This window comes from Arvicola amphibius, chromosome 8 (assembly GCF_903992535.2).
Source record: "Arvicola amphibius chromosome 8, mArvAmp1.2, whole genome shotgun sequence".
Classification (NCBI taxonomy): domain Eukaryota; kingdom Metazoa; phylum Chordata; class Mammalia; order Rodentia; family Cricetidae; genus Arvicola; species Arvicola amphibius.
Window position 1 is genome coordinate 101967784 of NC_052054.1, and position 127060 is coordinate 102094843.

General features: G+C 48.7%; 3 protein-coding genes and 1 pseudogene across 3 annotated transcripts in view; 3 read left to right on the plus strand and 1 right to left on the minus strand.

Moving 5' to 3' along the window:
- Positions 1–5077, plus strand: part of Iqca1 (IQ motif containing with AAA domain 1) — a 120376-nt gene extending 115299 nt beyond the window's left edge. The window contains exon 22 of the mRNA XM_042055621.1: positions 4462–5077. Coding sequence (XP_041911555.1) covers positions 4462–4581 — 120 coding nt within the window. The 3' untranslated portion in view covers positions 4582–5077. The remainder of the gene's footprint in view (positions 1–4461) is intronic.
- A 28837-nt stretch (positions 5078–33914) lies between these two features.
- Positions 33915–98841, plus strand: Asb18 (ankyrin repeat and SOCS box containing 18). Its single transcript, XM_038340124.1, has 6 exons — positions 33915–34119; positions 56054–56176; positions 59145–59412; positions 82362–82869; positions 97483–97596; positions 98656–98841. Exons 1-6 carry the CDS (start codon positions 33915–33917, stop codon positions 98839–98841), a joined length of 1404 nt encoding a protein of 467 aa, XP_038196052.1.
- Positions 69361–69770, minus strand: LOC119820659 (annotated as a pseudogene).
- A 19462-nt stretch (positions 98842–118303) lies between the features above and the next one.
- Positions 118304–120403, plus strand: Gbx2 (gastrulation brain homeobox 2). Its single transcript, XM_038341072.1, has 2 exons — positions 118304–118826; positions 119880–120403. Exons 1-2 carry the CDS (start codon positions 118304–118306, stop codon positions 120401–120403), a joined length of 1047 nt encoding a protein of 348 aa, XP_038197000.1.
- The last annotated feature ends 6657 nt before the right edge of the window (positions 120404–127060 follow it).

Here is a 127060-nt window from a genome sequence, read left to right on the forward strand (position 1 = left end):
GGAAGGAAAGAAGGAAGGAAGGAAGGAAAGAAAAGACCCAGAGAGGACGTGGGGCTTTGACAGCCTTGCTGTTGCTGCCTGGGCCACCTGTGAATCATAACGCAAGAGCCTCTTACCCAGTGTATACACAGATAATGATGGCTCTGTCCTAATAAAACGCTCTTTGAAAGACAGACAACAGACTGGATTTGGCTATGTTTTATGGACCCCAGCTCATGCAAAACTGACAAAGAAGAAACCTCCAACTGCAGCCAGTTTGTTGAGTACTGGAGTTTTTTATGCTGTCCTGTTAACTGCTGAACATTCTGATGCACTAACTGTATTAGTTAACAGATCTTCATCATCTCCCAGGGACATAATCTTTTCTGAAATTCTGCTTTTTTTTTTTTACCCCTTTGTAAAACACTGGCTTTCCACCTTGTTTTAAAGAATGTGGTTGATCATATTAAAACTTAAAGCTGGTTTTTTAACTTTGCAAATTGATCTCCAGGAGTTTCGCCTGTGCCGGATGTTGGAGGACTGTGACACCGGGCACAAATGCATCTGCCTCTTGCCTCCATTCTGGGTGGGTTTAGTCATTCCGTTCATTTCTAAAGAAACAGAATCATTTTCCCACCATGAGCCTATTCCCTAACCGTTAGTGTAGCAGCAGGCACAGTGCCGAGCCCCAAGTAGATGTTCGATAGATTTGCTAGTGACACGTTTATGGAACAGATGTGGTGATGTCATCACACTCCTGGATACTGTGATGACCATTGCTGACATGGTGCACAATTGGGCCCATAAGTTTTCCCTGACTGTGCTTCTGAGAATGTATCTACTGAGCTCACAGCTCCTCCAGAACATTCCGTCCTATTCCCTGGATGTGGTAGAGAAAGCGAGTAAATCTATAGATGGTATCATCATTTAGACCTCATAACCTTTTATTTTACAGGTAAAACAGCCTGATCTATAAGAAGTGTGGTGAGTGTCCTAGTTAGGGCATCTATGGCAGTGAAGAGACACCATGACCACAGCAACTCTTAGAAAGGACAACATTTAACCGGGCTGGTTTATAGTTCAGAGGTTCAGTCCATTGTCAGCATGGTGCTGACATGGTGGCGTGCAGGCAGACATGGTGCTGGAGAGGGAACTGAGAGCCCCACATCTTACAGGCAACAGGAAGTTGACTGCGTGTTACACTGCGCAAAGCTCAAGTGACAGAGACCTCAAAGCCCACCCCCACAGTGGCACACGTTCTCCAACGAGGACACGCCTACTTCAACAAAGTCATACCTTCTTATGGTGCCACTCCCTTTGGGGGCCATTTTCCTTCAAACCACCACAGTGGGTACGCAGAGCTCGGTACATAGACCTTGCACGGCAAAGGGAGAATAAGTTTGCTATTGGCTGACCCTAAGATCCTCAGACCAGCCTGGCCTGTTCCAGTGAGTTCAGTGAAACCCTGAGAGTAGAGGAGGAGGTCAGGAGAGAGACAGGGCAGTTGGAGGGATACTCACTGGCACCTAGCCCAGTGTCATTAGCCTGTGGATGGACGGGGAACCACAGACAGAAGAGCAGGGGTCTGGGGAAGAGCAGAAGCTGCAGAAGGCAAGAGAACAGTCTCTCTTCTGGGGCCTCCAGAGAGGTGCACAGTCCTACTGATGCCTGATGCCTTGACCTAGGTCGATAAGACCATTTCCAGGACTGTGAAGTCCTAAATGTGCTGTTTTTGAATACAGATTTGAGTAATTTGCCAAAACACCAGAGAAAAAAGGAAAACAATACAAGAGACAGGTAACTGTGCAGTCACTCAGCCAACAGCAGCAGAGCTGTGATTCATGGCCTACTCCAAGATCAAGTTCTTTAGCAGGACTCTAAACCAAAGAAGAAAGAAGTCAGCAGTGAAGTCCTGACTACTTCACTTCTAAAAGTGGGGCCAAGGCTAAGAAAAGGAGCAAAGGGTCCTTAGGGAACTCTCAGACAGGTACTAGCCTCTGGGATAATGCATTTAGCTGAGTCCTGGGAGCATAAGGTACACATATGTGGCAACCTTGGTCCCAGGTAATGGCAAAATGGGCCCTGCATAGAATTGGGATGTTTTTGGGACACAATCAGGGATTGTTCAATAAAAAAAAAATGTTCTATATGATACTAAACACCTTGCCTGCACATTGTCCATGAAGGATTCATATCAGCACTACTCCAGGGCACCAGAATCTCAACTTGAAATGCTAACATGTTTTTAAAATATTTGTATTTAATGGTCATAATTGAATGACCATTAAAACCCCTGAAATCATTATAAAAAGCAAGGAGAAAAACCACTCTTTGTAGAAGTGCATCCAAGTCAAGGGACATCTGATTCCTACAAAAAACATGACTCCTGAAGAAAACAAATTCATAATAAAAAGCATCCTTACCCAGAAGGAAATGGCATGGCATACCAGTACCGAACTGGGACCACTAAGAACTTGCAGAACCTTCTGAGGGACACTACATATTAACTGTGATTAAATTTTAAAAGCCAGAAACATTACAAGGGGACAACACATACACTAGAGAAAAAGAACCAAACAGAATATCTGATACTGAAAAAAAAAATAAGCAAACATTAAAGTAAACATTCAATGAATATGCTATTTGTTGGCTAGACATAGACACTAAACCTAGCCTGCAGATGGTCAGGGAACCACAGACCATTGAAATGAATGTAAAAATTAGAAGAGGAAAACATTGCAGAAAATATAGTGTCCATGTAACAACAGTTAATGAGAAAAGAGGCAATGACATTGAAAGTGAGCAAGGAGAGGTGTATATAGGAAGGCTTGGAGATGGCAAAGGGAAGAGATAAATGGAGTAATTATATTACAATCTCAAAAAAGCATTAAAAACTTTAAAAGAATGATATGACAAAATGGTATGAGTACATATAATTACATGTTCAAGAAAATAAGGAAAGATATGACTTTCATAGAAATGCACTTTTTAAACAAAACAATAATAAAAGATCATTATTTTTTAAAACCACAAAATAAAGCTTATACGCGAAAAAATGCAGTAGTTAATTAAATGGCAAAAACTAAGGCAAGTATGAACTCCAGACTAGGTAAGGTCAAAGAGCGAATCACAGAACTGGAAAGTGGTCCTGGGGAGTTCCCCTACAGAGGATCACAGAAGAGCAAAACATGTAAAATTATAAAACTAAAATAACAATCTATACATCCAAAGGAATTGACTTTCAATTAACACAATTCTCAGAAGAAAAGAACACAAGTCTAAAGTGAGACTGGCAGAGAATTTTCCCAAATTAAAAGTATGAGGTATCAGATTAAAAATAAACTCCAGGCAGACAGCTAGACAAATAGAGTAAATCCATTTTATCAATTCTTAGAAGTCTAAGAACGAGATAACAAACTCCACTTAAAAGCTATCAGATCGCCCCCAAAGAAACAACATGTATAATCAAACATCTCTTTGACAGCAGAAGATGCCAGAAAACAGTAACTTATATGTTCAGAGTGTTGAGGGAAAATGATCATCTAACTAATATTTTATATCCAGCTAAACTAGCATCTAAGTGACAGGAGAAAACAAATTTGAGACAGATGACTAAAATAGTCTCCCACTCACCAAGAGCAACAGCAAGTGGATCCGTGTCGTGTAACCAGAAGAAATTCACTTTTTGTATGCTGTTCCTAAGGAAGTCCTCTCACATATGTCCAGGGGCTGTACAATTGTAAACTGGGCTAGAGAGAGAAGCATTCAGGAAAGTGCTTACTGCTCTTCTAGAAGACACTAGTTTGGTTCCCAGAATCCACGTCAGGTGATGTATAACTGCTATTGTTCCAGCTCCAGGGGATCTAGTGCCCTCTTCTGGCTTCTGCAAGTACCTGCACACATGTGGGCACACACACATGCGCATGCGCGCACACACACACATGAGAGAGAGAGAGGAGGCAAAGGAGGGAGAAAGAAATCTTTTTTAACTGAATTGTAAGAAAATGGATAAATAGCATCCAGTATAATCATTTTCTGAGATTATCTGTAAGGTTGTACTGAAAGGTTTCTCGGGTTGTAAATAAAATATTATCAGTGCCATGTTTTCCACATCTCCCTCAGAGGACGCTGAGTGGCCCCCTGTGGTCTTACATGTCGACCAATTGAGCTACTAATAGCTGACCACATGTGAGGTAATGGCCGCATTACCAGGAAAGCCACATCCTGGGGCAGTCTTAATTAGGCAGGACTGTGTGTAGAGGTTACTGTGTGGTTCTCTAGTACAACTAACTACCTGAGGAGAAGTTTCAAGTCACAGAAACACAAGCTAGAAATTCAACGAGACGTTTGTACTGATCACACATCAAATGCCCAGTGTCTAACGGCCACTTACTGTCCCCTTCTTAGCTGATACATCTTTACCGCCAGGATTATCTCGGTATTTTCACATCCAATCATTTCCGCAACATCTTCTCATTTCAGAACTGGTATGCCAAAACCCCTCTCGGGAAGAAGCGAATCTTGTCGCTAACGATCGGCGGCAACAAAGACAAGGAGAAGGATAAAGGCAAGAAGAAAGGGAAAAAGGGGAAAAAGAAGTAGTTTCTTCCTCAGGAGCCACCCTGAGCGTCTTTGAGATGGTGACGGCCCCAGCTCATCGGGGAGAGGCTCACCCCTGCCCACCCGGGGATGCCCAAGGAGAAGCTAAGATGCAAGCAGCCATTCCCAGTCACTGCCCGCTAACCACTGTGCTTGTTCAGCCACCCTTTAGGAGTCTGGACACTAAGGAAGATGTCCTTTACAGCCATTTCTGCTGCTTGCCACTGTCCCTTAACTCCTGCGAAGTCTGTCTATAATTTAAATTTGCTTCCCACGTGACCCGCACTCTCCCCAGCTCACGCACCTGTCAGTATTAGCTCCAAGATGACAACATGCTTCAGAGGTCTCTCCTGTGACGAGAGCCCCGTCACTGTGTTGTCGATACTAGCTGTTTATTAACCCATATGCACTGTATATTTTATTGCACATATTTTAAATAAATTAATTATTTGCTGTAGTAATAAATATCACATAATGAAATAAAGCTGTTGCCCTTGAACTGACTCAGTAATTGGATTGTCGGAGCTGAGCAAGGTCTTCACCGTGGAGTCTGCCGCATGTAGGTGAGGCTCAGGAAGTACGGCGGCCTCCTCTAATGTTTGGATCACAGCACTGAGACGGCTGGTAAGCCATCTGACCTCTGCAGGTCAAAGACTAGGCAGAAACCACAACATAAAACTGGGGCAGGTAATGAAGAGATGGTTAAGAGAGTGTGTTGCGCTTGCAGAAGCCCTGGGTTAGGTTCCCAGACCCATATCGCAAGGCTCACAACTGTCTGTAACCCCAACTTCAGGGAACCCCAACTTCAGGGATTCCAACACCCTCTCTGGCCTCTGAGGGCACCCGTGCTGACGTATATATACCTACACAGGAACACATGCATACACATAGTTAAAAATAATAAACCCTTTTTAAAAATAAAATAGGGTAAGTGCAAATAAAATGAAACCCAAATGAGGCACTTTAAGGAGATAAAACTATTTGAGGATAGATGCATTAAGGGGTCCAACATAGAAATTTAAACTTTGTCAGGGTATAGCAGGCTATTTGGTGGGAGACACATTAAAATAACATTAAAGGCTTAGTCACAGAAAGGAGTCATGTCTGAGATGGGGTGATGTCATTTCGGTGTTAAGGATACCTCATCTAACAGTGTTGGATACAGCAGAGTCGCCACATCTCCTAGTAACAGGCCAAGCCGGATATCCAAGTTCTCCAGGACCCAGCAGCATGGCCCATGGCTCACAGAAGACTAGTTATCCAATCAGCCACACATGTCCCAGCCTGCATCTGTATGTGGCACGCAGCACAAACAAGGAGACACAGACACACACACACACACACACACACCCCGACCTGCAAGTCTCAGACATGATTTGTGCACACCCGAAAGCACAAATTTCCCAGAGAAATTTCTAGAAGAGAAACTCTGGGCCCAGTCATCCATGTGTTCTTCGGATTCCGGGTCGTGCCCCTTAGCAAGAGTTAAGGGCACATAGGAGAGTCCTGTCACTCGGTCTCTGGGTTAAGTCTGACCCGCCCTACTCCACAGAGCAGCTGCAACGGTCAAACTTGATGGGCTTGCCTGAAATCACATTAAGGCCTAGCCTATGCAGGGCAGGGTGGAAGGGTGCGTGAGAAGAGAAGATGCTCTCCTCTGCAGTTCTGCCGTGGCCTCGTTCTGCCTGGGCCGTTATATGGCAATTAGCTCCTCTTGAGCATGCTCCTAAGTGGAGGGGGCAGTAATTAATGTCATTAACCCTCATTAAGGGAGCATTCTATGGCATGGCATCTGATTAGTGTGGAATTAGAGTTCTCTGGTGGTTCCGCACCCAGCCTGCACTTGTGAAGAGATAGATCCCAGTTCCTAAACCATTGCCTGGCATCCCAGCATTCCTCACAAAGTGCCCCAGAGACCACCAGTCCTTTGACAAGCCCCTCTGCTCAGAATCTAATGCAGAAGGATCTGCTCTTGAGGCTTTTGCTCTGCACCTGTCAGCGTGCGTGGCCAAGACAAGCCCGGTGGCCGGTGATCAGAGGGTAGCTGTATCCCAGCTGTGCTATTTGTCATCACTGTAGTACCTAAGCCACTAAGGAAAGTAGCTCCCGGTGTCCCTGAAACCCTAAGAGTTTATTGTGAAGGAGGCAGGGATGATGTTAGAAAAAACAGAAGGATCTGGAACCATCTACCACATGTCTGAGCAAGATTTGGAAAACCCTGCTGACCCTGTCAAAGCCTGCAGGGCACCTGAAACAACTCTTCTCAGGGGTTTTCACTTGCTATCCTAGGTCCCTTAGCAATCCTGTTTCCATAGAGGCTCAGTTGCCACTTAGCTAGCTTCTATATCTTTCCATGGGCCATCACCTTCTAGGTGATGCTCAGGAAGTTGCTGGGTGGTTCAGTGGTCACAAACATTCATAAAACGCTGTGTGGATGAGGGTATAGACAAACTCTGGACCAACCTGGGAGCAGGTGTGAGAGGTCACATTCCCTGCAACTAGTTTCAGCCCTCGGGAATCATCAGCTGTCAGAGCCTGATGAGGTGTGTGAGTCAGGCCCTCCTGAATCCTTAGCTCTGTGTCACCTAGGAAACACGTGGGATGCAGGGATGCAGCCCTCATCTCTAGAGCCTTGTCCCCTCCTCTTCTCAAATTCCAGCCTGACAGGAAGTTAGACTAGACAGCAGCCTATGAGGAGGTTCATGATCTTCTACTCTGGGCCAAGTGGGACAGGGCTGAGTCCAACATACACGAGTACAGTCACACACATACAAACACACCCATACATACAGACACATATGCAAACAGAAGACCAAACACTTTGCATGCTTGTATGCAGATTACATGCAAACCACATGTGACATTCATAAACTCACAAGCACACATACAAACTATGCCAAATACACACACATACCTAGGTACACACATGCACACAGAATGTTCATACATATGAACATACCACCACTACAGATATGCACAGAGATGCATATAAAAACATACATGCATAGACACGGATTAGACGTACAACCTTATATACAGTCACATATACACAGGCTTACACACATGCACACACTCAACCCTGAGTCCCCTACTTCCTCAGAGGGTCGATGGCAGGTGCCCTGGCCTGCACAACCCTGGGCCTTCAGGCCACATCCGGGAGCTATGGCAGGGACCAACCAGCCAGCGCAGCAAATGCGGAAGACACTCAGGCAGGTGCTCAGATGATGTTGACTGTTTACCCACGATGCTCTGTGTAAACATCCTCTTCCTGCTGCTCCTCGTGGGAGTTAAAGGACACCCCAGCTGCAGCAGGAAGGGCTGATGCAGGAACCACAGCTCCCAGCTGGACCTCATTCACAAGCTGGTCCTGCAGCTGCTCCCCAGGAGAGCGCCATGGATAGGGGCCACATTGTGAGGGTGTCTCCACTAGGCATAGGGCCAAAGAAGCCCAGGAGCGGGTGTGTGTGTGTGTGTGTGTGTGTGTGTGTGTGTGTGTGTGTGTGTGTGTGTGTGTATGTGTGCAAGTTCTAAGATACCAAGTCTGACAGGCCAGCTGTAGGCAGAAGTGGAGCTTTGGATGGCCTGGGGCCTTGTTTTCTGCTTCAAAGGAGGCTCCAGACAGCTCCTTCAGCCCCTGAGTTCCTGTCATTCTGAGGATAAGATTTCTACAGGACCTCAGCCATAACAGACCTTAGGCCATTCTGGAGATAAGTGGTGGTATTGTACACCCGGAAGATAGACCAGCATGCTGGGGTTTCCATTTGAAAGGCCAAGACACAACATTCGGGAAGGACACAAACAGCTGGAGGGCTGAGCGTCCACTCCCACAGGGCACATGGTTCTCTGACTATCCTGTCTTATATAAGCTTGAACTTTAGTGTTAGAGCTAGAACCCACTTTAGGCTGAGGTTGTCTTTATCCCAGACAGCAGAGGTACTGTTTGTCTTTGATCTTTACTCTCTACCCACACAGTCATCTGGGCTAGGCTGTGCCTGTACCCCAGGAGGCTACCGGGAAAGATGGGTTACCTCTGCCTCCACCAGGATTCTGCTGGCTTCTAACTCAAAACCTACCAGCTTGCAGGTCATGCCCCACCCACCAACTCTTACATAAGCCTGTGTTTTCTCAGTCTTTGCAGCCTCTGGACATGAAGTCCAAGGATCTGATCTCTGTACTCTCCGAGCTGTGCTGGAAGGAGAGAATCAGGAAAGCAAGATTATGACCGTGTTGCTGGTATGTCTCTAGAGGTAGGACGAGCACGCCTTCAACGCTGGATAAACAGCATACAAATTAATGTACATAACTCTACTGTTACTAATAAACACCCTAGGTACTTATATGATACATAGATTTTTGATTGGTTGGTTGGTTGGTTTATATATGATTGTAAGTAGATAATGATAGATAGATGGATGGATGGATGGATGGACGGACGGACGGACGGACGGACAGACAGACAGACAGACAGACAGATAGATAGATAGATGATAGATAGATCCATACATACACGATAGATAGACAGACGACAGATAGATAGGTGAGAGATAGATCGATGATTGATAATAGGTTAATGAGAGATGACAGCTCTTTGACAATCTGATTAATACCATTCCCTCATCTGCCTGAAATGTCATTGTTCTTTTGAAAGAGAAACTTTCCCATAATCTTTGACCAAAATGCAAATACCTTAGAGGGGGTAACTGCTCTTGTGTTTATTGAATGGTGACCAATACAGAAAAGTACTTCCCTGTGAACCAGGTGATTTGGCTCCTTCCGACGCTGTCTATCCCTTCCTGAGAGGGCAGCCCAGACGGGTCTCACCTGGTTTTGAACTTCACATAGATGTAAGCACATGCACTCCTCGGCCAGATTTCTTCTTATCAGCATTGTACCTGAGTCTCTTCAGCTTTCTGCGGCAGCATTTATTCCCTGTCGTCATGGGACAGGATTGCTGTGTAGACACTGCATTTAGAGGTTTTATTTCACAACTAAGGAGAATCTGTCTTTGCCCTTAAGTTGGGGGCCCTGTGTGTGATGTTGCTGTGGTCACCTGTGTAAGAACCTCTCCATGTACACATGCGTAGATGAGAACCTCTCCATGTACACATGCGTAGATGAGAACCTCTCCATGTACACACGCGTAGATGAGAACCTCTCCATGTACACATGCGTAGATGAGAACCTCTCCATGTACACATGCGTAGAAGGGCTGCTATTCTCCTGGCAGAGCATCCCGCAAGGTGGCCGGCAGCGCTGTGGTTTATCGCCATGGCTGTGCATTTTCCCCGTCCGCACTGACAGACTCTCAGTACTCCACATCATCCCCATGCTTAGCATGGCCGCTTTCATTGTCCCTGCCTTGGAGTGGGAGCCAGTATCACAGGGGAGTTTGAATGTCCTTCCTCTGGTGACTAATGGGTGACAGCTCTCCCTAGGAAGAGATAATGTGCTTGGGAAGCAGAACAGCCCCTTGCCCGCTGGTTCATCTCTTTCTTACCAACTTAGGGTTTCTCGGAGTTTGTAGCGTCCTAGGTGGAAGCTTTTGCAGGTACACAAGCCACAAATACAGCCTCCTATTCATTAGTTCCCTTCCAACTGTCAAAATGGTCTCTTGCTGAACACAGATTCTTTTGCTGTTTAGTGTTTAGCTTCTCAAGACAGAGTTTCTCTGTGTAATTCTGGCAGTCCTGGAATTTGCTCTGCAGACCAGGCTGGCCTTGAACTCACAGAGATCTGCCTGCTTCTATCTCTGCCTCCAGAGTGCTTGGACTAAAGGTGTGCACCACTACCGCCTGACTGAACACAAGTTCTTAATGTTAATATCACTTTGCTGATCAGTTTCCCCACATGGATACAGGGTTCACTGTGTCATGTGAGTAAACTCTTCAGCCGCTTCAAGACTATGAGGTTCCCCTTGCTCTTAGAAGTCTACTTATTTTACATAGCACATTCGTGCCAATCAGTTCACCTAGAGTTGACTTTTGCTAATGGCTTCAGTATTATTTTTTTACCCGTATGAATGTACAACTGACCCAATGGTCCAGGACCATTCAATTGAAAAGACCCCTTTGCCTGGACCTCTGCAGGGTTCTCTGTGTTACCAACACAAGTATTCAAAAACAACAATGAATAACTAAAATAAGTATTCATTGTTGTAACATCTGGATTAGGAACACCCCATTCCAACCAACCACGTCAGAGTCTCGTTCTGCCAATGCCTCCCTCCATCACGGGAGCTTATATATTCTTTATGTCCAGAGAGGGGTCCTGCCCACCTGGTTTCTCTCCAAAAGTGGCATAGAGAGGTTTGACCATTTGCATTTCTTAACAAATTAAAGTCGATTTGTCTAGTTCTACTGAAACACCTGCTATTTAATGTGCATTATAGCAAATCTACATATTAATTTGAGGCGATCTGACATCTCTGTACTATTGAATTTTCCAGCCCACGAAAGGTGTGTTTCCCAGCATGAAGCTTAGACTTTTAAATTTCCTCTTGATGCTTTGTTCTTCAGGCATAGAAATCTCACCCATTTTTAATTAACTTTTAGTGCGCAAAGATGGGTTCCACTGCATCATTCTCTCCGTGAATGAGATTTCCTCACTCACCCCCACTTTCTCCTCTTCTGTGCCCTTCCTAGTATCTCCCCATCTCCCTAAAAATTGCCCTGGGTGTGTATATAAAAGAAAGTGTATGGGATTTGTCTTTCTGAGTCTCGTCTATTTGTTTTAACATAAGTGTCTATGGTCCCATCTATTTTCCTGAAAATGACATAATTTTATCCTTTACACTTTAATGAAATTCCACTGTGCATACACACCTATGTGTACACACCACATTCTCTTTATCTCTCCATCTGTGGATGGGCAGCTACGCTGATTTCATATCTGGGCATTATGAACTGCAATGAATGTGCATTTAGTAGTGTCTCTCCAGACCTTATACAACCTTCCTAACAGATAACTTTTAGCTATATATCTTTACATTAGTTTTGAGACTTTAATACCAATTCATTACTGATATATAGAACCAAGACTGTTTTTATATTAATTTTATATCTAGAAATGTGTTAACTTGAAATCAAATTTTAAGTATTACCTGCAATTTTCTATGTCTGTAATCACAGCCTCTTTGAATAATAAATTTGATCTATTTACAACTATCATTGCTTTTATTACTTTTTCTTGCTTCATTGCACTGGACTGGGCCTTTCATTACAATGTTGAATCGAAGTAACAACAGACAATATTAATCTCAAATTTCCATTGAAAGAACATTCAGCACATTTCTATTTAGTACCAAAGTCCATGTAAGTTTTCTCTATCACTTTAAAACCTATTTGGGGGCTAGGGAGATGCCGCAGCAGGTAACGCGCTTGCCGTCCAAGCGTGAAGATCTGAGTTTGTATCTCCAAAGCCCATGTAAATAGCAAGTGGGCAGAGCAGTCTACATCTTATCCTAGCACTCAGAAGGTGGGGACAAGGATCCTTCCCACCTTGCCCCCACCACACACAAACACACAGACACACAGATACACATACACAAAGCAAGCTACCCAGCTAGCCTGGCTATGTCATTAAGCTCTGAGTTCAGCTGAGCAGCCCTGCCTCCGTAAATAATGTGGAGAGAGATCAAAGACAGCTCCCAATGTAGTGCGATTTCTAATTGGTGTTAATAATAAAAACCCGGAGTCAGATATTAGGGAACGAGAGCAGCCAGCCACTAGTTCTTACCTTTATGAAATCCTTAGAACCAAGGGGTCAAGATCTTGTCTCTATGAAGCCTCAGACTAAATGCCTTGAGTTCCTGTCTCCGCCTGCCTTATATTCCTCTCTCTGCCTAGCCATATCCTTCCTGTCTCCACCTTCTTAGTGCTGGGATTAAAGGCATGGGACTCCCAAGTACTGGGATTAAACATGTAAGCCACTACCGCCTGGCTCTGTTTCTCTTTGAGACTGGATCAATCTCGTGTAGCCCAGGGTGGCCTTGAACTCACAGAGATCCATCTGCCTCTGTCTCCCAAGTGCTGGGATTAAAGGTGTGTGCCACCACTGCCTGTCCTCTATGGCTAACTAGTGAGGCTAACTCCACACTCTGATCTTTAGGCAAGCTTTATTTGTTAGATCACAAACAAAAATATCACCAAATGCCAATCTCAGCCTCAGGCTTCCACACCACAACCAGATATGTGCATGACATACATACATACATACATACATACATACATACACACACACACACACACACACAGAGGCGGGAGAAAGAGAGAGAGAGATAGAGACAGAGACAGAGAGAGAGAGACAGAGAGAGAGAGACAGAGACAGAGGTGAAATAAATAACAAGACCTCATGACGAAACTTGCCACACTAAGATTTTTTTTTTTTTGCCATCTGTGGATATAATACTACATCAAGTACTTTTTCATCTATTGACAAAATCACCTTTCTCTTCCATTTTGTTATCATGTTGGATTTAACTAAATGATTTAATTGAGTTTTCACTGAAGTAATTATTTATTCACCTTCTTATAAGAAATAATACAGAAATCTCTTGTACTCTTTGATTCTCCCCCAATAGTAACCCTGGATATAACTATTATGTCATTAAAACATATTGATTCTACTCAGACTTTCCCAGGATAATTTTACTCATACTTGTATCAAGTCACATGGAATTTTGCCATCTGTGTATATTTGGGTATCTCTGACTACTGTGAAAACACAGAGCAATTCTAACACCAAAAGATACACTAACACATTACCCTGCTATAGCCAAGTCTTCTTCCTTCCTAGGACTTTTCCTCCAGTCCCTGGTAACCACAGATCTGCCCTCTGTTTCAAAATGTTGTATATGCAGAATTCAACATAAGTGGGATGATACAGTTTACAGTTGGACAGAATCTTTGCAAATGGCTTGCTTTGTGTTGTTGTTGGTGGTGTTGTTGTTTTGCTTTGTTTTGTCTTTCCAGACAGCCTTTCTCTATGTAGCCCTCACCATCCTGGAACTCTGTAGACCAGGTTGGCCTCAAACTCACAGAGATCCACTTGCATCTGCCTCCTTAGTGCTGGGATTAAAGGCATGTACCACCACAGCCCAACTCGGGGTTCATTTCTTAATGTGCCATAAGACTTCAGATTTTCTATTTCTTCTAGTGTCAGCTTTGGGGAGTTGTATTTTTAAGAAATGTGTCTATTTCACCTATCCTTTAAGATTTTAGTCTAAAGCTGTCTCAGTTCTCTTCACTCAGTTCTAACATGTGCAAGACTCCAGTCAATGTCTGGGACCAACTCTGCAATTTCATTCCTGGCGTTAGCTACTCCTGGCTTCTCTTTCTCCTTCACTGGCTTCCGAGGCTCTTCATGGTCTTTATCTTTTTAAAACATAAAGAAAAAAATTTCAAAGGGTCAATTTTTGGATTTAATGACTGTATCTATTATAATTTATTTTCTTATTAATTTCCAGTCTTTTTCATTTCTTTATTTCTACTCTTTTTGTGACTTAATTTGGTCTCTCTAGTTTTCTCAGAACAAAGAAAACTCTTTGAATTTGCAGTCTTTCTTCTTTTCAATATATTAACTAAGACTGTAAGTTTTTCTCTGAAATCTTTCACTTAAGAGTTACCAAGAGGGCTGGAGAGATGGCTCAGAGGTTAAGAGCACTGACTGCTCTTCCGGAGGTCCTAAGTTCAATTCCCAGCAACCACATGGTGGCTCACAACCATCTGTAATGAGATCTGGTGCCCTCTTCTGGCCTGCAGGCATACATGGAGGCTGAATACTATGTACATAATAAATAAATAAATCTTTAAAAAAAAGTTACCAAAAAAAATTTTAAAAAAAAGTTACCAAGATTAAACTAAAATCAGTTGTATAAAAAACATTCACCATAAGGCATTTGAGGGTTTACATGTGCAAACAGAATCAGAAAACCATATATCAAAGTCAGTTGTCATCTATGTATAATTTTTGATACATCTTTTCTATTTAGTTTATATTATATTTGCAATTAGAATTAAATGCCTGTGATACATGATATCAAGTATTGCTTAGGAGAAATGAGATAATAGAGATAAATGGACAAATGGTGACTGAGGCCACCGTGATGTGTGAAGCGTGGGCAAGGACAGAATCATCAATTTAGTCGATGCAGGAAGGAGGATTGTAGTGTTTTAGCCCTGAAGTCTGGTTTAGTTTTAATTTTTGTACTAGCGTCTTCTCTCAGCCTATCCCAGGGAAACACATCTACGTTCTTTTAGATTATTTTCAAGTGGATAGTCTATCAAATGATGGAATTTTCAAGTTTTAATAAATCAATTGATATTGAAAAGATGTTGAAGGAACACACGCTTGGTTAATGGCTAAGGAGGAGAGGGCGGCCTCGGAATATTTGTAGACTAGAAACACAGAGGGACAGAAGGTTGACAGCTCAGTCTCCTGCACCTGCTATATCTGCTTTCATTCCTAGATGCTGCCCTGGTGGCCTGGATTAGAGATATGCACACACCCCTGTGTCTGTGACACCCGCGGCCAACTACAAGCTCACCACCAAGATCAGAGGTTACTACAGCTTCACACACCGCCCTGCCCAGCCACCAAATCCATAAACCAGCTGTCCGCACCTGTTCCTTTCACTCTCTGCCTTACCTTGTTCTTGAGCCCACTGTCTCCTTACCTGTGGCCACCCCCTTGGCTACAATGACTCTCAGACTCCAGGGTCTAAGGAGAGGGAACACACTGAGTGAGCGCTGAGTCCGATCTCGGGATGTAGAGTAGATGCAGGACAGCTGACATCAACTTAAAGAACCTGGTATTGGCACATGCTCTCCCTGGCCATGAGATCCAGAAAGGAGACCAACAGGAACAATAGATTCAACAATGAAGCAGGGCTCACAATGAAGCCCTGGCAGGAAGACGCTAGCATCCAACTCCAAGTAGACATCTACACAACATCCAGCCACTCACAACACTTTCAGCTGGAGTGTGGTGCTCTGGCTGTCACTTACATAGCTGTGTGCCAGTAAACTGTGGCATTTTCCTCCTACGGGCCAGGCTGCAAGGGTCACAGGCTCTGAGGAGCGAGGCCTCTCACCTTAGGGTAGTCAGCAAGGCTAGGCCCGAGCTGATCCCAGAGGCTGTTCCAAGGCCTCTCCACTGTGTGCACTGGTGGCTATGAGGATGGCCAGTACCCCTCAAGACCTACTGTCCCCACCAGTAAGGCTGGCACTGATTCACACAACCAAGATAGAGACGAGACTCGCCCTCTGAGTGGAAATTGACTGATGCTGCCTCCACAACTTTCCCAATTTGCTAGCGTTCTGCAACTGGCAGGGCAACTGATGGGAACGGTACCTTTCTGTAAAATGGTTAGCCCCAGACTTCAAAGCCTTCTCAAAAGGACTTTTAATTGCGTTCTCCCCAACGAGGTATCCAAACTCGCCTCACCTCGCCTTTGTGTGGGTATTTATCCTAAGCACAATGCCCACGTCCTGTGCCATCGGTATTTCCTCTCTCATCGTTGGAAATGCGAGTACTTTGGAACTGACTGGAGCAAATTATAATGCACCCAACCAAGGCCTTTTGTCACGCAGCCCTGTACCAGCGCTGCCCGCCTGGCCCTGTGAAAGCTGAGGGACCCACTGGAGTTCATTTGAGAATCCTCTACCCCAAGTTGGTCTTGCAAATTATTTCTGCCCTATGCAGAGTCTTTTTACTCATAGCATCAAGGGGCTTTGAATCACGCATAATACATACTCGCTCATACACAGGGGGAGGGATTATTGCGCAACCAGGATTAAATAGCGCTGGTGGTAATGAGCTGATGAAAAACCCAATCGTCGCGATTCCATGTTTGCCCCTGCGGCGAGGTGGCATGAATACGGGTGGGGAGAAACTTCAGGGCTGCCAGGGCTCAGGTTGTTTGTTCCTATGGAGATTAGCCTGTGCCATCCTCGACAGGATCAATACATGGCCTGGGACAATGGTGGCCATGGGGAAGGCAGCCCTGCCTTTTCTTCAAGACTCAGGAAAATGAGGAAGAATAGGTCGTCCCAAGGTCAACCAGTGGTAAGATGGCAGCCAGGAAGACTAGGGTCTCTGCTGCCACTTAAGGGACATGGCTTCCTCAACCTAGCAGTGAACTTGATGCTGGTAAGGCTAGCCCAACTGTGGGCTCTATGAGGAAGAGCAACCCAGCCCCTCCCTGACCAACTGACCAAATGGAAGACAGGTGTATGGGAAAGACCAGAGTGCCTACTGTGCCTGCAGAGAGTGACAGCCAGTTTCCTTTCTAGTGGCATTCCTCCAGTGACCAAGGACACGTAGCACCGTCTCCATGTTGAGCAAACAGACACAGCCCGTCGCTCAGGTCATGACCCCCATCCCTCTGGGTGTGAAGCCATCTCTCATACCTTAGGAGTGTGGGGGAAGTTTGGTCACTTGTCCAGGTCCCTCTCAAGGGGACACCCATGCAATTCCTGTTTCATGGATCACTAAAGTGGATATGTGTACGCTCTTCTCACCACCACCTCCAGATCAGATCTATGTTGTCAGGAACCCCACCATGACACATACCTTCTTCTCTAAATATAAACACGGTAGTCACTATGGATAAGAATATTTAGCTATCTCAGACAATTACTTTAGGAGCCCACCACACCCTAAAGGTCCCCCATTGACCCTGGAGGAAAGCTGAGATTCCTTGAGCAGGATAGTTTGAAACCTCCCTCATTCTCCGTTCTCCCTTGGGTGGAGAATGGCTGGGTCATAACAGGTACCAGAAGATAGGGGACATATCACTGTACTGAGGCCACTTAGAGCTGCTTGGAGCTTAGCAACACAGGCTGCTTTCTCCCAAAGTATCCTATGTGTGTTGTTCGGTAAATAAGTCTTCCCGGGTCTCCCTGAACCTTCCCAGGAGCAAAGGCCCAACTGCTATGTAACTCTGGAAGCTGGAACAGGACACTTGTCATGCTGCCATCTCAGGTCTCAGGACAGATGCATTGCAATAAAATGGTCTCCAGTTTGCCCAGCAGACTCTGTCTCTGGAAGGAACCCCTCAGAATGCAGCAAGGACTCAGCTAGGGAGTGATATGTCCCCTGTGTAAAATAGGTGCCTGCTGTCTGGAGAGCATGCTCAGTAGACGGAGTGTGAGGACAGAGCTGTACGTCACCCAGGTCACCTGAAAAGAGACAAGCGGCGGTAGAACACAGAAAACCTCACAGGACCCTGGCTCCTAGGACAGCACCTGACAGACACCAGCATAGCGGCTGCCTGAGGCAGTCCCCTGCCGCTCTGGACTCCTGCAAAGCCACACAGCTATGATGAACTGTCCTAGGCATTCAGCTCTGGTGTAGCGTGGTGCCATATGTGACCCGTGTCTCTGTTTACGGACGTTTACACCTGCTCCTTTAATGATCCCAACACAAAACAGACAGGCAGATCTTTTGAGGTTCTTTGGCCAGCTTAGACAACTCAGCAAGTTCCAAACCGAGGTGGACAGTGGCTGAGGAACAACACTGAAGGTTATTCTCCCGCTTCTCTCTCTCTCTCTCTCTCTCTCTCTCTCTCTCTCTCTCTCTCTCTCTCTCTCTCTCTCTCTCTCTCTCTCACACACACACACACACACACACTTTCTATTCTGAGGTCACTGTCCATTTACACTGAGTTGTGATTTAAAAAAAAATACACAAGAGCAGAGGGAGATCCTGTGTGACCTCCCCAGCTTTCCCTGAGCCAATGCCTTGCGAAAGCATACAGGGCCTAGAGACATGATTCTGAGACTAAAAGCACTTGCAGTTCTTTTAAAGGACGTGAGTTCGGTTCCCAGCACCCATGTCAGATGGCTGGAAACTCCCTATAATTCCAGCTCCAGGGTATCCGATACCCTGTTCTAGCTTCCACAGGTCCCTGCATACATATGAGCACACACAGACACACAGTTAAAATTAAATGTTAAAAAATAAACCATAGTGCAACATCACAGGAAAAAACACAAGGCTCTCATTCAGGTTACCCAGCTTCCCTTGCATTTGTGTGTGCAGCTGCATGTGTGGCCTGTGCAGTCTTAACACATACAGGTGTCTGTGTCTACCGCAACGGCAGGCTTCAGAACTTCTCACTATTAGTGGGACTAATAGTCCCACTATTCCCATCCTTAAGCAAGCAACACCTTCTCTCTTCCGCCCTCCTCCATCCTCAGCCCTGCCAATCACGGACTGGCTCCTGGTCAGCCCTTACATTTACCTCGAAGCTGTCTTCTTTCGATTCCCTGGGCCTGCAGGGAGAAGCTGAGTCTTACAATGCAGCAAACAGTCATCAGCAAGGATGTGTCTGGCCCAGTTGGACACAGAAGGCAAAGTCTCAGTGTGTTCAGCCAAACTGGCTTACTCAGCAGGACTGCTGAGCAGTCGGGGAAACTCCTCTCCATTCCTCCCGTGCTGTGAGGCGCTGCCTTGTGAGAGTCTCACACCAAAACTGGACGTAAATCAGGAGCCACAGAGCTAACAGATGCTTCAGATAAGCTGGCCCAAGACACTACCGTCACAGAGGGGAAACTGAGGCAGGGGCAGATCACAGTGCCTGATCTTACTAGACATCCAGCTTTAGCTTCGGTGATTCAGTCATCAGACCGTGCATTCTGCCATCAGCCAAGTAGTTTAGGGAAAGAGAAGCCTCCGTTCCTCTAGGCTCCTCTCGGCTCCTCTCATCAGCGCCTCTAGGCTCCTATTCTTTGATGACAAGAGGTAATCACGGGAACACGGGACTTTGGTATATGATCCATAAACAAACACTCTGTCCTAACGCCGTCACTCACGAAGTCACAGGGTCCAGCCAATGACGTCCTCGCCACAACTCAGAACGGTCCAGATACTGGCACCCACAAAAGTTTCACGTTCCTCCCACTTTACAGACAAGACAACTGAGGAACAAAAATGTCGGTCTATATATGGCTGGTGTGATATGAACCCAGTCCCACTTCAAAGGCTATGATGGATGTGTTAATTACACTTACACCACAAGTCCCGCCTTTATAACCAAACCCATTTCCCCTTCACGGAGTGGGTATACAACATTCTTGGCTTAACACTTGCGAGGCTAGCTCCCCTTAGCCTTAGCACTCTCTTCCTGCTTTTGATGTGAGCCCAGGCCAGACAGCCACCAGCAGAGTGGCAAAGGAACTGCTGCCCACTGCTGGCTGACTGGCGCAGTGCCTCCAGTCATTTCTCAGGTCCCAAAGCCAGCCTCTGGCCCATTCTAAGTGACCAGTAAAGGCTCTTTCTGGAATAAGACAGACCCTCCATTCATAGACACTGAGTATTCCACGGAGAGTGGTTGGAGCTGTTGATGTGGCTTCCTCAGGCTCCCCAAGGAAGCTTCCCCCAGCTTCCCTGGTGTAGCCAGGTGTAATTAAAAGCTTGGATATGAACTCTCCCCTTATCCAAGGAAGAGTTTCCATCCTGATTCCTCGCAGGGAGGGATCTGAGGCCTGTCAGAAATGGAGCGGAGCCCCTGGACAGACTATAATCCACAATTCACCCTGGGTGACACTCTTCTCTGTTGGTTGGAAATGTGATCAGTCCCAGGCAAGATGGGCGTGTTCCTGGATGAACAGTCTGCCTCTCTGTTCACACCCAGACAGGTATCTTGGTCCCCAGTATAACCTGCAAGCAAGAGTAGCCACGTAAGCTCAGAGTGCTAAAATACTATGCTGCGTGTTTCGGCACAAGTTCAACTCAGGGTTTTGTTAGCTAACTGCTAAAGTGTTCAGCCATTGGCTGCCAGGTCTCTGGCCAACTGGCTGTCTCACACAACTACAGAAACACTGCCCAAGAACAAACAGCATTGGCTTGGAGCTGGTGAAAGGTTCCCCCCACACACTGGAGTTGATCTTTATCTCCAACAGTGTGCCCAAGACATAATACATTTGTCAAAACTCAAACAACTCACTTAAAATGAAGATTCAGAGCTGGAGAGTCAGCTCAGCAGTGAAGAGCATGCACGCTGTTCTTAAGTGGCCTGTCACTCCAGCTCCTGAGGACCTGATACCCTCTTCTGGCCTCCATCAGCACACACATGAGAGAGAGAGAGAGAGAGAGAGAGAGAGAGAGAGAGAGAGAGAGAGAGAGAGCGCGAACTTTAAAATAAAAACAAAGTATTTTTAAGGGGGATTCAACTGTATGTGAGCATTGCCTGAGGGCTTTGGGTTTGTTGTTGTTGTTTTCCCTGCATGATTTTTTGGATTTATTTGGGGTTTTCCTCCATCTAAGGGGGTTCACCATTGGCCTTCTATGTATGGCACATTATCCTGGGGAAACTCTGGTTAATAGCACCATTAACAACCTTTCCTAGGCTGGTGTTCACTGGTGAGCCTCCAGCTGTGGAGTGTCCTCAGGCTCCCAGAGCAGGGGACAGTCCCCCTCTGCCCAACAACTCATCACCAAGATCACTTCCACTTCATCTCTTTCCCTCTGGTGGTGGTGCTGACATGGGCAACTCCATGGCCAGATATATTGTGAGAAATCAGAGCACACAGGTGAAGTGAGGGGACTTGACTGTGCCCCTCTTTTCTCTTGTGGTCCCCCCCACCTTCTTTTCCTAGCTGCCTTTTTTGGATCCTTTAGACCATTCTGATTCCCCGGATAACAGCATCTCAGATGAAGGGTTCCATATATCATCCAAATGCTAATCCTTTCAAATTCCTGTCCTCCCCTGACTTTTCTGTAACTAAACTGGCAGGTGTGTAGCCAACTGCCTGCTCAAGCCCTGGCAATAAACACAGAACGGGCCACTCACTCTTCCAAAAGCCCACATCAAACTCCACAAAGCTCTCTTCCCAGTTTTTCCCATCATAGCCCATGAAAACCCCAGGCTCCCTCTCCTCCTCCCTTTACCCCCTCATTCATGCCCATCCGTCGAGGTTCTCTTTCCTGCAGTCTGCTCCAGCTTTGGCTCAGTAACTAAGAAGGGTGAGCTGCCCTCTGCTCCAGATTCTACACTTGCTTCCATCTCCTCTAGAAGAGTCTAAGTCCTTGCTAGGACCTCAAAGCCCCGCCATGATGGAACCCCCATTTTCTGGGCCTCACTTTGCTCCAGCTCAGGCTGTCCCTCGCACTGCATTCCTTGCTCCAGTGCCTTTGCCTTTGCCATTGAAATGCCTGCAATGTACCCCTGCCACTCTCACCCACTGTACCTGCAGGACTTTCTCCCACTCTTCCCTTGGTGTTTGTCCCAACGTCACCTAATCAAAAGAGACTTCCTGGTCATCATACACAGCAGCCCTCCACCCCCGAGCTTTCCTCAACCCTCATCTTCCTTTGTGACACCTTGTATGCATTCACTACCTCCCCCCATGCTGGCACTAATGCCCTTTGATCTTCTCTGGTTCACCACTGTCTTCCCGGGACCCTTTTGCTCCTAGGCTCCTGCTGCATCCTTACCCTGATTCTGTTGGGGCTTCCTCACCTGGGTTCTTCTTTCTGTCCACCTCTTGGCATCACCCTACCTCAGTCTCATCTCTCCAGGAATTCTCCAGAATGAAACCCAAGTTCCCAGACATCATCTGTACATCTGCCATTGTATCCATATCATCTGATCCACATTTGCCCCTTACCTCTAAATCCTATAGACTCACGGTTGTCTGATTGTCCTGTCAACCTCGTCACGAAGCTCACATGGGGATGAATGATGGGGTCACGCTATCTGTACTCTCCACCTGCTCAGGGGGAGAAGGAACTCACTTTGTTTGAGTCTAAACTTGGGCCAATAGATCACTCAGAGAGAGTTTCTCCCAGTATTGAGGGCCCGGCCTCCAGGTTAGCTGGCCTGGAAAATGAGCTTATTCCCACCCCAAATGTGGTGTTGTGTAACCCGTGAATCAATGGGACTGTTGTGCAAGAGAGCTCTGCCCCAGCAGTTAGAAAACAGTAGCTCTGTAGAGACACAGATCCTCAGACATAATTCTCAGCATCAGAGAGTGGGGAACATGTCTCGTTCATTGCCTCCTCTTCCATCTCCCCCACTTCTCCTCCAAGCAAGCTGGCTCATCAGGAGAGGCTGAAGATACTGCCCCTTCCTCCTTCCCTATTAAATCTGACATGCACCTTCTGGACTACCATAGCGGAAATGGCTGGAGGCCCACATCACCTTGTTTAGAGGCTATATATTCAGTGTGGTATCTGGATTGCCTTCTGGCTTGTTCTAGCATGGAAGGCACCATGCTCCACTCCAAATGTCCTTGGCAGGTTGAGGACTCGGACAAGCCAAGGCAGCTCCAATCCACCTTCAAAAATGGCAATTCTCAGGGGGCACAACCTGGTCATGACTGCACGGGCGCAGAGTGAATAGAGTTGAGATCCTTGAGCAAGGCCATACAACCTGGACTCCTCGGCGGGGGGGGGAAGCTAAGATGCTGCTGATTGTTGACTTGAGGTTACTTCCCCTCCGCCCTCCTCCCCTGTCACCTCCAACAGAGAGAAAGCTTCAACCAGAATACATTTGAATGGCAAAATAATTTATGCTTAATTAGTGTGCTAGATTTAAAATTAGAAGTTTAAATGCACAATCAATGGATTGTTTAATCTCATTGTTTTGCCACTCATTAGCCATTCTTTCTAGATGTCTGTGACAAGAGAGTGTTCTCCTTATTCCCAGGGTCCCCTTTCCTCTCCTGCCCATAAATTATGCCAGATTAACCTTCCTCAAACAGCATTCTTCCAGGGTCACAAGATGCCTTCACAAACTCGGATGGTTTCTCGTTGACAGCTGATGCCTGATACTGGGGTCCCAGCCTACTTCCAGGGTAAACTGCCCAAGGTCACATGGTCACAAGGTGCCTTTCACCTCAACTAGCTGGGCTGCACCTTCCTAATGCAACCAATGCTGCGATGCTTTAATACAGTTCCTCATGTTGTGGCGACCCCACAAAGCATAAAATTATTTTCATTGCCAATTCATAACTGTAATTTTGCTACCGCTGTGAATCATAATGTAAATATTCGTGATTTCTGATGATATTAGGCAACCCCCTTGAAAGGACCATTCAACCCCCAAAGGGGTCACGACCCACAGTTGAGAACTACGCGTCTAGACAAACACATTTCATCTTCCAAAATCCTACTCATTCCTTGACTTGCAGATCTGACTGGCTCGCCCATCGCTCTGACCCTCCTGAGCTCCTGCTGTTTCTAGTGTTCCAGCTCTGGACCCCAACACTGCAGCCTGCTCACGGCAACTGACTTTCACTTCCGCTTCAGCAGAAGAGAAGAAGCCCTGAGAACTCTCTCACCAGTCTGGATGGGGGACAACCGCGTCTCCTCTCTTCCAGCATCAGGGCGATGTCCCTACCAGTGCCCCTGGCACTCTCAGGTCATGTGCTCCTTTGTCCCATTCTAGACTTCCTCTCTTTGCACTACTCTCAGTGGCGTGAAGTCCCTCTCAACAGGCTTCCACCTTGTGGGGGCACACACACTTCATCTCTGTACTCTCACATTTTCTTCTCCAACCGGGGTCTCTGCACGAACGCCTGCTCACAGAGTCTCCCATTCAGGTCGATGTTACTGCTTGCACTGAGCTGCCTGCGGATCTCTGTCTCTGGCCAGTCCCTCTCACTGCCTGGGGAGCCCGCTGCTCTCTGTGTCCAAGTGTCAAGCATCACCATGGCAACAACCCTGTCCTCAGCATCTTTTCTCTCACGTTCTCTCTGTTTCGCGGGGAATCTTGTGTACTGATGCCCTGTACTTGTTCTCCCAGCCAAGAGTCCTAGAAGATGGGGTTAAAGAGATGGTGCAGCAGTTAAGAGCACAGGCTGCTGCTGCACAGGACCAAGGTTCCGTTTCCAGAACCCTCATGGCAGCTCATGCCTGTGGTGATATTTCATTTGTATTTTAATAAATAAAGCTTGCCTGAGGATCTGAGAGTGAAGCAGTCCCACTGGTCAGCCTCACAAACCAGGCAGTAGTGACGCACACCTTTAGTCCCATTAGCCACCCCAGTTTGCCACAGAAACCAGGCGGCAGTGGTGCACACCTTTAATCGCAGTACTAGAGAGGAATATATATATATAACACGGGAGGAGGCAGTTCTCAGATACAGTCTCATTCTGAGAATTCCTGGAGGCGGGATCACCATTTCGGACTGTGGGAGAGGTGAGAGCCAGTGGCTGGCTGCTCTACTTTTCTTTCTTTTTTTATAATTTATTTTATTTTTTTAAAGAAAATAAAGCATCTTTTTTTTTATTTTAAATACCAGTCCCAGTTCCCACTCCCTCTCCTCCTCCCATTCTCTCCACCTACCCTCCCACCCCTCCACCCTCCATCCCCCCATCCACTCCTCATAGAGGGTGAGGCACATTGCTTTGGGGAAGGCCCAAGGCCCTCCCTACTATATCTAGGCTGAACAAGGTATCCATCCAAAGAGAATGGGTTCCAAAACAGTCAGTACAAGCAGTAGGGATAAATCCTAGTGCCACTGCCAGTGGCCCTGCAGTCTGCCCCAGCCATACAACTGTCACCCACATTCAGATGGTTTGGTTTGGTCCTATACTGGTTCCTTCCCTGTCCAGCTAGAGTTGATGAGCTCCCATTAACTCAGGTAAACTGTTTCAGTGGGTGTCCCCATCATGGTCTTGACCTCTTTGCTCATATTCTCACTCCTCCCACTCTTCAACTGGACTTAGGGATCTCAGCCCAGTGCTCCGCTGTGGGTCTCTGCCTCTGTTTCCATCAGTTGCTGGGTAAAGGTTCTATGGTGACATTTAAGATATTCATCAATCTTACTACAGGGCAAGGCCAGCTCAGGCACCCTGTCCTCTATTGCTTAGGATCTTAGCTGGGGTCATCCTTGTGGATTCTTAGTAATTTCTCTAGTGCTAGGGTTTCTTGCAAGCCCCATAGTGGCTCCCTCAATCAAGATATCTCTTCCCTTGCTCTCATCTCTGTCCTTCCCCCATCTCATCTATCCCATTCCCTCAAGTTCTCTTCTCCCCTCTTCTTCCTCTTCTGCCCTTTCTCCTTCCCCCACCCCCATGCTCCCAATTTTGACAGGCAGTTTTATCTATTTCCCCTTTCCAGGTGGATCTATGTATGTTTTTCTTAGGGTTCACCTTGTTACTTAGCTTCTCTAGGACCATGGACTATAGGCTCGTATCCTTTGCTTACAGCTAGTATCCACTTATGAAAGATGCTTTGATTTTCTGACCTTCAGGTTGAATCTCAACATTTGTCTCTGAGTTTTCATTACTCGTGCTACACATACATGTCTATAACGACAGTTCCAGGGGATCCAACACCCACTTCTGGCTCTGTAGGTACTCTACACACATGATACACATAAACACATGCAAGCAGAACATTCATGCACTCAAAAATTAAAGTTAAAAAAAATGTTTAGAAAGCCTTGGAAGATGTGGGTATCAAAACATACTGACCCAAATCTGCAGGTCAGCATGTCCTTGCGCGTGGGTAGCCAACCCTGAACTCACCTTTCTCTTCCCAGTGCAGCCCTCCTCCCCCACAACCATGCCACCTGTGGGTCTTGGTGTCTCTTCCAACTCCTAACTCACTATCTCTGTGTCTTCTGCCATTGTTCAGCTCTCCAGAAACACACACACACACACACACACACACACACACACACAACTAATGCGGCCTCCAGTGTCATGAATCCGTTCTCCACCATCCAGGTCCAGAACAACAAACAGCAATTAGCTTCATGAAGCTTGTCAAAAGGCAGAGGAAGCTTAGAGAAAAGGCACCAGGGTAGGGCAGCCTTGAGTTCCCCTCTCACGAAACAAGGGTTTCATCTTTGGAGTCCAGAGGCTAAAAGTCTCCTCCCATGGGTGTGACTTAGGAAATCCTTCCCCTACTCCTGTCTCTCAGTAATATACTTAGAATTGACCCTTTTCCCTTCTTTGTCTGGCAGCCACCTTCTGGATGACTTTTTCTTGCATTTATTGATTCATTCAACCATGAGAAAGCCACATCTTACAGGTAAATCATTCTACATTATCTATGAAATGGATATCCATCTAAAAACACTCTCTTGCTTAAAAAAAAAAAAACTATAGAAAAATGCCTGGACCAGCCAGATGAGAAACCTCTCAAGGAAGAGGCATACAGCTTGTTAGAACACCTTACAGAGGAGACAGCAGTGGGTCAGCAGAGGGTAGGAACACACCTTGCGGGGGGGAAACACTTAGATATGCCCAACTATGGCCCCTACTTAAACCTCAACCTCACTCCACAACCTCAAAGGTAGACTTGTGTGTGTCAGGGGTGGGGGTAGAGGTCTCTCTGCTTTTCCTGTGACCACACTGAATTCATCTATTTTTTCTGCTTTTCACTAATTTTTTTTAAAACTCATGTTTAAAAAAAATAATCCTGCAAATCTTGCCCGTAAAAAGTACATCCCTGACAAACAGTAATCAAACTCACTCTTCAATCAATTTAACACAGAGTTTCATTTAACAATAAACAGTAAGCAAATTTCCGTGCCATTAAATACCCCCACCATCACAACGCTCTCACGGCGACCCTGAGCCCCGCTACGGCCGACTGAACCAATTCCCTCTTGTGGCTATTTGGGTTGGTTCCAGATTGCAGGGGGTTCATCAAGCGGCTCCTCCCAAAGAAAAATGTTCCCTGGAGGAAGGGCTCACTCTCCTGCAAATGGCAGTTTCTCCAGCTCAACAGCTTCAAGACCCAGCATCCACTGAGGACAACTGTGACTCCCTGCTCCATCAGTTGCTAATCCCCATGCCCACACCGCGCTCCCAACCACGGTCTCCTCTTATCCTTGAGCCACTGCTTTTCCACTCATTTCTCAGCATTTTCTGAGTCTTTCTCATAAATGTATTCTTTTAAAAAATACATTCTTTTAAAAAATAATAATAACAATAGCATTGGGGGCTGGAGACTCAGCTCAGCGGTAGACGGCATGCAGCAGATGAGGTGTTGGGATTTATCCCCTGCATCAGCTAAGTCAGAGAACTAGCACCATTTTCTTACAAGCTGCAAACACTTGCTTAGCAATGTTAATGTTGATGCAGTCACCGGGCTCTTTCGCCTTTCTCCCTGCATCATTTCCTAAGCATGCTACCGACAGTAAATTCAGACCGCGTGTTCTGCCCTCTAGACCACATGCATGTCCAGCTCAGGTGGGTTCAGGCCTTCCTTTCCTAATTTAATGCTGTCTCCCTTAAATTCGAGTTTCTTTACTTACTGGTGAGACTGGTATTTTCCCTTCCTGGTGAATTAGCTGTAAATGTCCTTGGTCCCTTTTGCCTAGGGCTTGCTCATCTGCTGCTGTCCCACACAGCTCTGCAGTCAGCATACTTGGCAGAGAGGGGTTTTCCCATGGCGTTCTTTTGTTAAATTCCCTTAACACTGATGTGGTTTGTTTTGCAGGAGTCCCTCCTCACACCTTATCCAATTTTCTACTTTGTTGGTCTATAGAAAAGCTATTGTTTTTGTCATTCAGATGCATAATAGTCTTGCTTACGGAACATTTTATGAATTCTAAGAAATATGTTTCAGTTGATCTGCTTGTGTTTTCATCTCTGTGTGTACTGCATGCGTAGGCATGAGTGTGTTCATGTGTATACCTACATACATGCGCAGATGAATCTAGAGGCCAGAGGCTGACATTGGTATCTCCCTCAACCTCTCTCCAGCTTTTTTTGTTGCTGTTGTTGAGACAAACCCTCTCAATAAACCCAGACCTCACCCATTTATCTAGACTTGTCCAGTTTAGCTTGAGGGATCCTCCTGCCTCTGCCTCCCCAGCACTGGGACGGCAGGCACACATCACTACCCTGGCTTTTGACCTGTGTTTTAGGAACCTAATCACAGGGCCTTAGTCTTCTGCAACAAGCATTTACACACTGAGCCATCTCCAGTCAGTGCTTGTATTTCCTAACCAACCATATCATCTGCAGATAGTGATTGGTCATGGTGGACTTTTTTTTTAATATTTGTGTGTGTGTGTTTGTGTGTGTGTGTGTGTGTGTGTGTGTGTGTACCATGTTATAAGGAGTGTGTAGAGGTCAGAAGAGGCATTAGATTCCCTAGACTTGGAGTTACAGACAGTTGTGAGCCAATATATATGTGCTGGGAACCAAACCTGGGTCCTCTGCAAGAGCAGTGAGTGCTCTTAACCACTGAGACCTCTCTCCAGTCCTGTCATTTGGGATTTTTAAGATATGCATTGTTATTATTTCTTATTTCTGTCCTAGCCCAATTTCTAAACTTTCTCAAAGAAGGGAGAAGACTGCTGAGGTCCTTTTGACCTCACGGTCCCTCTTACACAAAGTCGCATCTAGGAAGTTGCATCCCTGCATCCCTGCGACACTCCTGGATGCTCCTGGCCTCCGTCTGATCTCTCATGCATTTCCTTGTCAAGGATTTCATTTAGGGCAATGAGTTTGCTTGCGTGGCTTTGTCCCTTCTGGGTTCTCTTTGGTTCTTACAGAGAAGTATCCTTTGCTCCTTCTGCTTCCTAGGAGGGGCCAGCTTTAGTCAGGAATGTAAGGAGGAAGCAAGCCGGCAGTGACTGAGAACGCGGTCGTCTAATTCAGGGATTGCTAGAAAGATCATCTGGCTTCAGATGGGAAGCGACATTCTGCAGATGGCTTCATCGGTAATGAGGCTGATACTCTGACCCCCTAGGTCTGGAGCCTCCTTTCAATTGGTTCCAAACCAAGACAGTCAGGAAATGGGGACAGCGAGCTGCTTTATTTTCCCTTTTGACAGGAGCGAAAAATATGTCCCCACATCAGCTAAGATGCTGGCTGCTACTTCCACACAGACACTCACCCATGCTTTTGTTCTAGTTTACTGCAAGATGTTATAAGAAATGGAAATTAAAGATTACCAAATGGTGTTGTCAAGACTTGTTTTTATTATTTTTAATTGTGTGTGTGTGTGTGTGTGTGTGTGTGTGTGTGTGTGATCATAAGGAGTTATGTTCACCTGAATTCAGGTGCCCATGGAGGTCAGAAAAGGGTGTCAGATTCCCCGGAGCTGGAATGACATGCAATTGTGAGCTACCATCTGGGTGCCGGGAAATAAACTCGGGTCTTCTGGAAGAAAAGCAACATGCTAGCTAATTTTCTGTCAACTTGACACAAGCTAGAGTCATCCGAGAGAAGATGGCCTCACCTGAGAAAACGCCTCCATAGATTTGGTGTGTGGGGCATTTTCTTAATTAATGACTGATGTCGGATGGATGGCACAGCCTATTGTGGAGGGTGCCATGCCCAGGCTGGTGGTCCTGGGTTCTATAAGAAAGCAGGCTGAGCAAGTCATAAGGACCAAGCTAATAAGCAGCACTCCTCCATGGCCTCTGCTTTAGCTCCTGCCACTAGGTTCCTGCCCTGCTTGAGTGCCTGTCCTGACTTCCTTCAGTGATGGACATTGATGTGGAAGTGTGAGCCGAAAAATTTCCTCCCCAAGTTGCTTTTGGCCATGGTGTTTCGTCATAGTAATGGTCACCCTAACTAGGACAAGGAGTGTGACCTCAGTCAATGATTTCCTGCTCATGTCCTTGTGAGCTAAGTGAGGACACAAAAGTCCCTGCCCCTGAGCTCTGAGAAAATAAAAAGTGCAGCGATAGCAACGGGACTTCAGAAATGTGCAGTCACGTGCCAGAGAGGTCATCCGCCTACTGTAGGGTACGGTTTGCTATGTTCTCCGCACAGCCAGTGCCTGGCCTAAGACAGGATTGAGAAGGGTTTTACAGGTGAAGTGTGGATTTACAGCCACCTTTCAGGAGGCTGAGGCAAGAGGGTCACCATGAATTCAAGACCATCCCAGACTACCGAGTGAGACCCTGTCTCAAAACAGTAAGTGGACTGTAGGAGCCTGCTCTTACAAAGTCAGCTAGGGTCCCTGGATAGGGGATGCTCGAGACCAAAGAAAAGTCAGATGAAAGAAGCAGAAGACAGGATAGAATCGGGAGGTCTGTCTGGTCATGACAAAGCACCCAAACAGCCCAGTGTTTATTTCAGATTGTGCATATATACAAAAGCAGAACAAAGCACAGCACAGACGGTCGGTCAGTATCTAACCACAAAACCGTTCCTGTCCTTGAGTGAGCAGCCTCCTCTCCAACATGTGCTTGCTGCTCAGAAGCAGCCTTACTTTCTATCTTGATGTTCCTGAGGTTTGTCGTCAGCAGTATACTGTCTACTAGATAGAGTGTTCTTTTCTCATGGGCTAAGTCAGAAGTCTCTGATAGCCCTCAAGGTTTTAGGAAAAAGCAGAGCAGGCAGGCTTGAACTCAAATGACTTCTTTAAGTCAGAAATGACTCCAGATGGAAACTGAGTCACGTGTGGGCTCCCACAGTGGGGTAGTGGAATTGGTAGATGAAATTCAGGTGTTTGTTCTCAAGAACACACCCTCACCTCCATCTAGGCAGCCTAATGCTCAGGCCTCCAAGTCAAGCCCCTCGGGACAGAAGCTCCTACCAGAGTCACCCTGGCTGGTGTCACATGCCATCAAAACACCGAGATAACTAAGTGGCCTTGCTCCCTCAGTGCATAAATGGCCGCCATGGAAACCACTCTGCCACCCACAAAGCTGGTAGGCGAGTCAATCCTGCCACAGAACAGTGGGGTTCACTCTAACGCCTTGCTTGAAACTGTAGCCCTTGATAAAGGTGTTAGAAACACAGCTAGAAAGAATCAGAGATTTCCAGAAAGACTGTAAAGCTCCTGGCTCCCCCAGCTCTCACTACAGGAAACCACTATCTTAGCCACTAGAAAGATCAATCAGACCCTTCTTCGTTGCTATAACAAAATACCTGAAGCAGGCGACTTTATAAAGAAGAGAGTTCTCCTGTGTCTAAAAGTTCTGGAGGTACGAGGTCAAAGGTCTTACCTAGTGATGGCCTTTTTGCTGGTGGAGTCCCAAGGTGTCATGGCTCTTATGTGATGAGAGACAGGGAGTAGTGTGTGTGTGTGTGTGTGTGTGTGTGTGTGTGTGTCCGTCCCTCTTACAAATCCAGACTAAAACATGGGCCTACACTCTAGTGGCTTTTATCTTAAGCACTCTACCGTGAGCTGGGTGTGATGGCTCCTGCCTGCAGCCCTAGCACTGGGGAGACTGAGGCAGGCAGGAAGATGGCAAGTTTCAACCAGACTGAGCTAGATAGACACGCCTTGTGTCACAGTCCTTCCAAGCCCCCAGAACTGGCTGAGTTCAATCATAAATGCAGACAGACAAAGGTCTGAGGAGATGGCTCAGGCAACACAGTGCCTGCCACGTAAACTTGAGAACCTGAGTTTTCTGGCACCCACATAAAAGTTGGGCATGGCGATGAGCACTTACAACCCCAGCCATGGAGGTGACAGACACAAGGCTTACTGGTCAACCAGGCCAATGAATCAGTGGACTCCAGGATCAGTGCAAGACCCTGTCTCAGTAAACATTCTTCAAAGATAGAATCACTGAAAAAACTAAAGACACCTGATGTTGACCTCTGCCCCCCAACATGTATGCACACCCACAACACGCATGCACATACACACAAATGTATACATACACCACATACATACAAAGAGGAAAAAAAACAGTCTTATTAAATATGGGGCTTTCGTCCCCACCAGTGAGTGTTTAAAAGTTAAAAGAGAACAAGGAAGCGCTCCCTGCTCTAGCGGAAACCAGGATCTACCTGCTGTGATGGCCTTATGGGTTGTGAACCTTTCAAAGACAACCACTGGAGGAGAAAGTGACATCCATGGCTTCTAAGGAGAAAGTGGGGGCGGGGGAGCTGACGGCACTGGGTTTCTTTCTAATATTATGGGGGAATGTGGTGGCGCACAAGGAAAAGTTCATTCGAGAAAGAAGCCAAGATGAGAAATTTTCATACTGAAATAAAGAAATGCATGTTGCCTTAAATATAATTTGTGTTAGTTACATTTCAACTCTTAATTTATACATCACGGGCTTGATAAAGGATTACATTATAACAAAATTAGCCAGGATCATTAGCATAGTGTGTGTGCCGCTGATTAACCACCCAGCAGATCGCTGGGTAATTAAGATCTGCGAGGGCCGTATTTTGAGACATTGTCATCCTATTATCTGCCTAACAAGTGCCGGGCCCTCGCCTCCCTTCTGATTTGGGGTTGAATAGCAGCTTTGTACAATGCCGCTGTGTCTCTACATTCCTTCCCCCACTTTCCCTAGTCCCTGTGGCCAGTCCCCAGCCACATAGCAAATCACCTGTGTGTGGGGGTGCAGACTCAAAACCCTGATGCCAGAGCTGGGGATGGAGCACTTGCCTAACCTGCAGGAAGCCCGGGGTTCCAGCCCCGTCCCCACACACAACCGGATATGGTAGCACACAACTATTATCCCAGCTCTGGGGAGGAGGAGGCAAGAGGCTCAAGAGTTTAAGGTTGTACATAGTAAGTTTGCGGCCATTCTGGACTGTATACATAATGTCTGTAAATCGATCAATAAATAAGTAATAGAGAATACCAGCATATCCTCCTTCTAAACACAACAGAAGACCCAAAGCCAAGTCAGGTAGATGTGTCTGAAGCTTTCATTTTGAGAAAGAAAACAGTCACTAATAGCTCTAAGCTGGCCACAAGGCATATACCTGTTGTCCATGCACTCTAGAGGCAGGAGGATGGCAGGTTCAAGTTCAGCATCAATTACAGAGTAAGACCCCATGGTGTGGTTTCAATGTAAAATGTCCCCAAAGGTTCCTGCATTATGACACTTGGTCCACAGTTGGTGGCATTGTTTCTGGAGGTTGTGGAGCCTTTAGGAGGCAGAGCCTCAGGGGAGGAAGTGAGTCATGGGTAGGGGGGGCTGACGCTCCACTTCCTTTCTGCTCAATGCTTGTGACTGCAGAAGTGATGTAAACAGCTGCCTCAAACTCTTGTAACCATGCCTGCCCTCCCTCCTATACTGTCCTGTTCTTCCCTGAAGGACTGTAGCCCCTCCAACTGTGAGCCAAAATCGGCCCCCCCACTCACCTCCCACACTGTTAAGTTACTTCCTGCTTCCTGTTAGGTATTCGGTTACAACAATGAGAAAGGCAACTGATCAAACCTCCTCAAACAACATCCCCTCTAAAGAGCTTTACCACTTCTCCAAACACACTGAACAGCCTACTGCCCCTCCGTGTAGAAACCTGCACAGTGATCCCGAGGAAGAGGCCTCCTCAGCCCTGCCATCAAGGTAGCAGCGGCAGCTTGGGCCCTCCCTGCTGACCGTAACCCAGCCCTGGTTCTATTTATAGCCACCTGCGCTGCTCTGGGGACAGGGCTAACTTTGGACATTAATTAGAGGAAGAAAAGAAGGTTGGCCCCGACACAGGGACACCACAATGTCCAGCTGGGATTTGCCACCAGATTACCCCCTCGGCTCAGACTTCGTGAGGAGATTAAAGTCTGCCCTGGCCACTGGGGACGAGGACAGGGTGCGGGAACTGATCTGCACTGAAGCAGAGCCTGTGGACGCCGTGATAGAGCTGGCTAATGACGACTGGATGAAGGAGCCCTCAGCTCAGCTGCCCACGGGTGCACTGCTAGGTAACCCCAAGAGGCCACAGGCCAATTCTAGCATGCTGGGGTCTGCTCTGGGGAGGGAAGGCAAGGGTTCCGACAGGTGGTGACGCATCCTTGATATCCATTCCTCATATAGCTACGTGTTAAGCGAAATAACAAATGGAGGCTGGGCAGTGGTGGCGCATGCCTATAATCCCAGCACTCGGGGGTGGGAGGGTGCAGAGGCAGGTGGATCTCTGTGAGTTTGAGCTCTCCAAGAGCTAGTTCCAGGACATGCTGCAAAGCTACAGAGAAACCCAGTCTCAAAAACAACAACAGTAATAATAATAATAATAATAATAATAATAATAATAATAATAATAAATAGAGAGGATCTCCACAGCAATAATTGTATTGGCAGGCAGGCACTGTGACAGACAGTAATTTGCAGGCATGTTCAAGGTGGCAAACAGAAGCTGGTAAAAGGTGGTATCTTAGGATTTCTACTGCTATGAAGTGATACCATGGCCACAGTAACTCTTATAAAGGAAAACATTTAACAGGGGCTGGCTTACAGTTCAGAAGTTCAGCCCATTATTGTCATGGTGGGAAGCATGGCAGCATGCAGGCAGACATGGTGCTGGAGAAGCAGCCGAGAGTTTTACATCTGGATCCACAGGCAGCAGGAAGAGGGAGTGACACTTGGCCTGGCTTGAGCATCTAAAACCTTAAAGCCCACTCCTAGTGACACACGTACTCCCAAAACCCCATACCTACCCCAACAAGGCCACACCTCCTAACAGTGCCACTCCCTGTGAACATACATATAAGGGACATTTTTATTCAAATCACCACAGGGAGCAAGAAGAACAGCCTAAGATATTGCTGCAAGGATCACTACCAAGGGTGAGACTGCAGGCGTCACTGGGTGCTGAAGTGTTTGCCCACTATGCCCAGGGCTCTGGGCTCCATCCCCAGAAATGCAGAATCCTTAGGTCACCAGGGATACAACTGTTTGGTCTGGACAGGCAATCATTGGACAGACAGACATGCCTACAGAAACACTTTCTGTGTAAACATATCCAAATATCTACAATATCCAAAAATTGCCTTTGTTCTGGCAATTTCTGTGACGTCTAATTACCAGTCATAAAGTCCCTTCTTCCCCAGGTTTGGCTGCATTTTCTGTTCTGTTCTTAGGGTTCAGCCAAGGTGACTTCATCTTCAACACTGCTTACACACTTGCCTATGGCGCATGCTGAGGACATACAGGTGTTAACCTCAGCATCAAGTCCAGCATCACACAAAACCATCTAAAGAAGATCAGAGCTTCTGCTCTGCCCCAGGACAGGCTGTTCTCATCTTTCTCTTCCTCTACCCATTTAGAGTGTAAATTCCACAGACCTGCTCCCTATGTCACCAGAGTCATGTGATGTCTTTTCTCACATCCAAAAAGATGGACAATAGGGGCAGAAGAGATGGCTCAGTGGTTAAGAACAGGTACTATTCTTGCAGAGGACCTAAGTTGGGTTTCTAGCATCCCAGCCAGAGGGTTCACAACTGCCAAGAACAGCAGTTCCAGGGCATCTGGCGCCCTCTTCTGGCATTATACTCATATGTGCAAACAAATGTGTGCATACACACACACAATTTTATTAATTTTTTAACTGCGCATGTGCATGCATAATTAAAAATAAAATAAATCCATCACATGTGGAGATTAACCACAAAACCCTTAAACCAAATGTCTGCCGAAGAATGTCTTTATATTACTCTTCTTATAAATAATACCATGTGACTGGTACAGAAATATAGAATTTTCTTGAAATATTTTTCCCAAATCCAAAAGGAAGTAAGGAAGCAAATTTTGTCCTGGCCCCCAAAGAGCATGAGCATTCCTGGTTTTGAGAATTCATATTGAAATTGTCAGTTTAATAAGAGTGTGCCAGCAATTCTTACTTCCTAGTAAGCCATTCCTCTCTCTCTCTCTCTCTCTCTCTCTCTCTCTCTCTCTCTCTCTCTCTCTCTCTCTCTCTGTGTGTGTGTGTGTGTGTGTGTGTGTGTTCACATTGGTGCACTTGTGTATTGCCTGGGGAGCACAGAAGTCGGAAATCTCGGGTGTTGTGTCTCGGGCTCCTCCCATCTTGTTTTGTTGAGACAGGCTCTCTCCCTGGCCTGGAATTCACCATGTATGGTAGGCTGGTGGGCCAGAGAGCCCAGGGATCCACCCATCTCAGTCAACCCAGCTGTGGGATTACAAGCATGCACTGCCATACCCAGCATTTCTACCTGGGTCCTGGGAACTGAACCCGGGTCCTCGTGTTTGCCTGGCAAGCACTTTACCCATCGAGCCATCTTCCCGGCCTTAGCTATCCTTTCTTTACGCACCAGACACAGGATTTTGTGTTGCCTTGGTCTGTGTGAATCCATGGCCAATGTCTCCCACACCCTTGATCCTTTTTATCGTTGTTATGTAACATAGACATGGTCTCCTGCTCACATTTGCTGCAAGGCTGTTCTTAACCTGTAGTTGACCACTGATTGTTGTCAACTGCTTTCTAGCTAGTCGGGTGTGTCCCCATGGTTCTAGTCCTGAGCCCTCAGGTCTATTCCCTGGTCAGTCCTCCTAATGTACATGTATCCATGGGCACACATGACATTACACACTCATAAGTACATGTATGTGTTATCATGAGGAGCATGCATGAAACACTACTGCCAGGGAATAACTCAGAAAGGAGGAGGATGGAAGTTCAAGGTTGGAACCTCTGAGAAATCCATCCCACGCCTGTGGCGGGAGTATCCTTCCTAGGCCAGCCTTCCTTGTGATATGCGATGTTTAAGCTCCTTTTAGAGAGGTGCTTCTTATTCCTCATATCTGGAGTCCACGAGCCCATCAGCCTTGACCTTCAACTCAGCACACCTGTTCAGGAGCCAGGTCGGGGCATCAAAAGGAGGAAGTCTTGTCTTCACAGATGGCCATGTGGTTGGCAATAATATACTTGCCCTCTTGACCCCCTCTGCACTCTGCCCTGCGCTGATCATCACGAACTGCCTCAGCTTCTCCTTGACCTCTGGGTTCCTGTTCAGTACAGCGTGTAGAATGTGCTAGAAAGGGAAGGGTCAGGTCACTGTTTCAGTCAGCAAAGGTCTTACCGTGCACGCCCAGCTCCTGCCTGCAGATCTCACCTGCTCGGAGCTTCCTATAATGCACTGCCTCCCTTGAAGCCTGCAGTCATTCCACCTGTCACCAGCTGGGGCCCTGGCCAGGGCGAGGGTCCTGTCTGCACATCTCTTGCTAACATGTCCCGAATGGTTAAGAATTGTATGTTGGAGTGCTCTCTTTAACATATCACTTCTTCCCATGTGGCTAATTATGTGCAAAGTCTTTCCCATCCAGTTACTCTCAGAGTGCTGGAAACTGGCAAAATATGTCAGGGAAGTTACAGTCCTCCCACCCCAAGTCTGTTGCTTATAGATTTTTATACCCAGACTTCTCCCTTCTGGATATGGGACAGCATATGAGGAGAAGGTGAGCTGCCATCACACACTGTGTGAGCTATGCATGGTGCTTTGTGTGTCTGACCAGTGTCCCTGAGTGCCCTGTAGGTCATGAGAGCGGGCTTCCCTTGGTAGGTCCTGGAGCCTCACAGAGAAGCTCCCGGATGGACTGAACTTGGACCTGGTCCCTGCACTGCCCTCAGAGACACTGGCATCCTAAAGGCTCACAATGGTCCCAAATTGAAGTTGGCATGCTTTTATCTCACATGAACTTTGACCCATGAAACTGTTGACTCTTGGCCATCCTTTAAGACCTACTGCCTTAGGTCATGGGTTGTGTCCCTTTGTTCTCACAAGACTTACTGGGATTAAAATGTCCGTGCGGTCTTTGGGATTCCTGAGAAGTGGTCACTGTGGCACAGGTGACTGCAGCCTGTACGGGGCATAAAGACTCAAGATCACATGGACCCTGTATAGAATTCAGGAATGTGGACGGCTGGGAAGACACAGAGGAGGAGCTGGGGAGGGGCAGAGCGGGGTATACCCACCACATGACAAAAATGAGAATCAAGTGTCATGGGCAAAATCATTCTCCACAGAAGAGAAGACGTTTCCACCCCAAGGACAATCCCAAGTGGATGGAGCGCCAGGCAAGGGTCAAAAGATGATAGCATAGACAAAAAGCTGAAGAGGGACTGCCCATCGTGGGCTCATTGGCCTCTGGACCTATTTCTCCAACAAATAAAGAGAGAGAGAGAGAGAGAGAGAGAGAGAGAGAGAGAGAGAGAGAGAGACTCCTGCTGAGAAAGTTGTGGAAGCAGATTTTTCTGGAGAAGCCGGCCAGCTGTTCATGTACCCCTTGTTACAAGGTCAGAGAAACTAGGAAACATAGCTGAGACCGAAGACGGAGCCATCACCTCCTGAGGAGGCATCAGGAAGGGAAGGTTCGTTGTACCAGATTCCAGGTGTCTTGGGAGACACCTGCTCTGCAGCAAGAATGGGTGTGGGGGACCAAACAAGATACTGGGAAAGGGCCAGAGTCTTCTAGCTAGGTCTCAGCCCTTTTAGCAGGGGTCACTGTAACTCCCAACCCAATCTAGCTCAAGACAAGATCCTCCCACTTGCCCACTGGGAGGAATCTGAGGTGTCCTGGGTTGCAGGCTCTATGCTCACTCTAAGGATGAGGGGCTTTGTGTGTGTGTGTGTGTGTGTGTGTGTGTGTGTGTGTGTGTGTGTGTGTCTGTTTGTCTGTCTGTCTGTCTGTGTCTGTTTGTCTGTGTATTTTCAGAACAACTCACAATCAGCTCTGCTCTCCTAACAGAAATATTCTAGTAAGAACTTCCCCGCCCCTACTCACCTTTGCCACCCACTTTCTTCCAGACCCCACTCAGGAAGGTCACCTCTCTGAAAGGTCACACTATTAATCCAGGTGGCCACCTCACCTCCTCCCCTGCAAGAACATACACCCTTCATCTCTATTTGTTATTGGAAAACATGGCCGTCTTAGTCTGTTTTCTGTTCTATCAAAATACTTGGTGCTAGATAATTATGAAGCAAAGAAGTTTATTTGAACTCACAGGTTGAGAGACTGTGTATGCTGAACCAGAAAACTTAGCTGTTCACTCCCTTGACTACATTGTAACCTGGCATGCAGCATCACTGTGGGATACAGGACAGAGTGATCCCATGGTGGAATATGGCATCATGGTGGGATACAGCATCATGGTGGGATACAGGACAGTGATCCCATGGTGAGTCAGAAGCCAAAGACAGGAAAATGCCATCCAAGATTTTTATCAAGCTTTTCTTTTTCTCTTATATTCCTCATTTAAGATACTTATTATATTTTATATATGATATGTTTATTATATATAATATTGGACTTCATTATGACATTGGATACATATATGTAAAATATTTGCATCCTATTCACACCTACTACCATCTCTAGACTCCCTCGTGGTCCTGCTGATTCCACTCCTTTTCCCAGTCAGGTTGTACTTGTAGTGTGTGTGTGTGTGTGTGTGTGTGTGTGTGTGTGTGTGTGTGTCCGTCCTAATGAGTTTAATTAATGTTGCTCACAGAAGCCTGGATCAACCCAACCCCCCCTCCACCTCCAGGCGCTGAGATTCCAGACACGGCCCACTCACTGTGCCTGCCTTTTTCTGTGGATGCTCAGGATCTGAACTCTGATCCTTGGGAGTGTGCAGCAAGCTCTCTACTCACCGAGCTGTCTCCCTGGGCTATTTTTTTTATGCCACCAGATGTTCCAAACTCACGTACTCCTCCCTGGCCCTCTCACACCCTGTATCCTCATCCTTGAGGAGAACCTCAGTCATGGGGCACAGTGCTGACGTGGATTAGCCACACCCCTCGGTGGACCCCGCACTGAATGGATGCAGACCCAGTGAACAGTGCTCCTCTGCAGGGAAATATTTCATTCTACTTCAAGCCAAAGCTGACCCCCTGCTATCGATTGTCCACGACAATCGCATCATTCGTCCTGACTTCTTTTCCATACTGACTGGAGTACAGAGAGGGGGAAAGGGTGGCTGGGAGGAGGGTGCCAAGACCCACCTAACCCCTCAAATGCTTCTGCTGTACAATTTAGTAACTGCCATAATCGCATACTTAAGAAACAACTGATTACTAATTGCTATTATTAAGGGTATCAGCATTCTGTGATTCTGCGGAGGGTACATCATATACGAGTCAAGATGCTACTTGAGTTTCTGATGGAAATAGAGGAACGGGTGTATTATGTTGTGTTTAGGGCAACGGTATTTAAGCATCCAGGGGAAAGCTAAAGAAAGACTAATTGAGCTTTTATTAAGAGGTCTCCCTGGTAGCATGTATAGGTGGAATGAGTGTACAGGAACATGCAATAGACGTGCACACGTGTGAAAACGGGGACCAGTTGTGAAGGGGCTTCTTACCCAAGGGTGTATGCTAAAGATGCCAAGACACTTAGCCTGGTCCACCACGCCACATCAGTCATACTTCCTTACATATGGAGAGAGACACCACGTGGGACATTTAAGTGGAGAAAGCACATGTGGCTCCTGCCACTAAAGAGACATGACGGCCGAGTGAGTGTGGTATAGTGTTCAAGACAAAGGTCTCAGAGTAAAATGACCCAGGCTCTCACTCTGCCACTGTCCATGGAGCCTTGACTATGTCGACCCATTCCTCTGAAGCTTAATTTCCTCACTGGAGAATAAAGGACAAGATATCAGTCTGTGTCAACTCTGAGGCTCTCTGCCAGCCAGGGTTCCAAGAAGGACTTGTGTCCATGGAGGAGATTAGCATCACCCGTTTGCAGACACCCTGCCTGTCTGAGCAGTTCTTCCCGCAAAGGTCTGCGCAGAACAGCCCCTACCTTCACCAGAAAGTTCCGCTGACTAGTTTGGGGGCCACTGCAAAGCGGTGGTATTGTCTGAATGGCTGGTAGGAAACCAGGAGGCACATTTATGCCAGGCTATGAGGCAATGGGGAGCAAGTACCTCAGCAGAGTGTAACAGACCTGCCGCCAGCCTGGCGTGGAAGCACGGTGTCTTAGTCAGGGTGTCTATTGCTGTGAAGACACCAGAACCACAGCAGCTCTTATAAAGGAAAACATTTAACTGAAGTGGCTTCCAGTTCAGAGGTGCAGTCCATTATCATCATGATGGGACACGGTGGCGTGCAGGCAGACGTGGTACTGGAGAGGTGGTTGGGAGTTCTACATCTTTGCAGGCAACAGGAAGTGGTTTTCCTCACTTGGTGTGGCTCGATCATTTATGAGACCGCAAAGGCCACCTCCACAGCCACATACTTCCTCCAGTAAGATGACATCTAGGTCTGGAGACATGGTTCAACAGTTAAGACCACTGGTTGCTCTTCTAGGGGGCCGAGGTTCAATTCCCAGGACCCACATGGCAGCTCGCAACTGTCTGTAACTCCAGTTCCAGAGGATCTGACACCCTCACACAGACACGCATGCAAGCAAAACACCAATACACTTAAAATTTTTAAAATGAATGAAGAAAAATCATTTTTTAAAAAAGACCACACCTAGTCCAACAAAACCACACCTCCAAATAGTGTCACTTCCTTTGGGGGCCATTTTCATTCAAACCACCAGAGAGAGAGAGAGAAAGAGAGAGAGAGAGAGAGAGAGAGAGAGAGAGAGAGAGGAACCAGCAATGCCACACTGACCTGCTCTTCTCAATACACTCCCTAAGAGGTGTTATCTTCCCACTTTAAGGAAGAAAAGGGCTACGATGAGGCTCAGAGATGTTAAGCAACCCAGTTGAGGTCTCCCAGGCACCGTGTATCCAATGCTCCCCTTGGTACCTCATGAACCTTAGAGTTCACCTGGGGCTGCACTTGGCAGAACACCAAAACTCACTCTGTTCGCTGAGTAATCAGCCACCAGGTATGAGTGGAACCATGTGTTTAAAAACAAGGACATCAGGAAAGTTGCAGGCAAATGGATGGAACTAGAAAAAAAATCATCCTGAGTGAGGTAATGCAGACCCAGAAAGACAAACATGGTATGTACTCACTCATACGTGGATATTAGTTGTAAAGTAAAGGACAGCCATGCTACAATGCACAACCTTAGAGAGGCCAGGTAACAAGAAGGGCCCAAAGGGGCACACATAGATTTCCCTGGTAAAGAGAAGAAGAGACCTCCTGGGTAGACTGCAGGTCGGGTGGGGATGGGAACATGAGGGATCAGGTTGAGGGGTGGATGGAGGGGGACAGTAATGGAAGAGCTGACTGGATGGGGTGGCATTTCTGGGTCAGGTAGAAACCTAATGGAAGGGAAACTCCCACAGATCTACAAGAAAGACCCCAACTAAGACTCCTGTCAGTAGTGGATAGGTAGCCTGAACTAAGCATCTCCTGTAATCAGTATGGTGACTACCCCAATGGTCATCAGAGAGCCTTCATCCAGTAACTGATGGAAGCAAATGCAGAGATGCACAGGGAAACACTGGGCCGAGCACAGGGAATCTTGTTGAGGAGAGGAAAGAAGGAGTGTACAAGACACGAGGTCAGAGTCACCACAAGGGAACCCAGAGAACAACTGGCCTCCTCATGGGAGCTCACAGACTATGGCCCGATGGCTGGGGAGCCTGTATGGGACCAGCCTAGACTCTGCATTTGTGTGATGGCTGTGTGGCTTGGTCTACTTGTAAGACCCCTGGCAGTAGCAATCAGGCCTATCCCTAATGCTTTGGCTGACTTTGGGGAACCTATTTCCAAATGCTGGATTACCTTGCCCAGACTTAATATTAAGCTCCCCTTAGTCCTACCTCAACTTGATATGCCATGCTTTGTTGACACCCATGAGAGGCCTGTCCCTTCCTGAACAGAGGTGGAGAGGGGTAGATTGGAGAGAGAGGCGGAGGGAGGGAATGGGAGGAGGGGGAGGGGAAGTTAGGATCCGGATGTAAAATAAATGAAAAAAATGAATTAATAAAGAGGGGAAGATAGAGGAAAAAGAGTGGAGCATGGGGACTGCCACCTCCAGGTAGGGCTCAGGCCGCCTGCCCACCTAAAGGCACTGTACAAAAAGGTGCATGAAGGCACTTTCCCCATGGAAGATGTTACAACCCACTGAGCTGGTAGCCCAGGGACACATACACCACCAGCACCCATGCACGTATGTGCATTCAGGCTTACCTGCAATATTAATAGTTCAGAGTCCCTAGTTCTGAATATTTGAGCAAAAGACTGGGAGGGAGGGAAGGAGGAGGGGGGAAGAGAGGAGGGAGGGATGGAGGGACAGAGGGAGAAGAAAGGAAGGACAGGCAGAAGGAAGGATGGACGGACAAATGCATGAGATTCTCCTCTAGAGAATAAGAGAAGACACCAGAAGCAGGAGGTGACCCATGGCAGGGAAGGGAAACAGGGATGTTCCCCACCAACTCGGCTGCTAGCCCGCCCGGTCATACACTGTGGGGGCTGGGAGACCCTGCTCGCAGCAAAATGAAATTAAACCTTTCTAAGTACTTATAAATCAGAATCTAATGACACTATCCCACCACCAGCCTGAGCATTGCTCTTATTACTTTGATTCACAAGCCAGGAAAAGATCCGGAATTATGCACAAATTATTGTCCCATCTTCTTAATTAACGCTGATTGCAAAATTCTTGCTAAAGTCCTTGCTAACAGACTCAATTATGTACCGCCTGAATTGATTCACCCAGATCAAGTGGAATTTATTAGAAATACACTTTCCTACAATAACATCAGATTATCTTTGAATATAGTTAAATTATTTAGGAATAAGATGGCTTCGGCAGCCGCTCCTGCTTTAGAGAACACAAAAATACCTAGAATTAGAGTGTTTCTTTGCTTTCTGCAAGACACACACCCTAGGCGCTTACTTGTCCCAGAAGCAGGTTGAGTCACACTGTGAAGAGATGAAATGCATGCCTTCGAGCTAATGGTCCAGCTTCAAAGACATATGGGCAGGAAGAAAAATCCTACCGGGTCGTGTCTCCATTGCCCCCCACCCCCAGGACAAACCTTCCCTGCCTTCCCTGCCTGTGGAACACGGTGAAATCGCAATTAGACTAAATCAGGATATTTTCAGAATCAAAATGGAGAAACAGACTAATAAAACGGTAATGTATGCTGATGGCATCCTCCCATTAGCATCACTGCCAAGCGTGCTGGAGAGTTTCATTTGGGGAGAACAAAAGGAAAGGGGGAAGATAGGAGAGAGCTTTCCTGCCTCTCTGGAGACAACTCCAGCTCCTGCAATGGTGACCTGCCCGGGAAGCATTGCAAAGGCAGAAGGACATGACAGACACACTCTCTGTAGCCAGGTTCTACCTCCCTAGCCCCATGAGCCCTTGGCTTTGACACCAACATCAGGACCTAGATAATGAGGGGGAACTAGCTTTGGCCTTCTTCCCCTTATCCAGCTAGACAGTGGTCAGTACTTACAGACCGGTGGATTATGAAATATTTAGGTTGTCCTCAGATGGGTGGATCACTGTCAAGAACCTGTGGTGAGAATGAAGGAATGCAGCAGTGGGTGAGGGGCACACAGGGTACGAGATGTTGTACGGGGCAGTGGGGTCCAGATGGAACCAAGGAAGTGGGCATCAGACGAGAGAGCAGATTTGGAATTGTTGGGTGAGACTGGAGCCCGAGGCTTTAGGGCCAACACTTGCCTGGAAAAGCAATGGGCAGCCATTAGGCAAAGAATGCCAGCATATGACTTGGAAAGAAAACTGAAAATTCTTTAACAGACATAGGAAGGGTGGAAGCAGAGAGATGGGTGCCAAGACACACACCATCTTGCTTCCCCACCTCTCTCTCCCTTAGGGATAAAATCCTTAGAGCAGTATCAGGTGCCAAGCATGACCCCCTTCCTTGGAGTTACGCCTGATCTTGCTCTTATCTACAGAAGACCCAACAGCAGATCAAAGAGGAGATGTAGGTGGTGGGGTGGGGGAGACACGGCAAACCTGAAAACAAAGTAGCATAAAGCTCCCAGCCTGAAAAATAGAAAGGAAAATGCATGATAATAAAATGATCAGGGACTGTTGCATAATATAAAAATCTGACATTATTAGTTGGGGTCCAAGAAACAGACAGAATGGGGCAGAAAAAAAATATGATCAAATGCCATGCTTTGTTGACACCCATGGTAAGCCTGCCCCTTTCTGAACAGAAATAGAGGAGGGGTGGGTTGGTGGGGAGTGAGGCAGAGGGGAGGCGGGGGAGGGGACGGGAGAAGAGGAGGGAGGGAAAACTGTGGTTAGGATGTAAAATCAATGAATAAATTTTTTAAATGATGAGAAATAACTACCCCACATTTCCCAGGATGAGTGATGAAAGATGTGAACTGACAGATCTAAGTTCTATACGCCCAAGGCAGAGACGGGGGAGGGTGCGCCTGGATACCTGGGCATTTGGTTACCATGGGAGAGTCACATTCACCTTGTTATAAAGAGCATGTCCCATTGGAAAGAAGGAACGGGAAGCAGATTTGGTATAGTGCTCCTTCCCACAAACCATCAAGGATTTCTGTGACAGTTGGTGCTTTTCGTCAGCTTGGCAGGCTAGAACCACCTGACAGATGCCCCTACGGACATGCCCACTGTGGGCAGCACCATTCCCTGGCCGGGATCCTAGACTGTGCAAGTGGAGGAAGGAGATGAGCAGCAGCATCCGTCATCATCCTCCACTTCCTGGTTGTGTGTGTGATGTGACAGGTGTTTCAAGTTCCTGCCACCTTGACTGCCCCAAAATGAATGACACTCTTGGTCTGGGAGCCAGAATAAGACCTTCGTCTCTTAAATCGTTTTTCTCCGAGTATTTTAGCAAAGCAGCAGGAAAAGAAGCTAAGACAGCCCCTACTGCCCACAGCAAAAAGTCAGCCAACTGGTTTTATGAATAAAACTTTATTGGCACACAGCCACCTTCTGTGTTTACAAATAATCTCCAGGTGTTTTTATAACCCAAAGGCAGAGCTGAGTACATGGAGACCATGCAGCCCATAAAACCTAAAACATTTACTGTCTGGCGCTTCATAGAGAAAGTTTGGCATCCTCGATGCAATGGCACACGGTTTAAGTTTTAGGCCAAACACTGGGTGACCTACCTGCCTGCCCCAGTCATTCCCTCTTGGTCTCCTTCCACCTGTCAGATATGATGTCCACTGGGGAGAGCTGGCCTCATGGGATACTGGCTAGGATCAACACCTACAACGCATGCTTAGTGGAAGCGTTGACACGGGTCTGACCCTGTAGCTTTGAAGCCCAGGTGGCTTGTCACAGGTTTCAGGTGCAAATGTCAGGATCTCCACTGTTGCCTGAAGCCACCAATACTCCTGGATACACTGGAAAGGATGCGACTGAGTGAGGTAACTCTCTAAAGCTGTGTCAGATCTTTAGGCCACTGACAGTGAGTGCCCAGCTTTCCTTGCAAGACAACCCTCGGCTCCAGCCCTCAGGCCCTCTGCCAGGCTGGTTTGTTTTCTGTCTATATTCCTTCCATCTGGACTCCAGAATGCCACCTTTTAGATGACACCCTTGGCATTATAGTGCTGGGCCTCCTTCTCAAGGAAGAATAACGGGTTTTGCTCCCCTGGAATAATCAGAGAGGAAGCATACCCCCAAGAGAGAAACCCACCAGCTTCCCACTGCTCTGTTCAGAGGCCCCATTTGGAAGGCCTCCAGCTACTCCAATACCTTACCCTAGGTACCCAAAGCGCAGTGTCAAGGCCTCTGATGATGCAGCTTCAGTTACTGCTAATGGCTGCCTTGTCCATCTCCCTCACAAGCCTTCAAGGCAGGAACTCCCATACTATCTACCCATTTGATTTTAGTAACCGAAGCATGCTTTGTGTACATTAACTCCATATGTGTACCTCTCCAGTCCAATAGGAACGAACCCTCCATCAGCATCAACGAACTTCCAAAACCCAGTTTTCAAAGAAACCCTTGAGTGATTTAACAAGAAAATGTAGCTGACATTGTATTTTTGAGGTAGGGTCTCTAATTCAAGCTGACCTCCAATCTGCTATATAGCTGAGCTTGAGCTTGAACTATGACCTTGCACTTCCGATCCTCTTCCACCTCCTAAATGCTGGGATTACAAGCATTCTCCATCACATTCAGTGATGCAGTGCCCGGGCTTGATACATGCTAAGCAAGCACTCTGACAACTGAGCTAGACCCCCAGCCTTAACTTACATTTCCCACGTGTGTATATGTCTGTCTGGTATGCGTATGTATGTTCAAATGTGTGTGGGAGCATGTGTGTGTGCAGGGGTAAGTGCATGCGTGTGCATGCAGAGCGCGGAGGTGGATGTCCGTCGTCTTCCTTGATTGCTTGCCATCTCATATATTGAGGCAGACTCTCTTGATTGACCCCAGAGCTGGGAACCCCCTCACTATGCCCAAAGCACTGGGAGTACAGGTTTTTGGCCATGCCCAGCATGCCAGTCACTTTTGTGGGCACCGGGGGTTTGAACCCAGGTCCTCACACTTGCCAGCATTCTACTCACTGAGCCATCTCTCCAGCCATGCAACTTACACTTTAAATTAGTAAACTTGGATACTGTGTTTGTTTAATAGTCATTTAGTCTATGTGATTTTTCCTGTTGGAGGTTTAATGTCTTTTTTCCGATAAGAAATAAGTTCAGGACCAGCAAGATGGTTCAGCGATAAGGGTACCTACCTCCAAATGTGACAACTTGAGTTCTATCCCTGGGACCCACATGGTGGAAGGGAAGACAAGTCTCTAAAACCTTTCCTCTGACCTCCACACATGCCCCACAGTGTTTGCTTGGGTACTCGCTAGAACATGAACCCAGAGGCAATCATACATGCACATGCACATACACATACATACACATGTACACAAATACATACACATGCACACACACGTAAATCAATAAATGGGAGAAAAGTAAACTTAAAGAAGGTCAAAGAATTTTCCATCCATCAGATGAAATTGGCTTTACTTGGCCCTGTGTAAAGGATGGAAAGAGACCCCAGGAATTTCTGGTTTCAAACAGGGCCACAGAGCTCGCTCAGCACAACAATCAGACTAAACCAACTTCAAGAGGGAAGCATCCTGCTCCCCGTGTGAGGTTCATAGCAAACAATCAGGCTGAACATGCAATTAGTCTCAAGAGGCAGAAGCTGCAATTTCACCGTGTCATTAAATCCCCAGGACAGTTGCGAAGAAAGCTGGACCTCCTTGGGCATGGAACGCTCTGTGACAGCCTCTCCAGCACTGTCCCTATGGGCTGGAAATGTCCTGCCACAGCTGCTGCCATGTGGTCCTGCCCGAGGAGTATTTGGTGGCTCTGCCTTGCCTTCAGCCACAGTGGCGGCTCACATTCAATCGCAAACCTTTGCACTCTGGGCACCGCAAAGCACTTGTGAGCTGTCCGTGCAAACGGTGCTTGTCCTCTAGCTGGGACCGTGTCGGTGCTGGGGCTAGACCTTGTTGCTTTACGTTGTCTGTGCTGAGCTCTGTAGCACATCGGGGGTGGGGGAGAAGTTACAGGGGTGGTTTGCCCCCTCCCCCATGTTGTGTTCCTCTGCACGATGGAAATGAGATTTCTTAATAATGTGAAATTGGCACAGATAATTTAAGTCATTATTAATAGATACACTTGATCTGAGGAAGTAAATGTTTTAATGTTTTGTTAAATGGGGTGTGTTGTATCCACATTGTCATTCGGAGAAAAGGTTAAGGCACTTCAACGTTCTTCAGATTAATGTCGGGGCAACTCACTTGGGTGGATGTGCCTTGGGTGTCAAAAATGGAGCTTCGTGCACCTGCTAGGCTTCCTATTGAAACCGGTAATAATCAAAGTGAACACAGAATGTGGGATGAAGGGAGGTGGCCTTCGGGACCTGCCAGAGAGAATGTGATTGGAAAGGGGCAGTGAAGGAACCCTATGGTCCAGCCTGCAGCTGTGGGGCAGTCGGAAGAGACACCGCCAGCCTGGGGTGAGGGGATCTAGAAGGTGGCAGTATCAGAGAGGTTTTTGCTGCTGTGGTAAAACACCACAACCAAAAGGAACCTTATTTGGGCTTCTATTTCCAGAGGGTTGTATGCCGTATTGATGGGGACAGAGCGGCAACAGGCAGCAGGAGCAGGAAGCTGAGAGATCACTTCTTGACTCCACACCTGATGCAGAGAGGGCAAACTTGAAGTGGGGTGAGGCTATAAGCTCTCAAAACCTACTCCCAGTGACAAACTTCCTCCAGTAAGTTACACTCCATGACCTGAAGGTTCCATAACCTCCCCACACATCACCACCAACTGGGAACCAACTGTTAAATACCTGAGTCTATGGGGGACGTTTCTCATTCAAACCACCACAGTGGCCATCTACGGAAAGGGCCACATGGACTGGGCCAGCAATGCGAACGAGCATGTTTATGAGCACATGAAAGACTCTGAAGTGTCTACGGAACTGTGACTTCTTGCCTCTTCGACTTTTCACTTACTTGGACACTTAACCACAGTAGGAAACCAGATACGTTCCAATGGCCCAGGAAGAAAGTCAGGCATTGGTCCTACCTCAAGAGCATGGGAAAATGGCAGTGATACCTGCTTTGGAAACTATTCCTGGAACACACAGAAAATTATTGTTAGAGAGAAGAGGCCAGTCCTGTCACCAAGCCACCAGCCCAGCATTCAGAATTGACTGGACTGTCCCACAAAGTCTCTAGAGTATGAATATTTAGTTGTTGTTTGGGAGAAAAAGGTGACCTTTGGTCAGCCTGGTTACAGGAAACCAAGATCCCATAAAGCTGAGATTCACCTCTCAGACTCCCCCATGTGCACAACCTGTGGTCATCTCAAGGCAGAATTCACCTTCGTCCCACTGGATCCAGAGGCGAAAAACAACAACAAACATCTCTCTCATTAGCTGTCTCCACGACAAGATGCAGAAAGGAAAGACTAATGGGTCCTGTGGACCGAGCATCACGCTTATTATTGAAATCTCCAAATAATAGTCTCTGCAAAATGATATTCAAATCCAGTTACCACCTGGCTCCAGGGTGGAAAAGTGACTCCTCATTCTGTCATTCAGACAAAAGCTGGGCATCCTCTCCTTCTTAGATTTTTCCCTTCCTACTCCTCTTCCTCCATTCACTCTGTGCCCTGCCACAGTTTACCAGACAAACAAGGCTTGCACCATCAAAGTGGTATCATTTGTTAGTCGGTCTGCAGAAATAAAATTATTATATCTGCTAACTTAGGGTATATTAAATTGATTAGCCATCCTCTTTTCAGGAGAGAACAGCATCCAGAAGCATGTGTAGGTAGAACCAGCTCCTTGGTCAGAACATTCATGGAAACTTGCAGCAAGAAAAGAGAGACGATTTTAACAGCGACACCAGAGACAGGAAGAAGAACTGAAGAGAAAGGTCTACTAAGGCTGGGTGAGGTGTGAAAACCCACTCCTATCTTCAGTGTAACTGCTAAGGTTGATCAGTGATAAAGTAGTCACCTAACTGGGAAACACGACACTAGCCAAGAATATCCAAATCAACTGTGGGCCAGCGTGGAGGCAGAATCAGATGTGCGCAGGCTTCAAAACAGAGATCAAAGGGAACCCTGGGCAGCAAAGCCCAGTTGCTTGGGGACTCCAGGAAGGACTGGGGTTCTGAAAGCCCAAGTAAGTGAACTTGAACTGACCCTTCACTGATACAAGTGACCCTTCTGTACAAACACGCTTTGATGGTTTAAAATAACTCCAAATAACTTGCTACATTTGTGTCACCTAAATTTGGGTGCAAACATCAGTATGCCCTTGGCACCAAGTGCCTCTGAGCTGGACAACAAGACAAAGAAGTCTCTAGAGTCGTAAGCAGGAGGACCCAGAGCCATGACCCAGCAGTTTGAGACCCTCGATTCACAAGAAACAGAACCCTATATGCCTGAAGTTTCCCCACTGGCTTGGAACACTGACTCCGTCCACTGCTCTGGCCTGCTGAGATCGTTTGGAATCTGATTGCATCCCTGAGGCTCATGGTTTCCCCTTCATTATATTTGTGCAAATCACCAACCAGTGGACATGCAGGGCAGAGCTGAAGGCAGCATTTTACAGTGTCCCTAGCTCCCTTCTAGAGCATGGTTTCTACCCAGTTGCAAATAGAAGCACTCAGAGTTCGCAGTGGTCCTGATGCACAGGCCACAGCCCAGAGCAGCATAAGAGAGTCTCAGTTGCAGCCAAAGCATCAGGCTCTTCTCTGAGGCACTGTGCATGGCACTGTTCCACTGTGAATCACTGAGCCAGATTATCTTTTACAAAGACACGCATCTCAGGTTGAAGTGCACGCACCCCTTACCTCACCCCACGGCACAGTAGTGAACAATCACATCCCAAGCCACACTCTGTCCTGCTCACCTTGATAGACTTCTACTGACCTCCAGATCTACAGGAGACACCCATTTTTGAAACATCCTCAAACCATCTTGCCAAATTCCCGGGGAGGCGTTTCCGGACCTAGTATGATGCTCCCTAGTCTAAGGAATCTCAATTTGTTCTGCATTGGACAAGCAAAGCTATCGTCTCTGGTCCTTCTGTTTTACGATAGTTCCTCAGGTTTTGACAGGTTTTCAGCAGCTAACACACAAAATCACATTTAAAACAGGTTTGGTTTCCATGTGGACTAGAGCTGGCAAGGAAGGCAAAACCTGAGTCAGCTCTTGGGGTTGTGCGCTGATTTTGATTGAGTTGAAAGGACGAGGGGGGGGGGTGATAAAGGAAGAAGAAGGAGAGGAGGCGGGAAAAGAGTCTGTGGGAACACTAGGTGTACCCAGGCAGTGTCACTTAGAGGCAGAAGCAGATAAGTAGCCCAACCAAGAGCCCTGGATCGGAAAGAAATGTCTCCCTCACCCCTTCGGGACTCCCCCCACAGCTGGTGAGGAGGACGACCAAATGGCTCTTGTTGGGGTCTTCTAGACACTGATTGTTTTTTTTTTCCTGTGTGATCATCGCAGATGGGGTTTTCATCTCTGAACCTCCAAAATCTTACAACACACCCCCAAAACGTAATAATGTTTGGTGAAAAACTAGGTTGGTTTATTTATTTAAAGTAACAGTTAACAATGCTTCTATTCTTGTTCTGGGGGTGGGGCGAGTCCAGCTCTCTGTCCAGTTTGTGAAGTCATCCTCAATGTCCCACTTGCAAAGGCGGCCCAGTCTGCCAGAAGTTATTTTTAAAGTTCGACTCCCTAGCTACTGAATGCCAGCTCCAACGTCAAGTGAACTGGCTACAACACACCGGAAGCTAAATTTAGCCTGGAGCACAGCTCAGTTCATCCTGAGATTCCCCTCCAGCCTTCTTAAAAACACCCACTGACACATTACAACAGGTTTAATCTTCCATTTAAAGTGTAGGGCAAGCTCAAGTTGCCTCGTGTTATAGCCACACCGGAGCCTCTAGTGGACCTGAGTACCACCCATTTCAGGAGAATGAGATGGTGCCATGCCTGCATTTGGAGGAAGGGATAACCAGAAACACTTACTATGGCTGCTGGAATGCTGGAATGAGCGTGGGGAGAGAGGAGGGGAGCTGCAGCTCATGGCTAAGCCCCTCCAGCCACACTATCTCACACCAGTGACCCCTTTGCCTCTCTACACAGCCAGCATCCCTTACTTACCTATGTAGAGGCATCCCTGATGGACAGACAGACAGCCATACCCCTCTATACTTAATATATCCTGAGACCCTCCTCTGTGGAGCAACTGAATTCAAGCATCATGGGCAGTCTCCAGCCATTCGGTCAGCCAGTGCAAGTTCACCTGTGCCTGTGAGTCGGGGCTGTAACAAGAACAAAGACATGTCGCTGTGGCTGAATGCTCATGAAAATCAAGCCAGCGAAGGAACGGCTTCTCAGGGCTCAAAGCTTGAAGGCACATCCTACATAGCTAGGAAGATACAAAAGTAAAAGTGACTCTGGCTGCGGCTGCAGAGGCATGGGGCAGGCAGCTGTTCATATCGTGTCCACAACCAGGAAGCAGAAAGAGAGGATCACTGCTGCTCAGCTCTCTTCCTCCTTTGCACTCAGTCCGGGACTCCAGCAGATGAGATGATGCTGTCCGCACTGAAGGCAGGTCTTCCCACCTAAGTTAGACCTTTTAGGAAATGCCCTTGTAGGCACGCACAGAGGTTTGTATCCATGGAGATTTTTAAATCTAGTCAAATTTACAATGAAAATCAACCCGACACCCAAATACGTCATTTAAAGCATCAGATTCCACCCCGGGGCCTAAAGCTCCATTTTCATCTCCTGGCGCAAAGTGCATTTAACTCATTTCCAAAAGTCTCTGCAGTCTCTAATGGTCCCAAAAACTATTCGAAAGTCCAGGACTGAGCAGCTGGCTCCGTGGATAAAGCACTTGCCACACAGGGTAGGGACATGAATTCAGATTCCCAGATGCCCACGGAAAAGCCAGACAGGCATGAGGGCTGCACACAATTGCAGTACTGAGAAAGCAGAGACAGGGGGGATAGCCTGGGCAAGCTGGCTACCCAGGCCACCTAAATTAGTAAGTTCGGGATTCAGTTAGAGATGCAGCCTCAGGGGCTGGAGAGGGGCTCAGAGGTTAAGAGCATTGCCTACTCTTCTCAAGGTCCTGAGTTCAATTCCCAGCAACCACATGGTGACTCACAACCATCTGTAATGGGGAATGGTGCCCTCTTCTGGGCCGCAGGCATACACACAGACAAAATATTGTATACATAATAAATAAATATTTTATAAAAATAAAAAAGATAGAGATGCAGTCTCAATAAATAAAATGGAGGGCTAAATAAAATAACTTCAGGACTCTGCATACATGTTCAGTCTGCAAGTATGCATGGCAGGAGAGGGAGAGAGGGAGGGAAAGGAGCTCAAAATCTCACCTGAGATTCAAGGCAAGCTCCTTTTCTCTTACTTCCTGTTGCGTTTGCATGTCGGGGAGTGTGTGGAGGTCAGAGGATAGCTGTGTGGAGTTGGTTCTCTCCACCGACCTTTATGCAGGTTCCGGGGATCAGACATGGGTTGACAGGCTTGTGAAGCAGGTGCTTATATGCCTCGTCCTCTCACCGGCCCTCAAGACATGCTCTTAACTATGAGCTTCTGTAAAGTACAAAAGCAAGTCGCACACTTCCACTATCCAACGGCACACGGTAAATGTTATCAGTCTGAAAGAGAGAAGGCAAGAACGGAGGCAGAGCAATGGAAGACCAGGCTGAAGCAAGACCAAACACCAAATCCCAGAAGATGGGACAGACACCAAGTCCTGTACCTCCATAGCCGCTATCTGAGCTCCAAGCCCTCCCTCCAGCTCTGCAGCCTTCAGCACACCTTGATTCTCGTGGGCCAACTCCACCCTGTGCCTGAGATTCTCTGTGGTGGCCGTCCAATGATCCTAGCATTGCCAATGTCCTGAAGTCTCCACCGAAACTTAGGCTTCACCGTCACAGCATTGGACAGTGGCTTCCCATGACCTCCTTGCGATGAAGCTAACCTGCCACACATCTCACGACCTTGGCTGCCTTCTCAGACCTTGCTACAAGTCTTCATGATCCTCTCACTCTTGCTTCTTTAACCAGTGCCAGGTGGAACTACACTTTAAGCGTTTGCTGTCAGCTTGAGGTGTAGCCTGGTTCCCTTGAAACACAGTCTTAGTAGCCTGTCATTCCTCAGAAGCCACCTACCTTTATTGGAGACATACCACTAATTAGGATAAGCTGGCTGGTTAAGGGGTTCCAGAGATCCTTCCGTCTATGCTTCCCCAGCCCTGGGGATGCAAGCTTCCATCACTACACTCGACTTCTTTCTGACGTGGGTTTTGGGTATTGAACTCAAATCCTCTGCTTGCAAAGCAAGCACTTAACTGATTGAGCTATCCCCCAAACCCCTTGAAACTGTCAACCATTTCTCCATATAGAAAGCACTGTTAGGACCTGAGCCGTACACACACTGGGAGCAAAGGGATGGGATGGGCAGACAGCTTTCTGCTTCAGCCTCCCTTGAATGACTCAAAGGAGCCTTCACATCTTTCCTTCAGCACCGAACCGTGTTCCAGCCACAGGACCCTCTCTGCAAAGCCGTTCCTCGCAGTTCAGCCACAGCTCTGAGCAGAGCGCACTGTCAGTCAGACGTGGGATCTGGGCAGTGTGGCGTGCTGTACAGAGGACAGGTTCTGAAACACAAATGTAACAAACTCGGATCACAGCTTGGCCACATCGTTGAGCAGTCCTGGCCCTGCCTCATTCTCTCCAAGCCTGTATCCCAAGTGGATGTCCCAATCCTTAAGTAGCAGCAGGCATGCACCCCATGCCTCCTGTGTCTTCCCTCTGAACTTAAGACCTTGATTTACCATTTCTAAATGTGGCATTTTTTTAATGTGAGAGAATATTATCTGCTAAGCATTTGGCCACTGAGTTCATCTTTACAAACTAGTCACTTAACCTGCACAAACAGGTATTAGCGATGTTGTGTAAGGCTGGGGTCACCTGACCAAACTGCGAATACAAGAAATGCTGTGTCTATCTGTCAGCGTAAATGCGTGTGCCTGGTGTCTGTCTTTGATCCGATGTGTGCAGAGCAGAGCTGAGACAGGCAGAAGCATGCCACCCCCTTTGGGGTTAGCATCTATACAATCACAGGGGTGGTTGAAGGTGGTGACATCTCGGTAGTCACATGATCATGGTCATATCAAGTAACCATTATCACATCGGAGCCCACAAGGGTTATAAATACACTGCCATGGGGCTCCAGCTGGAGGACAATTGAGTAATGACAATAGAAATAGCCCACTCTCCATAAGGCCATCTTCCTCTGCTAAAGAACCCGTTCTGAAATCAGCTGCTCTGCAATGGAGAGACAAGCAGAGCCAGCTGGAAGGAGACTTCAGATCTTTCAGATGATGAACAAAAAGCCTCAAGTTAGAGCCGGGACCCCTGAACTTGAGTTCCATGCTGCACTGGTCACAGGAGACCTGGCCCATATCCGATCCCTCATGGACCAGTTCTTCCAAGATGCCAACGTAGTATTTGAGATCAGTAATGGAGAGATGGAATGGCAGATGACATCCTTGGCCACCTTTGGGCTCTCAGGTACCATGCTTCCTCTAAAGCTCAACTGTGCCTCTTTAAGCTTCAGCTAACACTCCGGGGATGTGTACATCCTGTGTGAAGGTTGAGCACTCAGACTCTGCCTTTGGGGACGTCTGTAACCTAAGGAGGTCTGTAAACAAATCTGGTCTGGTGGGTGACGGGCTATGGAAAGGAGAATAAGTAAGGAGCATCCACCTAGTGATGCTGGGTGTCTCTCTTGCCTTGAAAGCAAAGCCTTGGTCTAACGTTGATCTTGGCAGCTGACGGAGCTGCAGAAGACTAGACAGACCTCTGACACCAAGCCCTGTGTGAGGTCCTTCTATGACTCACTGAACAGCACTGTAACTTGGCAGGACGAGTGGCGTCCTAAAACCCAAATGGTATCAACATTGGGAAGAACACTAGGCTCCCAGCAGAGCCTCTTAGAACCTAGAGAAGCCTGAAAACAAGGAAGAAAGGGGAAATAAATCCATAGATCCGTGTGTTGTGTGTCAGGGCACACTCCCCCATCTCAGATGGGACTGCTATGCGCTGAGCCATACAGATGTCCCCAGGCTGTGGGGCTGGCAGGCTGTACTGGACACCCATCTGCCATGTGCTGCTGTGTTGAAATCCACCACAGCTCTGGCAGACTATGGGAATTTGAAGATCTGCAGCCAGTGTCCCAAGTCCTCACCTGAACCGATTAAGAATGTGGAAAGGGAGGTTCTTTACCAACATGTTTCTGTTTATACCTCTCTCCAGAGGGGGGACTGAACCCCAAACACTGCTTTGCAGTTTGTAACAAGCCTGAGGCCTGCTGGCTGGGTGGTGTCAATCCTAGTCCAACCGCAACGCCTCCAAGTGGTATCTTTCTGGGCATCCAGTCACCTGCCTCAGACCAAGAATGTCAGCTGCTTCAATGCTAGCTAAGCCATGGTTGTTTTCCAAATCACATGCTACCCAACCCTGGACTCACATAAGCTACTCTCCCCTGACCCCCCCCCCAGGGGGGAGGAAGGAGGTGTTAGTTTAACCCATTTTTTTGCATGTTGTCAAAAGTCTAAAATCTAGTTCCTTTTCTCCCCTATAGTCTTTTGAGCCCTATGTTCTACAACTTTTCTAGAACACATCCGTAGGGCAGGACATCAGGACGTGCTGAAAGCAGGGCACCAGGGAAATGGCAGTCCAGTTAGTCAGCCTGGGCTCAGTGAGAACCATGAAAGCAGGGGCTTGGGGCTACTTGGATATCCTGCTCTTTTGCCCAGTCACCTGACTCCCCAGAGTAGAAACGGCCCTTGGGAACATTGATTCCTGAGACAGAGTCTCTCATCTGTCTGAGATATGTCAACTAGGCTAGGCTGTGGGGTCAGCGGGCCCAAACGTCTTCCGGTCTCCATCTTCCTGGCACTGGATTCGCAAGCATGTTGATACTCTACCCCAATTTTGTATGTAGGTTCTGGAGATCAAACCCAAACCCTTGTATTTCCATAGCAAGCGCTTTACCAACCAACCGAGCCATCTCCTGGACCTAGAAGTTAAGTTTTCTTGTTCTCTTGAAGGAACCTTATCAGTACAACTCGGGACCTATGGAGTCTTGGCTCCTCAGAGTGGGCATACAGAAGTGTGAGTGTTGGGGGAGGCAGCAGAGTAGGCTGGGAACTTCAAAAGACAGAATTCATGGGAAATGCATCAAGGCAGGAGTCCAGGGTGTGGTGTCTGAGGAAGGCAAGGGGCCCGCTCTCCTCAAGGAAGACCCATCCTATCCCTGTAATCAGACTATCTTTTCCAGAAAAGAGAGTCCAAACCCAGGAACCCCGCTCCCCCCCCCACACACACACAGGCGCGTGCACACACACACGCATGCGTGTGCACACACGCACACACATGCACACAATCCCTGGGCCTCTGACTACTGTCCCTCCACACCAGTGATGACAGTTGTCCCCTCCCCCAGTTTCCCACTGAGCAAACAGCAAGCCCAAGGCTGTGCCTTTGGGGTGAGCAGCAGGCTGGGATTCTCTGCCACAAGCAGGTAGGTAATTAATGAGTGTGGGCTTTCAAAACAGCCCAGCATGTGTCCCAGGAAGGAGGTGGCCTCAAAAGGGGTCTCCTGTACAGCTCATTACAGCCACCTTATCGATTCTTCCATCATCCCAGAAAGCCTGCCATGTCAGAATCTGTCCCTTGATGGTATTCACAGGGGACACCTCCCCCTCCCAGGGGTGCTCCTGGCCACTAACAACCTTGCCCCAGCTATATGAAAGCAGAGAAGTGTTCAGAGAAGCCAAACAAGCAGCATCTGCTCATTTGTCCCTCAAGAAGGAATAGCCCTACACACACACACACACGCCAGAATTGTGTGGACTGTGGACAGTTGCATGAAAGCAACCTTCTATAGCAGCCACTTCCAAGAACATTCGACTTCTTCCCTGTCTTGTCTTCAGCAAACCTTGGTGACCTTGGTGATGGGGTTTGGTTTGTACGCATGCTTGTTTCCTTTTAAGGATGAAAGGGTAGGTGGAAGAAGGTTATAGTCTGTAAAGGTCCTCACCCCACTCCTCTCTAAAGTTACCCCCAATCCGAACCTAGGAGAGATCACTTCTGTACTGAGATTACATACATAGATACATAAGTATACACATACATACATACATACATACATACATCCTATCCCAACCCATCCTTCCTCCAGGACCAGCCTTTAACTCTAAATCATTCCAGATTTCCAGTTGCCCCACATCTGGGAAATCCATCTTATCTAGCAATAATCTCAACTGTAGCCCTCCGAGTCTCTTCTTTCTCTTCCTCCTCCATGGATCCCGTCTTTCACTCCGTGCATCTCTCTGCTCTTAACTATGCTCTCAAGTGACTCTCGCTTACTTACTTGTAAGAAGTGGTATCACCCTCCAGCCTTAGCAAATTGTGCGCCCGCCCCACCAGTCCTTCCATCTACCCCAGCCTTACATCATATCTCCTCCCCTTCCAGGCCTCTGGACCCTGGAGTACAAGCGGGAGCTCACCACGCCGCTGTGCATCGCTGCGGCCCACGGCCACGTGCTCTGTGTGAGACACCTTCTCAGTCGCCGCGCCGATCCGGATGCCAGCCCCGGAGGTCGTGGTGCCCTACACGAGGCCTGTCTCGGGGGCCATACCGCCTGTGCCCAGCTGCTGCTGCAGCACGGGGCAGACCCAGATCTGCTCAACGCAGAGGGCCTGGCACCCCTGCACCTGTGCCGCACGCCGGCCTCTCTGGGGTAAGATGCGCCCACACTGGGTCCTAGGACCCAGATTTGAAGGGCTGGGGGGGATGTCTCAGGCATAGACCCAAGTCTGGCCTTTGGCCACGTGCTTCCGGACTCTGGCCCATACTTGCTTCTTTTCCCAGCCCCTGACTAGATTAGGGACCCTTACTCCACTTCCCAGACTCGGAACCTCTCTATGTCTAGTCCCCAAGCTGGAGATTTTCTGAATCTGATCCCCAGTCCAGGACCTATGTGCCCTAGTTCCCAAACCTGGGATTGTGACTCTAGTCCCCAGATCTGTCCCTAGTCTCCAGGCCCAGGACCCCACATTAAAGAATCTGACTCTGGTCCCCAGGTTTAGGATTCTGACCTTAATTCCCATGCCAATGATCCTGACTCCCAGCTCCAGGCTGGGATCTTTAGGGCCCAGGCTAGGATAGTCCCAGGCCATGAACCCCGCCCCATGGGCCGCTGGACCGTCCCCGACCCCGCCCCGCCGGCGCGGCCCCGGGCAGGTTAATTAGCGCTTGATTGCGAGCGCGCGGGGCGCCACGCCGCTGTAATGAGCCTCTGATCACGGCCTGCAAACGCGGCGCTGAAGAATGCTAAAAGGCCACTGGCGGGGTTGGAAGCTGAAAAATTAGGGTTTTTAATGATAATTTTATGCAGAATAATTGTCACAGTGTGACATAAATGGTTAGCTCCTCGGGCGGGGGCTTCCGAGGCCCGCAAGGACTCCACCCGCCCGGGTTGCGCTGCCTGGGGCCGGGAGCAAAGCCCACCCCCATCCCCCATCTCAACCCCACCGCGACCTTGGTGCTGCTGTTAGGTTTTCCTGCCTGCGTTGTGTCTCCCAACATTTCATTTCAAATGTTCTAGTCCCTGCTCTTGCGTTATAATTGCTTGACTGCTTTCTGTTACGACGATAACACAAAATCACTTCCTTTCTTACTTGGATCTTGCTGGGGTCCGCTGTTCTCCACCTGCCCAAAGTCAGGGTTCTTCTGCCCCTAGAGGCACGTGCAGGAAGCAGGCATAGATGTTAGCCACGGATTCAGAGTTTGGGGGGTGGTGTGCAAGAGGCCCAAAGCAGCAATATCACCACCCTGTGAATGACATCAGTAAGTCGCACGTGTTTGAAAAATCCAACACTTTCTAAAATTTCGTTTTAATAGAACGTCCTATCTAGCTTCTTGCCCTCAACATAATTCTGAGATACATCCGTGTTGTCCTGGGTTCATTCCTTCCCTTTTCATGCTGAGTAGTATTCCACGGTGTAGATGTACCACAGTGTGTTTCCTAAGTGAAAGATACTTGAACCCCTAGGAGAGGTAGTTCAGGTTCAGGCACTCACTGGCCTTTGTGAGGCTCTGGGTTCAATCCCTAGTTACAGCAAAATGATTGTGACGGTGATGATGATGATGGTGATGATGGTGATGGTGGTGATGATGATGATGGTGATGGTGGTGATGATGATGGTGATGATGATGGTGGTGGTGGTGATGATGGTGGTGGTGGTGGTGATGATGATGATGGTGGTGGTGATGGTGGTGATGATGATGATGATGGTGATGATGGTGGTGATGATGGTGGTGGTGATGATGATGGTGATGATGATGATGGTGGTGATGATGGTGGTGGTGATGATGATGATGATGGTGATGATGGTGGTGATGATGGTGGTGGTGATGATGATGGTGATGATGATGATGATGGTGGTGGTGGTGGTGATGACGACGATGGTGGTGATAATAATGAAAGACATTGTTTCCAGTTTGAGGCTGTTGCAAACAGCCTGAGTTTTGTGCCCTTTTATAAACTTCTTAAAATCTGGGGTAAACCTAGGATTACAATAGCTAGCCCATCTGATGAGATTAAGCACTTAACTTTACCACGCTTCTTTGCAAAGTTATGCATTACATTCCCCTCAGGAACATGGGCATTTGAATTGCAGACACACGGGCAGACACAGAGAAGTAAAAGCACCAAGGCTTCCGTTTGCATTTCCCCAGTTACGCTATTTCTCAATTAGATTGAACTTATTCACAGATACTTACGCCATGCTTATCCGTCATCTGCATTTCTTCTCGGGTGAGCTCTGTGTTCGGATCCTTTGCCCAGATGTTCAATTCAGTTATTTTCAGGTTAAAACCTCGAGATCTCTTTATATATTGAGGGTGTGAGGACCTCTTCACACCTGTGATTGGCACGCACCACCTCTCAGCCTCTACCTTCTGTTTTCTTCTCTTCATGCCTGTAAAGACTAGAAACTCTTCGTTTCGATAAAGTTCAGTTTGTCAATTGAACTCTTGTAGGCTATTTGATCTAAAACTTCTTTGCCTGACCCAAGCCCACCAAGGTTTTCTACGTTCTCATCTACAAGCTTAAACCTTACAGCCCTACCTTTAAATCTGGATTCATTTTGTCCAGACGGCAACCACCTCAAGTTTTGAGGCCAAAGCAAGCCCAGCTACTTTGTCCTGCAGTTTCTCAGGAACGGGAATAGACAAGAGCACTCACTGTGTGAGAGGTTCTGCACTCAGAACATGGCTGCAGGAGTGTCTGGCTCTTTGCTGACAGCCTAGCATAAATTAGATCCATTCCCATTCCCACAGCCGGGAACTCACAGCAATCCTGTTTCTGATTAAACCAGACTTGCCAAACTGGCTACCTCTGAGGTCACAGTTCACTTCCTAGGTCCCCCAGCAATTGTATACAGATGCAAAGCTGCTGGTTCCCTGTCTCCTTTCTTCGTTTCACAGCACCGTGGGACCTGCTGTCATACACCAAGACTGAGCTGATCCAGAGAAATCTGTGACCCATTGTGAGCTATTTCTGAATATGGTGTGAGGGGTGACCAAAGTGACTGGTGTGTGTGTGTGTGTGTGTGTGTGTGTGTGTGTGTGTGTCTTTGCTTTCCCACATGGATATCAAAGTGTTCCAGCAGCGGTTCCTCTGGCTTCTTTCCCTTAGCATATTTCCTTGAGGCACACCTATGCTGTTGTGTACAGCCCATAGATCATTCCCTTTTCATGCTGGGTAGAATTTCAGACCATGAAATGCTACTTAGAAGGGTCCTCCACGAGGAGAGGACGGTGATCTACCAAAACTTAGCTTCAGAAGTGCATCACCCCTTCTGGTGCCAAAGCCCCTTCCTTACTATTCAGCTGGCTTTGCATGTTGCTCAAAAATCAATTAATCAGGACTGAGTAGATGCCCCATCCATAAAGTGCTTGCCTTGCAAGCATAAGGATTGGAGTTTGATCATCAGTAGTCATATTTAAATTTAAAATAAAAATCATATTTATTTTTCTTTAATTATTTCTTTTATGTTTTTGTAATTATAACATAATCATGCCATTTTCTCCTTCCCTTTCCTCCCTGCAAATGCTCTGGCATGCACTTATAATCCTGATACTGGGAGGCAAAGGCATATGGATGCCTGGTGCTCACTGGCCGACCTACCTAACTTACTCAGTGGGTTCCAGGCCAATGAAAGACTCTATCCAAAAAAGGGAGGTTGGGGACAGTTCCTAGAGAATAACACCCGAGGCTGACCTCTGACCTCCACACACAATCACACACACATACACAAACCAACTGGCTGTTCATATCTGGGGTCATTTATAGACTCTCATGCCAAGTACACACAAGATAAGACGCAGCCTTGCTGGTTTAAGCAGCACAAGCCATCTCGCTGCATAAGCACTGAGAGGAAGAGCTGCCCTGGGTGGCAACTTCCCACAGTCCTCTTCTCAGATCAAAGAGATGAGTGTCGGCCATGTGAGGGGAAGGCTATCCCGCTGCGAGCAACCAGATCTGGACTCAGCCTGAGCAACTTCTGTCTGTAGCTCTGATCTAAAGGGAGCAAGAAAAGAAGCCCCATAGCTCCTCAGAACCCAGGAAGGGACAGAAATTCCCCATGATTGCCATTAGGGAGACAAGTGGCGTTGTGGTGGCTCCTCATGAGGATTCAAGAAGACAGTGGGGCGTTCCACTAAGACTTTCTCAGCCATCAGCCAACATGGCCACACACAAAGTGGTCAGGATGGAAGAGCCATCATCCCCCTTGTCTCTATTCTAGCTTATAGATCTACTCATCTATTTTTAGACCCATACAACACTGCCTTGACTGTTACAACTGTGTAGTAGACCTTAAGATAAGAGTAAGCCCTCAAACATATTTTCAGAGTTGCTTTTGTCTATTACAGCTCATTTGCATGTCATTTGAATTTTAGGTTCAGCTGGGCACCTCCTACATGCTGCCTGCTGGGTTTGACTGGGGCTGCCCTGAGCATATACATCAGTTTGGAGAGAGTAAACACCATAAACAAATGTTTAGGTTTCCAACATATGGATATAATTCACCCTCCCATTTATTTAGAACATGTTGTATTTCTCCCAACTGTGATTAGTTTTCAGTGCATGGGGCTTGCAAATGTTGTGTAAGATTTATTCGTGATTCAAATGAATGCATACACACACACACACACACACACACACACACACACACACACGTACCCTTGCTGGTTGACTTGAGAGGATACTGCTATATAACTTGAGATGGCTTCAAATTCACGATTATCCTGCCTCTGCTATTTGAGAACTGATCCCGAATGCCCACCAGGTCCACTGCCCTAGTTGACATTGTCACCTTGACTTGACCTAGAGTCACCTGAGAAGAAACTCTCAATTGAAGGATTGCACAGAGCACACTAGCTAGCAGGCATGCCCATGGATGACTGTCTTGACTGGAAACTGATGTAGGAGGGCCAAGTCCACTGTGGGCGGCATCATCCCTAGGCAGGTGACCCTGGTCTGCATAAGAAAGCCAGCTAAGCGTGACCCTGTGGGTGCGGCAGCACACAGCAACCCTCCAGAGTTTCTGCTTCAAGTTCTTACTTGAGTTCCTCCCCTGGCTTTCCTCCATGATGAACTATGACCTGGAAGAAACCTTACCCTACTCTGTGCTGCTTTTGGTCAGTGTGTTTTATCACAGTTGCAGACAGAAAACTAGAACCCCACTGTGACCAGCTATTAGCAGTTCGTAGTTTTGATGCCAATGTGGGAGGTATTTTGATTTTGATTTCTGATCTTGTGCAGCTACCAGATGAAACTGGTTGTTTTTGTGTGGCGACCTTGTAGCCTTCTGCCTCGGTGGGCTCCCTGGTTTTGTAAAGGCTTCCATAAGTTCATGGGATCTCTATGCAAACAGTTGTATCATCTGCCAGCAAGCTCGGTTCTCCTTCCTTTGCGGTCTGAATCCTCATTCTCACGCTTATTTCGCTGACTGGAATCCCCAGTGCAGTTCTGGAGAGAAGCGTTGAGGAGTCGCTTCTCCTCGTTCCTTGTCTTCGAGCATGGTATTTAATGTCTTCCACCATTCAGAAGTTCTTCTAGATGGCCTTTCTTTCTTTTTTTTTTAAAGATTTATTTATTTATTATGTCTACAACATTCTGCCACCATGTATGCCCACATGCCAGAGGAGCACGCTGGATCTCAGTACAGATGGTTGTGAGCCACCATGTGGTTGCTGGGAATTGAACTCAGGACCTCTGGAAGAGCAGCCAGTGCTCTTAACCTCTGAGCCATCTCTCCAGCCCTAGATGGCCTTTCTAAAAGACAAAGCACTCTTTTCTAGTCTTAGGTTGTTGAGAGTCTGTATTATTTATATAGGGACACTGAGTTTTTTTAAATTTCTTTTTATGTATGAAAATGATCATATGACCTTGCATTGGTCTCTTAACACTGATTTTTAGATGATACACCAACCTTGCTTTCCTGAGAATATTAACTACACTCATGGATTATTATATGCAGATAGATAGATGATAGATGATAGATAGATAGATAGATAGATAGATAGATAGATAGATAGATAGACGGATAGACGGATAGACGGATAGATAGATAGATAGATAGATAGATAGATAGATAGATAGATAGATAGATGGATAGACGGATAGATAGATAGATAGATAGATAGATAGATAGATAGATAGATAGATAGATAGACGGATAGATAGATAGATAGATAGATAGATAGATAGATAGATAGATGGATGGATGGATGGATAGATAGATAGATAGATAGATAGATAGATAGATAGATAGATAGATAGATAGATAGATAGATAGACGGATAGATAGATAGATAGATAGATAGATAGATAGATAGATAGATAGATAGATAGATAGACGGATGGATGGAAGATAGGTAGATAGATAATAACTGGTTTTAATTTGTTGTGATACTTTTAATGCCTACTCTTATTTTTATGAGAGATACTAGTTTATGGTTGTCTTACACCATCTTTGACCGATTTACACATCAGTGACATAATCTCAGTAAATAAATGAGAAGCAAGCAGTCCCTTCTCCCTCTTCATTTTCTAGATTTTAAATTGTCTCAGGTGTTTGTGCCGTTCCCCACAAAAGCTATCTGGATGTGGCGTTTTCTTGGCAAGAGGTTTCTAACTGTGAATTCGAGTTCCTTCCTGAACAGAGGTAGATTGTTCATCTTTCTACGCTTTCACAGAGCTGTCTCACTCTCGGCTAAGATGTCTAATCTGTTGGCATGAGGCTGACCCTTGTTTTTCTTTTACCGGCTGTGGATTCTGTCACATTTCCTCTGTCAATCATGATATGGGGGTGTGACCCACCCCATCAGTTTTGCTTCTGATTTCATTGACTCTTTCTCATCATGATGTTAGAATTTGCCTGGCTCCATAAGTTGTTTGTGATTTCATTGACCTCTATTTTTTGGGGGGGGAGGGTTGTCTCCTCTATTTTTTGCTTTCCTTCCTTTCTTTCTTGCATTGAGTTTTATTTGCTTATCTTTTTAAAATTTCTTTAAATGTATGCTAACGTTATTGGTTTGAATAATATTTTCAAATATAGGCTTTCAGGGCTCTACATGTCCTCCTATATACTATCTTTACTATTAATTCACTAAGACCTGGTCTCACTGTGTAGCCCTGGCTGGCCAGAACCTCTCCAGGTAGAACAGACCAATCTTAAACTCACAAGATCCACGTGCCTCTGCCTCCCAACTTAATCAAAGGTGTTTGGAAAATTTACTTTGCACAACCTTATAAATTCATTGAGACTCATTTTATAGTCAAAAATATGTTTCTCATGGTAAATGTCCCCATGTCCTTTAAAAAATGAATCTGCTTTTGGTAGTGGGGGGATTCAACACTCTAGGAAAGTCAATAGCAGCATCAAGTTCCCCAGGCCTGTTACTGCTTCTGTGTATCTGATTCACCTTCCTCTCCCTGGTTCAGATTACTGAAGAGGGAGTTAAACTCTCTACATGGGATGACTGTTTGCCTGAATGTATGCTTGTGTGCTGCGTGTGTGCCAGGCCTACAGAGGCTAGAAAGGGGCATTGGATCTCCTGGGACTGGAGTTTCAGATGGTTGTGAGCCACCACGTGTGTGCTGGAAATTTACCCTGGGTCCTCTGAAAGAGGAGTCAGTGCTCTTAACCACTGAGCCATCTCTCTAGACCCAATGAAATGCCATTCTTAATCTTTAGTGATCCTTTTTAGTTTGTAGTCTACCTTTTCTGATATTAAAAAATAGCTACTTTAAAATGCTGAAAGCAGGAAGAATAGCCCTCCCTAGGGAAGATTCCCCAAGTGCTTATTCAATACCAAGTGGCTGGCCCTGAAGTCATATATATATATATATATATATATATATATATATATATAGTAATTTTATATAGAATGAGCAGGTTATATTTACATATTTAGAACTCTCTCCCTCATGTATGTGAGCATGAGTGTGTGTGTGTGTGTTTGTGTATGTGTAAAACAAGAATTAAAGAAAAAGAGATCATGATTTACATTTGAGAAAGCGTGGAAGTGGATACATGAGAGAGACTGGAGTAAGAAAGGGAAGAAAGACTTATATAAGTAAGTTTTAATTTCAAAAATTAAAAAAATAAAAGGAAATCATTTAAACTAGCTCCTTTGGCCTCAGCACGGTTCTCTTTGGACTAGTGTTAGCATTTCACATCTCATGGGTTCTGTTGCTGCTGTGTAACAGTTAGCACAAACAGACGACACATTTAAAGACTGGAGAGATGGCTCAGCAGTTAAGAATGCTGACTGCTCTTGCAGAGAAATCTCATTCGGTCCCCAGAACCCACACGGTGGCTCATCACTATCTGTAATTTCAGCCTCAGAGGACCCAATGTCCTCTTCTCACCTTCACGGGCACCTGGCATAAAAAAATAATACAGACAAGCATGCAGATACTCACACGTACATATGAAATTTAATGAACTCTTTGAAAATGCATGTATTACCTCACAGTTTCGGGGGGTCAGGAGTCTGGCCATTGTTTTGTCAGGTTTTCTTTTTCCCAGACCCCTCAAAAGACTGCACTGTAGAGACCACGAAGGCCTATGGTCTCATCTGAATGGCCAACTAGAGAAAACCTGTGGACAACCCATGCAGTGGTTACTGGAAGAATCCAGTGTCTTAAGAACTATTGGGTTGGGAGGTCTCCATCCCTCACTGGCTGTTGATGAATTCAGTTCCGTCACGCCTCAGTCCATTCCTGCTGCTCAGGTAGTTGACAAATCACCCCTATTTATTTCCCCCATTTCTGAGGCCGAGAGCTCCAAGATCAAGGCACTAGCAGATGCAGCTCTAACGAGGGCTCCATCTGCTTCCAGAATTGAACTTTGCTGTTGTATAGTCATGTGGCATACGAGGTAGACCAGATGGAAGCAATGAACTCACTCCCCTCGAGGCCTTTTCTAAGCACCACTTCTACCTGTGATGTCAGAGACCTTAAGACCTAATCACTCCCTACCGTCCATCCATTTCTCTTCGTACTTTTCCACTGAGCATTGAATTTCAAGGTGAGTCTTAGAGACACACAAAGACCTTTGCTACGTAGACCTTTCTAGAGTGGCAGCTTGCTTCATCCAAGTATGCAAGTTGAGAAGAAAAGAGTCTTCTAGCAAGGGAGAAGTCACAATTTCCTTAACCTACTGTAGAAAAAAATTCTTGTATCTTTTTTCATGAAGTATCTGTTAGAAGCAAGTCAAAAGTCTCATCCATGGTCAGGAGATAGAATAAAGGAAATATTGAAATAGGTGTTGACTGTTGAACCAGCCTTTCAAACTTTAGCTGTTTGTTGATTTGTTTGTTTGTTTGTGTGTTTGCAGACAGTCTCACATATCCTGGCTGGCCTCAGATTCCTTATGTAGCCAAGAATAACTTTGAGCTTCTGATTCTTTTGCCACCACCTCCCAACTGCTGAAATAATGTGCCTATGCCACCATGCCCAGTTTATGAGGTAATGTCCATATGCCAGCATGCCCAGTATAGGAAGTTTTTTGTTTTTGAGACAGGGTCTCTCTATGTAGTTCTCGCTGTCCTGGAACTCACTATATAGACCAGGCTAGCCTTAAACTCAGAGATCCACCTGCCTCTGCCTCCTGAATGCTAGGATTAAAGGCTGATGACCATTTATCCCTTCTTGTTCTCTGTGCTATGGGAATCTTGCACTTTTCTTACATATTTAAGTCCCACAATGCATTGCTATTGCTTTTTAACAGTTAATTATCTACTAAATATGTTGAAATAACAGAAAACAAGATTTTACTTTTATTTACGTAAGTACTCTGTCTTTTTCATTGCTCTGTGGATATCCAGGACTTCATGAGTTCTCATTTTGCTTCTCTTCTAAGGACTTCCTTCAGCGGTTCTTGCGCTGAGACTTGGCTGCTGGTGAGCACTCTCAGTGTTTGCTGTTTGAACATAGTTATTTATTTTGAGTGTTTGAAAGGCATCTATGCTGGTAAGGAATTCTGGGCCAACAACTTGGACTTTCTTCTTTCACACTCCTTCCCATCTTCTGTCTTCTTCCTTATCTTCCTCTTCTGCTTCTCCCCCTCATTCTACCTGCACATTAGACACAGATCCACTGTCCTTTTTTTTAATGAGCCAAATTTTGTATTTATTTATTTCTTGCATTGAAGTAGTCTTCGCTGACAACCTTGGCCTGAGATTCTTTGCCATAATCCATAACCACTATACAACTACAACCAACCACTCTCCGTGGCTTCCCATCTTGATCAGTTTCACAGAGGCCTACCCATCCCCCTAGTTTCCTGTTGTCATCAACCTTAATTACGTTGATTTGGTGCCCAGCACAATGTGCCTCCAGCAACTCGACATACGTAGGCTCATCACAGCTGGGTGCAAGCACACAAAGATGGACGTGGCACTCATCTAAGGTTTTGGCAGCTTTGGGTATGCCACGTGGATTAGGGCGGTCTTCAGCACCTCTCGTAGAGCAGTACTGACATCCATTACACCTCCAGCAGCAATGGCTTCCTCTGCCATGGCGGTGGATTATGGTGAGGCTCAATCTTGAACATACCCGAGCCTCCGCCTTTGTGCAACTCGGAGGTGGCAGGGGAGAAAGCAATCCTCTGTCTCATAACCTGCATTCCTTCTGTAAGAAATCTGCCATCCTCCCTGTCCAGATTCAGGAATTTCTATCTATTTCTCAATTTAAGCGATTGATAATACGTACTTATCAAGTTTAGAAATGGGTTGACAACTGTGATTTCGAATGTTTCAGTAGACCTTCCATCGCAATGACAAACATCTGACAGAAACAACTTAGGGAATTCATTTGGGCTGTGGTGTCGAAAGCTTCTGGTCCATAGTGACCTGACTCCACTGCACTGGGTCTGAGGTGAGACAGAACCTCATGGCAACAGGAGCTTGGTGGATAAAGCCACTCACCTCACTGGAAGCAGGGTTGATTCCTCTGTGTTCCTCTCTTGGATCCACCCACTCTCTCATTTTAAGTCCACACTTACTGAATGGTTCCACCCACGTCCACAGACGGTCTTCCCATCAGTTGTATAATTGCTATATTCATTTTTCTAGAGATCAAAACCCTATTTCCATTTAATTTGGGGTTTTATTGTTTCTTCCCTTACTCTATACATTTGTAGGTCATCTATGACTTTTCATTTGCTGAAGTGTTCCTCGTCAAGAACAAAATTCCAAAGTGTAGCATGTTCCAGGAGAAAATATAATCCGTTTGATGATATTCCATATGTAGTATTTACCCTACCCCATACCTCTAAGGACACACACGTATTATTTACTTACGTCTTATTCATAATTAAAGTTAGAGACCTCAAATGCAGCAGAGTACCCTAGATTGGATCCTAATGCAGAAGGTGGATATGAAGTGGGAGAGCCAAATCCAATCAAGACTTTTATTAGCATTAGTTCATCAAATCGTGCCAACGTTAGCTCCCTAATGTGACATACGCCCCATGATAACCCAAGATCTTAACCTGAGGGAGAGCTAGCTAAAGGGGATTTGTGAGCTCTTTGCCCTACCTCGACAACACTCTTGTGAATCTGAAATGAGGGTTAAATTAAAAGGTGGTTTCTTTTATAATTTATTTTATAATATTTTACTAAGAATTGAGAATGCAGGACCTACTCAGAGCAGAAAATACTGCGATCCCTGAGAGCAGTCCTTATGATAAGCCAAAAGTTAGCATTTAGACCAAGACCCTGAGATCTGGTACCGGCCAGTAGCATTGCTCAGCCTTCGCATCAGACAGAAACCAGCTTCCTGCTTCCAGCTAGCTTTTAAGCACCACGCAGGTCGAGGGCATGGTTTCATTTGTGCTCTGAACACATCTCAGTACAGAATGATGCTAGTTCCAATCTCCTTTCCTCTGCCTTCCTCTTGCTTCGTTTGAGTCATTTTCTCTTCTGTCTCTCTCTGCGGGAACTTTCCCTTTGACTACATACTTTGGGAGTCCTGTATCATGTAAATCCTTGGCTTGGGATGTGGGGGAGGCAGTTTACGTTAAATGATGACTGGACCAGAATTCCAGGCAGACCGATTAGAACCCTCCCCGCTCCGGTGTCAATGATCGAGCTGAAAACACCGGCGGACTCCATTGCAATCACTACAATAACGTGGGCCGCTACCTTGGAGGATAAAAAGTCAATAGATGTCAGAAAGGACTCGAGAGTGCCACCAGACTTTTCTGCTCCAAAAAGTCCTCTTAAAGGCGAGATTCTAAGGAGGTCTGGCTTCAGGAACTATAAACATTATCACTTTGACAACAAAGAGCTACTTTCTCCAGGATCTTTTATACATAGTCAATTTTAGGTCATCCTTAATTTTTTTTTACCTCACAGTAGCGAGAAGGTCGCTGACCCACATACAGAGCCATTTCATCCCCTGGCTCTTCTAACAATGGTCCCCATACCAAGGGACCCAGCTCTGCCCCCTTCCCCTTTCAGTCAGCAATTCTCCATGGACACAGGACTTGAAAACCTTTGAGTCTCTGAGTTCTTGGGATTTTTTTAAAAAAAGTTATCTGTGCTTCCTTCCAACCAGCAAGCTTCAGAATTCAGAATTTCAGCACACGAAAAGGGATATGAGACCTTTAATCTAGTGGTTGTTTGAAGAGACTTTTTTTTCCAAAAAAGAAAAATCCCAGGAAAGTTCCTCTGTTCCCCGCCTTGCAGGCCGCATGCCAGCCTCGCCCTGTTTGTTACAGAGTCCCCCTTGACCCTAGCCACTCTTTTCTTTTTACCCTTAGCGATTAAAACCACAGCCGACTTCTACAGTCCTGATTCTTGGTCTTGGCTCTACCTGTCTTTATCGCAGCAAAGTCAAGATGACTTGCTTTCTCCGCGACATATATTAATAAGAAGCACACCGGCTCACTTTTTTGTTCCAGGTGTGTCAGTTCAGCTAAGCGAAAGATAATTCATAAGTCAGAATCGGACCTGTGAATGCAGCTGATTAGGAGGGGCAGCCATCATTGAAGGGAATCATTAAGCAATTCTGCTCCAGTTTGAGCCTGGCAGGTGGGACTATCTAAGCAGAGAGAAAACGGCAGGCAGGCATTCCTCCGTATCCATGCAGGGTTGGTGCCAGGATATCCATGGGTACCCAGAATGTGAGGCTATAGGAAACAGTCTTCAAATTTTAACAGAAGTCACACACAACCTCCAGCGTATTTTAAATCACCTCCAGATCCTCAGAATGCCTAACACAATGTAAATGCTGCGTAAACCCTCAGCATGCTGCGTTGTTTAGTGATGGGGGGGGGTCTGCGCATGCTCAGAACAGAATATTTTTGTTCAAATATTTGCAATCCACAATTGCCTCAGTCTGTGGCTGTGGGACCTACACATAGGGAGAAGCCTCTGCACTCTTTCTCTGAAGTAAAAGAACGAAGAAGCAAAGCTGCGGGACGATGGTTCAGACTCCCAACACCAACAGCCCCCGTCTAGCCGCGCAGAAGCCTCGTCCACAGATTGTGGCCCCGCTATGCAATCCAGTCAGCAGCCCGCCCCAGCACCCATCAAGTAGACAGTAAGAAAGTCTCTGGTAACATAAATTTAAGGCGTCTTGGGGAATATTCAAAAAAGCAGGCTTAGGATGCCCCACTTGGTGGCTTGCTGTTAAGAGAACTCTGTCCTTCCTGAGTATTCTCAGGGGTTTTATTTCCTAGAAGCTTCTTGGCCCCGAAAGACATGACCATGCCTCATCTGAAGATTAGGAAACTGAAGCGCAGGGTGGGCTGATGCTGTGCCAGGGTGGTGACAAAGCCTCTCCAGTCCTGCCTGTGTCCCAAAGTAGCTCCACTCATCTCCACGGTTACGATACGATCATGTTCCACCACAGGCTCCGCCCCCTTGAGGGCATCACTGGCGGGTGTCCTCAGCTTTCCGCTCCTCCCTATATTCCTTTGTTTTCAGTGGCTGTGATAAAATGCTGACCAAAATCAACTTGAAAAGGAGTGAGTTTCCTTGGCTTAAAGGTCGCAGTCCAAAGTTGAAGGAAGTCAGGGTGGGAACTCAAGGCAGGAACCAAGAGGCAGGAACTGAGGCAGAGACCACGGAGAAGCCCTGCTTACTGGCTTTCTCTCAGCGCTTGCTCACTCTTCTTACACTACCCAGCACCCAGGTAGGCTGGGCCCTCCCACATCAATCATTAAATAAGAAAATGTCCCCATATGTTGTGTGATGTTTTATCCTTTGGACTCTTTTGGGGTCCCAAATAAATCATACACAGAGGCTTACCCTTAATTATGAATGCCCGACCTTAGATTGGCATGTTTCTTGCCAGCTTTTCTTGTCTTAAATTATCCTGACTACGTTTTGCCTCTGGGCTTTTATCTTTCTTGATTCTGTATGTCTTACTTTCCTTCTTACTCCATGGCTGGCTGTGTGACCGGGTGGCTGGCCCCTGATGTCCTCCTCTCCTTGTTCTCTTGCTCCTCGTTCTCCTTCTATTTATCCTCTCTGCCTGCCAGACCTTCCTGTTCTTGCTCCTGCCTCGCTATTGGCCGTTCAGCTCTTAATTAGACCATCAAGTGTTTTAGTCAGGCAAAGAATAACAGCTTCACAGAGTTAAACAAATGCAACAGAAACAAAAGTCACTCACCTGAAAATAATGTTCCCAGCACCCACGGACTTGCCCACAGGCCAGTCTGATGGCAGATTTTCTCAGCTGAGCTCTCCCTTCCCAGACACCTTTAGTCTATTTTGTACCAACTGGGCAAAACCAAACAGTACACTCCCAGGTAGCATCTTCTCACCTAGAAACCAGGCCAAATCCAAGCTCTTCCTTCTGGACCACAGCCTTGGGAGACACTTCATAAAACACACTGAACAGCACTGGCTGTCAAGGACAGGTAAATGAAAACCGCAATAAAACAGTCTCCATTTCGTGCTGATTACAAATCAAAACAAGCAAAACCCTGGCAATGGCAAATGTCGGTAAGAAAGTGGAGTGACTAGAACTTGCCTACACTGCTTTTCGGGTGTGTGGAAATGATCCAATCTCTTTGGGAAACTGCCATTTTCTTATAAAATTAAATATGGGCCCACCTGTTACCCGTCTCTTGGGCTATAGGTAAGGAAAATGAGGACCCATGTCTACAGGAAGATGAATACAAAGATAATCATGGCATTCTGAATACAGAATGATCAGAAAGTCAAGGCACCCAAACATCTGCGGACACTAACAAGAAGACTGTATTTAAAATGAGGTCCATCTGCACAGCTGAATATAACTCCATAAGAAAAACCAGAATGGTTTGCTTTGTGAGCAAAATGGCATGGGGGCAAAGACGGGCGCAAAACCATAACAGACACTCAGACAAAATTAAACAGGGTGAGAGAAACCGGAATGGCAGCTGCCTATGGCAGCAATGGCTGAGCGACAGGCAGAGGCTGTCCTTGGGAACTGCGGATGACGAGCAGAACTTTGAGGCAGTGGTTAGTCAAGTGGATTCTTTACTCAACGTCCACTCCGGTGCAGTTGCAGGATCTATGTGTTCCCCTGTGTGTGGCTTTTACTTCAGAACTCTTCCACCCACCATCAGTTTCTCCCCACCCCTGCCTTTTTTTCTCACCTCTCGCTCTGATGCCTTTGGTTCTCCTCTTCATCCAGAGTATTGGCATCAAAGAAGGAGCAAAATAATTGGGGGAGAGAATTGCTGTTCATCTCTTTTGGAAGAAGGGATGCTAGAGAAGTTTCTAGAAGGTCAGAAGTTACCTGGTAGGCCTTGTGTGGGGGAAAAAAACAGAGCCGATCTTTGCAATTTTTTTCCCTGCCCAGTAGTGCCTCCATTTGCCAAGGCATGGAGGGCTGTAATCTAGGGACAGTTGGCCCACAGATATCACCATTCACTGCAGCCATCCAACACCAGAAAACACAGCAGCAGCCATGGCCCCAAGGGAGACCCTGATGCTGCAAATGGCCAAGCGGGTACTTCCTGCTTCCTCTACCTTGAAGGCTGCTGGGACCCTCATGCATTCCCAGAGAAAGGGGGAGGAAGGAGAATGAAAAGGGCAGATAATAAGTCCCCAAAGAAGACCCCCTTGGCAGAAGGTCCAGAGAAATTAGGTGGAACTGCTCTTCCATTAGCCTAGAGGTGTGGTTTTTTGTCCTTCATGCCAAGCTGGCTGGGGATTCGGTCAGTGGGAGGTAACCTTTCTCTAGCAGCTTCACTGGAAGACAGAGCAGGATTTTCCTCTCCTCTTCTCCTCAGGGTCCCTCTCCCAAAGGCTGAACACACACAGCTTCCAGACAGTGCTTTCTGTCCAGACCCAACCTTGAGGCTTCTGGTACTTTCCCCAGGGCCCTGTTTGCAGCCCGGTTTTCACCATGCTCACTTCAAAAAGGGACATAGGCAGTACCACAATTCAACTTGACCAGTTTCTGAGCCCCACCATGCTCCTGGACACGATGCTTATCATGTAGCCTTCTGCATGACAGAGGAGGTCTCTCTCTTTAGAAAAAAAAGGGCAAATAAAGAACAATAGAAACAAACAGAAAAAAGAAAAGGCACAAGTTTAAACACAGCCAGAGCCACATGCCCACAGAGAAAACCCACAAAAACACAGAATTAGAAACCATCATATGTAAGCAAAAGACCAGCAAGTTTTCAAAATGCCCAAAAACAAAACATCATGAGACAAAAAAAAAAAAACCCTCCCTAAATGAGTTCATTGTGAGCTGTCCACCAACTGCTGAGCATAGAGACGGTCCTTAAGTGTGGTTTGTAGACCCAGTGAGTCTCCACTAGAGAAAATTAATTTTTCCCTTGCAAGCAGTTTTCAGTTTGAGATAGCTTTTTGGCTAGGGAAGGGAGATCATATCTGCTTCTCAGTGCTGGGACCCCATCTGGCTTGGTCCTGAGCAGACTCTGCCTGCAGCCACTGTCTGAGGGTTCATATGTGTGTCCGTCCTGTTGTGTCTGGAAGGCACTGTTCCTTGGTATCCCCCCACCCCACTCACTCTTACAAGTCTTCCGCCCTTCCCTTCCACAAAGTTCCCTGAGCCCTGAAGGGAGAGGTTTGATGGAGATGTCCCATTAGGATTTGGTGTTCCAAGATCTCTCACTCTCTGCACATCATCCAGCTATGGGTCTCTGTATTTGTTCCCACCTGCTGCAGGGGAATGCTTCCCTGATGATGGCTGAGCAAGACACTGATCTATGGGTATAGCAAAATGTCGTAAGGAGTTATTTTATTGTTGCTTTACTTCTTTATGTAGAACAAGTCATATTTGGTTTTCCCAAGTCCATAGACTACCAATTGTCAGGTTTGTGGTATACCTGAGGAGTATCAGGCATGGGTTCCATCAATTATTTTTTCAAAGCTCAGTGTTCAGGGGAAGTGAATCAGTGGGTAAAGTGTCTTCCCCACAAGCACCTGGACCAAGTTAGGGTCCCCATAACCCGTATAAAAGCCAGATGTAGTGGCTTCTGTCTGTAACCCCAGTGCTGGGAGCAACAGAGATGGATAGATTCCCATGGCTCACTGGTCAGCCAACCCAGCCAATGAGTGAGCTCCATCTTTAGTGAGACCCTGTCTCCAAACATAAGTGGCAGAGGAAGACACCTGCTGCTGACTTCTGGCTTCTACACACACACACACACACACACACACACACACACATTCTTAGTGGAGTTAGGGAATGTGCTCAGAGAACTCTCTCTGGCTCATCAAAGATGCTAAATAAATTATAAATACACACCTCTGGCAAGGAGGTAGTCTAATAAATTCATCAATTGGGCTATTTTATAGTTCATCACAAAGCAATTGCATAGCCATGTGCACATCATAACACACAAACCTTAATAGAGTAACCTGCCTCATACCTAGGCTGGATAGGACAGCCACTTCCAGGTGACTACCTGTTAGAACATCACTGTATAGGCAACCTTAGCTGGGCATACAGACAGATCTAAGCATAGAAGAGACACAGTAGAAACGCTAGGTGATGGGAATCCTTAGTTCCAGTATAATCCCCAGGACCGCCATTGTACATGCATAAACATGGTCATGAAGTACCAATTTGGTACCCAATGGGAAGATGCGACAGAGAGGATGGTGTGACTGAGAACTCAGAAGACAAATGAAACAATCTAGAACTCCGCTCTGCCACTTCCTGGCTACATGACTTTCTGGAAGTCATTGGTCTTCTAAGGCTCATGCATGCAATACTGAGTCATGGCAGTGAATAAATACAATTAAAACAAACAAAAAAACCAAGTACATGGGCCAGCAAGATGACTCACAGGTAGAAAAGGCACTTGTCACTCAAGTCTGATAACGTGAGTTCCATTCTGAGAACACACATAAAGGAGGAATGAGATCACTGACTCTACAGAGGTGTCCTCTGGCCTCCACATGCATACCCTGGCACATGTATACGTGCACACACACACACACACACACACACACACACACACTGACAACAATAAAATCAATAAAATATTAAAAGAAAAAACCAAAATGCTGAAGATGCCAAAAGGCCTTCCAACTTAGGTACCACACAAAGGGCTTTGAGGAAGCATGGTGACCGTGAGGCACGGATGAGGACGGTCTAGATGGAACGCGCAGGAATCTTGGAGGCTGAGCAGGCAGGCAGGGCACAGGTGAGCAAAGAAGAGGTGGAAAGTGGGAAGTGGGAAAGGCAAGCGGAGGTGCTTGGACCTTCTGCCAGAGGGTGACCAGTAACAGCCGTGGTCTGCAGGAAGTGCTAAGTGGGGCGGCAGCCATGTGCAGGAAGCGGGCTCTTCAGGCTTCTGCTATGGGGCAAGACAAAATGGCCCTGATGCAATAGCTCTTGTTGCCCTTGCTCTGTTCACCCCTGCCTTCAGTCAAGGGCCTTCGTCTTTTACTTTCCCCTAGATCTCGGAGCAGCTGCCCTTATCTCTGCAGTCATTGTCAAAGACAGGGGTGAAGACTGAGGTAGGGCAAGGGGAAAGGGGTGAATGTCTGGCTAAGTTTCTTTGCATCAGATGCTTTCAAGACTATGAAGTGTCCTAATCCCTGTGAGATGGAGTCCGTGTTCTTCTGAGAGCCCAGGTGACGGCTCTACCCTTGGCTCCCAGCAGTGACTGTATCACCCCCAGGCCCTTCTGACTCTGCCTGTTGACTCTGCCTGTCTAGTCGGCTACCAGAAAACTCCCTTACCAAGTCCCAGCCTGGCCTTCAGGGCTCAGCCCCCGCTACCCGCAGGCCTCTGAAGGCCCGAGAGAGACTCTTACACTGGACCACCACATTAGCGATTTGCTGTTTCTCTAATAAAACACCCTGAGCCAAGCGACTTACACGTGGGAGAGTTTATTTTGGCTTATGGATCCAGAGAGGGGGAGGGGCGTCCATAATGGTGACGCTGGCATGGCATGGCAGCAGGAACAGGAGCAGGAGATGGCATCTCAGCCATGTGGAGGAAGCCAGGTGAGAAAACTGAAAGTGGGGTGAATCTATGAAACCTCCAGGCCCACCTCCAGTGACGTTCTTCCTCCAAGGCTTCACCTCAAACTTCTACAATCTCCCCCAAACAGCCCCACCAACCAGGAACTAGATATTCAAACGCATGAGCCTATGGGGGACTCATAGGCTTTTTTTTCACTGAAACCACCAAAACCACAGATGTGGCGTGGAGGTGATAAGTTGCTGAAGAAGCGGTTTCGTCGGGGGGTGGGATGCAGAAAGTCCCCCAAACCGGCACTTATTCCTTTGCCTTCACCATCAGCTCTCGAGTCCCAAACCCCTGCTGCTCTCAGCGACATCAGTGGGAACCCCTAGAGTGTTCTGAAAACTTGGAAAGAGGGACATTCTCATAATCCGGCTGTTGCTGGGGCTGATGGGTGCCAGGGCAGCTTTGTAATTAACAGCGTCGTTTATTGTTCTTACTTCTACTCCAACTTGCCTTAGAAGTTTTGAAAATGTAAGTCAGTGAGAAGAAACCAAAGCCCCTCGTCACCACAGCTCCCCCCCCCACTGAGGTCACCTCACTTCGCCCTGTGCAATTCCAGGCTTCCTCAAACATGTCCTTTTCTGGTAGCTTTTTAAGATGGTCCTGTCGGTGTGTCTTGAAGCCTGATGGTTCCATGCATCCACGGGGCAGAACTGTGTGTGTCATTACTGAAGCTAGCACGCCTTCATTTTTAATGACCACCTGACCTATGCTGAGAGAGACATGCCCCCGCCAATTTGTCCTGTGGCTTCTCTCTCCAGCCTGTGATTCTGCATCTCCAGCCACTGCCCAGTATTACAAAGCACCAAGGGCTAGCCTATTAAGCTCTCCATTACAAACAGAAAAGCTGGGCATCTGTAACCCTACCGGGTACGGGCCAGTGTTCCCATTCTGTCCCTGTGCAGCAAACAGCAACCCGCCATTAGCCCATCAGGCCGAGGACTCTTCCTCTGTCTTTGGAGGCTGCGCTGCTCTTTAAAAAAAAAAAAGTAGGAGAAAATGTTTGTAATGTTTTCGAGGCTCGGTGACAAAATGAGACAGAGCCCTTGATTTCTAACCTCCCGCTGCACCGTTCAAAATTCCTCCCAGAGAGCCAGGCAGGAAGCAAAGCAAAGCGCTCTGATTGTAAAATTTGCATCCTTTCTTAGCTGGGTACCTTCTTCCCCAAGGATGCTTCCCAACACCACTGTAGTTGTTTGTAAAGATCTTTCACCCAAGACAGACCACTTCTCATGATACTGCTGATGCGGAGGCAAGAGAAACACAAAGGGAGAATTAAAGCTACCGAGAGTCCCTAGGAAGAAATAGAAATGCATTTATGGGCAGCGGCTGTCAGCCCCAAACCCTCGATGGATGATCTGGATCAGAGCCCCAGTTAAGTAAATAATCGGGGAAACGGCAGCGATGCAACAGAGAGCTGAAAGACGGTCGTTAGCCAGAGGCATTTGTTCAACGGGCTTTCAGGGAATACAGATAATGAGCTAGGCACAGCACTACACCCAATAGTCAGACACACTTTCTACACACAAGGAGCCAAGAGTTTTAAGACAAGAGACAAAGGCGCCAGCCCTCGTTGGAAATGCGTTTGTTGGGAGTGTCCTGCTTGGTCACATACTTAAAAAGGAAAGGACGATACAGAGACACAACCCTTCAGCCTGGGGTTGCGAGGGAGGCTTTCCAGAGGAAGGGGAAGATACAGGAAGCTGGAGGCCACGTCAGTGAGTCCCTGGAACAAGTGCACACACAGGCATGAGGGCATGCAAGCACGGGGTGATCCTAGGGTCTGTCTTTGGACAGAGAACCGAAACCCAGCAGGAGGGGTCTTGGCAAGGGAAGCTGGTGAGGCTCAAGGGGGCACCTGCGTCCCAGGGAAAAGGGCGGGGCCATAAGCAGGTGTGGATCCGCTGGCTGGTCACACCATGAAGATTCTTTCCGAGTTGTGAGGAGCTTAGTAGGCTGGAAGCGGACAAATTAGGAGACTCCCAAACATTCCAGAAAAGGGGGGGGCTCTCAAATGGCAGTGACAGTGGGGACGGTGGGAAAGGGGGCGGTCAAGTGATGGTGTCACCAGTCAGGCTGGAGGAAGGAGGGAGGACAGAGAAATGACAAAGGGGCAGCCAGAGGGCAGATGCTAAGGTGGCAGGAAGAACCAGAAGGAGCAAATGTGGAAACTGATCCCAGCAGGCACCGGAACAGGAGCCACTGTTGGAGACAGCAAGGGAGGGAGTTCTTGAAAGCGCCCCCAGCGGAGCTGGAGTAGACTCCTGAGTCAATGGAGAGGGGCAGGGGCCAACAGATTCCAGCGAGCTGTGGTAACATGCTGGAGAGTCTGAAGAAGGCCAGGTGGGTGGGAAGTGGGGAATGACATGCTCCTGAGGGCGACCGGCTAGGACTGGAGGACTGGTGGACTGCAGAAAGGGAGCTGTGTGCTCTAGATGGGTCAACCAGAGCCAGCCTCCAAGGAGGGTCCTGCCTCCCCCAGCAGAGTTCAGCAGCCAGATGGGGAGGAACGATTGACAATTTATAAATGTGGATGCCCATACTGTCCTCCAGAGAGGGAACTGAGGACAGGGCGGTTACCACAGCACTGCCGAAGGAAGGGAAACCAAACAGGAAGGAGAAAGTCAAGGAGCCAAGGCCTCCGTGTTCACTAGGGCGGAGAGACAGAGAATACTGCCAGCAGACTCGGGTGTGTTATGCTCTCCAGTCCGTGTGCAGGAGTATAAAGAGATGGCACTATCCCTGGACTCAGCCCCAGGAGACAAACTTGCGGGGAGGGGGGGCGGACTGAAGGAGGGTCTGTGGACACTTTCCCCCTCTTAGGTTGGCAGACTACATTTCCCACCCGAGGGCTAGGCTGCCAGATCTAACATGGTCCAAACGGCCACCAGTGAAAGATGGGATGGAGGAAGGGGAAGCGGGCTGCTCCCAGGAAACAGGAGAACAGCTAAGGAAGATGCTCTCCTGTGAGAAGGTGTCTGGGGTCAAAGGAAGTCTTGAATTCTGCTGGTGAGCCTAGAGGCAGCAGAATCCGTCCTCCTCAGGGAAAAGAAAGAAGGAAAAGAGCCTCCATGGGGCTCAGAAACTCTAGGAGCCTGGAAACTTGCATTACAGTCAAAGCGCACACTTTGGTCAAGGAGGAAGGGTATGTAGCTCCGTATGTAGACATGGGTGCGCTTTTGCCTGATGCTTCCAAAGCAGAAGCTTTGGTGCCTGGCTGAGTCAGTGCCCTTGCAGTAAGGATGATGCCCCAGTCTTGGGACACAGGAAAATATGGTGCATCCTGATTCTCTCTAGACCTTAACCTCCAGGGTTGGTTTTTTTTTTTTTTTTTTTGACCGAGTCCAGATAAATTCCGAGTGACCCTGAACACTCTCATGTAGACATTACTTTCCCAAATAGCACCAAGTAATTGCCATTCTCATCCTAAATCTGAGTGCTTACAAAATGGCCCTATTCATTTGGTGTACAGTGGGGCTGGGACCCTGGTTTGCCATAATCTTGTCTCAGTTCTATTCGCCTCGCTGTGGGTGGCCTTGGCCCTGGAGCTCGGAAGTTTTGACTTTGGCTGGAGTTCGCCAATAGTGCCCCTGCGCCGTGGGTGAAGGGTCGCGGCTGGTCACGGGCTGGTGACCGGTTTGGCCTGCCCGCAGGTGCGCGAAGGCATTGCTGGAACACGGTGCGACAGTACAGCTGGAGTGCGGCCCTGGCCGGGACACACCGCTGCACGTGGCGGCCCAGCACGGCTTGGACGAGCACGCGCAACTCTACCTGGTCCGCGGCGCGCGCGTGGACGCGAGGAACGGCCGCGGCGAGACGGCCTTGAGCGCGGCGTGCGGAGCGGCGGCGCGGAGCCCCGACGAACAGGCGCGCTGCCTGCGCCTGTGCGCGCTCCTACTGCGTGGCGGCGCGGCGGCAGACGCGCGCGACGAGGACGAGCGCAGCCCGCTGCACAAGGCCTGTGGCCGCGCGCGCCCCAGTCTGTGCACGCTCCTGCTGCTGCACGGCGCCGACGCGGGCGCGCTCGACTACGGTGGCGCGTCGCCGCTGGTGCGCGCGCTGCAAACGGCCACGTGCACGCCCCCGGCAGCGCAACACCGCACGGTGCAAGCTCTACTCAACTATGGATCCCCCTCGGTGTGGCCCGATGCCTTCCCCAAGGTAAGAGGACCCCCCCCGGGAAGTTTGGCCAGGCAGACACTGGACCTGCCAGGGCTTGCATGCTGTGTGCCCAAAGTGTCGTGGGAGGGTCTGCATTTCTCTCAAGCTCTCAGGGGGAGGTGGAGGCTGTGAGTTTTGGGACCCCACTTTGAGGAGCGAGGACTTAGAAGTCTCTTCATGGTTCGCAAAAAGAAAAATGAAGAGGCCGCACTGTTGCTAAATATTCTAGAATGTCACCTTTCCAAGTAGTCTCCTGGGGACGCCTAGCACTTACTGCCGTGATGCCATCACAACGCCAGCTCAGAGTATTTCAAGCAGCTCGTCTTTTGGTGTAATTTTCAGAAAGATGAAAATGAGTCTCTTGTCACAGCTGGCGTTTGATCTGCAGCGAAGTCACCCAACCTGCACAGCGCCCTATTAATGAGAGCACTTTACACCTTTACAAATTCCTCTCCCCTGCTGTGAAATTCGCCTAATGTGCCCTGTTCGGGTCACCCTGTGCTGAGACCTCCACCCTTTGCCCTGGTTGTGCCTTTGCAAAGTTTGTTCAGCTCACCTTGTCACTTTCTCCATCTGTCAGGTCGTTATTCATGTAAAAGACTCATGAGGGAAAAAGACAAACAATGCTACCACAATAAAATCCCCAGGCAAATGTGAACAACATACAATCATGTATATGTGAATATATATATGTATATATATATACATATATATATATGAAAATACCATAAAGAAATCACACATCAAAAAAACAAGTTAAACGGACTCCAGGGCCTGCAGAGATGGCTCGGTCAGTAAAACGATTGCAGCAAAGCAAGAAGAGCCAAGTTTGGATTCCTAGCATCCATGTAAAGCCCAGCTTTGGTGGTTCATGCCTTCCATCCCAGCCCTGAGGAGGCAGAGGCAGACCCACCGGTCTATGTAGCCTAATCATCCAGACCCACTGTATAAGTCAGGGTTCACAAAAGCAGTGCTTCTCAGCCTTCCTCACGCTGCGACCCTTTAGTACAGTTCCTCATGTTGTGGTGACCCCCAACCATAACTTTTTATCCTTGTTACTTTATAACTGAGTTTTGCAACTGTTGCGAATCATAGTGTAGATATGTAATATGCAGGATATCTGATGTGTGACCCCTCTGAAAGGGTTGTTCGACCCCCCCCCAAAGGTCACAACCCACATGTTGAACCACTGTTCTAAAGGAACAGAACTGATAAAGGGATATGTGTGTGTGTGTGTGTGTGTGTGTGTGTGTGTGTGTGTGTGTGTGTGTCTGTATGTATCCATGTGTGGGTGGGTGGGTGTGAATGGGTGGAGGATCTATTAGAGTGGTCCAGTAACTGCTGTCTCCAGACAAAAAGACTGAGAACCTGTGATGGAGGATTCTCATTGGCTAATAAACAAACTGCCTTGGCTTTTTGATAGGGCAAAATTTAGATAGGTGGAGTAGACAGAACAGGAAAAAGGAAGTGAGGTAGATGGCTCAGACAATTGTCCCGCCTCGCCTCTCTGAGCAGACCTCCATGCCTCTCCTTAGGGAGAGAGATGCCATGAAGCCAGCCACCAGGTCAGATGTCTTGAATCTTTCCCCGTAAGACACCACTTCGTTGTGCTACACAGATTATTAGAAATGGGTTAAAGCAAGATGTGAGAATTAGACAATAAGAGGCTAGAAATAATGGGCCAGGCAGTGTTTAAAAGAATACAATTTGTGTGTTGTTATTTCGGGGTATAAGCTAGCCGTGCGGGATCCGGGCGGCGGGAAGCCAGCCCGCAGCTCCACACTACAAACCTGGTAGCTGTTCAGGCCACGTGACTGTACGTCTCAGCAGTTACGATCCGGTGTTGGAGTCCTGGAGGAGTCCTGGAGAGCTGTGAGTCTTCAAGTCTACGCTGGAATCTTGCAGAAGTTGGATTTCATGCCAGCCTCAATAACAGGGGAGATGAGCTCGTCAGCAGGAGTGAGGGCAAGCGTACAAAAACCAAGAGTCTCTTCTTCAGTGTCCTTGTATGTGTTCTGGTGTGGTCCAGATTTAGGGTGAATCTTGCTTCTCCAAATTATCTGATTAAGAAAATTCCTCACGGGGCTGGAGATATGGCTCAGTGGTTAAGAGCTGGTCTCCCAGAAGACCGGGGTTCAATCCCCAGCACCCACATGGCAGCTCACAACTGTCTGTAACTGCAAAATACCAATGCACATAAAATAAAAACAAATACATTTTTAAAAAGAAAAAGAAAATTCCTCATAGGATCACCCAGAATCTTGTGTTGTAGTTGATTCTACATGGAGTCAAGTTGACAACCAGCACATCCACACCCTGGTTCCTGTAAGAAAAAAGAAAGAAGGAGAAAGAAAGGAAGGAAGGAAGGAAGGAAGGAAGGAAGGAAGGAAGGAAGGAAGGAAGGAAGGAAAAAAGAAAGAAAGAACCTATCTCAAAAAACAAATGGACAGTTCCTGAGAAATGATACCCAAGGCTGACCTCCAGCTTCCACATGCGCACGTACACACACCCGGACCTACACACATAAATAAATAAATCTTGAGGGCCAGCTAGCCTGATGTATACACCAAAGCGGCAAACCAAAGGGACCTGCCTCAAACAAAGTGAAAGATGAGGAAGTCCTCTGACTTCCACATGCACGTGGTGTTCACACATGCGTACACACAAACACAGGGACACACACACGAATAACATCCCCAAAGTATTAACTAGAAGAGATTGTCTTTCCCAAAAGCCTTCACTAAAGGAAGCCGAATTGGTCATAAAATTTGGGTTCATTTCATCTTAAAAATCGCCCCCATCTCCCAAGATACACCAATCATATACAGCTACCTATGCACCTGTGAACGTGTACGTGTGCCTGGTGCGTTATGAACCAGCCTCCGGGAAGCTGTTACCCAAAGATGATCCAAAGGAACAGTTTTCAGTGTTCTGAGACAGTGAGATTCACACGTTTCTCTCACATGACTTCGCCTGTGGGCACATTCAGCATGAAAGATGCATCTCTAGGGCCAGGAGAAGGTGGGAACTCTACTGTGTGCCTCACCCATTGTCCCCTCACCTATAGACTCTTTCCTGTCGCTGTCACCCAAGTCACTCCCCCGGGATGCTCTGCCAGTACCCAGATTTCAATGTGGCAGGCTCTAAAAAGGAAATGCCAGCATTCTTGTATTCTGGAACATCTTTACACCCGTAGCTTACACCCTGAACACTCCCCATTTCCGGCAGGACCTGTTCAACCACTTGGGTCCTGGACACAAGACATCCTGTCTACATTAAGCCCAGACGCTCGGTCATCGTCATAGGGAACCATACAAAGAATAGAAAAACAGAGTGGATCTCACAGATAGGCTGACAGTGACTGACAGTGGTTTCCACTAAAGGCGTGGAGGTGAAATGGAGCAGTGGAGAAAGGTGCTTGATGCCAACCCTGATGGATTGAGTTCAGTGCCCAGAACCCACATTGTAAGAGAGAACTGACTTTTGCAAGCCATCCTCTGACCTCCACCACCTACGTGCCTTGACAAGTCATTTCAGGTGTTGGGGTTTGAGCTGCAGCACCTCCCCCATCCTGATCCCTGGGGATAGGGCTTCTAGGGGAAGCAAACACCTCACCTTGACCTGCAGCGGTGGTGCATGGTATTGTGCTCCCTTCCAGGTCTTCAGGACCTCTGTTCTGGGACATGCCCAGATGCCAGGCCAGCCAGATGGGTTGTGGTCGTATGTCCGTCTCATCATACCCAATGATTGGCGGTGAGCTTGCATGTGTTGGGCATTATGCTACAGCAGGATCATGGGAAGCACTTGACCCTGGCAGTCACAGGGATTCTCTGGTCAACATCACACCAGTATATAAGGGACTGAACAGTCCTTGAGAAATCTTTATAGTAAACAACATTGCCTGCCCTGCATTTGGCAAGCGCAGGTACATACAGACCTTCAGTCAAGGTTTGCTGCATGCGCGCGAGGGACGCCAGCAGCTGACTCCAGGACACGGGTCTGCATCCAGCCTCTGGACGTGAGGTGCTGTCCTATTTCTAGAAGTGACCCCACTTTCCTGAACAACCTGCAGATGAGATGCACTTAGCCCACTGAATCCAAGCTAGATCTGCCTGTGATGGGCCAGCCTTGCCCAGGGATAAGCAGACAAAACCACGGAGTTGGAGCGGCAACATACTTCCCCACCCAGACCCCTGTCTGTTTTGCCTGAGAAGGCATCTACTCACATAACTGGCTTCAGGAGGCCCAGGGGGTGCATAGCACAGGGGTGCACAGCAAGCTTATGCAAACTGGTTGCAAAGGTGCGAGACACAGGCACCATGGCAGGCAGCCGCCAAGCTACCTGGGATGCTACAGAGCAGGCAGCCCCCCCTTCCATGAGCAACTAGATGTAAAGAGACACCCGTGGAGCTCAGAATTACTGAGGCAAAAGGTTTCCCAGAGAGCTTGTGACATAAATCACAGTTCCCAGTGCCCAGACAAAGGCACCGTCATGGCATCAAGCAGACAAGGAACAGCCCTCTGAGCCTTGCTCACCGTGCTGCTGGGAAAGCCAGGGGGTGCCAGGCTCTGGAGCCACTGTGCCCACAATGCCAGGCCTTCCTGCCCTCTAGTTCACACCGGAGACAGAGGGGCAGGCCCAGAGCAGGCGTAGGTAGACGCTGGCAGCCAGGGTTCGGTCCTAGACGTTGTAAAGACAGAGGAGGGCCAACTCCGGGGCAAGGGACTTGCAGTAGAGCAGGGAGGCCCAGGAATGTGGACCCAGCTGTGATCTGGGAGAGAGGCTTTCCTGAATTTCTCCTGAATGTCTCCTCAAATTCATGACTCTGAGATGAAGCCTGCTTTTCTTTGTCCGCATCTTCCGAGAGCACATTTCTGGTTCATACCAAAAGAGAATGCTGGGGCCATCAAGAGACTAGGAGCACCTTGAGTTCAAGCCACCTCTAGGAAGGGCATGCTCTGACCTTCAGAGCTGACATTCTTTCTTGAAAACCCCTTCCCTCTCTTCCTTTTTCTTTGTGTTCACTTGGAGCCACTTGAAGTGGTGGTGGAACCGAGTGGTCAGCTGTATTTGTCCCCTGATGTCACTGGCCCTCTCCAGAGCCCTTTGCATCCGGTCCCTTCCTGCTGTGCTCTTTCTCTGAGCCAGCCCTGTTTCAGTGGAGTCAAGATGTGCTACCCGAGGAGGGAGCCAGCCACATACAAGGGTCATGAGTGATGGAGTCGCAGGTCGACCAGTGAGACCCAGAAGTGTAAGGACCAGGCTGGCATGAGATTCCCCTAGCTGCTTCATTGGCTGTGCTGTCTGCCCACTGCACCCCTGTGTGCCCACCCGTGTTTTCATTTAACAACCATGCTGAGGGGCTGTAGAGACGGCTTGGAGGTGAAAGGCATGCATACTGCTCTTGCAGAGGACCTGGGTTCAGTTGCCAGCATCCGCATCAGGCAGATCACAGCCTCTTGTGACTCCAGGTCTGGGGGTGTCTCCAAACTCCTCAGACACTTGCGTGTGCACACGCACACAGATATGCACGAACTCTTGCACGCGCACATTTGCATAATTAAAAATAATAATAAATTTTAAAATATGCTTAGTGCTGGCTGAAGCTCCATTGGGGCCAGGAACACACAGACGTTTGCCCTTGTGAGCAACCTGATGTGGGGGTGAGACAGTCAGACTCACTGAGACCTGTCACAGAGCCACTTTGCAAGTGTCAAATTGGGTCTTGACCTTGGCTGGCTGGCTGTATTTTATTTTCATTGTTATAATTGAATATCTGACTGAAGGAACTTAAGAACGGGAGGTCTAGCCAGGCAGTGGTGGTGCACGCCTTTAATCCCGGCACTCCGGAGGCAGATGCAGGAGGATCTCTGTGAGTTTGAGGCTAGCCTGGTCTACAGAGTGAGTTCCAGGATAACCAGTACTGTTACACAGAGAAACCATGTCTTGAAAACCAAAATAAATAAATAAACAAGAGAGAGAGAGAGAGAGAGAGAGAGAGAGAGAAAGGAAGGTTTATTGGCCCACGATTTGTGAGTACAGAGTGTCATGGTGGGGACTCCACAGCATCAGAAGTGCGGTGCAGCTGGTCACATTGCACCCACAGTCAGGAATCAGACGGAGCTGGGTACTGATGCTTACAGCGTACTATCAGAGTCGGCCCAGACCCACGGGGGAGCTGTCCTCATTAGGGTGGGTCTTCCCGTCTTACTTAACCCAACCTAGAAACTCCTTCACAGACACATCCTGAGATTTGTGTCCTAGGTGATTCTAGACCCTATCAAGTTGACAATCAAAATTAGCCATCACACTGAGGTATCCAAACCCCAAGCAGGCAATGAGCAAGCCCAGGGGACAGGATTACAGACAGCAGGCACAGGATAGGCAGATGCCCTGGCACAAAGCAAAAATGGAATGCGTGCCTCTGGGGAAAATAACCAAGGTGGCAGCGAGGAAACATCAAGCTGCCACACCCACACCTGCACCCACACTCCCACCCCTACCCCTGCTAAAATAGCTGAGTGGGTGTCTTGTGCAGGGCCTGGGCCCTTTGCCTAAGGACACTAGAAATCCAGTTCATCACTTTAAGTGGAGGAGGTGACATTAACAAAAACCTGTGTGTTGAACTGAATCTGCTTGAGTGTGAAGAAGAAACTGGAGGACAGAGCAGAGGGGAACCACTAGATGCTGTGAAAATTCAGATGAAGAGGGCAGAGATCTGGGAAGGCAAAGGAAGACTCCAGAAACAGCCGCAGATCCCTGGTCTTGCCTCGCTCCTGGACGCTGACGCTGCCGGAACCATAGCCGCCTGATTTCTTGTTTTGTGCCTAATTGCAAGAATTAGGCAAAGTGACCTCAGCCACTCACTGCAATTTCACCAGATCTGAGCAGGAGATTTGCAGAACCGTGGTCAAGACGCAGCACAGGCCCGGTTTCCCTGGCTGCCTGCTGCGCAGCAGTGTCTCCAGGGGAGGAGGGACAGGAGCCATCAGGAAGCTTTCCCCTGTTTTCCTACCCTTCTTTTATTTCTCCATCTACATATAAAGCAATGTGCCTGTGTGATTTTTCCCCTTAATTTTCTTTCTGCCGCCTCATTAGCTGAAGAGCGTGCGCTTGGACACTAATGACATCAGCGTGTCAGAGTAATGTGGCAGCCGCCTCTCGGCAGACAGCAAGGAGGCAGCGGAGATTTTTAAACTGTGTTGGCGTAAAAATAATGAAGGCAGCCAGCTGCCTGGCAAACACGAGGGGCACGATGCTGAGGGGCTAGGGAGGGGCGGGGAGCCCCAGAGAGGTGGAACAGAGGGAGAGACAGAAAATGAATTCCTGGAGACAGGCAATAAGACTTTGTCACAGTCTATGACCCTGGGTGGGGGGAGGGGCTGGCTCTAGGGGAGGGCAGCTCTTTCCTACCCTGGGTGGGGGAGGTCTGTGTAATGCGTGGTCCCTGGGAGCCATTTAACGTTTTTTTTTTTGTTTTTTTTTTTTTGTTGTTTTTTTTTTTTGCAGATAAGGAGCAGGTCTAGGGTTGGGGGAGGGAGTAGCATGGCCTTGGGAAACAGAAAGTACCAGAACGCACCAGGGAAGCAGGAGACTGTCTGGAGCTTAGCTTCCCCCAGCAGAGAAGAGGGTGAATGAATGATCTGCCCAGGGCTGGCAGTAGGGACACCAAGTAAAGAGCATCTTGGAAGGGATGGGCACGCCTGGCTAGAAGAGGTAGGAAGGTGCTCCTGGCTCCGCCCTACAACTGCAGCTCACTCCGTTCCGTCTCCTTTCCTGAAAATGGCCTAAGCTCGTTTGGTGATGGCCACTCCATGGAAAGAAATGGATCAGAGATAATAATTCTGGCGATGCATTGTGGGGCATGAGAGAGAGCTCAGTGGGTAAAGGCGTTTGCCAACAACCTGCCTGACAACCTGCGTCCAAGACCGACATGGTAGAGAGAGAACAGACTCTCTTAGGTTATCTACAGACCTCCATGCCCACGCCTGAGACATGGGCATACACAACATGAAGGGCGTAGTTACAATGGCGGCATGATGGCAAGTCTAGGAAAAGCACTGGTTCCCGTCGTCTTAAGGATGTCTTTGCAGACAGAAGCAAGAGAAGAAAAGAAGGGAAAGAAAAGGGAAGCCTGGGGCAACACTAGCATGGTGGCCTCTCAATTAGTGTCCATCTGTGGTGGCATGGGAGTGTTCAGGCAGCCAGGCAGACCTTGCCAGGAACAGTGGGCAGGCGGCTGGGGTACCACACAGCAAAGCAGAGAGGTGGGAATGGGGAAGCCCAGGATAGAGCAGCCTGGAGACTCTCCCCGAAAGAGAAGACCAGGAAGAGGCCTAAGCAGATGGGCACGCGCCCCGTAACCCACAGTTCACTCTGATGCCCAGGCAAAGAACAGGACCATGACTTCCTCACAGGTTGGCAGACTTTGCACACATTCTCACCCTGATCAAAAAAGAATGAAGAGGAGATGCTGAGGTGGCCCAGTGCCAGGAGCGCCTGCTCTGCAGTCAGGAGGACCTGAGTTCGAATCTTCAGAACCTACATAAAAATAGCCATACACAGCCCGGCGGTGGTGGCGCGCACCTTTAATCCCGGCACTCAGGAGACAGAGGCGGGCGGATCTCTGTGAGTTCGAGGCCAACCTGGTCTACAGAGCCAGTTCCAAGACAGGACCCAAAGCTACAGAGAAACCCTGTTTCGATAGATAGATAGATAGATAGATAGATAGATAGATAGATAGATAGATAGATAGATAGATAGATAGGTAGGTAGGTAGGTAGGTAGGTAGATAGATAGATAGATAGATAGATAGATAGATAGATAGATAGATAGATAGATAGCCAGACATGGCTGCATGCATGTAACCCCAGCCAGCACTGGGTAGGGAAGGAGGCAGGCAGATCCCTAGAGCACCCTCGCTAGCTAACCCCAACCCACACTGTAAGCCTCCAGTCCAGTGAGACCATGTCTCAAGGCAGTCACTCAAAATTCAACAGAGGAAGACACTGAGTGCGCTGTGCTGGCCTCTGCATGCACAGGCACAGGCGTGAGCACCCATGTACTCATGTGCATGAACCACACACACGAGAATAAAACCTTGATGGGTTCCCAGGGTCAGCGGATGGCAAAAAGGAGAAAAAGTACAGCATCCGAGAAACAGAGAAGAAATGCATGTCCCCACAGATGATCTAGAAGAAAAGCTGAGAGCCGAGTGAAGACGGAGCTTCTGGGATCTGCGAAGATGGACAGGCTAAGAGGAGTCAACAGAAGGCCATGAAGAGAAACATGGAACAAGCAAGGGTGCCAGCAAGCTAAAGTTGGGGTGCTGTTCACACTGCCTGTGCATTATGGGGTCCCCTCCCTGCTGCACCTGAGTGACCGGAGGGAGGGCCCAGCCATCTGTGCTCCATGGATATTTGAGCATGGAGGAAAAAGAAGACAGGTTTCCTCCCCTCTTTCTTTTTTTTTTTTTTTGTTTTTTTTTTGTTTGTTTGTTTTTTGAGACAGGGTTTCCCTGTAGTTTCTAGAGCCTGTCCTGGAACTAGCTCTTGTAGACCAGGCTGGCCTCGAACTCAGAGATCCGCCTGCTTCTGCCTCCCGAGTGCTGGGATTAAAGGCATGCGCCACCACCGCCCGGCTCCTCCCCTCTTTCTTAACCCCTGCAGCCAGTCCACAGCATCATGTCTCCTCCTGGCTCAGCATCTACTTTCCTGGTTCGAGACCTCAGTCAACCCACAGTTGCTGCTGACTTACCCCAGGCTCCCTAGATAGTCATGGTCTCTGGACTTTAACAACATCACCTCTGGGGCTGGAGAGATGGCTCAGTGGTTAAGAGCATTGCTTGCTCTTCCAAAGGTTCTGAGTTCAATTCCCGGCAACCACATGGTGGCTCACAACCATCTGTAATGAGGTCTGGTGCCCTCTTCTGGCCTGCAGACATACACACAGAAAGAATATTGTATACATAATAAATAAATTAACATTTAAAAAAAAAAAAAAAACAACATCACCTCAGTCAACTCCTTCCCGGAGGCACATAAGGTAGAAGGAGAGGAAGAGAAAGAGGCAGAAGCAAAGGACGGGGTGTAAAGCAAACCAATAGTTAGTGACGGAATTCAAGATGAGCCTAGGACAACAGGATCGGGAACCGTACCCAAAGACTTAATAGAAGAAAATTCAGCTACGCCAACTTTTAATTTGAGGTTAAATGAGTGGTTTTGACAAGTACCTGACAGAAAACATACCTGTGACATTCTAGCAAAACTGTTCTTAAAACACTTGGAAAAAAATCTTACTAGCTGTCCAATCAGAAAACAGGTTATTCCTAAGGGTATCATATTCAGGCTGGATGCAGATTTCTCTGCTACAAAATCAGCAAAAGACAATGAGATATCCTCTCTTTATATTTTGAGACAGGGTCTCATGTAGCCAAGATTGACCTTGAACTTGCTGAATAGTTAAGGACAACCTTGAACATCTGATCCTCCTGCCTCCATCTTGGAAGCACTGGGAATACAAGAGTGTGCCATCACCCCAGAGGTCTGATGGTGTGGGTTGAAACCAAGGCCTCTTGGATGGTAGGCAAGCACTCTACCAAACTAAGCTACATCCTCAGCCTTCCTCAGCATAATTTTTCAGTTGAAGGCTGGCTTTTATTGGGGGTGAAGAAAAGCATGCACATAGTATACTCACAGAGAAAAAGACCCTCTGCAAAGCAGGGGGGCTAGGAATGCTGAAAATCCCTTAACATGTTTTTTAAAGTTAAAGTTTGGACACTAGAATATTAGTCTGAGCCAAGATGGCTTTCGTTTGATGTCAAAAGAAAGAAGATATTTTCAGATTTGAGCAGCTCAGAAAACACATCCTTTGATCCTTTTTGTTAAGGACAAGAAAGTATTTCTGTTCCATTATTTATTCAACAGATATGTGTGAGCACTAGTCAGGTACCAGCGAGATGCTGGGCACTTTGGATAAATGGGTGAGCAGATCAGAAAGCGCCATATTCCCTCAAGGAGCCTGCAGTCAACAGGGCAGAAAGATATTCTCTGCCGTGAACATAATACACAAGTTGCCATGAGAAGGCCAAGGGGATGTTAGCCCGAACAGCACAGAGAGTGTCTCTCCGGAAGAGTGTCCCGTATCCAGAGATTGCGAGCACTACTGGGGGAGCATGCTCACCATCGTGAACTAGGAGAGAGCGAAACAGGCCAGATAAAGAATGTTCTTAAAAGCATAAATTAAAGGAGGCACAGTGGTACATGCCTGCCATCCCACATTTGGGAAACTGAGGCAAGGAACTGCAAACTGGAGATTCGCCTAGGAGAGGTAGCAAAATCCTCTCTCAGAACAAAAGGGGCAAGTTAGGAGAATTGCATGGGCCAGCAAGGTTCCTCGGCAGGTAAAGGCTCTTGCCAACAAGCCTGGTGACCCTGGTTCCACCCCTGAGACACATAAAGTGGAAGGAGAAAACTGACTTCTAGCAACCCGGGTTGTCTTCCGACCACCACACACACACACACACAATGGCACGTAGACATCCACATACCTATACAAATAAGTAAATGCAGCTATTTTTAATTAAGAAAATTGAATGTATTTTTAAATAATAATCCTCAGCCTCAGAGTTAGTACCAAGGGTGATATTAGTTGAAGCAGGACGAACAGGGATTAGCAAATGTCCCTTCAGTAATGTCTTCTGTATGAGCCTATACCCACTAATCTTGGGGCAGCATGTAGCTCTTCGAACCCTTCCCTCAGGACGCCCTGGCTTTATTTTATTGTTATTGTTATGAGAGTTGGCACTAGTACTTTCGTTTTATCCTGATGTTTTTCATGGGGGGGTGGGGTGGGGAGAAGCAGAGTGCAACGTAGCAGTGAATTCAGAGTGGGGAGTTCAGGTTGGGGGCCTTTGAACAAAAACTTCAAAGAAATGAGGAAGTCAGCTGTGCAGGTCTGGGGACGGGCACACAGATCCGGGGACACGTAATTCATTTATTTATTTATTTATTTGGTTTTTCGAGACAGGGTTTCCCTGTAGTTTCTAGAGCCTGTCCTGGAACTAGCTCTTGTAGACCAGGCTGGCCTCGAACTCAGAGATCCGCCTGCCGTTGCCGAGTGCTGGGATTAAAGGCGTGCGCCACCACGGCCCGGCCCCGGGGACACATAATTCAAATGAGAAAGTCAGTCCGTGGCTTGAGACTGGAGAACCCTGAGCTCCATGTAGAATAGCTGGGGACCATGGTGGAGGAAGGTGTTCGGAGGTGACGAGGGTGGGAGGCTTGAAAGGGACACTCTAAGGGACACAGTTGTGACTTTGGCCGTTGGGGATGTCTGCAGAGCAGTGGCTGCACTTGACTGCTTCACTAGACCCGCCCCACTGCCACAAGGAAGAGAACAGAAGAGGAGCCCAAGTTGGGATGCTGACCCAGTGACCCACATGAGAGGCACCACTTAGGCTAGGGTGGCACTCTGATTTACGATGAACCTTGAAGGCAGAGCTGTGGGGGCTTCTGCATCGACCGAACGTAGACAATGAAAGCAATGGAAATCAAAGACGGTCTCGAGGCTTCCAGCCTGAGAGTCAGGAGGACAGGTGAGTCATCAGCTAAGATGGCCAAGGACAGGGCCAGGGCAGAGCTGTGTGACCCGGGGAAACTAAGAGTTCAGCGCACCCGGTCTAGGACGCAACAAAGAAGGGACCTGAAATAAACCATTGGATATTCAAACCAGGAGTTCAAGAGATTCAAATAGCCTGGGGACCAGCCGCATGGGATGGTATCGAGAGCCAGGAAACTGCATGAGATATGAGAGAGAAGAAATGGGGACAGGAATGAACAGAGGGGCATCCCTCTCTGGTACAAAAAAAAATGGAGATGAGAAAACAGGCCAGGAGACTAAGGAAGAGCCATCAAGAGGATGAGAAAACATGGAGTTCTCTTTCCTTGCCAACGACTGCCACCTGAGTGTGGACCACTGGCTGCGGCCTCTCCCGGGACTCTGTCCTCACCACTCAGCCCTCAGTGACGTCAGTCCCACCGCTCCTCCACTCAGATGCCTGAAAACCCCTGCCCCCGGGTTATAGAGCAGACTCCTTACAGGGCGTAGTGACTGAAGGCGTTCTTCAGTCTTGAAGTTCTTTTTGGTCTCCCACACCTCTTCACTACACCTCTCCAAAGTGGAGACTGTTTACCCAGAAAATATAGGTCATAGAATGAAATATGCTAATAACAGTAGAAGAAATTGAAAACGTGAAATTGTCACCTGTAACTAAGTACCAAGCTTGGGCAGTGTCAAAGGCAAGGGTTGTCACCTGCTTGAAGTGTAGCTCCACAGCACGGCCCTTGTCTGTTTTGGGGCCTGGATTTGCATCCTAAAAATATACTCTAAAGGAGGCCAGGTGCGGTGGCGCATGCCTTTAATCCCAGCACTCGGGAGGCAGAGGCAGGCGGATCTCTGTGAGTTCGAGGCCAACCTGGGCTACAAGAGTTAGTTCCAGGACAGTATCGAAAAGCTACAGAAGATGTCTCGAAAAACTAAAAAAAAAAAAATTAGACTTAAGACGATTGTGCCAACTATCAATGTCATTAACATTAAATGAAAGACTAGAGCCAACGTAATAAGATTAAAAAAAGATAAGAAACATTAATATCAAAGATGAAAGAAGACTAGCTGAAAAAGAATGCTTATCTACCCAGAAAATAGTACTTGTTATTCTTCAAGAGGACCCAGGTTCAGTTCCCAGCTCCCACGTTGCACTCCTCACAATCCCCTATAGCCCCCCTTCCAGGCCATCAGATGCACGCTTCTGGGTTCCTCAAACACGCACATGGGGCACATTGGCCCGTCTAAGTACACACATATACATAAGTAAAAGGAAATTTTTTTTTTTTTTTTTTTTTTTTTTTTTTTTTTTTTTGAGACAGGGCCTCACTGTGTAGCCCTGGCTGTCTGGCCGCTCACTATGTAGACCAGGCTGGCCTTGAACCCACAGAAATCTGCCTGCCTCTACCTCTCAAGAGCTAGAATTAAAGATGTGTTCCATCACTGCCTGGCTAAAATATGCATATACTCCCACATAGACACAGACACACAGTCAAAATAAAACTAAATATTTAAAAGTAAATAAAAAGAATATTTTGTCTGTGGGAATTGTGAAAGGAAATGCAGGGGCCACACCAGGTGGAAAGTCAACAGTAAAACAGTTCTTCCCCCTCTGTTCTTACTTTTCTGACACTAAAAAAAAATTGCGGTGGGAATTGGGGATACAATCCTCAGGCCACGCTGCTCCCAGAACTGCTTTCCTTTGCTCTGAGCAGCTCTGCAGAGGCAGAGAACAGTCACCCATAAACATCCCCGCCAGACCACGCCCCCCAAACCTGACTCCTAAGCCCCGCCCTGACTCCACAGATAGCCATCCGGGGGACATGAGCCTCCCGGAAGAGCCACTGCCTCCTGGTGGGTTTCTTCCCTGACTCTGTGTGGTGTGACTCCGGCCTTTGAGGTCACAGAGTCAGGGGGCGGTAGAATAAAATGCCAGACCGTGCCTGCATCTCATGGCGGTCTCCCCTTGCGCCTCAAGCCCTGCATCGTGCCTCCCCACTTCCCCCCAGGTGCTGAGGACCTGTGCACAGGTGCCCGCTGTCGTCGAAGTTTTGTTCAACTCCTACGCTCGGCTGCGTGTTTCTGAGTCCTGGCTGGAGGTGGTTCCTGAAGAAGTATACCAGGTGAGAAGTGGCCCTTCCCCCCACCCCATGCTCCAGAACTCAGTCCCTCTCCCACCTCTGTCTGGGGTTGTATCTTCAAACCCAGGAAGTGAGACCCTAAGAGGAAAGACAGGGAGGTTGGGCTGCGATCTGAGGGCACCGCCCCTATAGAGTCAACAAACCACATGTCCAAAATATTGGGTGTGAATTGGGTCCCCCCTCCCCCAATACACAGACCTTCATCACATGTTATTATTCTCTAAACATCACAGCATGCCACGACCCCTCTAGGTAGCATTTACATTGTTGCCTTATGGGTAATCTAGAGGATTGTATATGTCTAGCATAAGAGACTGGCCCATCCGTGAAGGTTACCCTTAGCAGTTGTGGAACCAGTCCTCTGTGGACACCAAGGGGCAGTTGTGAAGTGCTATCGGCCATGAGGAGCAAACAGCCTCCCCATGATGGCTTGAAGAGCGCTGGGGCGCAGGGAGCCATCATGCAAGAAAGGAAGGGGGCAGGAAAGCCGCTGGTTCCCCGTCCCCCTCCTCCGCTATGTGTAGGGGAGATGCAGATCATGACATGTGACCTGCACTCCTGTGAGCACAACATACATCCTCACATGGCAGAATCCTCAGGTGATGATTGATCACAAAGAGGGAGAACGCTCACTTCCAGAAGCTCCCAGAGAACGTTCTCAGGGCTCTCATGGCTTGTGTTAGTGAGTTCCTAGCACAGCCATTGAGTTTGTGGACTTTGGCGGGGCTCCTGAGCCCATTGCTGCAGAGAGACAGCGTGCCTAACCTGCTTCGGATTGGTGGGGGCCACCCCTGGAGCTTCAGGACTGCTGTGCCAGGGTCAGGGCAGAAAGGGATTGGAGGAAATCATTCCCAGCTGTGTCCCTCTGCCACAGTGGGAGCTTCATTTTGGAAAACCATATCAACCCTCGGAGTGTAGGCCAGGTCTCAGGTGACCTCTGCGGTGTCACAGGATAGCATGAGCCCTCAGTGTTCCTGCAGGGAAGACTGTCTGTTAGCTCCAGACACTGCCTCATCTTCTCTTCCTCTCCTTCCCTTCTAGAGGCACGAGCCTTTCTACAGGTCCTTCTTCGCCTTGGCGCACACCCCGCGCTGCCTGCAGCACCTGTGCCGCAGCACCATCCGAAAACTCTTCGGCAAGAAGTGCTTTCACCTTGTGCCCCAGCTGCCCTTACCTGAGCCCCTGCAAAAGTATCTGCTTTTGGAGCCTGAGGGTGTTTTGCGTTGAAACCACAGCCTTGGAGCCCAGGCTTCTTCTCTGCTTCTTTGTCTTTCTGCAGAGGTCACCGCAAGGAACAGCATGCTGGGGGTGCACATCCAGCCCCCCCATCTCTCAAGTGACCCGGGGAGGCACAGACTCACAAGCCTTAAGTTCACTCTGAAATGGAACTGGAAATAAAACCGTCTCTGTTATTGGAGCTGGAGAGATGAACAGGCAATTAAGAGCATTGTCTGCTCTTACAGAGGACCTGGGTTCATTTCCCAGCACTCACAACCATCCCTAACTCCAGTTCAGGGGATCTAGGGCCCCCTGGGTGATGTGGGATTTCCCTCTGCATGCTGTGATTACTATTGGTTAATAAAGGAACTGCCTTGGGCCTATAGCAGAGCTATAGGGGAACAGAGCTAGGCGGGGAAAACTAAACCGAATGCTGGGAAAAAGAAGGGTGGAGCCAGAGAGAAGCCATGTAGCCCCCCCTAGAGCCAGATGGAACTTTATCAGGTAATCCACAGCCACATGGCATTACACAGATTACTAAAAATGGGTTAAATTAAAATGTAAGAGCTAACCAATAAGACGTTAGAGCTAATAGGTAAGCAGTGATTTAATTATTACATTTCTGTGTGATTATTTTGATTTAATTAATACAGTTTTTGTGTGATTATTTTGGTTCTAGGCAGCCTGGACAAACAAGTGGCCTTACTACATCTTCTGGCCTCTATGGGCACCGCATACACATGTGTAAATAAATGTTAAACTTTTCTATTGGGAGAATCCTGTCTCCTGGTTGTCTGTGAGAAGCACATGGTCAGCGGCAGGCTAGTTGCTGTCAGAAAGTACCCGAAGCCAGAGTCAGACTAAAATGTCTGAGTAGTTTCCAAGGTATGTCTCCGGCCCCTGTGAGTCAGCAGCATGGCCGCTTCCTCCCTGGGCTTTTAGGAGAGGCTGCCCAACCCTCCTGGAGCCAGCCACCTCGAAGGGAACTGTGCCCAGAGCATAGCAGACCCCCGCTAGGAGGACACTTGCTCCAGGGTCAGGTGTACCTTTGTGGGGGCCATCGTGCTTGCAAACACATGAGAGCCGGGCACTCTCAGGACACCGGAGGGTGGTAAGCCAGGCCTTTATCATGTAGGAGTCTTCTGCCTGAAACCCTCTTTCAACCCTTGTCAATCCAGCTCCAATGAATGATGCCGGAAGCCAGATGCCAGGAAAAGCACACGAAATGTCCAGACAGCGAGGCCTCCGCTCACTTAGCTCTCAACGTTCTTTGCTCTGTTGCTTCAACGTCGGAGGCCTTGCTAACCCCAGGGGACAACCCCACCCATGGCAAACCAATCCCTAGAGAGAAAAAGAAACTCTGCTGACCACGCTTGCCCTGTGCAAACTAGCCCTCCCAGCAGAGTCCACATGTGACCCCTGCCTTTGTTAGATTCTCACTTAGGACCCCTGCTCTGCCGTGACCTCTCCATGACCAGCAGCCAGACACCTAGAAAGAAATCTTGACCAGGTGGCATTGGTACACTCAGTACTAGGGAGGTAGAGGCAGGTGAATCTCTGAGTTCAAGACAAGCCTGGTCAACAGAGTGAGTTGCAGGACAGTCAGGGTCACACAGAGAGATGCTGTCTCAGAAAGGAAGAGAGGGAGGGAGGGAGGGAGGGAGGGAGGGAGGGAGGGAGGGAGGGAGGGAGGGAGGGAGAGGCAACTATGGCAGTGATAAAGGCCTGTTTGTCCTTCCTTGTTAACCCCACGTCTCCCACCTCCTGACCAAGCCGAATGCCTCCTGGGCGGTCCCTGTGGCATGGTGAGCACCCCCTTCCTGGAACAGTAAAGACTGCACCGTCTACTCAGTGGCAATGGTGGCCTTATCTTATTTCTCCCCCTCCTCTCTCTCATGCTGGGGATGGAATCCAGGGCCTCTGGTGCCCTAGGCAAGGGCTCTACCACTGAACCGTTCCATAGCCAGCATTTTAAAGCAAGAATCTTCCTGGCCATCTTCTAAAGATAAGTAGAGGGGCTGGAGAGATGGTTCAGCCGTTAAGAGCACTGACTCCTCTTCTAGAGGACCAGGGTTTGATTCCCAGCACCCACATGGCAGCTCACAACTGTCTGTGACTCCAGTTCCATGAGATCCAACACCCTCACACATGCATATAAAATAAATAAATAAAGATAAGTAGAGCAACCCCTTTTCTTTCTAATTATAGCCAAAATGAGACGGTGTGAGGTGACCCTCAGAAAGGGTTGGGCACACGCTTCTATTGTGACAGTGCCTGAACGAAGTTCAGCCCTGCAATGTGGGATGTCTCAGTAAAGCCCACAATGAAAGTAAAAACAGGGACCCAGTAGGATCCCTGGGATGGGCCATGGTGGTCGGCCACATGTCGTCACAGTAGCCCTTCCAAAGGAGTGGCAAGACTGCATCCAGCTCCTTTGGATGACCTGTCCTCATGCTGCCCTTTGAGAAGGGCAATTGGTCTAACAAAGGGCTAACACTGCTTCAAGACTGTGTTCCAGACTGATGGCGCTCCACCAGACCTCCTATATAGACTTCCAGGAGTCCCCGCTGTTCGTTCAAGGAAAACTCAAAGGCAGGAGTGCGGGAAAGTGCTGGGCACAAGGGAGGAAGAGGGGTGCATCCTCTCCAAGGAAAGGGCCCCATACATGGGCAGCTGGAAGTAGGTAGTTCTGGAGAGATCTGGGGACAGACAGACCAAGAGGCCTTGGTCTGTGCCTCCAAGGAATCCGAACTTCATCGAACAGATGTGAAGAACCAGAGTAGGAGAGGAATTGCAGTCCTGAGAGGAACTGGGAAGATTGCTTTGCCCTGACAAACAGCCCATGGTGCCAGCCTAGTGATGGATGGATTCCCACCCAGGCACCCTCACAAAGCAGCATAAAGAGTTACTTCAAAGAAGTCAACCGCAGCCCGGTGGTGATGGCGCACAGCTTTAATCCTAGCACTCGGGAGGCAGACACAGGCGGATCTCTGTGAGTTCGAGGCCAGCCTGGTCTACAAGAGCTAGTTCCAGGACAAGGCTCCAAAGCTACAGAGAAACCCTGTCTCGAAAAAACAAAAGAAGAAGAAGAAGAAGAAGAAGAAGAAGAAGAAGAAGAAGAAGAAGAAGAAGAAGAAGAAGAAGAAGAGGAAGAAGAGGAAGAAGAAGAAGAAGTCAAGTGCAATTCACTTACATGGACCCTTCTAACTAGGTTAGAGATGCCTCTAACTAGGTTAGAGAGATGGTAAGGTCCCTCTAACTAGGTTAGAGATGGTGAGGTGGTCTATGAAGAGCTAGAATCTGGCCATCTGAAGTGCTCTGAGTGCTTGGATTTCTCCAGTCATCTGTGCCACTTCACGGCTGGTCTAAGTCTCACTGAGGCCCAGAATCCAGCCTAGATAAAGAAATGGATGGATGCTTCCTTCTGTCCATACAAACAATAAAAGGAAGCAGAGGAAAGGGCTCAACACCAGCAGCAACTTGGAAGCCCAGGCTGCATTAAATTCTGAAAAATGAGAACCTGTGCTTGTCTCTGTGGCCATTTTCTCAACCACCCTCTCCATCCCAGCTCACCTGAGAAAGTGCTCCAGGCGTATCCCTAAATTATCACGATACCCTCCCCCCACTCCACCCGCTGCCCCTCAAGAGTTCTTGTTGGATACCTGACAAGAAGTCATTTAAGGAAGAAAAGGCTTATTTGATTCACGGTTGGAGGGGATACATTCTGTGGGGGGGAGGGGGCGGGGGTGTTCACATCTCATCTGCACTCAGGCAGCAGAGACGTGGTCACTGTCACGCAGCCCACTTTCTCCTTTCCATTTGATCCAGGACCCCAGCCCGAGGGAGGGCGCCACTCACGTTAGCCTGAGCCCTTCCCACCGGCACTCAGTCAGGAACTCCCTCCCAGACACATCTAGTTGATTCTACAGCTTGTCAAGCTGATGGTATCTGGCAGTGGGGCTGCTGGGTCAGACAGCAGCTCCGCCTTCAGCCTCTGTTTTCTGAGGGATCTGTAGCTCTGGCTTCCCAGAGCTGTGGCGTCCTTCGGCGTCCCCACAACACACGAGGCTCCCGACCGTACACAAACATCCGCGGTTTTCAGCTTGGCCCCGGGCGCGGGTTTTGTTTTATTTCCCTTCTGACATTTGTCCACTTATTTAACTGAGCATCTTGAAAGTCCACTGGAGCCTGGGGTGGGCTGCATCGTCAGGCAGGCAGACCCGGTGTTTGTCCTGCTTTCTATGAACCTCATAGCCAAATAAAGCAGGGCAACTTGTCCCAGGCCAGTAGTTCTCAACCTGCCTGTGGGTCATGACCCCTTTGCGGGGGGTGTCAAACAACCCCTCCACAGGAGTCACACAGATATTTACATTATGATTCATAACAGTAGCAAAAATAGCTATGAAGTAGCAACAAAAATAATTTTATGTTTGGGAGGTCACCCCAACCCGACGAACTGTATTAAAGGGTCACAGCGTAAGGAAGGTTGAGCCCCCTGATGCTCAACTCCCTCCAGCCACCTCTCTCCTCCTGTCTGTTGAATGAGGGCTACCACGTTCCCGGTGTGCAGGGACTTCACTGTATGGCATCTACAACCCACAGCCAAGCCACCCTGGTTGGTATCGACCCATGTGTAGTAGTGACATCGATAAACGGACCCTCCAGACAAGCGGGAGTTTTCCACTCTGCCCCCTGATGTCACAAGAGCATGATGTCACAGCTGCAAGCTGATGGTCAGGATAGAAGCTGTCAATCATCCAGGCTCTCCCGGGTGTCACGACACATCACTGTATGAGTCCATAATAGCTACCGTGGCTGTTTGGCACTAACTCATCACCACGTAAAACGGAATCCACTCGTGGTCTCTCAGAGTTTAACGACTGCTAGGAATTTGCTCTGTGTTTTAGCAAAACAGAACTGGCCTGAATTTTTTGGTGGCTGTTACAAGAAAGGAAAGGAAGGAGGGCTATCGATTGCTGGAGACAAACTCCCAAAACCATGCTCCCGTGAGTCTAGGCTAGTTCGACTTGCTTCTTCTCCAACAAATAAATTATGCCCTGTTTTTTTTTTCCTCCTTATTAAGTTGTTTCTTTTTCTTTGGTTACACTTTACAATCAGCATGATTTTTCTCGAGTCTAGAGCATAAAGTCAGTTCTATATGCTTAACTTTGAAGTTTTTATTTTATTTCAAATGACTTCTGTTATTGTGTAATTATACGTATGTTTGTGCTGGTGCCAGTACAATGGACCACCGAAGGTGTCCCATCATCTGGAACCGGAGGTACAGTTAGGAACAACCTGATGTGGGTGCTGAAAATTGAACTTGGATCCCTTGCAAGAACAGTACATGATCTCAACCAATGAGCCATCTATCTCTCTAGCTCCTTAACATTGTTTTTTTTTTTTAAAATAGCATATTTACTTGGTTTCAGATTCACACGGAAAAGAGCGATCCTTTCACCCACTACTTTGTATAAAAAGGAGGGGGAAGGAATATCTTTCCCCTACTTGCATCAAGTGTGCCTCTTTGCTCCATGAAATCTGACCACACTGAATTTAGAAACACACAGGCAAGGTTCTCCGCTGCCATTAGCCCCGAGGAGGTGGCCTCTGCAGATGTAGCCATGCCCTGGACAGAGGGAAATGGTCACAGCTGGACCTCGACACAGTCCAGAGCCCGGGAACAATTAGTACACAAGCAGGCGCTATGAGACATGTTCATTTGAAATTCTGGGTGCAGCATTGAGGCATCGTGTGTGTGTGTGTGTGTGTGTGTGTGTGTGTGTTGGGTCGGTTTAATTTAAAGTCAGGTAACAATCATGGATTCCACGTGATCTGCAGAGAAATGAAAAGCGTGGGCTCTCTGGATCTAAAGGGGCCTGCTAATCTCTGCAAGTGTGTATAATCAAATTTCTAATCTCTGAGTTAGCCCTCAGGCGCCTGCTCAGGTTGCCAAGCTTCTGCAGAGAACACTTACCCGCTCCAGGAACACCATCCGGGTGGCTCCAGCCACCCAGCCTTGCCAGTCCCCCACGGGCACCTAACAAGTTGTTCAGCTGCTAGAATCTAGGATGCTAAGTGTTCTTTGACTCTTAAAGTCTGTTCCAGACCACGTGATAGACTGGGAATATTGCCTCTTGTATCCCATTGTTTCAAAGATAAATTAGGGATGGAGAGATGACTGAGCAGTCAAGTACATACTGTTCTTGTAGAGGAACTGAGTTCAGTCCCCAGAACCCATGTCTGGTGGCTCACAACTGCCTATACCTCCAAGGGATCCCAGGTTCTCTTCCGAGACTCCAGGGCCATCTTTTCTCACACATGCACAGACACCACACTTACACATAATTAAAAATAAAATAACTTTTAAAAGATAATTTATTCCAGCTGGGCGGTGGTGGTGAGTGCCTTTAATCCCAGCAGTCTGGAGGCAGCAGAGACAGGTAGATCTTTGAGTTTGAGACCCGTCTGGTCTACAGAGAGAAATCCGGAACAGCCAGGACTGCATAGAGAAACCCCACCTCAAAAAAAAACCCAAAATATAAAATAAATAAATGTATTCCTTTCAGAAAATCTGCCATGTGAAGCTGCAAAATCAAGGCGTTCCCATTCTAGTCGACGCTCCATCTTAACGCTGCTGCTTAAGCATCGTTTACCGGCATCAAAATATTCTGAAAACTCTAGGATTTGTCGTGAATGTTCGGGTCTTTCTGTGATGACGCAAACATTCAATTGTTTTCATTGAATTGCTGCAAGAAGCCTGAGATGAGCCTTGAGCCCTGTGAAATATTACAGGGGTGGAGAAAGTCCTTCTCGTCGAGTCCTGCAGGTGGCGCCATTAGCAAACGCTCTCACCCTGGCCCTCCGGCCTGCTCCGCCCACAGTGGAGACAGGAAGAAAACACCGAGGGTTTTAGCCCACCTGCTAAAGGGAAGAGAGCACGAGGGAAAAAAACGATAGATTCATAAAGAATCGCAGGGGGTAGTAAAAAAATCAGTAATTAAAGTATCGATTGTGGAACTGTTTGCTTCCTTTGTATTAAATATGCACGTTGTACAGGCGAGGTGTTTATAAATAAATACGATTTTCAGCTGACTTTTTTTTATGGTGTCATAATGACAGCCCGATCCTCATTTGTGTGTTAAACGTGAGCTTTAGCAAAATTATACATATTCACCATTGCAGCCTCCACGCAATCCCCCAGCCTCATGTTTCTGCAGTCCTAAGACTCTTTGCTTAATCACGCCAATAAAAAGAGTAGATTCCTTTGTAATGCAATTTGTAAGCAATAAACAGGATTGAGAATGCAGTATTGCTGCTGAGTGGGTTTAATGCAGGGTTTTAATTTGGTGTGTAATTATTCATTTGGTAGGCACTCCCCCCCCCCTTCTTCCGATTTCCTCTACCCCTGTTCTGAAGAAAAGTTGGAGAGTCTGAAAAACGGGGTTTCCGTGTCTCTGATGTAAGCCGGAGTTTGGTGCAGTTCTTATGAAGAGAACATTTGTATTAATCTGCTAAAGACAGGAGGTCACATTAACGAGTAATACAGACACATAAAAATGTGATTACGGCTTCTAAACAGAACGCAGTAGGCTTCTAGTTAACACAATGAGATTTCTAGGAAGTGATGCATAAGTTCCTCAGAAATGACACATTTCTCACGTTCTATTCCAATTAAATTACTGAGGCAGCTAACAGCGATGAGCACAAAACACGAGGATAAAATGAGGGGTTTCTTCTTGTAACTGTATCTCTGTGAAAGTATATTTTTATGAGAAGCAGTTAATATTAAGCTATTATTTTTCAACTGCGCTGGAAGGGATGTCTTGAGCCTTTCTTGTCGCTGGAGAGCCTCCTCCTTTGTCTCCCAGGTTTGCTAATAGGAACAGAGAATAGCTTGGCTGGGTACCGCCCCCACCCCGAGTCCTTGGAGTGTAAGAAACTAGGCTATCCAGGGGGTCCCCAGTGTCAGTCCCCGGGGCTGTCCAGAGGCCTGTGGCGCTGGGACTCAGGACCCGAGAGCTCCATCCGCTCCCCGCGGCGCCAGCTGAGGCTGGGGAAGCAGAGCTTTGCACCCACTCGAGGTCCGCGAACACTCGGGGAGCTCTCTGATCTCGCAATCCAGGCGTTGCCTTCCTGAGCACCCCAGACCACCGGGGTCGGGGAGGGTATCTCCCAAAGCCTGCCGAACCCCTGCCTTAGAGCCTGGGGTGCAGGGGCCAGCCCACCCTCCTGTAGTCCCGATCTGTGCGGCGGGGTGTCCCAGCTGCGCCCAGGCCTCGGGAACCGGGCGTCGGAAGACAAAAGAACGCGGTGCTTGCGTCTGCAGAGGATGACAGCGAGCTTTGCGCCGGGGCTGGGAAGAGCTCCGAGCACGGCGGCGGAGCCACCCCAAACCGAAATGCGATTTGAAGTCCTAATGAACTTGATTGCGTGAACATTTATAATCCCCCATGGCCCTAAATGAAATCAGATATAATCAGAAGATATGGGGAAGGGAGTGTTTACAGCCGACGCCGGGCGGCCGCGGGACGGGGAGATGCGGCCCCGGTATTGATGTCGAAAATGATGGATAACGCGGGAATGGCAAATATACTATTTGTCTAATGGCTCGGCAATTAAATTCCCCTGTAAATGACCCATGCCTCATTTCATCCTAATCTATGGAATTTTGATTGAATTCGTCAGCTCTAATTGAAAAATACTGCACTTTAATGCCTGCATTGCAGTTTCGGGACGAGAGTGGTTTTAATGAGACGGTGCCCCTCTGACCCGGGAATATTCCAGACTTTTATTCGGAATTTAAAGCCAGAAGATTGCTCAACTGAGCCCTGTGATTTCCTCTCTGCTATCCACCTCCATCCATCTCCAGATGCGATTTAATAAACGCACTTGAGGATAAATGTGTCTCCGACCCTCACTCCCCTCGTGGCACCCAGAGGGGGAGGCGCCTTCTCCTCGGGATGCGTCCTGGCCAGGGCCAGAGGCCTCACTGGGGGAAGGGAGAGAGCCGCTAATGCTCCCCAGACACTCCAACCAGACACAGTGCCTTTTTGAAGCCAAATCCAGGAGCCCTACCTGGAGGAGGAGGCTCCACTGCTAGCGACCCCACCACACACAGACTAGGCCCCAAAGCGCTTTATATGCAAATAGCGAGGCAAAGCCATCCCTGAAAAATTAGCTACTTGCTGAAGCATATTTACTAGATTGAAATGAGTTAAAGAGAAACATTTTACGTCGTGTAAACGAGATAATTGAGGTGCATTAAAACTGGAATGTTTGCTCCTTTCTAAAAAAAAAAAAAAAAGAAGAAGAAGAAGAAGAAAGAAGAAGAAGATGGAAGAGGAGGGGGGAGAAGAAGACGGAAGAAAGAAGAAGAAAGAAAGAGGAAAAGAAAAGCCGAGGAAGAGAGCAGAGATTTATGTTCGTGTGGAAACGAAGCCTGAGCTGTTCACAGATCCAAGTGCCCAGCATGGGGGCCGAGCCCTCCTCCCCTTGACTCCCTGAGGGCTGATTCCCACCGCGGCTGGCAGGGGGCGCACTCGAGCCAGGCTCACGTGGCCCACAAAATGGCCTAGGGAGGAAAGTGGGCGAGATCATCACGGATCCTGCCAAGGTCCTCCGGCCCCGTCCCTCGCTCCACTCACGCCCGTTTTCCCTCCTCCCCCCAGGTTTTCGAAACCGGGAGGGTGGCATTGAGGTGGTGGCCCTGGGGAGACCGAGTGTGGAGCACAGCAAGTGTCCAAAGAGCACGGGGTGCCCGTTCCCTAGCCCTAAGAGGGATGAGTTTGAGGTTTAGCACCTTTAGAGTTTGCAGAGCTGTTGTTTTAAACGAATACCAGAACATAGAAGTCATCACCCCGGGAAGGCAGTGACTTGCGTTCAGTCGTTGCTAGGCTTGGTGACAAGAGCAGACAGCAGGGGCCGCTCCCGGGGCTGGAAAAACCTCAGTGCCTGTGTCTCCTTCAGAGGATGCGCCGGCCCAGAGGCGGAGCTTCGGGGCCACTCCCCAGCCCATCCACCCCCAGCCCCGAGGCGTCGTGGGCGGTTAAATACCAGGCTGTATCCTGGACCTTTTGGTGGCCTGTGCTACGTTTTGTGAGGCCTTGAGAAACTGCCCTCACACTGACTTGGGGAGCACCCAGCACTCTGCAAGCCCTATCCTGGCTTAGGACGTTCAGCAGAAGCCGCTGTGGACAGGCTCCTGGCCAAAGCGCGGGACAGACGCAATACAGTGCGCAGGACAACCCGTGACCCAACGACTGTACTAATTATCCCCAGCTAGTGACACAATCCGGAGGCTGGGGAGCAAGCCGGAAGTCTGGCCCATTACGCAGGTGGAACGGCAGAGCCTGGGTGAGGTCAGCTGCCCATCCAAGAGGTACAGGCCCAGACGACAGAAGTTTCTTATCTGATTCCAAGACCTGCCCAGGAGAACCTTACATTGAATTTATAAGGAATTAAGTGGGTGTTCTAAAGGCACATCCGAAATCTGGCGTTTTATACGCCTTGTGCAATCACGGAGGGGGGTTTTGATACAGTCCTCCCTTGTGGCCTAGACGTTTCGAATCAAAAGGAAATGGAGACTATTGTTCTTGTCCAGCTGTAGACATAAATGAAGCCTACGTCTCTGCCTTTTGTGGTCCCAGGAGAAGGGTGGTCCAGGATTCTTAGGCGGTCTGGAACCACAAAACCCCAACAGCTCTAAGCAGATGCCATTACTTATGTAGTCCATAGGGGGCGCTCTGCAGAACCAGTGGTGCTCCATCAAATGCTTGACATTGTGAAGCTTTAAATAAAACTGCTTGCTGAGCCAGAGAGGTGGCTCAATCAGCAAGACGTTTGCAGCCAAGATGGATGGTTTGAGTTCGATTCCCAGTACCCACAGGCAGAGGCCAGATTCCCAAGGTTTCATCTAAACTACACACACAAACTAAATAAATAAATGTAAAAGTAACTGCTCACTGCCCTCTCATTATTCACTAAAATCTGTAATATATATTTGCAGATATGAAATAGCCTCAAGACGATTCAAATGAAAACACCTAATGTGGGGGCAAAAGAGATTACTCACTGGTTGAGAACGCTGGCTGCTCTTCCAAGGGCCACAGGAGCACTGATTCAATTCCCAGCACCCAGGTGGCAGCTCAGTCATCTGTAACTCCAGTTCCATGACATCTGATACTCTCTTCTGGACTCTGAAGGGACCGAGCATACTCTAGGGGCACAGATACCCTTGCAGGTTAAACAGCTGTATGCATACAATAAAGTATAAATAAATAAATATAGAATGTAAAATTGACTTGTACAACAAACTGTTATGAAATAATGAATATGAAATGATAGTATCCAAATAATCTTGCAATGTACTGAAATAAGTCCATTTGGTTATTTCAAATAAAAAAACACATAAAACGTGTGTGTGTGTGTGAAGTTGAATTTGTCTCTCACATCTTAAGGCTTCTGATTATGCTATTAGTCCTGGATGAGCTGTTAGTGGCCTAAGGGGCTCGGTGAGAAACTTGAGGGGGGGTTATAATAGTCAAGATACCACAGAACCCAACTCCAAAACACTTAGATTCTAAAAAAAAAAAAAAACAAAAATTAAAAAGAGGGAGGAAACCTGTAAGATGTAGGAAACTCTTTAATCAGGCGTCTCCCTATGGGTGTACGAAGAGGAAGGGGACACCTCTAAGATTAAGGAAACATCTAATTTGGTCACGTGGTGGCTGATCACATTGGTTTCCTGAGCTCCAGGGTCAATGTCTGCTCCTTGTCTCAGACTTCCAGGAACAAAAGGTGTGTGTGGACAAGCTGCCTTGCTGCTGGCTGTGATTTGTTTCCCAGCCACAACTAGCTTTGCCCCTTTGCTCAGGAAGAAGAGGAGGAGAGTAGGAAGCAGGGTCTCCAGAGATGCATGTGAAGCCCTTCATCCCTGCCGGACTATGGGTCTACTGCTAAGAATGGCGATTCTGCTGGGTCTGATTAGACCAGGCCTCCAACACCACCCCAGCACCTCAGAAGGAGCTATGTGCCCTGCATTTTAGTAGTTGCCTGAGTGTGTGACCAGCCTCAGTATCCGGGTGTAGGTTGTAAAGGTGCTGGGTGGGGGTGGAGATTGGCATAGTCCACATAGTCCACATAAATAACACCCTTGGGGGGGGGAGAGAGAGAGGGAGGGAGGAGAGAGAGAGAGAGAGAGAGAGAGAGAGAGAGAGAGAGTTTTCATTTTCTTACTAACCCTACAAGTGCTCCTGGGAACGTGGAGCGGGGGAGGGGCGCACGACGACCCTGTTCTGAAGTTGTCTGCCTTCTTCTGGCTGTGACCAGAGAACTCCCTCCTCATCCCCTCCATTTCTCATTTGCTCTTCTGCGACTCCAAGCAAGTTGATCCTTAGCTGAACAATCCCTAGGGTGGTAGGATCTGGACTCTGGTCTCATTCTGGCTTCTTCTATCCCTGAACTCTGGGAACTGGAGACATCATCCCTAGAGCTCTGGGATGGCTGCAGTGGCATAGGGAAGATGGAATCCTCTCCATTTGGTCAACTAGAGGGAACTCCAAGTGTCTATGCTTCCAAAGTAAGGAAGTCATCAAGCCGATGATCTCTGCCATCATCAACAAAAATGGAATGTGTGTTTAAGGGGCAATTTCAGATCTCAGAAGGAGAGGCTGGAGTTCCTGTGCTCTAACCTCCTCCACCCTCTCAGGGCTGGGCTCAGCCCTCCCTCCACTGCTCTGGCCTCACTAAAGGGTATGACTCGACCCCTGGAGAAACCATAGCCTTCGCCTGCCTTTGGAAGCTGAGCCACATGAGGGGGTCCATGAATCTGATTTTCTGTGGATATGTCCTGCAGCCATCTGGAACTAGCCACTCACCTCACTGTTTGTGGCACCAATTCTGAGGAGCTTTAGAGGTACTTACAACAGCCAAGATCTGTCCAGGATGCTTTCAACATAGAAAAACCTACCCCAGAGGTCTTAGAGGTAGCACGAGTGAGCTGCCTCTTCCCTCTGGTTCTTCTGAGTGGATACTCTGCTTTGAGCACAGCATCAAAAGCAGATCAATGTTTATCTCCCCTTCCCATCTTGGTTAGTACGGGGCCACACCCCTAATTAGCACGCATTCCCCTCATGCTCTCACCATGGAAAAGGCCATCACCTAAGGTGGCAGGTTCTCTGGGAAACTTCGTTTTTCTTTCCTTTTTAAAAAAAATTTATTTCCTACAATTCTCCGGCCTCAGATTCCCGAGTGCCGGGCTTTCAGGCCTGGCTTCTCTGAGGACTGTGCTGAAATGACAGGGGGTCCTTTGGGACTTTTGTAGACTGAGGGCCTGCTTGGGTCAGCGTCAGAGCTGTCAGACCTGGAAGACCTGGAATTTTCTAGTTGAGCTTAGACGTTGGTTAGAAGGAACAGAGGCCATTCCGTCTCTCCCTTCCACTAAACCAGCCTCTCTCCATTCTGTCCATAAGCAACATCGTGACTCTGCCTGGCGACACACCCTTTCTGAGTCACAGTTTCTTTCCCGAGGGGAATGCTACCTTTGCTTTTCAGTATTTCCCAGGGACAGAGCTCCTCCTAACAGCAATTGCTCTTGCTTACTGCGTCTGCAGAAGTTCAAGGGCAGGGTGCCCCTGATGTGGGCAGCTGCGGATCCAGTGCCCTCTTGCAAGATGTTTTGCTAATGAACTCTCAGGGCAAGGCACTCGCGCGCGGCAGCGCCGCAGGGGACGGGGTGTACCGGAAGGACAACCTCTACTTTGTTGGGGACTTTAAGCTCTGGAAAAGATACACCTAGGTCCTTGGCCGGCCCTCAGTACCAGAGGTAGTTTCCTGGCTCTCCTCTAGAGAGCTGGAATCTCTCTGGGTCCGCATGCTAACAGAACGCTTCTTCCTTCCTGGAGCCTGCAGTGGACGCCAGCTGTGTCCAGCTCAAGTCCATTACTATATTCTCACCACCTTCCAAGCTCTCGGCATGCCTACCAGAGCAGACCCCAGCTCCGCGGGAGGGTTACCAGGATGGTGATCCCCAAGGACCCCAGCATAGGCCAAGTACCCGCTCACCCCTCGGTGCCCTCTTGGCTTCCAGGCTGTCCTTCCAGGCCCCCGGATTAGCATCTCTGTGAAGTCCGGCAAACAATGCCTGCTGTGCTAGAGATGAAAGCCTGGCTCCGGGTGGTTGGGTGGGGGGGGCTTTTGAAGTCCCGAAAGGTGGGGCCCAGAGAGCAGATGGGAAAGAAAGCCAGGTGAGAAGAGCCCCCCTGCTGGCCTGTGCCCTCGACCCCCCCCCCCCGCCCACAGCATCCTATGCCCTTTGTGGGCTCCCTGGAAGGCCTACACCCACTTAACCTCAGTCCTTGGGCAAAAGACTGCCAGGTCTTTACATAGCGCTGCCTCTTCCCTGGCAGGGAGTCCCGGGCTAAACGAACATTTGCCTCCTTCATCTCCCCCGCCTCGCCCCGCGCGCACCCCTTTGGGAGCTGAGTGCTTCCTGAGAGACGCACAGTGAGCGTAGGCTCAAGGACTCCAGGAAGAACGCGGTGAGCTGCTGTTTCCCCGGGTCACAGATTCCCAGTTCCAGCCGTTAGGAACACAGGGGGAAAGAACTGGATCCCCACTTTAAGTCCTCACATACCAGAATCCCCACCAAGGGAATCCAGCCGCAAGTGGAGTGCGTGGGGAAGCTACGGATTCTAAGGATTCTAAGTGCACGGTGCAGTCCGGGTGCATCGTCCAATTCCGCACCCGAAGCCGGGTGCAAGATTGCGTGTGCCCCCCAACCCCCGTGTGCAAGATCGCACAGAAGCCATGATCAACAGATCCCACGAGGGGTAGTCTGGAGCACCACACTCGTGTGGCTCGCTTGGCCTGTCCCTTTGCAGTGACTAGAGCGGCACAGGTGTGAAGGTCACAGCTCTCAGCCTTTGAGACCACATTTTTACAACTCCCAGAGTTGAAAAGGGGGGGGGGGGGTAAAAGCCCCTCCCCTTCACATTTCTGGATTGCAGTGGGTTTTGTTTCAGCTACTTTGAGGATAGGGACAAAAAAAAAAAAGTTTCTACATAAGAATGTCGCGGCACACACTGTCCCGGGAAGTGCTTCTTCTTGGGGGCACTTTAGAAAACCCCTGTCCTGCTTTCTGCATGGCCAAGGAGCAGAATAAAGAAAGCAAAGACTTTTATTTTATACACCACTTGATCTTTGCTTGGGAAACTCTATTAATTGAATGGGCTTGCCTTTTTTTGCCAGGTCCCCTTTATCATTATTTATGGGCTTTAAATTGTTTAAAGTTCCCTTGACGTTCAATTTACAAGTTTGGGGACTTTTTTTTGTTCTGCCTTTTGTCCTGGAGAAAGACATCGTGTTGGAAGCGCTTTGAAAAGCCAAACATGAGAGGTTGGCGGTGAAAGGGAAGCGGGCAAGATCCCTTTTAATTCCGTCCTGTTGGTGAATGGCTCTTTTACATAATTGCAGGAGCTATTTCAAAGCCAGCCAAGGGCTGACTTCACTTAGAACCACATGGAGTCTATTTTGGGCTTTCAGATTTAAAAAAAAAAAAAAGCTGAATAAAATAGTTTAAAAAGATGAGGCTTCAATGCTTTCTGCTACTTGCAAATTGGTGTGTCTGATGGGGAGTTTTCCACAAGCGCCTCTTTGTAAGTCCGTCTTGGGCCGGGGAAGCTCGATTCTGGGTTAGCTGGGTGTGAATCCCAATTGCCCCTCCATAAATAAAACCCATCCCAAGCTATTTCCCAACTATGTCCAGGAGCAAGTTCTGCGGCAATGACGGAACCGTCAGACCACTCAAAATCCTGCTTAATAAAAACAACACGGTTGCCCGAGAAACCATCCTGAAGTTTGGGTCTGTACTGCTGGCCGGGCAGCCTCTCCTGTGCGAGGCCTGCAGGCTTCCCCACGCGGCATCCACGGAGACTGGAGCGCTCCGCGTTAACCCCTCGAAGCCTCAGGACGCTTCCACCTACAGGTAATATGAATATCCATTTACTCGTGCGGTTCGTATTTTGTGCTTGGCTTTCACACACCTGTGTGCAAAGGCTGAACCGGACAGTTCACAAACGTGGAACCAACTTAATTACAGCCACTTTTATCGAACGTCTAAGCCACTTTGTAAGTGGCTTAATACAGTCCTGAAGACACTCGCTTGGCAGTGGTAAAGTACCTCTGGGGCTGGGCTATCGTCATCTGAGAAGGACGCTTCCAGAGAAAAAGTTCGCAGAAGTTAACTGGAGTTGGGGAACCCAGCTCTCCCCGCGCGCCCTGCCTTTTCCTAATTGGAGGGGGGCGGGGCTCTCCGAGCCTAGTTGCTAAGATCTGAGCCGGGTGGTTTTCCCGCGCAGCCTGGGCCGAGACCAGTCTCGCTGGACTCTGCTGTTCGAAGTAGTTCCGAGCAAAGCGGATAGGAATTCCAAGGACAAATAGGGGTACCTGTCGCTCCCCGTCCGTAAATCCAAAGGCTTTTGTTATCCGCAGCCTCCAGGCTCGCCGCGCTCTGCACGTAGCTGAGGTGTCCTGGAATGAATCTTGTTAATCACGCCCAAACACAAGCAGCCTTTTATGATGCGAACAGTCATTTTCTAAGCAGTTAAGCATTAGATGAGAAAAATATTACTGCATAGCATTCGAGAAAAGCACACTAGTAAATAAAATTCGTATTGATGAAAAATTATTTGAACTCACTAATAAAAGATTAGTATTATAACCCCCGCAGTCAATACTTTTCGTGGCAATTTATGGATACAAATAATACGCCATCAAATTACTTCAAGTGTGGCTATAATTCAAAGGTCCAGAATCTTGTTGCTGAACTTTAAGCGTAATCACCAAAATAGTCAAAGGAATCCCCTATCTCTGGGTGTAATCAAGCGACAGAAGACTCTACAACAATATTTCATAGTGAAAAAGGAAAATGGAAGGTATTGGGGCCAGGTACGTGAGTAGCTGCTTACACAGGCGTCCCAAGATCCTCGGCTGTTGCTACGTAAATCAAGGAAGCCGTTATTCTGGAAGTTGGGGAGGGGGGCAGCGGACGATTAACAACAAGGTAATGGCATCAGAATCTGTCACTGTAACTATCTCATAATAAGAGGGAGTATTTATTATGCTCATGAAGAAACCAGCCTTTTGCCTTGGGCTTCCATTATCTTCTTTTGTGGGCAAACAGGGGCTACAGCTTGGAAGGCTCCTCAGACACCTCCTTCCCGTGTATCCCAAAGGGAATTAATTTCCCCTCACACTGCCTAAGCCATCTCGAGGTCTGGGCGTGAAGTGAGGGGACGCAATACAAGCAGTGCCCTAATGAATTCCTTTCAAACCGCCTGCTGCCGAAACCATCTATTACTGCGGCCCCGGAGTGGGGAAAGGCGTTTGAGATGTCTTTGTCCGGGTGATGGAGAGGAGGGGAGGGGACACTGGTGGGGGAGGTGGGCCGCTAGCAGCCCGACCAGAGAGTTTTCTCCTGGCCTAGGGATCCGAAGGACGCACCCTCAGAAAGCCTCGTACCTTTCTGGGTGGGCAATGGCTCTCTGGCCAGACTCTTGGCCCAAGGAGATGGTCTAGGATTGAGACGTCCCCTGGGGGTCTTGGGGTTAGAGCGAGAGGGGAAAAGAGAGAGGGAGAGAAAGAGGCAGAAAGAAGAGCTTTAAAGAATCGGGTCGATAAATTCATAAAGATCGATTTATCTTTATCTCCCAATTAAATGTGCTTGTGATACATACACACGTCCAACATGGGCTAACTCCCCAACCACCAGCTCCGCGGGGTGAACTGATTTTTAGTGGCTTATGTAACAATGCCCTTCTTTGCTCCCTGATCGGGTGCTGTCAGCAGTTCCGGAAGGATGTCTAGACCAGGGAGTTTGAAGCCGAGGGCCGGGGACCGGAGGAAGCCCTGCGCGCTCTGGCGCGCTTGGCAGAACCTGCCCTTGCCAGGAAACGATCTCATTTAAAACGGGACACAAGAGCTGAAAGTTTGTTTCAACATAAGAAAAGAGGACCAGAAAATATCTACTTTCCTTTCGCCGCAATCCCGCCAATCTCTTGACTCCCAAATTCCTGGGGGTTTATCATCGTCGAGAACGGGGGATAGATCTTGAGAGGCTCGGCTCCATCCAGCAGTCGGCAAAGGGGAACCGCGCGCCCTGGAGTCATCGAACTATGCGGAGCCAGGGTGAGAGCCCCCCTCGTTTCCAACGTGCTTAATTAGCGCCTATTTACAAAACGCAGCTTTTATTTGAGCAAACATCATAAAGCTTTCATCAGGATAATCTCACGTTATACAATCCAGAGGCGTCGCAAACTCCCCCCACCCCATTCCTCCCTGAAGATGGAGCAGATAAAGGACTCGCTTTATTATCATAATTATCGTGGCTGTTATTTTGGTGCGCGCTGGCAAAGTGGGTAAATAGGTGCGATGATTAAGAATGTCATGAAAAATGAGGAGGGATCGCTCACGAAGGGCCCAGCTAGGAATGGGGGGGGGGGGGAACCAGCCTGCCCGCCCCGCCACCAGAGAGCCCTGAGCAACTGGGCAGATTCCGTGTAGTGAACAGGGGCTTACAGGACTCTGGCGCACATCTGGGAGCGAACCTGCAGAGGCAAAACCCAGGAGACCTTGCCGGGACCCTTGGCACAACCAGAGCACCCCTGGCTACAGTGAGCATCACACAGGGTTCTGCTATAGAGACCATAAATGAAATAAAACACTCCCGGCCCATTCAGGGCGGGTGCCAGCTCCAAGCGGCCTCTGAGACGGCCTCCATGGGGATGCCAGGGACTCGAGGATCTGAGCAGGGATGTAGCAAGGGTTCCTCTCAAGTTTGCTCTGCGTGGTGCAGAAACACGGGCTTGGGTTCCCAGGCCTGCACGCTCCAACGGTGGCGCCCGCAGCCCGCCCGCGGCCAGCCTGGGTAAAGGGGGCGGAGCCCTAATTTCGCCCGGCCTCTCCCGGCACAGCCAATGGGAGGTGGTGCTCAACACCACGTGACACGAGCTCTGCTGGGCAGCTGGCAAAATGTGAATGAGAAAGAGGAGCGCGATTTAAAGGTGCTGGCGGCGCCCGCCAGAGACAAGTGCGCCGACTTCGCGCGCTCCCCGGCGGCTCGTGGGAGACGACGGACTGCGGGACGGACAGACGGACACACGCACCGCTGGTAGCCGGGCCGGGAGCCGCAGACACAACACGCGTACGTTCCGACGAGCTAGCAGTGGGGAGCGGCTCCAGCAAAAGCGAGGTCCCCGGCGCCCTCTCCATCCCGGGCACACGGCCTCACCGCGCTCAGCGGCTACACCCGCGCGGGCCGGGTATGCTGCGGGTCCCGCACTGAGGGGCGGAGGCGTCTACGCTCCGGGTGCCGCTCGGCCTCTGTCGGGTGCTCCCGGCGTCCGGAGGGCTTCCAGGCGGCGGCGCGGCACGGGGACTTTTCGTCTCTCCCTGGCCTCTCCCGAACGCGTCTATGAGCGCAGCGTTCCCGCCGTCGCTGATGATGATGCAGCGCCCGCTGGGGAGTAGTACCGCCTTTAGCATAGACTCGCTGATCGGCAGCCCGCCGCAACCCAGCCCCGGCCATTTCGTCTACACCGGCTACCCCATGTTCATGCCCTATCGGCCAGTGGTGCTGCCGCCGCCGCCGCCACCACCTCCCGCGCTGCCCCAGGCTGCGCTACAGCCTGCTCTGCCCCCCGCGCACCCTCACCACCAGATCCCCAGTCTGCCCACTGGCTTCTGCTCCAGCCTGGCGCAGGGCATGGCTCTCACCTCCACGCTCATGGCCACGTTGCCCGGCGGCTTCTCGGCGTCGCCCCAGCATCAAGAGGCGGCGGCCGCCCGCAAGTTCGCTCCGCAGCCACTGCCTGGTGGTGGCAACTTCGACAAAGCCGAGGCGCTCCAAGCCGATGCCGAGGACGGCAAAGCCTTCCTGGCCAAGGAGGGCTCGCTGCTCGCCTTCTCTGCGGCCGAAGCGGTGCAGGCGTCGCTCGGTGAGTCGGCGGCGCGCGCAACCGGAAAGCGGGTACGGGAGGGAGTGGGGGCGGGCCAGCTCCGGGTTCCCGCCGGGACCCCGGGGGGGACGAGGCCGCGCCCCCGCCTTACCTCCGCTGGAATAGCTAAAGGAGCCGAGGGGGTGTTCAGCGGAGCTTCCCAAGGGGCATTTAAAGCCAGGCACAAGCAGGGTCTTGGGGAAGGGAGGCATTTAGCGATCTTCTGCTAGCTGCTACGGGCCAAGCATCTGGTGGCGCGTTTGGCCCAATCTAAACTGTTCCCCCAACACACGCTGTCCAACACACACTGCGATGACTGAGGGTCCTTGATATGTTGCAACCTTAAGCAGAGGCCTGTTGGGCTGTTTTTTTCAGTTGCGCATGTACCCAAGAGAGTGGAGACTTAACATCTCTTCATTGGGTTCTCTGCTGTCCAAGAGAATCAGATTCTTAAGAAACTGTACAGGTGTGTGTGTGTGTGTGTGTGTGTGTGTGTGTACACATGCGTTCGCGCGCGCGTATGGATTGTCGGGTAGGGAACTTCTCCTAAGGTGACCCAAACGATGTCTCAAGAAAGCTGCTGTCTGACATCCATGCGACTCTACTATCCCACTCCTGCTGTGGTGAAATTGAGACTCACTAAATTTCAGTGTTCAGATGGTGGCAAGAAGGATTGTGAACTCTTCCTTGGTTCTCAAACAGCCCTGGACTCCGGGGAAACAAAAGGGATGTTCTCTTGGGCCTCGGGTCCAAGCTGCATCCTTCTACTTCAGCTGTCAGAGGCTGGGAGGGCGCGCGGGAGGCATGTCGGCCCCTTGAATGATGGTTCTGGGCAAAGGGCCGTCGCCTCTGCTGTCTCCTCCTCTCCTTTGAGCTTTTCTCACGCTCAACCCCCCCCCCCCCGCACTCCTCAAAGTCCAGGAAATCACAATGTGTTAATGTCGTAGAAAAACAATCTGCTGGGGGTGGGGGTGGGAGTGAGGTGCCCAAGTGGGAAGGGGTAGGAAAGGCAGTGTTCAAAATGTAATAAAAGCCGTTTGGTTTTGCTTTCAGTCGGGGCTGTCCGAGGGCAAGGGAAAGACGAGTCAAAGGTGGAAGATGACCCGAAGGGCAAGGAGGAGAGCTTCTCTCTAGAGAGCGATGTGGACTACAGCTCAGATGACAATTTGCCTGGCCAGACGGCTCATAAGGAGGAAGATCCCGGCCACGCACTGGAGGAGACCCCGCAGAGCGGTGGTGCAGCGGGCAGCACTACATCCACTGGCAAGAACCGGCGGCGGCGGACTGCCTTCACCAGCGAACAGCTGCTGGAGCTGGAGAAAGAATTCCACTGCAAAAAGTACCTCTCCTTGACCGAGCGCTCGCAGATCGCCCACGCCCTCAAACTCAGCGAGGTGCAGGTAAAAATCTGGTTCCAGAACCGCCGGGCCAAGTGGAAACGCGTCAAGGCAGGCAATGCCAATTCCAAGACCGGGGAGCCCTCCCGGAACCCCAAGATCGTCGTCCCCATCCCCGTTCACGTCAGCAGGTTCGCTATTCGAAGTCAACACCAGCAGCTGGAGCAGGCCCGACCCTGAGGGCCCAGCCAGGGTGGACACCGTCGTGGAGAGGCCCTAACACTCGAGGCAACCCGTGGTAGACTCCACTGTTTGAAGCAGAACTCAAAGGCACCTCCCAGATGTGGACATCCCAAGCAAATTGAGAATATATTCACTAGATGGGCTTAAAGGGGGCTACGGCCACACCAGAAGATACGCTAAATATTTATTATACGACCCTACTTTGTACATAGATATCTATATAGACTGGATCTCAGCCGCAGTATTTTGAAAGGGATAGGACCAAAGGTCTCCACTCACACATATTCCAGATGAAACAAACCCACCACTTGGTATTCCGCCGCCCCGGGCGACCACCTTTCCATACCTTCCCAAAGGTAAATGGGAGACACAAGAACAAACACTGGGGTTTAAACTTATTTTTTGTTTTTAATTCTGGCTTTTTGAGTTGAGCGCAGAGCCGACTTCTTGGAATCTAGGAATCTGCTCTGCTCGTTTGCCTTTGCCTGGCTTTCTTCCCTGGGCTTGTATATCCTATCTGAGCCATGTCGGAAGCACGTCTCCGTTGTGTTTAATTTATTTCAATGTAGCTTATTTTCATATAAGTTATGACATTTAAACAATCTCAGTCTTGTGAATAATAAAAAAAAGCAAGAAAAAAACCATAAGCTCAGTCCTTGGGGCCTCCTAAGTGGGCCCACCACTTGGGCACTTCAAGGGCACTGCCAGGGTGTGGTCGGCTGAGTGGCGTGGGACCAGGATGGAGGCTAACCGGCCATAAGCCACGTAGCACTCTAACAGACTTTCAGTTAGAGAGTAGAGCTGTGGGTTTAAGAAAGCCTAGTTTTCACTTTATAAGTCTGCCATGTCCCCTTTTTTGCATGGCCTTATCAAAACCCGAGGACTGGCAAACTTTGGCCAGAAGAGGCGGGAAAGCGGGGTGGTGGTGGGTTTGCACAAACTCGGGTACTCCAAACCCGATGCATCCAGGGAGAAGAAACTCCGACCCTAAAAGCAGCGGTGCCGGCTCACTCTCAGGGCCTCGGGTCCATAAATCAGTCTGCAGGCGTTATCTTCCGACAGGAGCCGGAACCCGGCAAGCAGTGTAAGGCTTCCCGGCAACTCTGGGCTTGGAGGCGGGCTGTGAACTCCAAGGCTCTACACTTCCCCCTCCGGGCGGGGTCGGAGGGGGCGTGCCCTGACCAGTGCCCCACCCCAAGGGCGCTGGGGCCTCGGAGCCCCTCAAACGGGGCTCAGTGCACAGAAACCTAAGGATGGGGCGTCTTTCTGCCTTGGAGGGGCGGCCTGTAAAGCGCGGGAGGGGCGTGCCCTGCTCCACTCCACCTCCTCTAACTTTGGTACTATGACCGAAGCCGGGACCGTACTCCAGAAGCGTCCAGAGAGACGCCAAGGCCTGGCGCTGCCAAGACTGCGATGCCCAAGACCCGGGTATCCCGGAAGTGTGGAGCGTGGTAGTGACAGTGATCCTTCTGGCCCTTAAACCTGCAATCCATAGAGAAGCTTGTGGCTCCACCGCATCAGCTTTCCAAACGGAAGGATGCGGGAACCCCCAGGAAAGCCGCCCTGAGGCACACGCTGTGGTTTCCAATCCAAGAAGGGGGAGTCCTAGGCCCTGGGTCAATATTGAGTTAATTTATTCCACTTGCTCCGGTCACCTCTAAGCGGCATAGGGGTCGGGCCATAGAGGCCTTTGCCCAAACTTCAGGCGCAGGGTGGAGGGCCAAAGTCACAGAGTTACGGTTTCATTCCGAATATTTCCACTATTGGGAAATGCCTCGGACATGGGTTTTTAGGACGATGCAATGGAGTGGGCTTTCCTCCTAGGGTTAAGGCAGTCTTTGCAAAGCTCTGAAGTTCTCTGCTGTCCCCCACCCAGTGCTAGGAGGAACCGAAGGAAAAGTGGGGGCTGTATCCTGCACGGGCACAACTAGTGTGTAAGGTCCGTCCAGCGGCTTCCTCAGATCTGCGCCCCTCCTCCCCCACCGGTGCCTCGATCCGCACCCCTCCTCCCCCACAGGTGCCTCTGTTGGCACTATCTGCTTCAGCCAGATTCCTAACAGGCTACGGTGTCAGTGCAGGGTGCCGAAAATCCTAGGTCCTTAGGGATGCCAAGCCCGCTTTTCTACACACGCAACACCTGGGCCAGTCCTTCCAGGGAATCCATGTGTGTCCGCGGAGGGGCTGTGACTGAAAACGTAGAGTCCAGTACCAGGACTAAGAGAGATGCGAAGTGAAATGCGCTCTCTCGCCCTAGCCCCGGTGGCACTGCAGGTCAGAGAGAGCGAGGCCTTGCGTACCCGGAGTTCAGGGCTTCTCCACATCCCAGGATTCCCCCTCACATGTCTTCCCAACACACTAAATGTAAACAGCCCCTCCCAGCTCTCTCTCAAAGCCTCTGTCAGGGGTGGGGGTGGAAGCCTTGACCCACACAAACCCCTAGAGAAAGCAAAACTTCTACCCCAGAAAAAGGCAGCCGCCTTCGGGGAACCCCACTATGAGATGCAAGCTGCCTAGCACGGTCTCACCCTTTAGAAGCACGGGCAAGGGTCCTGAGATACTGCCTGCCCCCTTGCCCTGTTAGGGGGCTGTCCCTTCCCTCCCCAACCGCTGGGGGCCCTGGCACCCCAGAGCCCAGAGCCCGAGGCCCTGGAGACAGGCCGAGGGCAGGAAGATAAACAGGCAGCCCTTGATGGCCGCTGTCATCATGGCTTTCATTTGGCTGCCTAATGAGTCACATCACAGGCTGAGAGAAAAATTGTCAATCGCCTGGGCCCTAATGAATTTTTTTGCAAATTGTAATCAAGCCAGGCCGTCTCAGCTGGCTGATTAATGAGACCCACGAGGCTCGGCCAGCACCTCAGCTTTTTATTCCATCCCGTCCTCCCCGCACTAAATTAACAGCAACTTGTCTGAGCTTCAAATTAACTCCCAATGATTAATTCTGATGGGGGGGGCCTGAAGAATAGCTTGTTCTAATAGGCTCTGGCCTGAGATGCTGTTGGAAATTAATACACTTCCCCTTTGGCTGCCGGCTTTAATCCAAGGTTGGGTTTTGACATCACTATATTTGCTGTTACAATAAATCCCACTTACATCTGCAGATCAAATAATTACGACCAGGAGTGCACAGACCTGGGCCCCCCGCTGGTGGTGCAGTGGGACACCTGGGGGCTGACCTCGGATCGGTTATCCTGGGAACAGTCACCTGACCCTGTGGCCCTTTTTCTCAGCCCCCCCCCCCCAGACTCCTTCTGTTATCAGGGAGCTTGAGTATCCCCAACTCTTTGGAAAACTGAGGTTGCTTTGAAAGCCTACATCCAGATCTTTATCCAAGCAGTCTACCTCATCAGCTCCCTTAGAAGGCTGGGAATTCCTTCCAGGCAAAGGTGTGTGTGTGTGTGTGTACACGTGTGTGTATGTACACGTGTGTGTGCGTATATGTGTGTGGTGTGTATGGTATGTGTGTGTGGTGTGTGTATGGTGTGTGTGTGTGGTGTGTATGTGGTGTGTGTGTGTACACGTGTGTGTATGTACACGTGTGTGTGCGTATATGTGTGTGGTGTGTATGTGTATGGTATGTGTGTGGTGTGTATGTGTATGGTGTGTGTGTGGTGTGTATGTGTGTGGTGTGTGTGTGGTGTGTGTGTGTGTGTGTGTGTGTGTGTTGGTGGGGAGGGCTTCTCCAGCCCTACCCTGAAGCTGGAATTTTCAAGACTTAGAACAAGCTTGTCACCCAGGCAGTTAGTTTTTAGTCCCCTGGAAAGGTTCCTTTAGGGTTGCCCTTTCAGCTAAATAGGCCGAGAGCAAGACCTTCGGGTCTTCTCCACCATGGAATGGCCACTCATGACCAGTCTAGCTCTGGTTGTGCGTTCTGCCTTCCAAGATGCCCTTTCTCTGGGTCAGCACTTGCTCCCTCTCCTTTCTGTTGCTGGAGCTTAATTGGCTTAATCACTTCAGCTGTGTCTGGTGAGCCTCACCCAGGGCCTCCAAGGCTGCTCCTGCTGGCCCTGGTGTACTCAAGGCGAGCACCAGGTGTGCTGAAGGTTGGGAGGAACACCCAGGCTCACAGCTCTGGTTCCCCCTTTATGACTGTCCAAGCTCCTCAAATCTGCCTGGAGGGCCTGTAGCCCATAGCAGCCCTGCCAATCAACTTGGCTTCCACACTTTCTCCTTCTGGACACCGGCTATGACATGGCCAAGTGGCCTCCTGGACCCAGCTGTGTGGCTTTTGGTGACAGGTTCCTATGCACAGGCACCTCTCCCTATCCTTGGAGACCACGATCCTCTGTCCGGGTATACACAGCTTGGGCAGGTGGCCTCCCCTCACCCTTGGAGCTGGGGCCAGCACAGCCTTCTTCACCAGCGCTGGGATCTAACCTAGTCAGCCTTTGGGATCCTGGAGGGAGTCACAACCAGGGTCGACAGTGATGGCCTGGACAGAGAGAAGTGGCATTAATCTTCATTTTGGGCCCTTATGGTGTATAAACAGGAGAAATATGATCTTGGTAACTGAACATGAATGCAAATCACACTGTCAGAGTAATAAAGCACCTGAAACCCCGACACACAAAAGCAACACCATATGTATGAAGACAACCTGCATAAATTATAAATTACATCATAAAAATTGATTGCCTATTTGAACAGTTTAGAACTGGGAGACCTAAGCTGACTTCTGCCCTCTGTGGTTTTGGAGAAAGGTCAGGCTGTGCCTTCTCCCTTTGTGGGTCCCTAACCTGAGGACCTGGGTGCAGGTTGTGGCGGATAGTAGATGGGACAGCAAGCATGAGGAAGACCCCACTTCTACTGGGTTGTGATGGCAAGGGCATGGGGGCTGTCGACAATCATGGCCCAGAAGGCCGCTGGCGCTTCCGGCCACCAAACACACAGTGTTGCGGTCCTAGAAGATGCTGAGATCGTCTAGGAAGCTCTCTCTGGATGGAGCCAGTCTTCGGTAGCAGGCGTGTGAGAGCTGGCGCTAGTGTGCGTACTTGCGCTGGAACAAGCGAGCGCTGACGTGTGTATGTGATGTGTGATTCGCTGTCCTCCTCGGCATCTTCCTTCACGTTCCTAGATGTACTATAGTCAAGAGTTCGATCTTGCAGTAAGGGTCCGCATGTCCCCAGAGCTGAGCGCCCATTATGCCCCCGGAGCTTCTTGGGACTCCTCTCTTCAGTAATCTCTTCCTAGTCGGAATCCCTCCTGGGCTGCACTACTGAACTCTCCCCGAATCTGTCCCAACCCCCCTGGGCCTTCTTCCCCAGCACCTCTCGGTTGTGCTCTCACAGCGCGGTATTAGCTTCATAGAGGGAGTATCTCTCTGGTCCTTAGAAGGACTTCCACTGTCATCTCCTTCACCCTCTCCAGTTTGGCCTCGGGGTTGCTCGGTCCCTGCTACGCACGTCCGTCTGTCCGCTAGCATCTCTTCCTGGAAAATCGGTTTATGGCTTTCCCCCAGTTCTCTCTCTGTATTCATGCGGTCAGCTATCCTCTCCAACCGGCCACCCCCGCGTGGCCAACTCGGAGCTGCACCCACGCTGACCTCGCAATATCAAGGTCCGAACTGTAGGAGGACACCCGACCTCACGGACGTGGTTCCAGCACCGAACCCCACAGAGGCGGTTCCTGCTCAGTCGTCGAGGTCTGCCCCCACCATCCCCCAGCACCCTAGTCGAGGTCTGCCCCACCTCGAGCAGCCTCCAGGGAGAGACCAGAGAGAAAGACCCAGAGATCGAAGGACGTCTTCGTGGGCCTGACCCCGAAGTTGATACCCACGTGGCCAAGGCGCAGGCAACGGCCTGGGTCGGCTGTGCCCGGGAGGCAGCACCCCCGCGCGCACGCACACACACACACACACACACACACACACACACACACGCACACGCACACACACACACACACACACACACCCGCTACTCCCCACCCCAAGCCTTCATCTCTTTATTTCCCGCCACTAGATTCCTTGAGGCCTTTGTCATGCTGGCGCGTCTCTAGAGTGGCCGCTCTTCCCCTTAAAGGGCCCGGCCCCCCACCTCGGCTCCGGGCAGTTCGAATGACAATGGCTGAAAGGCGATTACACCGATCTGATCCTATTAAGACCGCCCAGTCCCCCGCGGCCCTGCCCAGCCAGCTCGGATACCCCCACCTCCTCTTCATTCCTCTTCTGCCTGCCCCCTATTCGGCTTCCGGGGGCGCACCTGGTAGCACCAGGACCCAGCCGAGCTCTGAACGCCATGGGGGTTTGGAAGTGGCCGCCTGACCCCGGGAAGGGGGGGGGGGGCTTTGAATAACAAAGCCGAGAGAGGGCCAGGCCCCAAAAGGAGAGAGGAAGGAACAGACCCAAGCCCAGCCTACATTGGCTTGTAGACTTGGAGAAGAGATTGCTATCCGGGCTTCCAAAATCATGGTTCTGCTGAGCAATCTCCTGGGCCTCTCTTAAGGGTCCCAGCCAGGCAGTGGGAGTCCAAGGTGCAAGGAGAAACCAAAAAGTGATGTTCCTGTGTCCAGCACCTCAACTTTCCATTCATGTGTCTTGCAACCCTAGAGGCAAGGCTAGGCTTCCCAATAACAGACACAGAAGGGGCGGGAAATTGGCTAGACCCTTGTTCCTCTAAATGCTTCCTCCACAAGCTTTGAGCTCTAAGGCCAAGATCC

What these genes read in the sequence shown, in the direction of transcription:
- Asb18 (XM_038340124.1), top strand. Translation starts at nt 33,915, where the DNA reads ATGTCCAGCTGGGATTTGCCACCAGATTACCCCCTCGGCTCAGACTTC. An exon ending in GCCCACGGGTGCACTGCTAG is followed by an intron (nt 34,120 to 56,053) that starts GTAACCCCAAGA and finishes CACTGGTCACAG; the next exon opens with GAGACCTGGCCCATATCCGA. An exon ending in GGCCACCTTTGGGCTCTCAG is followed by an intron (nt 56,177 to 59,144) that starts GTACCATGCTTC and finishes CTCCCCTTCCAG; the next exon opens with GCCTCTGGACCCTGGAGTAC.
- Gbx2 (XM_038341072.1), top strand. Translation starts at nt 118,304, where the DNA reads ATGAGCGCAGCGTTCCCGCCGTCGCTGATGATGATGCAGCGCCCGCTG. An exon ending in AGCGGTGCAGGCGTCGCTCG is followed by an intron (nt 118,827 to 119,879) that starts GTGAGTCGGCGG and finishes TTTTGCTTTCAG; the next exon opens with TCGGGGCTGTCCGAGGGCAA.